Genomic DNA, 144,179 nt, shown 5'->3' with positions numbered 1-144,179 from the left:
TAGGATTTTCACCTTGAGTAAGTGATCAGTTCTTAATATCTGTATATGTACAGGAAATAACCATACAGAAACAGTATCTTCAAGGAATTAATCTTGCTGGTATAGAATTTGTCCTTTAGAATTACATGTCTGGTATCTGTGCTTCTGATTCAAGCACTCCAGTTCTTTCCACACAGACAGGGGAATAAAAATATAACTTAATTACACAAATATTACCAATAGTTCCTACCTATTTCTTTACCTAAAATGATAAAAGGTGTAAGTTTGAGTATTCAAGTATCTGTATATCTGAAGACTAGAAGAGTGTCTACTCTTTATTCATCTCCTGTGTTCAGAAGTAATCTTTGAAAATTCACAAAACAAAGCCAACAAGAAAAGCAGAGAAAGATTCAGTTGTTCTCATTAGTTCTACATTGAATTAATTGAGCAGCTTAATAGCAGAAATGTATCTGTCAAACATCACTCATTTTACAGTCATTAAAACTCAAGATAAGAAATATCGGATGGAGAGTAGAAGAGCTGTAAGATACAAGCCTTTAAAGAGAAGGGTAAAATCATACTCCACGCAAATTGTTGTTCAACTAAGGCAATTGTACATATTTTCAAATTTTTACAATAATTATTTAAAAGCTGTTGAAAAAAACTTTTGGGATTTCAAAAAGGCAACATGATTTAATTCTGGGACAAAGTAGGACCAACTCTATCATTTGTGTGCATTTTCTTGAAGAAATCTAGTGAGGCAAAATAAAAATAAGCCCATCCCATGGGGGCGTCCATTAGAAACTGGGAGAAGACATTCGTGACATTCCTGAGTGTATTTTCTGGGGAAATTTGCTCAGGATAAATGTACTGGAAGGATACCTCTGTGTAGAGGTAGACAAATAGGAAAATGGCTCCAGGCAAAGCTGCAGTATAGACCTTCCAAGAGAGTGACTTGAAACAGGCTTAGCAATGAGTTCATTTCTGCTGATGGTTAAAAGAAGAATGAGAGACAGAAAGAGGGGAAGGAGCAGAGGAAAGCAGGAGTGTTCAGTATGATTCAAGCCACGGTAGCCAAAGAAATCAGAAATTCCAGTGGGAAATCTTAGAAGGCTGCAGGTATTTCAAGTGGATGTTGGCTGATTTGAGTCATGAGCTGGAAACAATGCTGCCCAGTTTGGTGCAGCCACAGTGGAGCTGCTGCTGCACAATGCTGCCCATGTTTGGCACAGATAAGGGGAGCTTTTACTGGTTGTCTGGAGAGACCAAGGACTTTGAGCAAGTTGTTCCATCTGAAAAGGAACTATGAATGATTAAGCATTGGATGTATTTGTCAGAGTACAGGGCAGTCCTAAAAGAGCCCTCAAAGGTAAGCCATACATCCGCCTGACTGCTCCCAGATTTCTGCCCCCTTGCACAGGGTTCCCAGGCTGTCTGCAGAGCACAGAACAGGCTGGCAGACTAACACAAACCTGGGACATTGCTCTAAAGCACACAGGTGCATGGGTTGCTTCAGAAAATCTTTGGATAGCAACAGAAACCAGAGAGACTCAATCTAAATTACAGCTTTGTTTTCAAACACACAAGGAAAACCAAGACCAGCCTAAATACCAGCAGATAACATTAGAAGCAAGGATGTAATTTTACCTCCCTGGGAAAAGAGGTTAACATCAGTAGGCTTGCAGTACTGATGCCAGATGGACTTTTTCAAGCATCTGTAGATCAAACTAAAGTCTTCAGGCAAGTCAGAGACAAATACATGTCAGTGTCCATGACCCACTCATAAATAGTATCAGGGAAAACTAAACCAACCAAATAAGCAAATGCAAACAAACCTGGAGGCAGAACTTTCTATGTTTTAGGCATTAACTGAGAAGTGTAATGCTGTAATTCCTTTGTGGTCCCCCACTCCAGCAGAGACATAAGGCAAAATTACTCCAGCTAAGCAGGACTTAGAACAATGTTGATAGAACTGTGCAAAGCATACAATCAGAAACAATATGCTTTTAAAGTAAAAAATTTGTTTACACAGAAATGCGTCATAGACATCATCAGAACATTGCAAAATTCTAAATGAGCATTTTTCTGCTTGGATTAGCCATGCTAAATGGGCAATAGTTTTTCCCTTTCTTTCTATCTCCTTTTTCTTCACAACTCAGTGCTTAACACAGTGCCTCTTAGTTCAGATTAAAGTGAGAAGATATAGGTCACTTGTGGGAAAAAAATAAAAAAAAACAACAGGAAAATTAACCATTTTTACTAAAAATTTAGCAACAGAACCAAGAAATACCAACATTTTGGAAATGCCAAGATGGTACTTTAGAGCCACGCTTTGCTTTTCTCCATGGTCTACATATAAAGCAATTGTTTCCATCTCAGGAAACAGCCCTGTATGTCACCTCCAAGTGACGAGCACGGTGAATCTCAGCAGCAAGGGACCTGCTTCTTGCAGTGCTCTGTGAGCACGATGCCTGGGAAGGCTGGAACTGAACTTCCATCCACAGTCTCTTTCACATTCATACTTGTGTGGGAGAGCAAGAGCCACACAGGTCTTGCTGTCTCCTTCTCTGTTCCCATACCCAAATATATGAGAGACAGCCTATGGTAGCATCTATACCAACAACCTACACCTTTTCAATTTCCAATTAGGATTAATCAAATCAGCTGATTTGATTAAACTGACCATTAAAAAGGAGGTTAATGATACAATACTTAATATCACAATCAATGTCAATCACTTTAATACAATCACAGTAACAAAAGCAGAAACAGAGACTTTGAACTACTCAGTACAAGAAAGAAGGAAAGCAAAAAGGGACTGCTGCATCATTTTCTGTAATTCTGAAAAGCTAAGTCCCCTTCATCTCCAAGCTACTGCAGTAAAACATAGTACTTATGGAATCTGAAATAGATTTTCCAAGTAAAAAGATGTGCCACTTTCATGCCAGCTACAGAAATGCTATTTTATTTGTTGTTTTCCAATGACAGTCATAGTAAATCTAAAGCATGAATCTTGCATAGTCCTGCAGCTCATTCTCTCTTGTTTGTCAATTTCATTAGAGATGGATAAGGTATGATCCAGATAACTTTAAATATAAGAGAAAAATATTTACAACAAGTTACACAATAAAGTAATTATATTTACCAGTGGAAATGTATGCTGTTTATTTAATTTGTTTAAAAACATATGCCAAACACCTTCCTCTAACAAACATCAACACAGAAAAGATGTGAAGGGTGTACAGTTATACTGAGTACTCTCTGGTGGAAACTTTAATTTTTGTGGAGGTCTCTGTGAATGCATATTATGTAAAACGAGTGTTGAAAGGATAAACAGGGCATAGGGAAAAGGGATGGACTGAGGCTTTGTAGTCTGAGTTACTTGTTTGTGTTTGGTACTCCAATGATGCTACAGAGTTGTTATAGCAACAGGCCAGAACCCTCTTGGAGAGAAAAAAAGAAAGAAAAAAAACCCCAACAAATCGAAACAGTTTATGTGGCATGCAGGTCACTGTGCATGTTTTGATTGATGAGGCATGGGGAATGGACACTGTCTCATTCCAATAACCTCCATAAAAGCTTGAATTTCTCCATTTGTTTCACTTGGGACTTTACGATCCATTAGACTCTACAATCAAATGTGCACACCCCTCCTTTAATCAAAATAAACTCTTAGCCAGTCTGGTGAAGTAGAAAACATATGAGGATATTCTAAAAAACCGAGAAGTTTTTCCTGACTGTATTGGGTCTGGCTGAGCTGTAGTTAATTTTCCTTTGGCAGCCCTCACAGTGCTGTGCTTTGCATTGGTAGCTGCAAAGGTGCTGATAACACCCCAGCTTTTTGGCTACTGCTCAGAAATGCTGGCACAGCATCAGCACTATCTCCTCAACATTCTGCACCCCACCGAAAACATATGAGGATATTCTAAAAAACCGAGAAGTTTTTCCTGACTTGGGTCAGGAATTGGGTCTGGCTGAGCTGTAGTTAATTTTCCTTTGGCAGCCCTCACAGTGCTGTGCTTTGCATTGGTAGCTGCAAAGGTGCTGATAACACCCCAGCTTTTTGGCTACTGCTCAGAAATGCTGGCACAGCATCAGCACTATCTCCTCAACATTCTGCACCCCACCAGCAGGACGGGCTTGGGCAAGATCCTGGTAGAGGACACAAGCAGGCCATCTGAACCAAATTACCTAGAGGGGCATCCTGTACCAAAGGTGACGTAAGCTCAGCTATAAAAGCTAAAGGAGAGAAGAAAAATGGGGGACATTTATTATCTCACACTGTTTCCCTTCTAGAGCAGTCCCTAGGTGTGCTGAAGCCCTGCTTCCTGGGAAGCGCCCAAACATCGCCTGCCGACGGGAAGTAGAGATTAATTCTTTTTTTCCCTTCTGTTTAAGTGTGTGCCAACCTTTGCCTTTTTTTTTTTTTTTCCTTTAGTAAACTGCCTTATCTCAACCTACAAGTTGTTTTCTATCTTTTTCTCTCTCCCCCCTGTCCCTCTGGGAAGGGGAATGATGGAGCTGCTTGGTAGGCACCTGGCACCCAGCCACGGTCACCCCACTATACTGACTGTTCTATAAAACCTCTGAAAATCCTTAACTTTTCCTCTCCTGCCACTCATGCCTTCACCTCACCTTCTGCTTTTGTGATCAATAACAGCAGCAACTTCTACTGTGTTTTGAAAGGATTACTATGGTAAGGGAGTTGACCTGACCTCAACTGAACTTGGAAGCATGGAAACTCCTGAACTGCAAACAATATCAGGCTCTTCATCATTTACTGTTATGCTTGTCTGCCTCCTTCTCATTTACCTGTGCTGGATTTTGGAAGAGTCACCAAAACCTGACCATTCCTAACAATGTTCTCAAGGGATAATTCATCATTATAGGCCAATTTTAAACATTAAAATTATCCAGATGTGTTATTCTTACTGGGGTTTTTTTGGCAGGAAAATTGTGAAAAAAATTATTTAACAATGTATCATAAGAAAAAAGCACAGAAAATTCTGAATTTTAGTATTTCATAATCTTGAAAACAACAGATAGAATTAAAAAGGTATTTCAGAAATTTATTAATTCTAAACATTCATGTCAGCATTGGTGTGGGGAAAGTCACACATCACCTTGATGTAGTAATGAAGACTGACTATAAAGAACCAAAGCAACCTGGACAAATGTTCACATCTGGGTGCATGGCATGTAGCATATTGTAGTTTTTGGTTGAAATTGTCAAATGTAGATACAGGAAGGGTAACATCAAATTATGACAACTACATTATTTGGATACAGCAAATCTAAGTTTCTAAAGCCTTCAGGGCTCTAGAGTATGTCAAACATTGTTACATTCTCATGTTTAGTGGCCCTTAAATGTGTATCCTAATTATGTAAATACCTACATTTTACATAAAATTCCTCAAGGACTACTGGCAGGCAAGGGGACATACCTTTTGTATACAAAAACACACACCAGGAAGTGGCATCCTCAATGTTTCAGCTCTTTTTAATGTAGGACTGGCACAGAGCTGGAGGAGGAGGTGAAGTGCTTGAACAGGCACGAGCAGAGAATGACTCTTCACTGATGCCTTTCACCCACTTACCAAATTCACGAGACATAAATGTAAGACATAAATGTAACTCCTTGCACTATGCAGGGAGCAAAGATATTTTCAAAAACACATCCAGTTCAGCCCAGAAAGGAATTAGCCCCTGTACATTCAGCTTCATGGGTATGTGCTGAGGATGACTAGCTGGCTGAGGATTACTCATGGCTGTGAAACCTGCTCTCAGCATTCACAGCTGATAAGCACACACAGTGCATGGCCTTTTGGCTGTCTATATTTGTACCACTCTGCTTAGAGGGCTTTGCATTTGCTTAGCATTGGTCAGGTCATTACATCAGGCATCAGTGCTTCCCCGTAAAGCAGAACGATTGCCTGAAGCAGTTTTAATCAGTTTGTAACTGGAAATGTTCCATACAGGTCAATGGCTATCAGTTGTTGGAGTGTGCATAATGTAATTAGAATGGGCTACAATTGGTATTTTGGACTTAAATAAGGGCCTTTTTGCTAAAATCCACAGCTCTATATGGACAGATACTGAACTCTCTATCTTGCAGTAGTGTCACAGTCCATGGAGGCTTTATTCTTCAAATCAAGAAATTTGGACTGTTTGAAGAGAAACATTATGCATAAATACTTCTGGAGGGTCAGAAGGATGAAGGGCCTGTTTGGCTTTCTACAAGTCAATACTCTGCTGCCCTAGTTCTGCAGAATTTAGAAGCTGTCTTTCTCTTATTAGCAAAAATAGAACATGTATTGATTAATACATGTTGGGGTGCATGAAAAATGTTACTACTGTTACCACATACCTTGTAAAGCCCGCCACAGACTGTTCCCTGTTATGTCACACATTATTCATCAGATAGCAATTTTGTCTTCTAAGTCTTTGGATTCAGCTGTCTTATTTCAGTAGAACCTTGGAACAATAGCTCTCTGCTCCTAGATGTCTGCACAGAAAAGGTCAATACCTTTCCTTCCAGCTCCCTCCAAGCTTCAGGATTTTCTGCAGCTCCTCCTCAGCTAAACCAGTGGACAGCCTCTGAAGAAATTCTCTGTGTTTCTAAGTTATTTGGTAATTAAACAGACCTGCCTTTGAGAGGAAGGTCAGGAAATTATTCTGAGGAAAACAAGATAACTTTTCCAGGTTCCTGATAGTATCTGCTGCCCTCTCATTGCATTTTACATATTTAAAGCCTAACTTTCATCACAAGGTAAAATTAGCACTGAAGCAGATAATTTTTAAAGCATCAATTCATAATGTTAAACAGAGCAAGGGACTTTCCCTTTGAATTCGCATGTTAGCATCCATCCCTACAGTCTGTGTGTTCCTTGTTTTAAATGGCAACAGGAAAAAAAACACAACAAAAAGAGGGAGGTAGAACAACTGCAATGAGTAATTATGAACTAAAATTGTATTTAGTGCTACAAAAAGTTTCCTTTTATTATCAGACAGCACTGTTAACACAGCACTTGAATGTATTGGTTTAGATTGGGCTATACTTGGTAGCTACTGCAGAGAATGGAGATGAACACAGTCTTCATTCTGTTTATGCTCTCAAAGACACTGAGATAGAAAAGGATGTTTGGGCAGAAATGCAACCAATTCTACTTACTGAGTTCTCTGCATACTAAAATAATAATCTGTTTTTCATATTCCATCATCCTCTCAATGTACTGGAAGTCACTAAAATTTAGAGCTTTGTCACTGGCATTCCAGCAGAAATGGGTCACGAGCAGCCTGAAAGATTACCTGTGATGGAGAACTGCTTAAAAAAAGTGTGGGGAAGATGAGGATAGCTCCCTTTGCAGAGGAGTATAGAGTAATTTGATAAAATATAAAAATGAACCAGACAGGAAAGATATAGTGGCTTCCAGAAGATGAAAAGCACAAAGTGAATGTGATGGAAGAAGATGAGGCAGTGCAGGGATTCCCAGTGTGAGAGTTCTGAATCCAGGATTACCGGAAAGAAAAACCAAACCTACAATTGCTTTCAGTGTCTGTGCTTAAAAGAAGAAGGAAAAAGGAGAAATATGTGAGACAAAACAGAAAAGGAAAGGCAGTGTCACTAAAGGACATGGAAGTAAGCTTGGATCACACCAGGACATATTTTAGAAAATGACTGTAGATATGCATTGGCAATTACAAGCAGAAAGAGAAAAAATAAAATTAGTTGTAACTTTAAACAAACATAGAATATGAATGGAAAAACAAGCCTGGGGCTCCTTATTTATCTGTGTATTGTTGAATCTTGATCAAGGAAACAAAAACCTTTGGATCCAAATGGCAACAATGATCAAATAAAAAATATATTGACAATAGTTAGTTCTCATTCAGATGTAGGCTAGAGAATTCACAAAAGGGTTTAACTATCATATATGTACAAAGGGAATACTTTGGTAGCAATTAGAAAAAAGAGAGAAATTCAAGCACGGCAGCTTGTCTTAATACAGCCAATGATGAAGAAACCTTTCTAATCACATTCTGCACATTTAGAACTTGGAGGCGGGGTGTTTGGTTTTGTTTGTGGTTTTGTTTTTTTTAACTGCTGTGTCTGTAACATAATTATTAATTATTCAATGCATGATTCTGTGGAGAGAAATGCCAGTCTGTTTCAGATGACCAGCTACTGGAATTACAGCCAACTTCATGGCTTGCTCATTCTTCTTCTTTACAACCTCAGTCCAGTGCCTCTCTGTGAGCTTTGCACACTCCTTTTGTTGTTCCCCTCACCCCATTCTTGACAGAGGTGGATATTTTGAAGGCTAAGTGTGAGAGGAAGGCAAGAAGAGACTACTTCAAAATCCTTCTTTCTCCCAATGCTCAGCAGACTTCTCTACCTGCAACCTGGGGTGTGCTCCCCTGTTTCTGAAAGGCAGAAGAGAGGGAGGGGGCCACTTGGACTGGTAACTTGTGACCAATCTCCTTACATGTTTGTAGAAATGGATATCAGTCCAACAAACTTTAGAAATATTTGCCGTTCACTGTCATTTACATCTGAGTGAAGAAAAAATGGGATGTGAAGAGCATTTCTACACAAATATATTTTGGCTTAGATCTGATTGAAAACTTTAAAAAAAAATCCAAACAAACAACACTTCCTCTTCACAGCAGGGAGGCTTCATGGGAGTAATGAGTGCACTCCCAGATATCCTTGTTTATCCTTGTTTAATCAAGACCAAAATGCTAAGCTTCATAGGCAAGGTCTATTATGCAAATTAACTTGAATAGTTCAAAATGGCTTAATTTGTATTGAAAAGATACCATTAGTATGTGCATTCTTCAAACAAAAGGAAATCTGTATACTAGTATATGGTGTTCTATTGATATAATTAGTGTAATTGTAATAGCTGCAAAATGAAAATCTGTAGGCACATCCTAGAAAACACGAAGTAACCAGTAATAATTACCATTCCTATTGATATAATATGCTAACTGGCTGAAGAACTCCCTTGTAGAGACTTTTAAATGTGTTTACTCTAGAAAGACCATGAAAAATCCCAACATCACAAGATCACAGAATGGATAAGATTGAAAGGAAACAATGGTGGGGTCACCTGGTCCAACCTCCCTGCTCAACCAGGGTCATCCTAGAGGACATGGCATAGGATTGTGTCCAGACAGTTATTGAGCATCTCTAGCAAGGCTAAATCCAGCACACATTAAAAAGCTATGGAACATTCAGTTCCATATCAAGTGTGGTTTACAGCTTATATGAGTACTTAATTCCTCTTAACTAAGTCTTAAAAGCACATAAAAAACACAGTTAAGGCACAAATGCTGAGAGATGATTAAGAAGTTGTTGGTTTTGGGTTTTTTAAAGCTTGACTAAATAAATTAACACTGTCCACAACATTCCTAACTTTATGCCTGGGCAGAGGTTACACTGAATGAGGGGGCACAACATACATGCTCCAGGCTGAGGACACACCAAAGTGAGCTGCTAAGTAAGACCTAAATTATACCTTTGTGAGGAAGCTCAGCTGGGAGGCTAAAGCCATAGAGACAAATTACCAATTTGCCCTCAGATATTTCTTCCTTCAGACACAAACAGAATTCCATTCTCCCCAGGGGGCTGGGGAGTTTTTTTGCCTTGAGGACAGATAGATATGATTTTCTACCCAGACTAGGGAGAGCCATAATACAGCAACCTACTCCAATACCCCTGCTAGCACTCCAGGGCTTCTGAAGTGAGCTCCTGAGCAGATCTCAGCCTGGCTCTCCACTTCTTGTGTAATAATCATGCTGCTTTTCAGGATGCTAACATCATGGTCTCAAATTAAAACCTGAAAATCCACAGATGAAACCCACAATGTGAATTTTATTCTACATTTGAAGGGTTGTTCACTGGTATTCGAGTGATGTAGGAAGATAAAACATCCTGCTCTCAGAAGAGCAGGATAACCTCTGTTAGTAAGACCTTTGGAAAGCACACACTATTAAACTGAGTACTTAAGAGCTAAGGATATAATTCTCAAGCAGCAGTGACTGAATTGTGTCTTGAGACAGGAGTGTCACTCTACTGAATACTGTTTCCAATCTAGCTGTTTGTTATGATTACTCAAATGATTTGTACTCAAATACATATCGATATATCCAAAGAAAAAAAGATTTTTTATGCTACTGATGAGTAGACCATAAGTTAGCCTGCATCCTTGATATCTAAGATGAAAATATTAATATTTCTATTATCTTGGAGATCCAGGCTACAAAGCTCCCCCAAGGAGTTTTCACATTATTTTCTGCACACTATACTCCTGGATTTATATTCTAGTAGAAAACAAAAGTCATTCATTTCCTAGCCTACTCCAGTTTGCAAGAGGAAATCAAGCACATTATGTGAACAAGATGTCAGAGAAAAAAAAAGTCTAGCTGTTTGAAATGATAATTAATTTACCATAACAAATAGAAAGAAAAAACATTTGGCAGGTGGTGATTGACTTAGCATTGCTGCTAGCAAATTTCAGTTTACTTTCAGTAACAGCATGTTCACTGCATAGTAACCCTGAGTTCACTTTGCCAAAATCAGTGGAGAAACAGCCTGTCAACTGCAATAGATGTATCTGGCTCTAGGGAGCTGGTCTAGAGCACTCAAAGTAGTGAGCAGACAAGGCCTGTCTTCCATTTGGGGGCACACCATTCACAGAATCAATTAGGTTGGAAAAGACCTTTGGGATCACTGAGTCCAACCTATCACCCAACACCACCCTGTCAATTAGACCATGGCACTGAGCGCCAGGTCCAGTCTTTCCTTAAACACCTCCAGGGACAGTGACTCCATCACCTCCCGAGGCAGCCCATTCCAGTATTTAATTGCCCTTTCTGTGAAGAATTTTTCCTAAAAATGTCCGGTCTCAACCGCTCCTGGTGCAGCTTAAGACTGTGTCCTCTAGTCCTGTCGCTGGTTGTCTTGGATACCAACCCCTGCCTGGGGGGCTGCAGCCTCTTTTCAGGTGGTTGTAGAGAGCAATAAGGTCACCCCTTAGCCTCCCAGGCTGAACAACCCCAGCTCCATCAGCTGCTCCTCACAGGACTTGCTCCACACCCTTCACCAGGTCTGTTTCCCTTCTCTGGAAGGGCACATTCCAGTGTTTTCCCTGAATTGAGTGCCCCAGACCTGGACACAGGATTTGAGGTAAGGCCTCACCAGTGCTGAGCACAGGGGACAATCCCTGCCCTGCTCCTGCTGGCCACTATTGCTGATCCAGGCCAGGATGCCATTGGCCTTCTGGCCACCTGGGCACTGCTGGCTCACGTTCAGCTGCTGTGGACCAGCACCCCAGGTCCTTTTCCAGTGGGCAGCTTCCCAGCATCTCTGTCCCCAGCCTGTAGCGCTGCATTGTGGCTGAGGTGTACTTTGTTAGTCTTGTTCAACTTCATGCAGTGGTCTCAGCTCATGTACCCAGCCTGTCGAATTTCCCTCTGCAGAGCCCTCCTAGATCCTAGCACCCAGCCTGGAGTCACCTGCAAATTAATCACATTAATGGTGGACTCAATCCCCTCATCCAGATCATCAATGAAGATGTTAAACAGCACTAGGCCCTGGGGGACACCCCTGGCGCCAGGACGTCAACTGGATGCAAAACCATTCAGCAGGACTCTCTGGGCCTGGCCATCCAGACAGTTCTTATCCAGCAACGGGTGCACCTGTCCAAGCTTTTTCAGGAGTCTGCTATGGGAGATGGTGTCAAAGGCTTTGCTGAAGTCCAGGTAGATAATATTTATGGTCTTCCCCACATCCACCAGGCAGGTCACCTGGTTGTGAAAGGAGATCAGATGGACCAGGAAGGGCCAGCCATTCCTAAAATCATGCTTGGTTTCATAGCTATCTTTGCCTCTACTCTATGGGCTCTTCTTTGTATTTACAGAAGGCATATAGAGTACTGAACAGTAATCCTCTAATTTTATCTGACCATTTATGTTCAATGAGGCTCATATTGATCCATTCTGTACATCAAAATGTGTAATTTGAGGGAAAAAAATTCTTAACTGGAAAATGGAAATGAGGTCTGAAGAGGAGAAGGACTGCAGATTAAATATTAAAAGAACAAAAATATGGCTTGACCATCTAAAACAATTCCTCAGCTGAGAAATGTTAGCTTTCTACAGAGTTGCTCCCTTGTAAGTATTTTATAAATCACTATTCTGCTGGTGAATAGTATGCAACCTGTTAAGCCCCTAGAGATGTTATATCTACATCAGAAAAGAATGGATCTATTTTTAGCCACAAACATGTTCTGGGTAAAGAAAAGCAAAGTAAAGCCATGGCAATTAAACCTAATAACTGTGCACAGCAGTCCTGTCAGGCTGCCTCTCCATAGGTGAATGGAAAATGCAGTGGGACTAAAAGCTCTGTAGCTAAAGGAAATTGCACAATTAAGATGCTTTTCTGATTTGGTATTTGTAATCTGTTTTTTTTTTTTTAGTGGAGAGAAGCCATGCGTTTGAGATTTTCTTCTAATTACAGAGAAAACATTTCAGTGAGATTTGGTCCCTTGATGCTATACCATATTCCTTCCAAGAATTAGAAAAGAAGTGATTTTCAATTTCTTAGCTCCTGCTCTTTTGCAGATTAAAAAAATGAAAAAATGATAGGAAGATCTAGTCATGCACCATTTGGCTCTCTGCTTTCCTTCCAGGATTCTCAACTCCACCTCTAGTCTTTAGGTCCTTGGAAAAAACCCTACACTAACAACCAAGCAAACATAAAAAAAAAAAGTCAAACAAACAAAAAACCCCACAACCAACAAAACAAAAAAACAACAAAAACAAACAAAAGCACAAAACCCCCCACAGCCCTGAAACACAAACCCAAAAGAAGCTCCTAACACAAAAAAAAAAAATTGATCATTTATTTTTCAGATATTGCAGATATTTCACATTAGCCATTGGCCCAAATATGACAGTGCTTGGGTACAGCCCCTGTAAGATACAATACTCAGGATAAATAGGTGCTAATTATGTTTTGAAGAGTCTCTTAGCACTTTTTGACATGTTGCATCTCCAAAAATTGTCTGTTCTGAAAATTTCAAATACGGCTTATCTAAAGTGAGATGTAGCTGAAAAGAGTAATTAGTAGAGGCATGAAGGCATTCTGGGACATTATTTGTTGGCAATCATGAAAATTAGAAGAATCCTAGGAGCTTTGAAGATTTTTAAAGAATACAAAATTAGTAAATACTATTTGGAGTCCTAATCCTTATGCTTAACTGTGGGAAAACACAGTTTTGGAGGAAACAAAGGAGTAACAGGATTGCTAAAATGGTGGAACTGAGCTGTCTACCACGTTGTTGAGCGACATCCACTTTTCACAGCAACAAGCAAGGAAGTTTTACATCCAGCAGCGCTTTAAGATGAAGTTTTCAGCATGACATTAGGACCTGACTTAGAGAAGCTGCATTTAGGTTTGCATTGGAAAAACATAATACCACTAAACTGGAAGATTTACTATGCTGAGGCTCACATGTTATGGCCCTTGGTATCACACATCTGGACCTTTGCATTTTATGTCCAAAGAAAAGGACCCAAGAGCTCCTCCACATGATGCTGTGAAGAGTAGAAAATATTCACAGTGTTCATCAGCCAGACCCCTGAACAGGGTGCTGAGGTCCAGCATTTAAGACATGTCTTGGAGTCCTCTCTCTGAGCATGAAGTCTTCCTGTGCTGCTGCTCACAGGCTGTGATAAGAGTCAGCTGCAGGTGAGAAAAAATGGCTGATAACTGGCACATCTAATTGAGCTTCCAGCACCTTTGAGGGTTTTTCCTTCTTGGGAAAACATAATCAGTAGCAGACAGCTTTTTAATGTATGTTATAGGGATGCTGGAACCAGACATTTACAGAGTGGAAAAAAGGATTTCAAACCATTATATAATCTCAAAATTTGCACATTAGAATTCCCTCTTAAAATAAAGGGTTAGAACCCATTTATGATCTCTGAACAAACCTAGGCTCTTTCACAGTCTCTATGCAGTCATTTCTTTATACAATTGCCGCCTTCTTATCCTCCAGTCCAGAGCTTCATAGTTAGAAGCACCATTTCATGTGCTCATGTGCTTCTCTAAGATTCTCTGTCTTAGTCAAATGGTTTGCTTCCAAATGGCTATCACAAAGATTTCATTCTTTCCTTGCTTAAGAGGGCATATGCTCCTACCAAGTCAAACTCTGAGTCTGAAGTATCTCCTCATCTCTAACAGAGGCATATCACAGCAGTTACAGACACTGTCAGTAAACACCCAGGACCACAGCCCTATTTGTTACAGCTTTGTATCTCTGAAGGTCTGCAAGGCGGGGAAGCAGGAATCAATATGTGCAGACTGCAGGAATACTGAGTAACTGCCAAGGTGGACACACACAGCTCTCCAAAGGCTGGAGGAGAGGCAAGGGAAATGAAGAATCATAAAGTAGAATAAAGAACCCACAGAACCATGAAAACTCCTAATATTTTGTCCCCATGTCTTGCAAAGAAAATATACAGAAAACATATTTCTAGACAAAAAAGTCTGTATTGAGCTAAAATTATAGTTCAGAACATACTTTGGTAACTAATGGTAATACAAAAGTATTTCACCTGTAGTGAAATAAACATTAAAAGAGGAGGAAATTGAGTGTTAAATACAACTAAAACTGAAAGATTCAAAAGCACTGAAAAACGTGTTATCCAAGTACCCTTGAGTCTGTCCAAAAGCTATTCAATGCAAAAACCAATAACAACAACAACAAACCAGTTCAGTAACTCTGAGATATCCTTTTTTCACCAGAAAAAAAAGGGCTTAATTTTCATCAGCAATACAGAAAAACAATTATTTAAATTCAACTTTTAAATTTTTATCCTAATACCATCCTCTGGGATCAACAGAGAGCTCAAGACAGAAACTGTAGCTTAGTGCTTTAACTCCCATCAGCTTGACTAAGGGCAAAAGACACAAGTCTACCTTCCACAAGGTTTTCCTGTGAACCCCTACATTATGCTACAGGAGTTCACTGTGTCACAAGAAGTCATAGAGGGTATGTGAAATAAGACTTGCACATATATATATAGAGCAGCAGAGGGAGAAAGAACCTGACCTTAAACTGTTAATTTAACAAAAATACAATTGCGCTTTTCAGCCTGAAGCCAGTGTTACATAAGAACAGTAATAGAGAAAAATGGTTTCCATGCAACATAGCCTGATCATCTATCTGAATAAGAAACTATTTTTAGTTTTTGAGAAAAATGACATCTTCAGATGAAAGCATCATTTTCACTATACTCAAAAATTACTTCTTGTCAGTCATAGGTATAATGTGTACCATCTATTTACATATTTTGCACAGATTTGATACTTTACCTGATACATCTCCTACATGTTAAGTTCTATCAAAATACATACAATTTAGTAGAATATTTTATTCCAGTAAGTTCTGTTTATTGAAATGAATAAATACAAGATTTCCCTTGAAGCCAACTGCATTGTTGTGTTCTGTAAATAGAAGTCAATGATGTTTCTGTAGTTGTAATTTTTAAAGACACTGATGTAATTTCCTTGTAAACCAGTTTCTAATAACAGTATGTACAATAGGATAATAAAGATTTTTCCCCCAGCTTACCCTTTGCCCATTTAAAAACTCTTTCTCCTGGATGCATGGTGCTTATACATAACGCTGATCACAAGCAGAATTCAGAAGATGCTGTTAATTGTGTCACTGTTTTGTATTGAGACTGCTCTCAGGGATTAATTTAAAACAGGATCCCACACCATAAGCCTCTGAGCTAGTACCTAAAACCAAGTACTCACTATACGAAGGAAAGTCAAAGAATAAAAAAGCAGAAAGAAGAGCAAGACAGCAAAAGAAGTCATGTTAGTGTCACAGAGAGAGAGCACCATGATTTCTACGTATGAATATAGGCAGCATCACAAAAGATTTGGGAAGGCAAAAATGTCAGCAGACAGGGCACTCAACAGAAGTGGGAATGGCAGAAAAAAAATTTGCATATTAAAAATTTAGGTAGAGAGTCAGTGGATGGACAGATGACCACACAAATCGTCACAGGTGACTAAAGGCCTGAGATTTCAGCTGTAACTCTGCAACTTGAGAGTGACTACCCTCAACCCAACCCCTTGGTGAAGTAAAACCACCTAGAACCCCAGGCAAGTGACTTTAGCCAGTGAAGTGTACTTCATGTACAGGAATGCAGGATTGTGAGTACAGTCACCTGATGCTGAGGTACCATCCAGCTTCTCACTTAGTGAGAGCAGCTCCATGTCCTCAGCAAGAGCAGCTCTTGTCTGAGCTGAGGGCACAATCACCACAGGCTTGTTCATGCCAACTTTTGTTTACCTATACAAAGAGATAGTGATGGCCAGAAGGATTGTTCAGATTTATGTTTTTCCATGATGATCAGTTCTGCATGTGTATGTTAGGAAAACTGTAGATTTAGTTCATATATATTTGGATGTAATAATGCAATTCAGCACTACCAACCTCATCTCCTGGGAAAAGAAACAGTTATTTAGCATAAACACTTTGTTTACAGCCCAAACTCAAAAACAATGCTGGCTAGCTAGCTGACATATGCCCAAAGCATGTTTATCTAACAAAGGAAAACTCCCTCAAACAAGGACAACACAGTAATCAACAAACAAATTATATCTATTGCACTCATAACACTGTAATTAGGATGGGATTTAAAGATGGCAAAATCTTTAAGGGAAAATCTGGGGGAAAACATAAACCAAAGCAGTTACTGTTTCTAGAAGGAAAGCTGAAAACATGTCAAAAATTATAACTGAAGTTGTACATCTACAGAAGCTTTTTCGAATTTCTCTATCATTGCATGCTGTTTTGCAATTATGCCAATGCCACAGTTATAGAGCTTTTTTGTGAAGCACATTAGCTGAAAAAATAATTGACACAGGTGGACCAAGCACTGCAGTGCCATGAGCATCAACCTGGCACAGTGGTGGCAAAGGCCAAAGAAGCACTTGGGGCCACAGGAAGGAGAAAGCAGCAAAGCCACCTTTGCCAGTGGAGAAAATATGGCATCCTCAGTTCCCACAGCAGTGAGTCCCCTTTTCCCTGAAACAAGATGTCAATGTTCTCCCCTTATTTTTTAAATATTTTATGAATTCTGGTATTGCTTCACTAACATTAAATTCAGAAGGGCTATCTATGTTAGGCTAAGAGGCTTTGGCTTCTATTGAATGGATTACTAATATAATATTATTTTCAATGTTGTTGATATCAAACACACAATGGAAGGGATTTTTTTATCATTACATTGTCTCATGTGTGTTACATAATAAGAACTCCTACCAAAGAAAACACTGATGCACCAAAGTATCACAATGCAATATAACAAAACATCTAATATATTTTTTCCTGGATTAACATCTAAGATATTTAAGACTTTGAAGAGAAAGTAAGAATCAATGAATGAACAAAAATGTAAATCGATTCATGAATAAGTAAGCAAGGATAAATCCTAAGGGAATTGCTTTTGGTGGATTTTTTTTTTCCATTTTACAAAGTACTGTTTGGAAGAATTTATAAGATATAGATTAAATATGTAAAACACATACATTATCACATTTGAAACATATTGCTGCCAGAGCCTTATTTTTAGTCTTTGGTCTGGGATGAAAGATGAGCTTGACAAGGGCTATGCAGCTGTGGAACACAGAAGAGTTTGACTGTCACCTGAGACAAACAAGAGCCAGAAAACTCTGAATAATCATTTTGTGCACATATGGGAAAATCAGTTTTTATGAGTGAGGGGCTCTCACACAAACCCTTTTAGTGCCTGAATGTGTAGAAGGAGAACTTGTAGATGGATAATGTGCTGGTCACCAGGGAACCTGGGAAAAATAAGATGCATTTTTGTGGATCTTTTCCAGCAAGTCTTTTGCAAAATTCAGAGCAAGACACTCCATCAAGAAGTGTGTGTCCTTGTGGCATGTACAAACAAAACTTCAGTTAGTAGCTCTAAATTCTTTCTTTATTGCTAATATTATGCACCAGGTCTTTATTTAAGAGATTTCTGTTTCTTCTAATATTGGGGTTTTTAAAATTCAAACAGTATTATAGCTGCATTTCAGACAGGGTCTGCCTGAACATCGTTACAACAATTGTTGGCACAATTTTTGACCAAATGTGTTTGGACTGAGACAACTTGGTTATTTAATTCAATTAAGTTCTCTTCTCTTTTCCATCACATATAATTTAAGCCATGTGTAGAATCTTAGATTAGTGCAGCGGTGAGAAAGCAAATCTATCTACTGCCAATTCACCAAGCAAATCTTACAGTTGGTGTTAATAAAGTGAGTCAGAGACTGAATGAGAACAATCTTATGTTTAATAGTTTTTAAAACATTGTACTTTTAAGGAATAATAAAATTTCTTAATGTCAGTATGGTGGTGTTATTTTATACTCTATACTCTTTAGCTGGCACAGACCCAAGCATATTGCTGATAAAGCACCATAGCTGAAACCATTATATCACTTACACACTTGAGATGTTGGACTAAGCAAGCTGATAGCTATTATCAGCATTTGCCTTTTGAGGCAAAATAATAACTTGGAATATAATTCAGTGGTAAAGGAAAAAAACAAAAACAAACCAAAAAAACAAACCAATTTCACCTATGGCGCAATTCCAGTGAATATATATGAGGAAGACTGTAGAGCAATTCATCAACTAAATCTCTTGTATTACATATGTTCACTTAAGGTACCATGATTTTATTCTGAAAAATGCTGAAGCAGCACAAAATAAGCAATGAATCTGTATACAACAGAAATTTCAATTACTTGAAAATGTTTCTTGAAGCTCCAAGTCAATCTTTAGCTGCCATAGAGAGATCATGTTACAGAATTTTCTAATATTTTTTCTTCATAAACTACACCCTTGTGGGCCCCTTTCAAATCAGGATAGTCTATAATTCTATAAAGGCAGCCTGTGGGGTTTTGTACTTGTTTTTCTCCCTGGATTTGAAAACTTGTATGTTCTAAAGCATTGCTAAACCACTGTGATGTAAATACTTTTCCAGTTGCTGTTTGTTTTGGATTCCCTATTTCAGCCTTAAAGCAAATTAGTCTCCGTGTAACTACCTGGCTGGACTACACATTTCTGCTCAATACTGAAAAAAATCAGAGCACATATACCCACTCCCACATCACAGTAATCATGACAGCAGTCATTTTTTGTTGTCAAATCTTCTAGAGTCAGTGTTGCCTCCTTGTATCCCATTATTAAGGGTGGGGATACTGTGTTCTTACTACTCACTTAATTTTATTGTTCACACATGTAGCCAATCCTCAATATACACTTAAAAAAACACAAAAACAAACCCAAACAACCCAAAATAAGAAAATAATTAGTCAAACACACACATGCTTCATTTTGGTGGTAAAACAAGAAGAAATGGCCTCGAATGGCTCCAGGGGAGGAAAAAATTCTTCATTGAAAGGGTTTTAAGCATTGGAATAGGTGGCTCAGGGAAGTAGTTGAGTCACTAACCCTAGAGGTACTTAAAAGACATTTAGAAGTGGCACTTGGGGATACAGTTAACTGTTGGACTCAGTGATCTTACAGGTCTTTTACAACATACATGGTTCTATGACTCTATGAAAGTTACAGTAAGTAGAAGAAAAATTCATAAGTATGTTTCTTAAGGTATGTAATATATATACTATTTCATGTATTAAACAGCTGAAAGGATATTTAAAAGGAAAAGGAAAATTAGACACTGTGCATTTATAGCATTAAAGAGCATCATATACAATTATGACATTTCGTTGTGAAAGTGGGTAAGAGCCAAAAACCAAGAAATCTGATCACCCATGTTCTGACAGGCTCAACAAATTTCACAGTTTCCAAATTTCATAGGAAACTCTGGTGCTTTCAGCCCAGAATTAGAAAAACTTTTGTCTAGCACAGTAAAAATAATTAAACTTATTACTGGGTCAGAAGTCTTCTACTTTTCATGCTATTGATTAACTGCTGGCAAAAATTAGTTTACATGTCTTGCATTTTTAATAGAGATCTATGTCTACTGCCCTCTGGACAGTCTGGATCTCTTAAATTACATCTACTTACTAAGAATTTTAATAACTGTTTCAGTGATTGGTACTTTCTGGATCATTAAGAGCTGAATACAAAGAAAGCAGTATCACAGTACTTCAGTGATAATTATCAAACTGTAGTTTGAGGTAAATACCCTTAAGAAAAGGAAGTCTTCAGCAGGAATGAAAGTATTTCAGAAAAAAAAATTATCTTGTTTTATATATAAAATGAAGTGTTCTAAGGGAATTTGGAAAAATTCTTCATAGAGAATGACAGCTGGGGCACCCTTTATATCCTGAATAGGAAAAGTAAGGAAAGGAATGTGTGTGAGTAGGAACAGGTACGGAGAATCTTTCAGCGCAAATTGTGTCACTAAAGTATTATATTATTTTGCACAAACTTGCTAATATTATTTAATATTAATTCAGGGAATGCTGGACTCTAGTCTTCATTCTGCTGCAGTGAGCCTTTCAGAAGCCACTTGAAGCCCAAATGTAAAAAATGATCATTAAGGTTAGGACTATCAGAATCAGATCCTACTCTCTCTCTTTTCAAAGTGAAATCTGATGTTTTTTAGTAAAACACAGATTTGATTTGAAAAAAAATCAAACATGATCATTAAGGTTAGGACTATCAGAATCAGATCCTACTCTCTCTCTTTTCAAAGTGAAATCTGATGTTTTTTAGTAAAACACAGATTTGATTTGAAAAAAAAACCAAAATATAAGGAAGTCACAGAAAATTTGGTGTTTTGAAAAAAACATCCCCAAGCTATTTGCAATTATTTTGGTTTTACCTAACAATTCTCTTTGGGGTTTTGGGTTTTGTTGTTTGGCTTGATATTTTTGTTTTTGTTGGTTTGTGTGTGTGTGTGGTTTTTGTTGTTGTGTTTTCGTTTTTTGTTGCTGTGTTTTGGGTCTTTTTGGTTTAGTTTGGTTTGGTTTTGGTTTTTTTGAGGGTTTTTTGTTTGTTTTGCTTTAGTTTTTTTTGATGGATTCTTTTGTTTGTTTGGGCTTTTTTGGTTGGGGAGAGGGGGGACTTGGCAAAATGTCCAATTAAGTAACAGAGAGAAGAGCCCTGGAGGAAGCTCTGTGTTATAATTTACTCATTACCAGTTTGATTCTTTGATCAGTAAGAAGTGCAAAGAGAACTACAGTAGACAGTTGATATCAAAACACAGTTTAGACCATTTTAGCAATGATAAGCAGAGTCAGGGAAAAGGAAAGAGGAAAAGACAGAGAAGTTGTAATAGATACTCCAGCCAGTGCAGAGAAAAGGTGATGGCAAGGCTGTGTCTAATCACACTCCTGATGAATTTAAACACGCACCAGTTGACATAAGAGAACTCGAATTTCCACATCATGATAAAGCTTGAAAGAAGCAAAATCTCTGAGACGACAGTTTTGCTGCCTGATGAATACATCAGAAGGCCCGCTAGAACTTGAGCTACCATAAATACCAAAACTATAAACTGATAATGCTGAGGTAACACAAACAACAAAAAGATGGGTTAGAGCAATGCCTCAACATCACAAATACTAATCAGCAAAATACCTGACGCAAATTCCAGCACCCTCAAAGAAAGGCAATCTTGTCAAAAGTTGTGTTTCTAAATTGAAAATCCATCTTCATTTGTACAACTGCTGAGCTGGCATTAACCTCACCACTCCAGCTGGAATGGATGGGATGCCTGAATCACAGAAGAGTATGATTTACAGATTTTACCTATTTGCTGGGTACCCAGAGAAATTTCCCTGCTAAAAGCATGTTTTTGAGCAGGAAAGGTGTGCAAGGTGAAGGATGCAGCAGCTCATGCACTACAAAATGTTCTGCAAAAACTGTTCATGACACAGAGACCTGTACAGTTGTCTGTGCATCTCATCAGCTTGACTCATTTACTGCCACATGGGCCCTCTTAATAGCAAGTAATCATTACAAACACCATTGCTTACAGTTCACCCAGTGTTCTCCATCTGTGGACTGGCCAAGAATAACTCATGAGAAGGATGTGCTACTAAAGATTTGTTTCCAGGCTGTACAGATCAGCTTGTTAAGCCAAACAAGCTTAGAAGTGTTTCTGGAAAGGAAAATAATGATTTGTAGAAGAGAAGTGCCTTAAAAAACCTCGCACAACCTAATGTCTGAGGATAAACAATATACAGATAATCTCTACAGAAAGCCTACACTGGTTATTGTAAGATTACTTCAAGGCTACATCTGCATTTACTGGACTGTCTGTCCAGGCTGATTTAGCCTGCTGACATTTTTATGAAGATATTTTCAGCATTTTGAAGTTCTGAGTCTAAAGGGTGAAAGGAACACCTTTCAATCAAGCAAGATTTGCAAATACTCAAATAATTTCAGCGTGCACATTGCACACTGGTCTAGCACTGAATGCTAAAATTATTATTTAACTCCTTACTGACCACCCCTTCCTAAATTTAATCATGTTGCACACACGCCATGGTAGAGTCCTTTACTCTGGAAATACTGGCTGCATTTAAATAAATCCACTAGAGATTTCTAAGAGAACAGGAATGCCATAAAAAATTACTGAATGCCATCCCTTGCAATGGCAGGATTCAGTGGAGCCAGAATTCCACCCCCTGTTAGAACCAGAAGTAAGATATTAAACAGTAGCCTTAGAAGTGCAGAGGCATACTCTTAAATTAAAGGTTGATGAGATGAAGATTGGTGGACATTGTTTTTCCTATTACTAATCATTATGTAAAAGCTTCCAGTTTGCAAGCTTAATGTTCCTATGCCCACAGCATTTCTTTGGGCAAAACTTAAATTGCTTCAGTGCTTGCAGAAGTCACACACAGCAGTTTAAATAGAAGCAATGCCTGCTCAGGTAAACAGTGCAGCACAGAAAAGAGTGTCTTCTCCAAATCTCAGGAACCATCCTACTGATTTTTTTTTTTTTTGGTTTTTTTTTTTTTTTTTTTTTTTGTTTGTTTGTTTTTTACCCTGTAGTGGAATGACCAGCCTTTGAGAATACCAACCAGTGGACAGAACTTCACTGTCATTTTGGAATCTAAGTTCTTGGATACAATGCAAACTCTTCTGGCATATTTTGGGTAGGCACCGCCTGCTCAGGACTTCAGCACTAAAATTATCTCAGGTTCATCCCCTGATTGTCTGCCAAGGCTGTTTCTTTAGCATCCAGGTGGTCAAACAGCGAAAGCTGACAAATAAAATCTGGCAAATCAATATCTGCTTGACTAGATATTTCAGTGTTTATACACAAAGTACTGCCTTCCTATATGTTGAAATTATCAGCAATGCTGGAGCAGGTCTGCTTCCCAAAGTAATCTGATCCACTGCAAGACAGAAATTGTTTAGACATGACAGGTTTTTCCATGCGATAGGTGACACAGAGGAGGACTGAGTAAATCCACAACACACTGTGCAAATGGAAATGGAGAGGTAAAACGCTCTGCTCGTGCTCTCTTTCCCACGGCACAGCAGTAGGATGGCACCATTGCTCAGCAATCCTAGCCAGGTCCTCCAAACACATGATGTGTATGAGGACCATGACACCATTTCTGTGGTATTCACATGCCCTCTGAACAGAGAGAAGCAGAGAAAAGAATGATCAAAACAATTCTTATCTCATTTGCTGCTCCTGTGTTTGTGCCCGTGTGCAATGTATTCTGGAGATTGTTTACCCAAGGTGATTGCTTAATTGGATTCTGGTGATGGTTGTTTGGGTTCATTGACCAATTGGATCCACGTGTGTGTGTCAGGAATCTTGGGCAGAGAGTCACATGTTTTCTAGTTAGGTCATAAGTTAGTAGTAAGTATGATATAGTATAGGATACTATCTCTCTTTAATATAGTGGTAATGTAATATACTATAGTTTTAATAAAGCGAGTGTTCAGCATTCGGAAGCCTTGGAGTCAGAAGCCACTCATTCCCTACACATTTCCCCAACAGGCACAGCCTCTGTGTGTTTTGATGTGCCCTTGGAAGAACCAGTCCCACTGAGACACCGTGTCGGGGAGGGATGTAGTCTGCTCCAGCCACTTCTGGTTTGGATGACTCGACAGACTTCCCCATATTAAAGTGGGTGACTGCAAATGTAGCACAAGCTACTTGCCTTTTGTTTCTGGATGTTTCCAGAAAAGGGATGTTAACACTGTCCTGTCATGGTCTTGGTTCAGAGTAGTGAAGTCTGAAAACTTCTAGTAGTTTCTTCAGTTCCCTCTCTATTTTATCAATAGGTGTAGCACAAGCTACTTGCCTTTTGTTTCTGGATGTTTCCAGAAAAGGAATATTAATGCTGTCCTGTCATGGTCTTGGTTCAGAGTAGTGAAGGCTGAAAACTTCTAGTAGAAAAACATAGTATTTTACCAACAGAGAGGGAACTGAAGAAACAAACGGAATAAAAAGCAGGAAAATTGCACTCCAGTAATGTCAGAGAAATAGTCCAGTGAAAGAATGTGGATGATGTAAGGCAGAGGTAGCAAAGAAGACTAAGAAAATGAAGGGCCAAGAGGCCCTAAAATAATTTTTTTAAACCCAGATTTCATCATTGCAGCGTAAGGCAGAGGTAGCAAAGACTAAGAAAATGAAGGGCCAAGAGGCCCTAGGATCATTTTTTAAACCCAGATTTTGTCATTGTAGGAGAAATAGAGGTGATTTCTTTTGAAACTTATCTTCCATATCTATACTACTACTGCATTGTTCATTTGGAGTGTCCTCTAAGGCAAAAGCTATTACAAGTGCAAACAAGAAACACTATGGAGCTAGGAAGCCATGTTTCAGCTAAGGAGGAAATTACTGAACCTTTTTATAAATGCAGCAGAAATAGAGGTGATTTCTTTTGAAACTTATCTTCCATATCTATACTACTACTGCATTGTTCATTTGGGGTATCCTCTAAGGCAAAAGCTATTACAAGTGCAAAACAAGAAACTCTATGGATCTAGGTAGCCATATTTCAGCTAAGGAGAAAATTACCTGAACCTTTTTATAAATAAAGTTTAAAGTTGAGATTTCTAGTACTGGAGGATTGTGGTTTGCATGAAGTATGGACAGCAAAGAACTTATAAGTTTTACCACTTTTTTACCATTTATACTTGCTGAAATGGAGTATTTACTCCATTTCAGCAAGTATATCACTTCAGCTAACATTTTGAAGTTTAAAGTTGAGATTTCTAGTACTGGAAGATAGTGGTTTGCATGAAGCATGGACAGCAAAGAACTTCCAAGTTTTACCACAGTATTTACTCCATTTCAGCAAGTGTATCACTTCAGCTAATATCTTCCTAAACTGTACAGAGCTAGGCACTTAAATGTATTTTTAAGCACACAGATAGGTGGTTTGATGCCTCTCAGCTGCAGTTTTCAGCAAAGTAAATAAGGCCCGTTAAATAAACATTAAAACATTACTAAACATTTCATGAAGAAAATATTGTGGGATGTGATGCATCAGGAGACCTGAGTATGCTCCACTTCATGGTCTATTGCCACACTGCTCAAAAAAAAGGCAGCTCAGGGTGAATTTGAAGGCAAACATTCAATACCTAATGACATTTTACAAGGACAAATGGTGGCACCATATCCCAACACTGCTAAAAGGAGTACAAATATTATCAAATCATCTGTACAGCTAAAAGTCAATTTTTATTTTACATTATCTATTACAAAGGCAAAGTAGGCAAAGAAGTTATTTTCATCTTAACTAATCAAAATTCCAGCCTGGAATAAGCAGCGTAAGTCAAAGTGTGATTGCTGTGCAGCCATTCAATAAGACCCCAGCATACATCTCAGTAGGATAGTGGAGGACACAAGAAGCAGTTTTGAACTCACAAAGAAGTTATTTTCATCTTAACTAATCAAAATTCCAGCCTGGAATAAGCAGTGTAACTCCCAAGTGTGATTGCTGTGCAACCATTCAATAAGAGCCCAGCACACATCTCAGTAGGATAGTGGAGGACAGAAGAAGCAGTTTTGTACTCAAGATTCACGTGAAATATCTGGATTTAGTTCATTTCATCATTCACATTTAGTTCTACTACAAGTTTTTGAAGCAATAATTTGTGACAGGTATTATTATTAGAGGATTCATAGCAAAACAAAGAATTTTTATCTGTATTATCAGTTCTTGAACTCTGTACCCATTGATATTATTTTTCTTTCTTTACCTAAAATATTCACTATCACCAAAATAAACAACTTACTTTGTGTTTCTGGTATATTTCTGGATTAAATGTTGATTTACATGTGTTTGTTTATCAGCAGCTTCTCCTCAAGACACTGGTGTTACAGAACATCAGTGTTCCACAGTGGCAAGCACAAATAATCCAGACTGATGTTTGCTAAAGAAGGTTTTTCATCTTGGCATGTGAAAATCTGAAGTGGGATTTGTGACCCAGACCTTGCAAGCATGCAGCAGCACATTTGACTTTAGAAGTGGAGCACCTGCAGTTGAGGTCTATGTTCAAATTCACTTCCCTAAAATGTAAAAGCAGCCTTAGTCCTGTACTCCAGTCATCAAGATAAATTTTGGCAGTTTGATCAGGTTAATGTGTAAAACCTCACAAAGCTTAAGATAGGTTTTTCAATATCCTCCAAATCAAACAATTTGTCCCAAATACAACCAACTAATTTAATTAAGTACACTAGGATGCATCAGGCTGTGAAGTGATTTGGCAGTAGCTTTCCATATAGACTGAAACCTCTGCAAACACAAAGCACAATCTTTTCCAAATTTCCAGCAGCTTTTTTCATTCCCTCACTATTTTTCAAAGAAATGGGGATGGACATCAAATAAATGGTTTGAAATAGTCCTGGTAAAATTATGTGCAAGCTCAAAGCTGTAAACAACACAGTCAAATTAGTTCTTCCTCCTCTTAACATTTTCACTACAGAGTAAATTTTTTCTTTTACATGCCTTGAAAACCTGATTCAATTTAATTATGCCTTAGCTTTCATCCAAATAACATAAATTGAGTGATTTTGGTGATAAACAAATATAGTAGGACTACAACCCACTTACACTGCATACTGTGTCTTTTCAAACCTGTTAAATAAATACATATTTAGTTAATTAAATGACTAGCAATTCACTCAGTAGACAAACACTGAAGCTAAACACTGACTTTTAAATATGCATAACATAGGCAGTTATCAATTCTTAATCTGGTTTCATTGTCTGGGAAAAAAAAAGGGAGCCTATTGCACATTGTCTGGGAAAAAAAAAGGGAGCCTATTACCCTATTCACCTAAAATTAGGGTAATTTTATTACCCTAATAAAATTCTCAATTATTAACAAAACCAAAGTATGTCATGGTGTAGACAGATTTCAGATAATAAATAATAATAAATTAGGCTGTCTCTGCTCTTGATACATGTAAACATTACAACTCCCTATAAAAATACCAAAACAGTGGAAGAATTATTTATTGTGTTTTCTCAATAATTTATAGGTCAAGAGATTTCAATGAAACCTGTCTTTTTGATGTTCTCTGTGAAGTATCTGAAAATTTAAATAAAATGGCTGAGGTTCAGAGCTGTCAAGCCAGAGAAGTCTCACTTGGAGGAGGAATAATGAATCATGGTGCCTTTCAGATTATTTGGACTCTTTCCTTCTCCAACATTTTCAGGTACAGTTACTGTAGATATACAGTTAAAAATACATCTGGGCACACAGCTGGCAAGTAAAACAGCTACAACATTGAAGACTATGCACTTCTATATTCAAATCTTTTCACCCCTATCAAAAGTGAAAAAAGAACTTTGCATTACATACAGAACCTAATGGAAGACTTTAGCTACTATTTATTTTATATTAGTCTGTAATGGAAAATGCTTCTTTCAATCACTTATTACTCACAGACTCCAACTTCACATCAAGAAACGGTGTGTAGGGCCTTGCCTAAAGACTTTGTTAAGGACCAGCTTCACAAGAGAATAATCAAAAATTATGTCTGCTTCACTAAAACTTCAAGAAAGAACAAACCCTGCCAAATTCCTGCACTTTTCTCTTTCATCCTGACTACCTCCCTCTGATTTTCTTTCTTCTGGAGGTTTTGTTCAGAGGTACATCCCATTACCAAGGAGCTCTGCATAAGAAAATAAAGGTACAGGAAACCAGCTCTGGTTTTGGAAACATAACTCCAAGTTTTTTTAGAGGTTTCTAGCCCTTATAGTTGCTTTAAAAAAAAAAACTTTAAAAAATGAGTTCTCATGGATCAAAACCCAGAACAGAACAAAATGCCTTACAAATTAGTTTAATATTTCAGAAGCACTAACAGAACTTCACAATCAAGTTTCAAGATGAGACAGACATAATTAGATTTCACATCTGACACCTGGCCATAAAACAGAGCACTGCCACCTTCCCACTCAGCACTGTGCCCTTCTTCTGCCAGATGATCCCAACCCATCCCTCTGCTCCAGTGCTGGCTCTCTCACTTATCAGGGAATATAGATTTCACACTGCTCCAGTTCTACACTCTTTCTTGGAGGTTAAGATCATGTCATGAATATGACTCAGACCTCAATTCAAACATAAACTGAAGACAAAAAGTGTTCAATGAGTTCTTCAAAGGCAAATATTAGAGGCTTAATACTTCTTCATTCTCAATCATTTGTCTTTGCTAAGGATCACAATGGTATTGAAGAAATATGTTTTACAAATGAGATATGTACACCCAAAAGTATATTATTCAAATTTTGAGTGAGTCATCTTGTCACTTAATGATTTGAAATTGCTTCTTCCTAAGCATGTAGGTATGCAGTTTATAAATGGAGATTTCCACTAGTTAACTGTAAATCTCCTCCACAGCTCAACAAATCCCACTGACCACCTCTTCCCTCACAGTTGTTCTAAACAATCACCACACAGATTATTCGTGAGTATGCATATGTTATGTTTCCTCTAATGACTCTGGATTGCTCTTAATCTTTTCAATATCTGTGCACTATAAGCAGAGATTATCTCAGGATTAGGGTGTTAATTTAGAGTGGTTAGAGAAACTATTCTTGTGTTTGATGTGATGTCACTTAAACCTTAAGGCAATTTGCCATTCCTTTATTGAGATGTAAACATTTTCTAGCTAATTGTTAACAGTTATTTGGAGTTTCTTTTCCTGATCTTCCTACAGAATGTGCATTCTGGTTTTAAAATTTAAAATGTAAAAAAGATTATGTGGCATAAAATGAAGTGCCAGTACATGATGTTTCATTTGAACTAGCCAAGCATAAGAACAATGTAAGGGAAAAATAAGGCTTTATTCATAAAATATTTTACTCTTGAAGTATCAAGTCATTTATCAAACAGTGTTTTTAAACAGACCATGAAACCTTGAAACTGTATTTTCTAAAATTTTCCACAAAATAACATTTAAAAAGCATTTTTTCCCCAGTTACAACACCAAGTCAGGAAAGCACCTTTATCCACTTTTATTTAGCACAGCCTTTCACATCAGGACTGCTTGTAACTCACACTCTGAGCAGAGAGCCTCACGGTAATGCTGAAGCCAGGTTTAAAACATCATTGCCAGTTTGAACAGCCCTGGCAAGGCTTCCCTCTTGTTCTCCATCCATTACTGTGCCACAATGCCACCGTGAACCAAGTCAAAAGGACTGCAGAAAAGCCTGACTGGGATGCCCGGAACGCTGTCACTCCCCAGGGGTTTGGAATGGATGAGCTGGAAGGAAATCCCAGCCAGATTACAAACCGAGGGCCCTGGGGCCACGCTCCCTCAGAGCTGAGCATGTTTCAGCAGAGCACACAGCACTGACAGAGCTGACCCAGAGCACACACCATGCTCATCCCTTCCTTCCCTTTGCAGCTGGCAGTCCCTCTCTGAAACAGGTACAGAGGTTTGTGCTGTCAGCAAGAGGGAAGAAGAATTAAAACGCCGCAGCTGCTGCAACATTCCAACACCTGGGAGAGCAGCACGGGCTGGAAATGGCGATTCCTCAGGGAAGGCTCCCAGGAGGGAGCAGCCCCTCACCGCCTCACCCCACCCGTGTCACTCACGCCACTGCAGCAACCTGCTCCTCCTGAGACTTCTCCAATGCATGGCAGTTAAATAGTCTCAATTTCACTAACTCTAGTGGCTCTGAGGGGACAGTAAGTATTTCAAGTTCTATCTGATTTCTAACGGGGCAATAAATTTAGGAGTGTGGGAAGAATAATTTATTTTTGATCCCCGACTCTTCATTTCTCTGTTTCTTTGTGGTATAGAAGATAATAAAAATGGCAAGACATGTTTATCTTTTAAAAACCACTTCTGTTCCCAAAAGGTGAAGCTGCATTTGCTCATATTTCCACTCAAGAACATGATAAAAACATTTAAGCCAAAATGAATAATTCTTGTCAGAAATCATCCACGCTTCTAAGAGATTACAAAAAAGGGATAAGAAATTTATGACTATAATCAAGGCAGGTTCTCTACATTAAAGAAATTGGTTTTAATTAACATAGCAGAAAACCTACCCAGAGCCTCCAGAGACTGCCTGGGATGCTCTGGGAGTTTGGAAGTCACTTACAGCTTATTCTGAGGGTTTTTCCTCCAGTGGCCACTCTGCTGCATTATGAAATGCACTACATGTCACTGCAGTACAAGAACTTGTAACAAACTTCATTGGCACTAGCATTAGAAATTTATGATGAGCTCTCCAAGTATAAAAGACCATTTAAAGTAACTGCCAGAAGGGAGAATGTCAGAATTGCTACTGCTTTTATCAGTCCCTGCAGTAAAACCAGTGAAAAAGTGTACTTTCGAGTTTTAACAGTAATATGTTATAAGTATAGGTCCACACCTGGTTTTGAATTAAAGTAACTGCCAGAAGGGAGAATGTCAGAATTGCTACTGCTTTTATCAGTACCTGCAGTAAAACCAGTGAAAAAGTGTTCTTTCGAGTTTTAACAGTAACATGTTATAATAAGTATAGGTCCACACCTGGTTTTGACAACTTTAAATATAATAATGCAATTGCAGAAAGAAAATAAGCCTTTTTTTGGTACAGTTACTCTACATTTTGCTTGCAGTCATCCAATTTATTATTAAGAAATAATACTCAGCAACTCCAGCAAAAGAAAATAAATTTCAAAATAAACAATTTTTTTTTTAAATCCACTAATTTTATCTAAGTACTAGGGAAAAAAATGCTCAAGGTGGCAATGGAAACAGGAGTTATTTTTGTTAGCATTATAGGTCTGAAAGAAGGATACTCTTTAAAGCACTGGGTTTTTTAATGCACAGGAACAAAAAAAAAGTTTAGTGAAACAATACAACATTTAGTGTTGGTTCAGCCTACTTCCTTCTCTTTCAGAATATAGAATTATCCATGATTTTACCTTTCTAAAACAGTAACTGGAAGACTTGCAGAAGACTGAGTGCAACCCAGGACTGTACCTTGGAGGCAAATGCCTACCTTAGGAGGAGAAGCAGTTCAGACACTACAAAAATGCATATGAATTGTTCAAGCAGAAACATGATCTGTACCAAAAAAAAAGTTATTTTGAAAAATTAAATGACAACAGGCCAGGACATATTTATGTAAAATGTCCAAAGTTTGCCTGTGTTAATTTCTAATATTATGAGGTGTCTTAGAGGAAAATAAAGACAATCCAGATGAGTAATGTTCTATTAAGCAATCAAGAAACTATAAATAATGGCATGCTTGGCCATGCACTATTAAACGAATATTTTTTACATTTATTAGTCCCCTCACATGCACATAGAACTAGAAGTCTAATGGATCAGCAAGATATGCCCAAAATTATAAGAAATAATTTTTATGTTAATATGTTCTTAGGACAGTGCAGAGATTTTTGAAGCTGGGATTTCTGCCTGCCTATTTTATTGTATTCCTATGTGAAATGTTTCCAAAATCAGCATGTTTCTGAAATATTGGTCCTAAGATGTGTTTTACAATCATCATTACAATTAATTTAAATAGATTGTCTTATGCATAGATATAACAAATAAAGTTTAATTTAAACAATACCACCCTCACACTAAATTATTCTGCAGGCAAAGGAAGAAATTGCAACAGTTTCCCCCAAAAATAACCTAGAGCAAAACCTGGGCAGTTTATGGAGGGTGATCAATTACATCCATAACTTTATTCTAGTGCACCAAATCTAAACTAAACTATTGAAATGTACATATTTGAAGATCATCCTATTTTCATACAAGAGATTATATAAAGCACCTTTAAATAAAATTCCCAATTGATACGAAACAGTCACAGTTTTCTGCACTAACTTCAGAAGTGAGATATTGCAGGTACTGGCACATGTCTTGAGTCATGGGGCAATCTCATCAAAGAAACAAGTTTGTCATCTCTATCAGGTGCATGACAGTGCTCATCTGCCACCATCTGAAATGCATGTCATGTCACCAAGAAAAACACTTTCTGCAGCAATTCAGAAGATTCTGGCAAGAAGGCAGCTTGTTGCTTGCTACTAGTAGCCTCACTGGAAGACACCACTGAAAATACTGCAACTTCAAGAAAGCTTTTTCACTTTCATCTGGAGTATTTCCTTTCCTCTTCACTATAATTCAATAATATATATGTAAGTACACAAGGTACTGAGGATATAAAATACGTACTTTCTGCGATGGTTAAAGTGGAAAAAATATTAAATAATTATATTGTGAAAATAAATGGGCAAATTATGCATCAAGCATAAGATTCACAGAGATTCAGTCTCCGTTTTAAAACAATTTGTAAAGCAGTTTTGCTCCTCCAGTAGCAATCACTCTGATTCAATGACGTGGCTTTTAAAATGCCACATACCTGGACCTACTTTCCTGAGCTTGGACTGTAAGCAGAACAGCAGGATCTTAAGGAGCACATAATTATCCCAGCATGGCCCCAGTTCTTAGTCTGTGCTGAGAGCTGAGGGCTTTCTGTGGTTTTTGTGATACCTGTGGTCTTACCTAGGAATTAAAAATCTAATCAATGCATGCATCAGTTAATGACTTCTAGAATCCTGGTATAGAATAACTCTCTTAGTCAGGCTCTGCTCCAGTTCAACCTGCTCACAGAATCTTTAAGTGTATGCTGTTATATCTGTGCACACACTGCTGGCCGGCAGCACTAGTGCTACACCTTTCATCCTAGGCTTCATCAGATAAAACAGCTTAACAACCCTTCACATCTGCCCTGTCCACAGTGACAGCCACACACTTCATGCAGTCATTCAGCTAACTTCATAGAGGAAACAATACCCTAAGAGCAGCAGACCTTTTTTGAGTGGATGTAACTTTACAATGGCTCATAAAGATCTGCCTAATAGGCTGTATTCACATGCTATCTTTTGAGACTAGTCAGTCAGAACAGATTGCAACTATAGATCTTCAGAAAAATATTTAACAGGTATGTGATACAAACTTCTCTGAAAGTATCTGATGTATCTGGATTTCACTGGGAAGGACTAAATATTTTTAGGCATTCTTTTTTGTTAAAAAAACCCTAAAAAATAAATAATGAAATAAATGGCTAATCACATCTATGCAATAAACTGATTTCACATAGAGACTTCCTAGAACATGACATAGAATAAATTACAAAACACAGGAGTGGTCATCATATGCTGAAATACTGGTTTTACCTGTGCTGTCTAAAGTAAGGAGTGACAAAAGGACTTTAAAGCTCAGGCTTTAATCCATTTCTGCATTCCTGGAGTTAGCTGTACCATTGCTTCTACATAGTACTAGTGTCTAAAGTAAGGAGTGACAAAAGGACTTTAAAGCTCAGGCTTTAATCCATTGTCTGTATTCCTGGAGTTAGCTGTGCCATTGCTTCTACATAGTACTAAGTAAAGAAAAGCCATTTTAAATTTTTACTTTCCCACTTGTACCAAAGATGTTGCCATCTTGTTGCAAAGCTTTCATACCTTCTTGGAGGTTTCTCAGGGGCAGCTCCTCACAGCACTGACTCCTTCTCTACACGGCCAACAAACTCCATCTCACATCTCGACCACCCAACCTGCTCTTTTATAATACCCCTCCTAATTGGATCCAGCTGTGGCCTATTAAGGGCAGGCTTGTTCTTAATGCTTGATAATTAGCACAGCTGTAACTCCTTAGGGGTGAGATTACCTTCACCACTATCTCTATTCTCCTACCTTCTATCTGTCCACACCAAAGAGATTCAGCAGGCACAGAGACCGTAGCTTTGTTACACACACACTCTTTTACTTTGCTAGGAGTGCTTAGCACCATAATTAGTAGATTCCAATAGCATTGTAGTTGATTCCACAATGATAAAAAGTAGCATCAAAATTTGTCTGCCAAAATATATTGATTTTGAGAAAATGTAATTTAGAAAAAAAAAGTCATTGAAGAAAATCAATGTTTTGTTGCAACATCTCTGTAAATGTTTCAGTATTATATTATTCAGTTTCATATTAAATTAGAAGTACATAAGAAAAAAATCAGCATTATGATAATAATAGTAAGTCTACTACTTGGTATGCCCCTGCCCTAAACTCCAGAATTCTTTCAGAAGGCTTCTACAGAGCCTTTTCTTCATACCCTACCAACCTAAGAGTTTTAATTCCTCAAAAGGCAGCTTGAGTCTGTCTGGTATCTGATCACAGCAGGAATCCACTGGAGTCTAAAAACTCATAGCTGTCCTTAAGGAGAGGAGAAGAATGTCTAGGCACTAGTGAATTCTCTTGCACCATCTGGTCATCTGGCAAAAAAAAAGTCTTTGAACGGAATAAAACCACTTGAAATAAACCACTGGGGGGATTTTTGAGCACTCTGCAACAAGGATTAGCTTCTCCCTTTGTTTGCCCACTTTCTGTCTACCTCCTGCTCTTCAGCACACCTGAGACTACAGCAACTGACTTATCTGGAAAACTCCACTGGTTCCACGGTAGATAACAGCAAAGAAGATGCTGAGGTGAAGAATCTGAGAAAAGTACATACCGAAAAATTAAGACTGTGTCAGTGCAAGGTCTGTGTGTGTAGTAGGAACCACAAATTATGTCTAAACTGAGACACTGGGGGACTCATCACCAACTCCTGATTAAGGGTGTTTGTCTTCAAGTATGACCTCACTACAGGAAAAGCGTCTTTTCCACTTTTTTTATAAAACAAATACAAATTATTGTCCACTCCTGAAATGTAATACTTAAACCTGAACTCTATTGGATTTTCTGTCCCAGATTACACAATGACTTAGTTCTGGAGCTTTATCTTTTTGGAAAGGAGTAGTCACGAGTTCCAGAAAGAATACCTCATCTGCTCTCAATTCCTATTCTGCATTAAAAAAAAAAATACAGATTTTAAATTCCTTCAAAATGTATTACAGTTTCTTTTTTTAAAGTTCATTGAAGTCATCAAAAACTCTCATCTCAGGGATTACACACTACCTTATACCATGGAACTCGGTATTGTAAGCAAAAGGAGCTTGAGGAAAAGTAGTCTCTATTAATCCATGACTGAATATTCAAAGACATTTGGATTTTCTCTTCCTGAATTGCCAGTAGCATAATTCAAACATTACTTCAGAAAGATTTTTGAGGACTAGTACAAATTAATGCAAAAGATCTGCTGCTTGCAAAATTCTGGACTAGAAAGTCCAGGAATTTAAGGGAAAGTTTACAGCTTTTCCCTGTTACAGCCACAGACAGACACACACAGACAGACAAACACTGCTTTATACTGCTTGCACCTGGAAGTTTTCTGACATTCAGAGGAAACAGCTGGTGAAAGTAAGCAACTTACTCTGCACATGTGCACAGAGGCAGATTTCATGGCAGTGTCAGTAGTTAACACTGGGCAGCTCTGGGGATTTAATGAGCACAGCTAACAATGATGATGAGCATTACAACAATATGTTGTAGAAAAGTATGATGTACAGGAAAAAACGTGGCCAAAACTTATATATAGATATTCCCTTTATGTAGGTGCACATAGGCTAAATAAGCAAAATAATTTATTTTAATATCCTTCAGATTAAGCATTAAGAAACCAATTCCAACCACATATATTCCTGCAGCAAAGTCATAGAGGCTGGGAGATTTTTCCAGGGAAACACGGCTTTTTTTTTTGTTAATCATTAAGCATCTCACACTAGCCCCAGTGAGAGATATGATACTGGGCTAAGACACTTTTGTTATGAACTGACACAGCAATTCTTACACCTGTTTACCACTGCCACTCACAAACAGTCGAAAAATGAGAGTAAAGAGGAAGGTATCACTTCAAACTAGTTGCTAATTAAGTCATGAATAAGTAACACATCAGATGGAGATGTGCTTCAGTGTCCCAAAATGAAAACACAATTAATTCTAGAAACAGGAGTCAGTAAGGCTTTGAGTTATCTATATTAGCACTGTGGCTCTAATTGGGACTATGCTTTTGAAGTGCATCTGCCCAATGGTCTCCCTTTCCACACCTTGGAGCATGCTGCAGACCTGCTCTGGAGCATGTCACAGAATCACAGAATAATAGGGTGCTCTGGGTGGGAAGGCACTTTTATAAAGACCACCTAGTTCCAACCCCACTGCCATGGGCAGGGATATCTTCCACTCTCCAAGGTTGCTCAAAGCCCCATCCAACGTGACCTTCAGTGCTCCCAGGGATGAGGGATCTACAACTTTTCTGTACAACTTGGCTAGGCCCAAGCCACAGGAGCTCTCCATAAACATGAATTATGCCCACTGAACCAAACTATGAATTACTTCTACAAAGCAAACTCTCAGCATTTAATATGGACATTGGCCACTCAGCTGCATTCCACAGATCTTCACCAACTGGGCTGAACAGTACCAGCTTTGGTCACCAAAAACCAAAGCAAACTCTCAGCATTTAATATGGACATTGGCCACTCGCATCCCACAGATCTTCACCAACTGGGCTGAAGAGTACCAGCTTTGGTCACCAAAAATTGGACCAGACCTCAGGAAGACAGGTATCACTGGTCAGCTGAAGGATCTAGGACATGCTTCCTCTTTTGTCTGTTGTCCCCCAGCACAAGACTTTTAAGCCCCTTTAGATGGAACTTTGAGACCTATTAATGGAAAGTGATTTCCAGTTATTTCAAACACATAGTAAATAGATTACATCCTGGTAATCTATCCCCTTACAGACTGTGTTGTCCCTTGGATTTGTAAACTACCTACTCCTCACCCACATCTCACTTGTCAGACTCTTCACTAGAGCCAAGACACGTTTGGGCAGAAACAGACTCTGTGGACCCTGTGAGGTCCTTCTGCAGAGCACACAGGTAGCTCAGTGCCAAGAAGGCATTTTTTAATGGAAATCTTACAGATTGCTGCTAGGAATGGCAATGCCTCTTGGCTTCCTTTTCCACTGATTTGATTCCAAAATAGATAATTTCCCACTTCTGTTAACATAAAGCCTCCACATGAAGGCTAATTCTACACAGTATTAAAAAAATCACCTACTTTGATGAGAATACATCCAACAAATTTTTACCCATGTTAAGTTTATTGACATTTTTTTCCTCATCTCTTATACATACTGAATATGAATATTTCTTTGGAGTGCTATAAAGGAAAGTGGAAGCTAAATTTGCATCAAAAGTGCTCTAATGGTGCCAAGGATGAAAAGAACAAGGTGATGGCATCACACAACTGGCCATGGCACCCAACAGAGACAACCTGCCACTGCAGCATCAGCCGTAGGTCTGAGGCTTGAGTCTGGAGCCATGCACTTTGTACAGAAAAAACTTATTTGGGATAAGCTAAACTGCAGACATCACTGGAGCCTTTTGTCACGGAAAACTGCGGGGAATTTTTACCAACTCTGAATTCCTGCTGAGAATTCACCTCCATTTAAAAGTTCAACACATATGGCTTAGTGAGGATGCTTAATAAGGTTAAATGCAGTACAGACAGCACTTCTAGTACCAAAAAAAGCTGAATTTATTAGGCCTGCAGATCAGTAGATAAATTTCTCAAAGAGAATCTATAGCTATCTCTCTACTAGTGGATTAAACATGACTAGAATATTAAACATATACTCTGGCATGAGCATCTCAAATTCTTACTATTAGACTATCTCACCCTCCAAAATGGGCTGGGTGTCAGAAGCAACTCTGGCACTTGCAGACTCCTGGGCAGTGCCTGGAAAGCCTGGAAAGAGAGTAACAGCTGGCAAGGGCCAAAACCACATGTGAATGCTCCAAGAATTTACTGGTAGGGCTGGTTGGAGTTAAGAGTACTCAGAAATGTTTTTCCAAAATCTGTTGTGAAGTAACCTAATGGCAGCAATGTCTGTACATGTCCCCCCTCTATGTTTTTTTTCTGGAAGTCAAGAGTCATGGTGGGGCAGCTGAAGAAACACAGAAACACACAAAAATAAAAACAGTGCAGGGAAGTTCAGTTCTTGGAGATATTTCTTCATGGTCCAGAAGTAACTGTTGAACTGTACAGTCTTTAAAAATTTCTTTAGGATGTATATTAACTATAAATGATATCAAGGCTCTGAAGATTATTGAATAATTTTTTTAAAATTGCCTCCCTTTTTATCATGTTTAATACTCTGGTTTGTTTATTCCTGTGAAAGGAAAACAAAGGGAAAAAATGGTGTTGGACATATTGGTTGATAGAACAAAATTTTTTATTTAGTTTTCGTATTTTTCACTGGGAGTTTACCTTGAAAAGAATTAAGAAAATATTTTGATCTCCATCAGGTAGAATAGAACTGCTCAAGGGAAAAATGGGAGAAGTTGTGTCAAAACACCTTATTTTTCCTCTGATCCCAAGCTAGCCAGGCTGAGCCAGCTCTCAGCATGAACTGCAGCACAGTAAGGACTACAGAAATAAGAAAGACAAGTCCTCTAAGTGTCAAACAGAGCCTGTTGCACAGAAATTCTGTTTTCTGCTCAGCCTAACAAGCTCCTCTCTGTATCTCACTCAGACAAAAAGAGATTATTAGCTCCAGGGAGGTATTTTCAACGGCATGCCCAAAGAGAATCCTCAGTTTCTTATTCAGTCTCTTGTACTGAAACAACGTGCAGCACCTAGACCCCAGAAAAGGATCTGGCTATTTCCTAGACCTCTAGATTAAAAAATCCCCTTTTCATACATAAAACTTACATAACCACACTAGGAAGGTATCAGCAGGAATCCCAACTGGCATCATTGTTATTGGCCACTAAAGAGAACCCTCTATTAACACCAACAAAGATAAGCTGGAGAGTAATTAATGCAAAAGGGTAGGTTTTAGAAACACACCATCATTTGAGAGCTCCAGACAATATTCTTGCAAGCCTGAGGAGTGATAATGTTCACATCAGTATGGAGATGTTGAACGGAACACAGTCCCAATTCTGTTACATATTTTGCTGCTTTTGCTTTAAAAAAAAAAAAAAAAGAAATGGGCAGGATGAGATATAAAATTTGTACCTATCAAGGGACAATCAACACAGGTAATGTCTGAATAAAATTCAAAGAAATGAAGATTTAAAGTGTTTTTGGAATTCAATTTTGTAATTACATACAATTCTACTGCTACTTTTAGCACACTCTCCAATATTCACAATGCTGAAGTCCTAGTTCTTCAGGGATTATACACAGAATTGAAAACATGGCTATTTCTTGCCCTTCAAAGCACCTAAAAATTCAGGTGATGATACCTAACTACTTAAAAATTCCACTCTTGGTGTGAAGATTGCAAGTCTGTAGCTTTAGTGCCATCCTATGCTGACACGATGGGATAACTGATGGTTGGGATATCAGCACTAGTGCTGGATGGATTTGCTTCTGCCATTCTGTATGACAGACAACACAATATGGGCCAAAACTTCTCTTTGACCACTGGAATTGCACCACTGCATGTAACAGCCAAATCTGACACAGTATTTGCCCTGGAAAGGAAAAGACAATATGTTCCTCAGAAGTCTGATATGACATAATATGCTAAACTAGTCTCCTCTGGAATTTTTTCAGTCAATCAATAAAATAAATGTCTTGGATTACTGAATGCATGATTTTGACATAGAGACTACAGCTTCTTCTGAGTGCCTGCCTGTTTACCAATGGATTTTGTGAAAAACAATCAACATACCCCGTTCCCACTGAATGATGATAACAAATAAAATTGAACTTTCACTCCACTGTGATCATACAGTAATCTAAACATTGAACAATTCCCTCCCACCTTCCTTCCTTGCATTCTCTAATGCCATTAGAAACAGTCACAGTTAGGGTATGGCTCAATGTAGCACAAGCACAGGTAGGAGTATACTGGAGGATTTTTTTGCAAAGGTCTGGTACAGCAACCTTTTTAAAAATATAATTCTTCTTATATGTCTTTATACAGCACAAATATCTGCTATTCAAGTCAAAAGTCAAAATAAATAAACAAGTAAGACATTGTGTAATACTATCATTAAACATAAGCACTTTCTGTTTTCAAAGAAATTAGCATGCCGTAAAAAAAAAAATACTGACAGCTCTGCCACACCAGCAGAAAAGGCAACATGGCAAAGGACTTGAGGCTGAGCATTGAGCACTGAGGCCAGGGTGCTGGCTGTAGGCAAGGGCATCTTGAAGAATATGAAACAGCCTAACTGGCAGGGGGTTGGTTATGCTGCACAAACTGATGAAAAAATATCACAAAAGATGACCAGAGAATAACAGACATGAAGGCTTGGCAAGGGACAACAGGGAGAAGAAGATGGAAATATACTAGTGGCCACAGTAAGAGCTAGGACAAAATCTAGTTGCAGTGATAGATGACCACAATTCAATGACAGATTGAAAAGTAACCCTGACACTTTCATCCTTTGATTGCCTTCATCAACATTACATCTAGTCAATTCTTCATACCCATTATTTCCATGTATCTGGAGATTTATCACTCATTTTTGAAAGGTAGTGTTTAATTTTGTGTCCTCTAGAAGCAATTAACTAAATCCATCTTCTGAATCTTCAGCACTGTTACTGCATTATTGCCGTGTTTTAATCAAATCCCTCCGAAGTGACCTGCCATTAAGTATAGATTCATCATAACATTTTATTTCAGGTTTGCTCTTGTTTTATGATCATGAAGGGCGCCACAATAACGTGAATATATAAAGAGACATAGGATTCAACAATGCCACACACACATTAGGGTACAGATGACATTCAGTGTCATGTAAATGTTAAAAAACAAATGGCATACAGAGGTGCAAAGAATTTTAGAACTCATTTATTACCATATTTTGCAGTATCAAGCTCATGACAGCCAGCTAATTGTATGCCAGAAAGTAGCAATGTTTATATTCAGCTTCATTCAGCAGTGTTTTCAGGGAGAGGGATGGATCTGGTTTTCCCTACAACAGATTGGTTTTTTTGTTTGTTTTTGGGTTTTTTGGGGTTTTTTTTTTGAGATTACATATCCTAAGAAAAGGACTATAAAAATAATGATAAGAAAGACCCAGCCTCCTGCTTTCCAGCACAAAAGATGTGAATAATCAAGAGTCAAGAGGGATGAGAAAGAAATTGCAAAAGATTCATACAGGAGTCTCATGAGATTTGGTCACTTGCTCAAGTTATTAACAAAAATCATTCAGGGACTTGCAGGGAAAAGTAGCAGTAAATGACTGTGACTTCTGTCTTAAAGACAGCTGCTCAGTGAGCACCAGCAGTCAAATTAATGCATATACTTACATCTCAGTAGAGGAATTCTTTTTTCATTTAGGCCACCTTGCTCGTATAGAAGCCTTTGTGCCAGCAGGTTACTAAATGATGTGTCTATACATGTGTGTCTCCAAGTAACTTACAGGAATATAATGCAAGATTGTAAATGAGATCCTTATGGATGTGACTAATGAAAGAAAAGCATAATACTACAAGCATTAGGGCTAGATGACTCCTTGAGGAAGGCTATGCAAAAGGGATCTTCTTTGGTGGTTAGAAGCTTTTCTTTTTAATGTAAAGATCATGAAATCATAGAGCATCAGCTTGGAAGGTATCCCATCTCCCAGATCACTCATGATGGTATTACACAGATATTTATAAAACCAATAAATATTCTACTAATGGATAACAAGATTACATTATGCAAACTTCCGGCTTCCCTTTCCAAATTACAGCACCAGCATCCAATTCAAAAGGCACCCAATGCCACATAAATGGGTATGCTGGGAAAGACATGCAGTATCAGCCTTGATGCAGTCAGGTTAATAATATATGAGCATGTGACTAAAGTGGGTCTACTGGAAAGATAAGCTGATCAACTACCTTAAATGCATTTGCTAATTCACTGCCCATCCTTTTATTCCTCTTTTTTTTTTTCTTCCTGTCCATTTAAGGGGGATGGTTTATAAAAAGAATTGCAGCCACATAATCAGCATTTTTAAAATAGCTGTTATTACCCAGCTAGCTCAACCATTTTTCTGGGAAAAAAAAAGAAAGGATGAAATGCCAAAGGAGACACCATTTTTGATTAAAAGGAAATGAGATATTCCCTCCTTAAAATTGATTTCTCTTAATCACCTCTCGTTCATCACACAAACACACACAGCTACTGCTAACTACTTCTCTACACATTCCATAAGCCCTTACTGCCCAAGGACAACCTGCTTTCTGTGTCACACAAGGTCAAAGTGAAATCCAGTCCATCTTATCTGTGCAATTAATTTGCACCTACATTCTAGGTACCTAACAAAAGCTGCTTATGGGACTCTGGTATTTCTTTCTTTGTTTTCCCAAAATAAGTATGCTGGAAGTGCATCACCTATAGACCCTTATCTATCTAAACTGAAGTGAACAACATCTCCTCTGAATTTAAGTGCAGGTAAACTGCCCAGTGTAGTTGTCCTGTGTTCCACCTCAAGCTCCTTCTCTTCTTCTCGGTGGCTGTCTCTCACCTACCACATCTTTGTGCTCAGTCAGGCAGGTCAACATGCAGCATTTGAACTGCATGGAGTTGCTGTCAGGGGGTATGAAGCCAAGCAAGACCAAGAGACAGAGCTCACCCCTCATGAACAAGTCTGCAACAGCAGTTTTCCAACATGCAGGGAATGTCTCAAAGAGGAAAACAAAAAGAGCTGACAGCTCTGACACCAATGCAGGTGGCATTCACATCACTTATTGCCAGAAGGGTAACAGATGAGCATTTGGCTTAAGCCACATTCACTGTATAGGGACTGGAAAGAAACAAGCCACAATGAATTATCTACAAGCTCATTGAGCTCTACAATGAGCTGTCTTCTAATATAGATCTGCCAACCAGATCAGCTGTACGGCCCTCTGGAGAGTCACAGCTCTCCCACTAGGAATGATGGCTACGTAACCTCACATGGATGCAATGAATTGCACCTTCTGGACAGATCTAGCCTAACAAATGAGTGAGCCGAGGAGTTTTCTTGTCTGAAGGACAAGTGCTGCTGCACAGCACAGTTTATTTCCATCTAGATTAACTTATTTCACAGCACAACTGGCTGCATCCAAGGTGCCTACTAGCAGTGCAGCTGGCATGTGCTGACATCCAGAGAGTATCAAACCTGGGAAACTGCTGAGGTAAATCCATGCTAGTGACTGACATACAGGTGCAGGACTGAGAACACAGGTGCTGTGCCCAAGCACCTAAGTACTGACATTCTACAGATTATCAGGAGCACCACAATTCTTAAATTTAGCAGTGCCATAGTTTGTGGCTCAAAACCAAAACTAAGGGTCATATATACTGTTCTGCAAATCCTGAAGACCTCTTCATATGTAAAGTTCCTGCTGGTTTGGGAGATATTTTTGTTATCCAAATAGAAACCTATTGTACATGATTGGAAAGTGCTTAGAAAGTCCAAATTAATAACATAGGATTCCTATCTAAATAGCCTAGCAGGTCAGAATCTAAAGCAAATCACTCCTGATGCAGAGAAAAAAAGACAAATCAATGTGTCATACTATTAAAAGAAATCATTAAATAAATCTTTTGTATCTTTAACAACCAGACTTACTGCATTACCCAGTAATATTGAGAATTTAAATGCAATTTTGTATCATCTAGTATTTCCAACTTCAAACTTTCAGTGCATTCTAAAAGGCACAGTAGTATAAGAAACCACCAGGGAAAATGGTCACAAGAAAAATGGTCATCTGTTTACAAAACAACATTTTATGACATAGGAAAATTAGTTTATATTTTAGGCTTCTAAATCTGGAAGATTCAATTTCTTACTCTTCCTGATTTCCCCACTGAAAAACATGGCAGGTGCTCTGATTCCCTGCACAGCCAAGTACAGGTCCTGGAAGGCAAAGCCCTTAGATTTTTGATTGTGCTTCAGCCCAGCCCAAAAGCATGAAGGACCCTGCCCAGCCGAGCTCAGGTGCGCCTGCATTGGATTACAGCTCAACCTTTGACACTGCAGCTAAGCAATGAGCTCACATGCTTAAGCCATGATGGGTAAGTAACAACCAGAATGGGAAAACTTAAAATATCCCTCATGTGAACAAGACATAGTTAGGGGAATGAAGCTCTTCCTTTCAAGTAACTTTAGGGTTAACAGGCCAGCAGAGTAAGACAGTGGGGCTATCTTGTATCTCAGTTCAAAGAACAAGGGATGACCTATTTTTAATCACATGGATTTGAACTTACTTCCAAAGGCTATCTTCTGTGTCCTACATGTATTTTGATTCAGAATTCACACAAAATCTATATGAAAAGCCCTCTGCAGTTCAGAATTTACATGCAGTGCATTGACCTGCTGGCTAATACTACTTAGTCAACCAAAGCTCAGCTGTCTACCAGTTCAGGGCTCTCTCCTAATATCTTCAAAAAGGCAGGTTAAGAAGGAGCAACAGGTGGAATTCATTCCAACATTAACTGAAAAAAAAGCATCTATCCTAGGTCAGTCAACTCTTCTCACTGTCTTCTCTATCCCATTACCTATTAGTACCTCCAGATAGGTACTTCAGGAGGGCCAGTCATCCTCGTCTTAAATACCTGGTTTTGAACAAAAAATACTCCCTAATGAAGTGCTTCTCTCTGTTAAAAGGCACTCTGACAATCAGCTCTGGCTGGATGCTGGTCATACACCAGATAACCTATTTAAAGCTTGTGAGACAAGTCTTATTCTAAGACCTAACTCCCACTGGTACAACCATTCTGTACAGAGCTCCATGTTGACATAACTTCACAGCATCCAGAAATTCTACTAGCTGCACCAGAGGTACCTCTGGCATCTCTGCAGAGCGCTGTATTGTGCCATGGAGACATACCCATGAACTAATGAAAATTCAACATTCATATTAGTATTAAAAAAAAAGTCATTAACTGCTATTGAACTGCCAATTATCCAGTGTAACTGCAGACCTCCCAGCACAGCTGTTTTATCTTCCCTCTCTGCTGCGTGCAATATTACATTCATATTGCAGATTACATTATCACAGCGACCTGTAACCAGCTCCTAACTGCTGAGAGAACAAATTATTTTGCCAAAGTTATCGGTTCAAATCTGTAATAGTGAATAATGAATTAGACATGCCCAGACTTGGGGATTTTTTCCTTGCAGTATCTGTAGTCATGAGGAACTGTGACATTCAATTACAAATATTAAATAAACCATCGCTTTGAAATTATTCTTCTTCCAGCTATTTTTTATTACTCCATGTCACAGGAGAGAAAAAAAGAAATTTTGTCCTGGATAAGCTAAAACCCCTAATGGTAGCTTAATATTATTCAACCTCTTCCACTGAAAGTTTTTTATTATCCTTCATTATTGATGGATTGCACTTGATACTACCCAAGTTTAAATTCTTTATATAATCATACCTTTATTAAAAGGAAAACTGTGGGCAAGAGTGCTAAATCATCCCAGAGCTCTGGTGATACCTAAACAAAAGGTACTCTCCTCAAGTTACAAATCACTGGACATGGTAAAAGTAACCTAGAGAAATAGTAACACGTGTTTATTGGTCTTCTCCCCAAGTGTCCATCACCAGCAAGTAGCAGAGTCAGAACATTTGACACTGAGGACCACTGTGGCAGATGTGTCATGGAAATTTCTGTTTGTCTGTTGTCTTCTACCAAGCATGACATTGCCTGCCGTGCCTTTATCAAATTGCTAAGCTTTCTGTATTGCTACAGACATTAAATTATCTCAATAAAATCTCAGCACACTTATAAAGATCTTCATATAAATATCCCTCTTCATCTCTTTTTCTTTCTGTGTTCAAGGGAGTGAAAAAAAATTGCTGGGTATGTAGCATATAAAAATTCATAAAGTTTCTGTCAATTTTCCATTCCTGTTAACTTAAATTAGTGCACTCCTTCATTACCTGGGCATGATAAAAGTCTTTCATCAGAAGTAAAAATATATAATGATTTAATGCACAGAAGTCCTGACCTTGTAGCTTCATAATTTTTTCAATCACTACTACGTATATTTGAAAGAACATACATGTGACACCTGGTGCAATTGATGCCAAGGTACTAAGAACACAATAAATATATATATATGATGTTGGTGACTAATGACAGCTGGCAAGGCATATACTTATGGCATTGGCATTTATTACAAATGTCCTATGGGAAACTTCTCATCTTCTGAGGCATCAGCATGACACCAGCAGTAGCAACTGAAACCACACCAAGACACACTTTTGAGCACTGACAGAAATAATAATGAAATCAGAGAAGAGATTCACAGAAATAGAGTGCTAGAAAACAGCTCAAAGCATCAGCTAGCCCAGCCTCCCCAAAGGCAAGAGCAACACCACTGAAGAGGTGTATTTATCGAATCCCTTCCTGTAAACCTGAAAAAAAGGATATGCTACAAAAAATGTAGCTAAATTGAAACCAATTTGAAATCAATTCCCTAATTTCTTCAGGTCTTAATTCAATTGGTTCTAAAGAGCAACTGATCATCATTCTCTCACTACCAGCATCCTACTTATTGAGAACTTTTATTTCTTCTCCCCATCCTATCTTTCAGTGTTAAACAAACCCATTTACTTCAATGTCACCGCATATGCCCTGTTTTAGTAATTATTTCAATTAGAAACACTTTTTTCTGTTCTTTACACCTCCTGTTTCTTTCTGAAACCAATGAGGAAACACTGGACGCAGCATTCTTGATCAGGCTTAACTAATGACAAAGGAAACTCTGTGTCTTGTGAATGGCACTTCTATTTATGTACCTCAAGGTAAGATGTGTCTTTTTTCAATTATACTGCACCTGTGACTTTTTTCACTTGCTTTAGATTCTGGTCCAGTAAGACCTTTTTTTTAGTGTCCTACTGCTTAGCCAAGTCTTTATTATTTTAAATAATGGATTCCTCATTCCTTATATAACACAGCCCTTCATGCTTGATCCCTCTTTATTTGGGCTATTCCTTTAGTTTGCAAACATAATTTTGAACCCCTTTTTGTCCATTGAATACTTGCAATTATTCCAGATTGATGTCATCACAGATCATATCTATTCCATCATCCAAGTCTGGATGATTCAACGCTGGCAGCTGGAGTTGGTTTTTAAACAGTCTATTGGCACCTCCCAGCAACATTAACTACCTCCCTGTCTCTGCATGAGCAGGTATTCCTATCCCTTCAGGGTAGCTGCTTTCCACTGCAGATAAGCAGAAGCCTGTCATCAATTCCCCTGGACAAACAGGAGTCATTTCCTATCACACTGTCTGCTACAAGCACTTCTTCCTCTCTCTCTGTCAATAAGAACTATGAAACATGACAGAGATGGAGAGAAAGTGAGGCAGGCTGGGGGAGTTCATGGGTACTGTACTGAGGAAGAAAAATGGATGGAGACAAGGCAGAGGATGGGTGATCTTGAGGCCAGCTGGTAACTAGAGAGCAGGTGACCTGTAAGATAGACAATCCTCCATGATCAGTGCCTGTTGCTGCACCCCCTTGTAGTGGATGGATGCTGGCTCAGCACCAGCACAGTGACAGCACTCTGCAGGGCTATGCTGGCCTCAGGAGATCCTTCCCTCCCTACTTGGGCACTACTTCTTTCTGCTTCCTTTCACCCCCCCTCTATTATCTATCAAATACATACATGTATGTATGTATGTATCAAACACATACACATATTTATGCAAAATTATCTATGTGATCTTTCTACCATAGTATGATCTACTATTCTCCCTAAATACATTAAGTAATAAAATATATAAAAGCAAAATCAGATTATAAAGTTATATATTCTATTTTTTACTCCTGTGATTTGTGAACTAGTAATAGGCACTGCACACATGGATCTTTTTCTAGCCAGAAAACTTGTGTTTGCAATATGATTATGTAACCATTGTATCAGAACAACTCCTTTAATTTCTCCATCTGAATATTCAAAGCCAAGTATGTCAAAACTTGGTTGTGATTTCCTGCAGGAGGTACTATCAATATTCTGCCTACAAAATATTTAGGAAATATCTGTTTATGGCAGGAAATATAAGCTACATTTCCAGTAGGAAACACAGGTTACATTTCACTGTGTGTACTCAAAAATAAACCAAGTTGCCTTGGCTCTCTCCATACCCATTCAAGAAACAAGGGCACCTCCCAGAAATATTAATCCTTCCATTTTAAAAATAACAACCACACAGACATCTAAGATATCTGTTGCAATTTAGTGACTATCTCCTCCTTCTGATTCCAGAGGGAGCCTGGAGGATAGGCTTTGGCTGTACATCTAAGGAACAATTCAGTTACCTAAACAAAGGTGTCTGGTGCTGTTTTGGATGCCTGGATTATGCAGGACCCTGGAGAGGTACTGCACAGGATCTATGCAGGTTCATTTAAGTTCTAGAGAGGCAGCTGGAGTCCAAACAAAATACCTTGAGGCACCTAAATTACCTAAGAAGCACATTGCCTTTTTTATTTTAATCTCTCTTGATTGCATCACCTGTATTGACAAGAACAAGACTCAGTTGTTTAAATTTCAGAAGCTAGTTTTGTGTCTGAAACCTGGGCACAGAGACATGGCAGAGGATTTGCAGGAGATCTGCACCAACCTGGACTGGAAACAAGAGGACAAGCATGAGACTGTGAAACCAAAATGACAGTAGACACCTTTGCCCAAACATCCACATTCTGTTCTAGATCTCCATTAACTGCATTTGTAGAGTTTAGCAATCCAACTCTCACTTAGACATCTAATGCTATAAATCTCAATTTACATAACTGGAATCCACCAATTTTTTTCATCATATAAAGTAAGATGTGACAGATATCATTAACAGAAGCATGACGTTCTGCACTCTCAGAACGTCAGGTGAAGTGTGAATTAATTCACCTGAAAAAATTATTTGTGTATCCATGCCAAGGAAAATAAACACTATTTAGTCTCATTGAGTAGTAACTTCAGTTGACTTTAGGGCAGCAACTAAAACAGCTTGTCAGAAAGATGTCAAAATTGCTTTAAAAATCAGCAGGCACCCAATGATGTCCATATGCATACTTGCAGTTTTATAAAGGCACATGCATAAAAATAAAAATTACAGTGTTAGCATAGAAGAGATTACATCCTTTTTAGAGTGACAGCATAGAATAGATGACATTTTTTTCAGAAACAACAACTCATCTGTTTTAAGGTCTGACTTTATGTCAAACTAATTTTCTGACTATCGTATTCTCAAAACAGCAGGATGACTATATAGCAAATGATGTCTCTTGGGTTTTGCTGGTTTAATTTTATCAAAATTAGAGCCTTTGAGAAAACCTAGATGGACAACTCTGAAGTCCTCTCCATAAACAAAGACAACGCAGACAGCACTTCTGAGAGCAGTAGCCCATTCCCCATTCTCTGCAAAACATTATCTCTAAGAAGAAAGGTTCATTTTTGCACTAATCTCCTTGTTTTCTCCATCCACTTTAAAGCATTATTTCCCATAAACTATGAAACACATTCTAAAATTATAGTAAAATGAAAGTGCAGTACTTTACTCTTCCAGCTATAATAATGACTTTAAAGAGGGGGTTATTTGCAGATTCAAAGTATCGATTATTTAACTTCCTAAGATACAGAAGTATTTGGATGCTTGAAAATTGAATGCCTGGAACTAATGCATTTGATTCACAGACCAAACATTCAAGAAGAATCAGACTGTTAAAAACAATTGCAAATTATGGTCACTTGTCTGAACGGAAATAGGCTGACATGCTACTAAGAACTATTTATTTTTCAATTTATGTCATGTGAGCAAAACACCTAAAAACACAGCAAAAACAAAATACAATCAACCTGAATAATGAAAAATGATAAAATGATAAAATGTATGTCTAAATTATTGAAACCTGGCAACAGTAATCTTCCATACTCTTTATCTGTAAGATGACTTACAGTATAGTCTCAGTATTATATCTGTTTTTATTATTGATCAGTATTTTGTTTTGTGATTTATATTCCTGTACAATATATAATGGTTTTAAATGGAATTATTGGCGGTAGGCACAAAAATAGATAGGTGTTGAAGTATCCAGTTACATATATAATTTGTGAAATAAGCAAATAATTATGGGAAATAATGTACAGGTTAAGCAGGGGAGTAAAGCACACTGACATAGATATTGACATATGTGCAGGTCATTTACAGACTGCAGCCCTTCCCCAAGCAATGCACTTCTTATATGCAACTTTGTTAATTCCCCCTTGCTACTATATATATGTAACTTGAAGTATAAATATCAAATCATGTGATTTTTATAACATACATGTTTACAACTTCAGTAATACAATATTTTAAGATGTTGTGAAATCAAATAGAAACTGCTTATTTACAACTTTTCAGTAAAACAAGCCAATGGTCTGCAATTCTGATACTTGCATCTGTCCTCCTGATCTAGCTTAGCATTTCAGCATCAAAAATAAAGAAAAATGTTAATCATTTCATGTAATCCAAGGAAGATGTACATGGCTATTAGTAAGTCTATTCTAAAAAGTATCTACAGATACCCTGGATGTACAGGCAAAGGACTCTTAGCGATTTTCAACAGAAAGACTAAAACTGCATAAACAAATTTTTAAAATACTGGAAAGCTTAAAAATGGCTAGTAAATAAAGATTCATGGAGGAATATATTATATATAAACCTACAGTTTGATTATGAATAGAAAAGAACATGATACAAGCTGTAATTCTATTACAAAGAATTGTCATCATGTCACTGAAAGCAATATTACAGGCTGCCTAGAAAGTAGCAAAATAAAACTTGCTGTAATAACATTTTATTTATGTCCATAAAATTGAAGAATGGTAAATCTCTGGTTATTTTATTTTTAATACAGAGATGATTTTTAACAAGCTAATTTATAAAAGGTTACACCAATGTCTAGATTTAAATCAAAGGAATTAATGTCCACACTACCACAGTTCACACAGAGAAATTCTTGTAACATTTCAATAGCTGATGAGGCTAAAGGTCAACACTCACAATATCTGTTTGGAATTAAATGAAAGAATATGCCAAAGTTTAAAAGTTGAGTTGGCAACCAGAATGAAGTTCAATAGCTATGCTTCAGTTCTTCAAACTAGCTGTCCAAATTATTACTTAGAATAAATACTTGAGCAATCTTGAAAAGCTCCTTCTCTTCACCCTTATTCACTGTTCATTGACATATACTCAAGAATTCTTGCAGACCAGAAAAAAGTTACTTAAAACAAGTAGAAGTAACCAACTCAGGTAGTACATGAAGATAGCTGTGCCTAGTCAAAGATGACTTCTTTTCCTGACAGGTAAGAAAAGCTTAGCTGAAATTCTGATTGCAGTAAGGTGTTCATCAATCAGAAGCCCTTCCTGCTCATTTTTCCTTAAGTAAACTACCACAGTTTTTATAGTAAAGGTACTCTAGCAACTTGCTTCAGAAACACATCATTTCTTTCTGTTACAAGATCTAGATCAAGATGTATTGATGCTTTTCAGATTTTGCATTGTTCCATGAGAGGGCACAGAAAAAAGCTGCCACTTCTCTGCAAGGGCAAGAGTGGGCACTGACTCCTGGGGCAGCTAGAAACTGAAGCACTTGGTACACTGACACACTGTTTGGGGACAAACTGACCACTTTCTTGAGGAGCTCCTGTATCACTGAGGATCTGATTACTCAGCCTAGCATAAGAAGCAGTGTAATTACTTGCTTTTCCTTATACCCGTGCTACAGTGGGTTGGACAAGTTGTTATTTAAACCTAACAGACTTTCCTGCAGCTAGGAAAAAAGAAAGAAAAAGCACAAAAAGCAGCATACATCCCCTCATTTTCTTTCCAATCTCAGTATGTCTTTCTCTGATATTTATTGCCTCTCTGGCACTTCACATACACAGTGTTATATATTAATTTAATGAGTCATGTAATGCTTCCCTAAGACTGGAACATATCCAGAGGTGGTGAAGGTGGCAGTGGGGATAGTGAAGTCAGATTTTTCAATTACACTTCAGAGAGAAGCTTTCATTCAGCTCCCATTTTTTTCACTTGAGAAGAAATCCTACAGGTACAGAAAAGGCTGTCAAATACATGAAGTGTCTCTGCAGTTGCCTGAATCTGCATGAAGTCTAAGACAAACTCTCGTAAGTAAGAACTGTCTCTTTTTTTCCCCCTCCTGACTGAGTAGAAAGGCTGGCACTGGTGACACTTTTAACTGCAAATGGGTAACTGTATCTCTGTCAAAAACATTTTTTAGAAGATGAGAAGTCAGCAAAAGTTTCTGTCTCAGAATTTCAAGTAGGGGGGGTGAAAGTAGTTGCAGGATTAATGAAAATATAGAGAACATGTATCAAGCCAAGATATGCCAGCATGTAACATTGCAACAGTGCATTGAAGGAGAGGTAGTGCAGTATTAGCATCATATGTACTACAAGAGAGCTCAGCTTCCAAATATGTACATATTATTTTTAATGCCATAAATGTAACTACAGCATTGCAGAGTCTTTCTACACCAGCTTTGCAAAAGGAATAATACAAGGACAAAAAAACTGAGACAAAGAGGGAAGGAGTAACTTGCTGAGGAACATGAAAAATCCACCTCAGATTTAGGACTAGGACAAGAAGCAGAAACTGTAGCTTCTAACATTGAATCATCAAGGTATACAGACGAGAGGATCAAAACGCAGAAAAGCACTAAACACCTCCCTGTCCATCGGTGAACACGACAGCCCCGCACAGCATCACTTTCCGAGACAAGACTAGACTACTATTCCTCCCAAGTCCACCACAACCGCGCCGGCTCTGGGTGCCCAACAAGCCTTAAAGCACTCGCACATGTCAGAGTTTACCCACAGACAAGCTGGGCTGCTCGGTTTTTTTGCCCTGAACGGCGCAAGAAGCAGGGAGATGCCGGTAGCCGCGGCCCTCCATCACCAGCCCCGGCAAGCCCGCCGCCGGCCCGGCCGAGCCCGGCGAGCTCCGGCCGCCCGCGCGTACAGCAGGAGGAGAAGGCGGGTCCGTGCAAACCGGCGGCTCGGTACACTCGCGGAGACGGCCGCCGGCAGTGAGAGGGGGAAAGGGGGAAGGAGGAAAGCGCGTCTCCAGGGAAATAAAGTTTTCAAGGGAAGAAGCGGGCAGCGCTCGGAGCGCCGCGCAGCCCCGCCGCCGCCCGCCGAGACAGCAGCGACTCCGTGAGAAACGAGGGACGGGAAACGGGCGGCGTGACCCGGGCGACAGCCCCGGCGCCGGCCGGGCTCGCCCGCTACTCACCATGTTGACTTCGGAAACCATGTCGATGCTGGCGATGTCGATGTTCATCCCCACGCAGACGGGCGGACCTGCAGGCAGACCAGACCTTTAGCCGGCGGCGAGAGGCGCCGCGGCAGCGCGGGCGGGCGGCCGGACCCGCCGTGCGGGAGCGCGGCAGCACCGGGCACAGCTGCGGGGGAGGGGGGATCGCCGGGCGGCGAGCCCGGGCAGGGCGACTCACCTCCGAAATCCGGCCGGAGGCGGATGTCGTAGCCCTTCAACAATTTATCCACAGTTTCTTTCACGAAGGACATGTTGCCGGGATCGTTGACACTGTGGGGAGAAAGAGACGGGGGTGTCGGGCGGCAGAGGCAGAAGCCGGGGTGCGGGGGGCCGGGGGCGACGGCGGGAGCGGGGCGGGAGGGGGAGGGCGCGGGGAGCGCATCAGCTTGTTCCCCTGGAGAAACGCATCCCGCGCCGCCGCCGCCGGGGCACGCTGGCTCCTACCTCTGGGCGCAGCAGACCACGGCCACCAGGACGGGAGCAGAGAAGATCCCGAAGATCCTGCCTCTCCTAAAGCCCCACATCCCTCCGCTCCACGCTCCCTTCGCGCAGCAGCAGCAGCAGCCGCCGCCGCGATCCGGCTGCCCCGGCTGCTGCTGAGGAAGAGGCGGAGGCGACAGTCCCCCCGGAGGAAGCTGCCCTCCGCCGGAGCCCGGCCCGCCGCCTCCCCTCCGCCCGCCCTGCCGCCTTCCCGCCAGCCGGGAGGGGAGGGGACGGAGGGAGGGCGCCGCCGTCCCTCCGGGCGGAGAGCCCGAGCTGGGGAGCGGGGGAGCGGGGCCGGGACCGGCAGCGAGGGGCGGCGGCTCCCCGGGCACCGCCTCGGGGCACGCCCGACCTCTGCCCGGCACCGGCCCCGAGTCGGCGATGGTCACCGGCAGCCCCCGCGGGGGCTCCCCGCAGCCGGCTCCATCTCCCCGGGTAGGAGCGGGACTGCGGGGCTAGGGCAGCCCGCAGGGTTCCCCCTGGAGCCGGGTGAGCAGGGGCTGCCCGACGCCGTGCCTCTGTCCGCCCCTGCCCCTCGGCCTGCCGCTCTGCTTTGGGGCACTGTGCCCACCTGCCCTGTGGCGCATCCTGGGAGCGATGCCCGGGGTAAGCCGCTGGGGCGGGAGAAGGAGCTGGCCTGGGAGCCCTGCCTTGACTTGCACGGGCCTGAGGCTGTCTCTGCCCGGCCAGGGATGTGGTGTGATTGTACAGGTGCCGGGCCTGAGGCTCCCTTTAGCTGTGCCTGCGAGGGTGCCAGCTGCACTGACCGAGACGGACATGCTTTGCCAGGCAGAAGCTCTGCTGGGTTCAAAATGTGTGTAGCCAGGTTTGTCATACAGGACAGTAATGACTGGAAATGGCACTGGCACGAGAGATGTAGGGTGAGAGTTGTCACCTGTGAGCTTCTGGATGCTCTCAACTTTGTATAAAACATTGGTTGGGTGAAGACAGCACAGTTGTTATTATTTTTAATCTTCTTCCATGCTAATTAGTCCTTTCATCAGGACTTACTGGCATGGAAACAGAAGAATGTTGACTTAGGTATGTTTGCTTTGGTTGCAGAGGCAGCTCTTCACCACCGGAGCTCTTCATGATGCTCTGTGAAAATACACATGCCCTTGGCCAGCTTCTGATTCTGGTTACATTGCAGTCAATGGCCACTGGTCCATGAAAGAGCACAAAGGAGAAAAGCTTTGTCTTTCTTTTGCACTTTTTCTCTTAACACCTCTTTTTTCCTTCCACACATTCTCTTCCCTTATAGAAACTGCTGTGAAAAGGATGGACATTGAGTAATGCCGTGCTGTTAGGTACAGGTGAGAAAACATGGACGGCTTTTCCTCTCTCCTCAACAAATCATTGAAAAGAAAGACAAGTGCAATCCATTGTCCTGACCTTGTTGCTGTTACAGTTAATAATAGAGATCCAAATAAAAGAAGGAACAGGCTCAGTTTTAAAAACAATATTAAGCTCTACAGGCAATGCAAAAAAATGTAAGAGTAAGAGAAACTGAGTGTTGCCAAATCTTGTGATTTCATGTTAATATTTGGATTTTTAATAGTGCCATAATTACTATGATTATAAAGTAAGTGAAAATTTTAGCATTTATTTAAAAACCTTATTAGGCTTATGATGAAAGCTTGAGAAGCTTTCTTGTGGCATGAAGCATACATGACTCAAGGGCTCAAAAATGAAAAGTCAAATAATAAGTAACTATGTAAGTAATTTTAAGGCCCTGGTGGTTTTTTAATGCTATAGATGGGCGGTGTTTAAGACCAGTTCTTTCAAAGACTTCAGAGGGAGCGAATTTATGAAAGGGTACTAATTCAATTCTGTCCCCCTAAATTCTGAAAGAAAATATTAACACCAAAGAAAATATTTCCTATTAAGAATTTAACGTGGTTTAAAAGCACATTTAAACACTAATAACTTTTCTTAAATAGATTGTCAGTTTTATAACAGAAATAAAAAAAGTTAGAGAGCACTATTTCTGATTAATGTGCTATCCTGGTACTTTGGAAACACATCTGAGGTAGGAATGAATCAATGGTGCTGTAGAGTCTGTCATATTTTATCACACTTCATTTAAGTATTTGTCTTCTTGATCTTACAGAGCAACCATTTACTTGGGAACAGCATAAAGATAATCTAGGCTGGAGCTGATGGAACATGAAAGTATTTAGTGGGTTATGGAGCATTTGTTCCTTGGGACTCAGGGTTCAATTAGGCTTAGCAGTTACAGAAAGATGTTAAAAACTATAAACAATCAATGAATTTCATGAAAGGTAAAAATCATCTTGACTTCTCTGTGACATGGCACTTGCAGTGAAAGTAGCACTGTGGGTTTTGTCTGCAGGAAAGGCTCATAAATAAGCTTCTGTGGTAATGGACAGGAGGTGAGACCCAGCAAAGACCTGCACCAGGCACAGTAGTAAACATTAAAGTAAATAGTGGAAGCCCAGACTTTAGGCAAGCTATTTTATGTGGCCAAAAGGAAAAAAATGGGCACAGAAATACCTCCTTGTCCTGCTCCAGAATTCAACATCCTGTTTTTGCTTCTGGAATTAGGGTCCCAAACATCTCTTTTCAAAAGGCAAGCAGGTTATATCAAGGCATGTCTGGAAGGTGTTGGGGTACTTTTATTTGCCAAAGCAAAACAAAGCATCCAGTCACAACCTGTAGATTGTGCATCTAAGAAAATCCCAAGGATGTATCTCCTGAGATAAGCCCAGATTCCAGGATATCATGGTAAATTTTTGGTTTTTGAAACATTCCGCTTTTCAGCAAATAGTTAAGTAGGGGAGAGGGAAGGAGTTAACATTACTCTGTGGCCTAGTGGTTTGCCTGTTGCCTGGGAAGTACTGTTATTTCATAAATAATCCAGCAATTCATGAATTAATTACTGGGTAAAATAAATCAATGTTCAGTGGTATAAGGAGCAGAACCAAATTAACTCCTGCTTTTAGGTGCCTTCATCATTGTTCATTCTTTCTCCTTGCTCTATTTTCAAAGTACACTCTTACTGTCCCAGTAAAACTATCCCTGTAAAATATAAGACTTGAACATTGTAGCTCATGGACTAAAATTCATCACATTTTCTACAACTTTGGTGAATGTTCCAGCCTCTGAGCCACTGGACAGGTAAGATCTATGCTCCTGATCAAATTTTTTTCAATGAGGTAAGCACAGCTTGTGTTCTTTACTTCCTCAGCATTGCCAATATTGTAAAGGCCACTTCAACAATGGATAAGTCTAAACTGCAAAGGTGAGCATTATGTCTGAAGGAGCAAAAGGACTGTCCTTGCTCCAATGCAAATAAGTGTGGAAGAAAACAACTGCCAAGCCTACACATGAAAGAAGTCCTTGGGGGAAGTTGGATTATAATGGATTCATCAACTGGGTTAGCAGGTACAGGAGCTGGTCTCCAGAGCAAAACTCATTGCTGAGCATCTGACATCCATGCCATACACATTTGCTGTTTTGAGTTTGATTTTTTTTTTTTTACCCTATTAGGAAAAGTGGGCAAGTCTGGACCACTAGACTAAATGCTCATTAGCAGTTAGGGCAATGTGCTCCTGGGGTGCATTTTTCAGCTTATGAAAAGAGTTTGAAAGGAGTCATGTTCATGTACTCTGAGACTGCTCTGAGATGTGAAACAAAGCACAGTAAGTGGGAATGATCAAGTGATTCACTTTGCAAGCACAGTCCTGGTCTGCAGTAAAATGCTATGTAGTAGCATCCATCATCTCATTTCAGAAGGAGCTGGAACAGAGCACACTCAGCCCTTGTCAAAGGACAGAAATGGTTGAAGGCAGTGGGATTGGCATGAGAAGTGACTCAAAATTTTGGAACAAATTCCAGTTTCCTTCATCATTGTCAGTACTAATGGAGATACAGCAGAGGAGGCAATGACAGGAAGGCTAGAGAGAGGAGAGGTCTGCTCACAACTGATGCATTTGCAGTACTACCACTATCAGTCACCAGATGCAGCAGAAAGCCTGGCTTGGGAATCAGGGAAGAAGTATTTGATCACACCACGCAATACATCACTGAACTCCTGCATTGGAAAGTGGTGCTAGGGGTTTACCTGATAAAATGAACTTAACTCCACTTACAGTCCGAGGTCAGAATCACTTATCAAATATTTTCTTTTTCATTTTCCCTTCTGGCTTGTCTGTCATTTAACTGATTTTGACAAAGATCCAGTCTTATCCTGAAGCAAACTGCAATCACAAATGGTTCAGAGATACAAAAGAGAGAGAGACTGAAACTAAAAGTAAGTGGGAAGAATTGCTGTAATAGCTGAAATGTTGTCTTCTGAGGAACAAAGGACATTAATCTTACTAGGCTGAGACCCATGCTGCTGCTTACCTACTCTGCCTTGCAGCAATTTTAATAGCCTGCTGGTTTTAACCTGCTGAGAAGGTGTAATTAATAAAACTAGCTGGGAAAAAGTACACAAGAAGATTTTAAACTCTTTTTTTTTTTTGCTAAACCTGACTTTCACTTTATGAAATCAAATGTTGAGGACTATTTTTGTCAAAATACTATGCAACAGAAAATTAGTATTTTCTTCATAAAGCTCAACTTTCTTATTTTCTGCCCTACAGTATCTCAGCAGATGCAGAGCTTTGGAGTGACAGGCAGATGCTGGGAAGCATTAGGGCTTAGGGAATACTCTGCACTTTGGCAGCTTTTACACTGTGTTTTGCCTGTTCAGATAATGAGCAGTGGTTGTTGGACATGTCATGTGAGGAGAACAACATTATATTTATTTACTATATATATTTATCAAAAATTGTGTATAATATTTGCTGTTGGATAATACTCAACAGTTTATTTAACTGCCAGTGTGTTTATACTCATTGTCCCCATTTCTGTCAGACAGATTGAAAGCAGCATTGCATGAATGCATTTTCTTTGGTTGCATAATTTGCTGGTTTACATTTAATTATACAGAAATATTAATGGTGTTATGTCAACAGTTCTGATGTAGTGGAGATCTGAATGTTTCAGTGGGCCACATAAAGAATAAGTTATTAATTCACAGGAGTAAGGGGGAAAATTTGCCTTTAATAAGAGGCTTGACCCAAATCATCTTAAACAGCTGTTTAAATTTCAGATGGGTATTTTTTCTTCATATTCAAGAACACAGAAAAAAAGTTTGAATTATCTGAACAAATTAAAAAAATATTCCTGCAACATTCCATTCCTTATGCGGCAAAACCTCTGGATTATGCACACAGTGAGTCAGACACGTCAAAATAAAAATCCATTGACACTTTGGCAGAGGAAGAAATAATCATGGCTCTTTATAGCTCACATTTTTTCATCATAAAGATTAATGATTATGCACTGAAATAACACAAATATATTAGAGAAGCCTATGGTGCATTAGAAATACTGTTCTTTTAAGTCTCTGTCCGGATGGAAACAGAGTCTTTTGAGAAAAACAGATAATTGAGTTATGACATTTTAAATTTTTTTTACTGTTACTGCAGTTGAGAAAGTGCTATTTTATATAGGTCTTTTGTGTTAAGTTTTGACTCGAGTGGATTCATCTAAATCCCTTTGTCAGGAGCATGTTATTCTTAACAAAACAGTATGCAGCAGTTACTTTTTTTCTATAAGGCTATATCAGAAAGATATAGTCCATATATTTATGTTTTCATATTTATCAATGTCTTTATGAACCTTATTTTTGTTAATTATTGATTATACAATTTTTTACTAACAGCAGCCAGAATTCCAAGTTAAGATCCCAGCCGCCTTTTGCAGGAGATTATATAGAGTGAAGAAGACAAGCATGAGTTGTTTGAATTGATTATATTTAATATTATGTATATTTAAGGGAAGATCAAGCCAGAATCCTAACTGATGCATCTGTATTAGGACTGGCTAAAACACCAAAATGTTGGTTCCTGGCATTTTCATCCAAATATCCCTTTGAATTTTAACACAGGAAAAGAGGAAAGACAGGAAAAAAAAGACCAAGAGGAGGGAAGTGCAAACACTTCCACATAAAAAAAAGGATAAGCAATGAGAAGTAAGTGAAGTGAATTTTTTTTTCATTTTCTAGACAAAATTGTGGAAGTGAAAATCCAGGGTAACAAAGAAAAAGCTATGGGTAGAATAAAGTGAAAATCTGATGTATGTCTTGCTCTTATCCTTTGAGAAGGACACAAATCTTTTTTTGCTTACTCTGAGGAGTGCCCTTAACAGGAACCAGTCCATGAAGGATGATGGGAAAGGAAAGGCTTCAGAACGAGGAGGTGTGCTCATGTAGAGGCTGCACCCACAGCCTCCCACTGCCAGGGCACAGGGCTCTGCTGGTCCCTAAATGCATCCCCTTTACCCCAGGCTGTGCCTGCTAGCCCTTTGCTCTCATCCCCCAAACTCTGGCATCAGAAGCAGACACAGTTAAGCTCATAATACACAGATCAGGATCGTGGGCCATATTCCATCTGGGAAATAACATGTAAATTAAGCTGGTTGTGTAATGGTATTTCTTTGTCATATGCAGTGTACACAGAGGGGGAAGTCACTATATTTTAGGGGAAATCATTATTAGGTATATACAGAAAAGTGTGTGATGGGTTAAAATATTTTCATTTTGCCTTAAAGATTACTTCATGGCTCTGGAAAAAAAGTTAATAAAATTTTTTAACATTTTGAAGGATTTACATTCTATTACAGATAATAATCACATGCTTAAAGTACTTTTAGTAACTCACCTTGTGTCATAAATTGCATATAATTTTTTGTTTTCTTCAACTGCATTCCTAAAAAGAGATAAAAAGAGCATATTAGTTGCATGCCTTGTGTCTATTGCGAAACCCCCCCCTTGTTTATGGCTCTAAATGTTTTCAGACCATCATTGTAGAATCTAGAAATGGGGAAAAAAATAACCTATAAATTGACTTGTTCAACCCCTCACATGACAAGATTGTAATAATCCTTTGGAAATTGCCTAAGTGGGTTTTTAATTATAGATCCATGACTCTGTTGCCAAGAAATGAAAAAAGAAAAAAATAGTAACTGCTTTTGTGAAAAACACAATGAAAAGATATGTTTTTGATAGAGCTATATGAATAATTTTCAGCAATGCTTTCCAATTGATCCAGATAAACATTATCCAATTCAGTTATTTCATTATTTTTTTAATAAATAAAACTAAAAAATACATTGAAGTCTAATGCATTGTACTCAATGTGAGTAAATAATTTTAACTCTGATATTTTGAATACTTTTAGGTATGACTAAATATTGAGGTTCATATAAAAAAGGGCATATTGAAAATTCAAAGGTGGAGTCTATATTTTTGAGCTTTTTTCAATTGAAATCCACATGACTGCAAAACACATTTTGCAATCCTTAACTATAAAAAAGAGTGGTTTTTCCCCTGAACTTTTTTTTTGTTGGACTATTTCTGAGCATGTGGGGAAAAAAAGTACTCTTCTGAAATAGTGCTAGTGATTTGAGGGAGAGCAAGAAATGTCTGAAATGCGTTGGCTTTGCTGGAATCAGCAATAAAATATAAGTTTTAGCTAAGTAGTTTCTGAGAAGGCGTGATGAATCTGAGGCACTCCATAATAAGTATTGATTTGTATCTTACAATCTGATTTATGTCTCTATGCATTACTTTACCTGTCTGCTTTGAGTGGTTAAAGAGAAGCAACTGAAAGCATGGGGTAAATGATCCCGAGTTTGGATGCATTAAGCTCCACTTACGTGGGAAAGTTAGATGCTGGGTTTGGTCCCTGTTCCTGGAGTGGTTATGCCTTTTACATTAAATATGCACTGGCTAAGGATATTAACAGCTGACTTTTGTGAATGCTCAACTCTCTTGTGCATTGGGTAAGGAGAAGTGGGGCCTCTCTCATGTCTTGGATCTCCCCAAAATAGCCAGCTGTGTAAAACACAGTGGGTACTGGTGGGCTGGGCTCAACTTGGCTGCCAACATCTGGTCCATTTAAGGTGCCCTGAGGTACCTGAGGCACTGCAGAGAGTTGCCAGTTACCACACAGGACATCCACATGACATCCACACTCTACTGGAGAGTTACTTGGAGTTCCAGGGGGACACCTCGGAGAATTCCAATGGCTCAGAATGCCTGTGTGTGGGAACTGGGCTGAAACTCTCGGGTCAGATTCCACCCAAGAGAAGGAACCCCAGCTTTCTATACAAAGGCTACATTAACTGAGTTGACTAGATCTCTGTTGACATAATGGGAACACGCAGGTCTTGTGTAGACACCTACGCCTAATCTTCAGATTAATCCTCCTCCGAATTTCAAGATATCTTATGTTATTTTGATTGTTCTAGCATCAAGATTCATAAACCACATTACTCTGGATTTAAAGATCATAGATTGTACGCCTGCAGCCACACCTGGGTATGCTCTGTTGGGGTTTGATGGATATTCTCAAGCAGTTTCACTTATTTTCCACACTTAGCTTTCTGTTCCTCTGTGACACCCACTGGGTAATTTCTTGAGCTCAGCAAAGGAGAGAGAAGGGAAGGAATAGCAGAGAAGTAGCATCTGAAACCTGAACACTGACCCAAATATATCCCCTGATTATAGTTGGGGATCTCATATTGGTAGAGTCCTATGGTCAATGCTGAGACAAGAAGACGGCTGGGCTCTTTTCTGAACTTGCTGCAAGGTACTGGAACATCCACTGCATTTGCAGAGGCTGGATCCAGAGAGTCAGGGAGCAAACTTAGCCTTCATCATCCTTTAGGACTACACTCCCAAACACAGCCAGTGACACCTGAGAGACAGACACAGCTTAACTTGTAACCATGACAACTGGCATGGGACTTAACAGCAAATTAGCTATGGGTGGAAGAGGGCACCACTTCTAAATGAAAACCTACAGCATAAATGGAATAAATATCTGGTTTCCATATCATTACCTAAATAGATCCATACCCATGAGATAAAATGAAATTTGAATACAATAGAGTTTTCTTTAACTAGTAGATTTGTGAAAATTTTCAGAACTGGGCAAAACATCATGTGTGGCTACTCTGTGTTTATAACTTTTGACATCTATCATCAAAATGCCAATGGCAGGATGGAATTAGCTTCCTTATTGGTAGAGAGATGACAATGGCAAAAGGAGACCAGGAAAACAAACCATCAGGCAAATGGAACAGGAAAGTATAAAATTTAATCTTTTAAGTGTTGAAGTTTCACAATCAGCTTTTATTCAGACTGATAATGCACTCAATTTTTTTCTTCTCTTGCAAAAAATGTAGACACATCTTAATGTTGAAATTCTCTTATTCAGCAGAGTGGTAAAATCACGTGGTCCCTGCATTGAAAAATGCCTTCTTATGAATGAGGACTAAATGGAGTTCAGGAGTCTCCTAGTGTGGCTCTGTCTGCCTGGCACCAGTAGAAGACATACTTCTGAAAGTATTACAAAAGTAATTCTCCCGTCACAAAAGCAGCACATTAAAAGTACTTATATTAAAAGCACTTTGTTGTATATGAATATCATTATATAATTGATTATTCCCATTAAAATGCTTTGCCTCCTTATCACAACTTTAATAAAAGAACAAAACTGCTTTGAATATTATGCATGCATTTGCCTAGAGCCACTGTTAAGCAGAGAGGCTGTGTGTGCAGCCAGGCAGTTGATGATGGTAAATCAAATGGAGGGCATATGGTTTCAGTATGGCTGCTGGTGGAGTTTTCGTTGCTAGAAGGAGCTAATGTTTTGCATTTAGGATTATTTAAGTAACAAAAATAGTACTTTATCTTTTCTCCTTTTTTCCTCTTTCAGCTCTCTTGAAGGCCTGCTCAATATAATGCAGAAAAACATGCTAGGAACAACTCATGCCAGAATGTTAGGACTTCCCTGAACTTCAAACCTCGAATGTTATGTGTTTTTTTAAAGACCACACAATTTCTGGATGCTACCATGAGTCAGAATGCCTCTGGTTGGGATTCCTCCTTGCTGATGTAAGCCGCGGAGATTAAATGTGTAAGTCTGAGCCAGTTACCATGGACTACTTTAATAATCAGTGAGGACAGCAAATGCAAGTCCAAAGACTGAAAGAAACTTCAGAGGCTGAAATAGACTAAAATAGTGTAAATGAATCACCCTCCAGAAGTACCTAATAACTATGAACATATAGCTCATAGCTAGCAAGACATCTAACTTTTGGGTAGGTAGTTGCCTAAGATATTGCCTAAGATATATCCCATTCATGTGATTTAATGGGAACAAAGGCAAGATCTGTTTCAGTACATTGAGCATATTGCCCTACAAAAGTTTATTAGACCAAGATGTCTTTAGGTTGGAGTTCCATGAAGAATATCTCTGCTAATGTCCAGTGGGCAGCAAAGAAGTAGAAAAGCTGCTAAGTTAATACATTATTTCTGGACTTGTTGGAGTCTTTTATCCAAATGGAAGCAGAATTTTAAACAAGGATCATCCTTTCTGTATTAAGGGCGCAATACAAAACAGCGCTGGTGGATGAGAGGCTGGACATGACCCAGCAATGTGCACTTGGAGCCCAGAAAGCAAATTGTATCCTGGGCTGCATCAAAAGCAGCATGGCCAGAAGGTGAGGTGAGACCCCACATGGAGTGCTGCCTCCACCCCTGGGGTCCCCAGAAGGAGATGGACCTGTTGGAGCAAGTCCAGAGGAGGGGCACCAAGATGCTTGAAGGGATGGAGCACTTCTCCTATGAGGAAAGGCTGAGACAATTGTGTTTGTTCAGTCTGGAGAAGAGAAGGCTTTAGGATAACCTAATTGCAACCTTTCAGTGCTGAAAGAGAATGTATAAGAAAGGTGGAGAGGGACTTCTTGCAGGAAGATGTAGTTACCAGACAAAGAGAAATAGATTCTGACTAAAAGGGAGTTCATCTAGATTAGATATTAGAAAAAAAAAAATCAAATCATGACAGTGGTGAGATACTAGAACAGGTTTTGGAGGGTGTCCCATTCCTGGAAGTGTTCAAGTCCAGGCTGGATGGGGCTCTGAGAAACCTGGTCTAGTGGAAGGTGTCCCCACCCATAGCAAGGGGATTGGAACTAAATTATTTTTAAGGTCCCTTCCAACCCAAACCATTCTGTGATTTTATTCTTCAATGCTAATGAGTCACAGGATGCTTAACAAGGACTCTTGACATTATGTATCTAACAAAATGATTCAGTGTGAAAATATAGATACAAAGGCTAATTTTATAGCTTGTAAGACAATGATAACAGTAAGGAAGTGAGATATTTTAGCTTCAGATTTGAAAGCGTCTGAACATGGAAGGCCACCACTGAGAAAAAAATACTTGTTTTTTCTTCTTTGGGAAGAATTCTCAGAGTACATCTCACACAAATTATTTTCAAACAGGAAGAAAAAAATTGTGATGCTAAACTCCCTCTCCACTGGCTCAGGGAATGTACATCTCATTATGTTTGAGCCTTATTCACTTTGAAATGAAGAAAATAGAGTTGTTGGTTGAGCCAGCATACACAATAGAGGCCGAATGAAGCCCATTCCACATGGCTGTGGTGCAATAACTTTTGCTTACAAAGGCAAAGCCCAGCTGTAAATTTTCCTCCCTAGAACAGCTGATTTTAAGCTTCTGCCTCAGGACTGTTCAACCCACTTTGCGAACTCTCCCTCCAGAAACTTCAGAAGCAGTGAGGCACTTGCATCAATGAGTCAATAAAATTCACTTTTCCTAGGAGGTTCAACCCTTAGTAACCATGTTAAGTATTCAAGGGCATCACTGTCACATAGCGTGATAGGCACTAACTAATTATTTTTAGTACCTAGAAGCCTATCAGGAAAATTAAGAAAGTACAGACTAAAATGTCAAATGCAAAAATGGGAAACTGTGTTTAAAACTCCCAGGATATTGTAGACACAGTTATTGAATTACCATTGTAGATCTGCTGAAACCTCAGTAAGCAGCAGACGATGGAGGTTTTTGCTATAAATATGAGATTCACATAGCTATCTCTTATTTTTTAAAATATAAATTAAGTGGATGCAAGCCAAGTTTTCATAAATAATGCCAAAAATGTTTATGTATGAGCAGCTTAAACTATGTAGCTCTAGCTGAAATAAATGTTTCAGTGAACATGATTTCAAACATGATTTATTCAAATGTTATGTTAAGTAAGCATTCAATATGCTTTTATGTAATACTGATGCCCAAGTTACATGTAATTATGATGACATTATAGCATCCCTGATCTTTCATAACCTCTCTAGAAAATCATTTTTCCCAGCATCAAGCTCCACAAATAGTATGGAAGTGACAATGTCACATAGTATAAACAGTTACCAGAACAATACTCTTCAGTTCCACTTCTATGAGGACAAGCCAGCCTTGACTCCTTTTGACATCAGCCAGAGATGGGAAGTTTAGTACTGCTTAGAAACATGCCAATGAATTAGCAAGTCTACAAACCTGTTTGTTGGCATTTCAGAGCAAGATAAAAAGGATGAAACAAGACTATGTCAAGTTGTAGACTCCTGTTTGCTCACATTTAATCACTGATATTTTTGAGCGTGTCTAGTTCTAGAACAAATTCTCTAGTTTCTATAGCATTATTTTCGCCACAGAATTTATTTCCTCTTTTCTTTTTGATGCATTATATTTCCAAATATAAAGATAATAGGCATAGAGAAAGCCATGAAAACACACACAAGACCAGTGCATAAATTTTCCATTATCCTTACACTGAAGATCTCAGTGTCACTGGAAATAGTTTAGTGAAGGTTCCAGCTCCATTCTTAGCAGAAGTCAAAAAGGTAAACAAGTGCTAAGAACAATGAGGGCATTAATACAAAGAAATAGAATCAGTACAGTATTGTAGGAATCTCTGTTCTATCCATACCCTTGAGGCTTTGTGCTGTTCTCTTCCATCTCAAAAAACTTGAGAGCTCAATAAACACATAGGAAAGAGATACAGGGATGATTAGAACTATGGAATGGAACTGGTAGGAAGAACAAGATTTTGGCTGAGACACTTAAGTCTGGAATGCAGCAGAGGGAGGAGGGAGATGATGGATGTATATGAAGTCATAGGCTGCCTAAATGATTATTTGCTATCACGTGTACTAGAAAAAACAGAGAAGCACTCAGATGATCAGGTGGTCAGTTCAAAGCAAACAGTATGAAGTCCTTTATCATACAATGCATAATTAAATTGTAGGACTCATTGCCAGAGGAAGCTGTGGAGGTCAAAGATATAAAAGGGCTCAAGAATCCATTAGACAAATGCATGAGAAGAAGCTCCATTAATAGATATTAAAATCAATTATGTGAATGCACCCTCTGCCTGAGGAAGTCCATAAACCTCAGACTGCTTGAAAATGAAAGTTCATACCTGGGAACGACTTGGGTTTTATCTGTGCTGTTTTGTATGTCTTTTCCAAAGTACTACTACTGCCCATTGTCAGGTGACAGCAAACGGACACAACGCTGGCTTGATTCACTCTGGGAATGGTTATCTTCAAGGCAAGAAGAAATACATATTTCTGGTTTACCATAGCCAGCAGTTAAACAACTTTCACACCTTAAAATTTCTGTTGTTTTCATTACTGCACTCTCCACTGGTCCCAATAAACCACTGATTTTACTTCTCTTACAGCAGAAATTCATTCAGCTGAATATTTTTGATTTCTACACTTTGATCCTCTGAAGCACTTGCATACATCCCAGGATGATAAAAACTTTGCTAGCGTCCTTCTAACTCTCCTGAGATATTAGAGAGCTGTTGTAAAACATGCATTTTCTCAGAAGGAAAAAATTTCAGATGCAGCTAGTGCTCATAAAAACCTTTAGAAATAAACCTCTTTACATTTCACAGACCAGAATATATGTTCAATAAGCATATCCATATTATAAATGATGTGATATGTATGTTGAATTTTAAGGTGTATTGGGGTTCATATCAATTTTAGAGGCAGAAGCATTTATGATTTTTTTTTAAAAAGCCTACTCTCTCAAGCTCTTAAATTCCTTTTAAGTGTTTTGTTTTGGCTTTGGTTTTGATTGTTTGTTTAGTTTTCAGAATGAAAGTTAGTAGTCTGGGAAAAACAAAAATTAATTCATTAAAGAATAGCTGATGCCACCCTTGAAAGCCTCATGACTGTGAAGAGCAATTCCCTACAGAGGGATTGAGTTTTCCATGCAAAGTACACAGAGGCAGAAGAGAGCCCTGAGTTCTTAATCAGGCATCCTCATGGACATTGTGCATGTTTTTCAACGACCCATATTACAAAATGAAGAGGTCACCTTGGCCCAACATCATGACAGCTTTGACTGAAAGCAGGTGTTGCTAACATGCTCTGTGCTGAAGTCAGAGCTGTTGTGCAATAGCCATGCCAATGAGCACATCAGTTTGACAGGGCCCATTAGATACTCCTCAGGTACTTCTATGGTGAAAAAATTAAGGTGCCTTTGGTGTCCACAGAAATTTCTGTGGCTCATCCCTTGGATTTTTTAGGCATCCACAGAAAACCAAAAATACTTTCATTTGTCAGTTTTTCTTTTTGTCATTGTTTTGATTGTTTTTTAATAATACTATGGAAAAACCCCTGAACTAAGAGAAGGTATTTCCATTAAAGACTCAACTATTTCAGTCATTTGAAAAAATATCATGAGGAAGAAAAATTTCTTGATCCATCCTAAAACATGTTAAATGTATGCAGTTGTACACAAATACTTAAAATGGATTATGAATCCCCTGACACACACTTTTACAGATAAAACTAGTCTCCAGCTATGCATGGAAGAGCAATTTTAAGATGATGAAACCACATACCATCAGATGAAATAATTGCCTGGATATGTACGTAGTAATACTTTCTCAAAGGTTGCTACAAGAGCAATTTTAAGATGATGAAACCACATACCATCAGATGAAATAATTGATATGTACATAGTAATACTTTCTCAAAGATTGCTATTGCTTTGCAAGTACAGATCAAAATAATTATTCTAAGTGATCTTTAGCTCTTTTGGTTGTTTAGATAGGAGGTCTTTATAAATTCAAAGGCTGTCAGCCCACAGTGTGTCAGGAAACTTGAATTTAAGAGCCCAGCCCTAACATTTACATTCCTCTGTTATGTTTCAGGGTTGGTTGTAGATGTTAAGAATATTGCCTTTGGGACCTCTAAGTGCTTTATATCATAGCCTCAAGCTGTACTTTCTTTTATCTGCTCTTCTTTAATCATCAGAAGTTTTGATTTAAAAGAGAAACAAGCTGGTAAAGGAGCCTATGCATCTTTGCATTTTCCCTGCTTCACATCAAGTGTGAGGGTGAGAGAACTGTAAAGTGTAGTTAAATAGTCATGCCAGTCTATGAAAGACTGGAAATGTTCTATGAATTGGAAAACATGGAAATGTTCTTTGCTTTAAAAATGCATCAGAAGAACTAACACTGTTTTTATTGTACAGGATTTTGAGATGTGAATCTGAGCACTGAAACTGTCCTGAATATATTGGGACATCCCCCTATCTGTTGCAGTGGTGCTAAAACTTATTTTCTTTAAATGTAAAATAAATATCCAGTGACATTAGAATGCTCTCAGATCTCCTCTTGATCTTGGTAAATATAAAAAAAATAACAAAAAGCTTTTTAAGAATGAAATTTTAAAATATATTTTTATTAAAATGATGTTTCAAAATTCCCTCTATCTTTATTGGAAGGCACTGTAATGTAATTAAGTCTGAAAAAAACCACTTATGAAATCCAGAGCACACACTTCAACACCTCACTTTATCAAGAGTTTTATAAACAGTTTTGGATATGCCTGAAGTACTTTTCTATTGCCTGTAAGCAACAATAAAAAAATTCATATTCATACCCCTTTATTCATATTCATTCAGTGTTTAGTCATCCACTAGAATCTCTAAATTGCCTGGCTTTGTTCATCATCAGCTTTATAAATTGTACGATGCATGCAAGCTGGCTGAAAGACCCTAACATAATTTTCAACTATATTTGGTATTTTTCTTTCAAAGTTCTCAAATTCTGTGTGTACATATATATTAGACATTGTAAAACTGGGACATCTGAAACCTCAGAGAGGAGAGCAGTTATTAATCTCCATTTAAAAATCCCACTTGAGAAATATGGGGCAAACACTACAGAATTAAATCATTTATCAATGTCAGGCTCTGAGTCCTGGTTATAAGGTTTTCCTGGCAGATAGGGAAGAGAATATTAGCCTCCTAATGCCTAATACTTTGTTGTAACTTCTAGGAAACATAAATTATATTTTCCATATAGAAAACAATTCTACATTTAACCGTGCTTTTGACAAAATAAATCAATTAGATATCTATTTTACAGTATTTCAGACATCATAATACCCTTAAGTTGGCATGCAGAACTCTTATGTATAGGAAGGTGTATTATATATGATTAAATATCAGTTAACATTTAACTCTAAACTGCAGATTGCTAGAACCTGGAAGTTATGGAAGAGCTGACTTTCCCTGGAATGCTGAGTACCACAGAATGCAGTTTTGGTCCTTCAGCCAATGGGATATTAATTCCTTGATCACCAGAAAGTTTCTCATTGCTTCCAAACTACTAGCCTGGATTTAAAAAAAAAATAATTTTAAGCTTTCTAAACCTTTGAAGTTTCAGCAGGTGGACCTCAGGCGGAGTGGGGACTCTGACCCCAGAGCAGAGTAGGACCACAGCAGGAGGGAATGAGAGGCTGGCCCCTCTCACAGCCTTCCCAGGCCTTATTTGCTGCTCAGCACAAGGGGACTGCTCCCTCCTTCAGTGCTTGTGTAAGTACTTGTCCTCTTCTTACTCATTTTCTGTAAATTTAGGGGGAATCCCTGAATAGGGTGTTTTGGTCTGTTCAGTGTTCTCATTCTATGTGCTTATAACTGCACAGAGATTTGCTATTTCACTGGATGCATTCAGCAGCAGTTTTAAATCTTAACAGAATCTCTCAGCAGAGGTATCTATAATGAAAATATACTACAGTTTGCTGAACTTCAGACCAAATTTGCTTTTTGCTAAAGAAATCAATGTCATATTATGCTTTAAAATTTTTTGTGCTTTTTCTTCAATGCATACAATCTAATAACTTGCAGAATGTTTAAGACCTCATTCTTTAAGACAGTAGTAAATTGAATAAAACACCTACTTTGTCAGCCTTTATTCCCACCTTAATATGATCCCTTCAGTGTTAAGTAAGATTGCTACAAGTCCACTGTAATTAATACTAGACTGAAAAAGGAAATTATAGAGCTGACAGCTTCTACACGTCAATGTGGTACATTCTAGCATATTTTCCAGTTTCCCTTTGGAAAGATGAATCTAACTCTTGTAACAGAAATAAATTTTTTCTTCTTTTAGTAATTTCTTTCCAATCTGTTTCCTTTGACACTTATGCAACAATCCACTTTGAAAGATAAGTAAAAAGCAATAATAATCAGAAAAATAAAATATTTTCCTAAGTAACAACTCCCTATTTTTCTGCTAAACTAAAAGGATTTCATGAAATGATGGGCCAGATTGTGCCTCACACAGACAGGCATACTCTGGAGGTTATGGCAAGCTGCACAGCCCACTGGGAGCTCTGCAGCTCCATCGGACACGGCAGATGTTCCAGATGCTGCACCTTTCTCAGGCATGCACCATGTCCTTTTCTAGGGGTCTGGCCAGTGTGGAAGGTGGCTAGGTTTTATTTTCCCATCTTGGATGATGGTTGATAGGCGAGGAATGGGAGTGCAATTCTGAAAGGGTCCTCAGTTCTGCTCCTCGCCTTGGAAGAGTGTAGGAACAGACACAGAGGTGTGACTGTGCCCCCACACCCACACCTCACATGGTGTAGTCACCCTCCTTGTCCCAGGGGCTGGCTAGCATTAGGCCAAACTCTCCCTTAGGAAATATCTCTTGTGGATACTTATGAATGAATAAAAGTGCTTAAGATTCCCATCAGGAGGAAGGGAATTTCTTGAGCACTCTGGCCAATTCTGCATAGGAAGCCAGAATGAGCAAACAGGGACCTAGTGATATCCCAAGTTAAAAAAAATTTGATGCAAATCTCTGTTTCATATGTGCAGCTCAGAGAAATAGAGCTAAAATACTTGCATAAGTCCAAACTTCAGGAAAGACAACGTGGAGGAGACTGCATGATGGCATAGCATGAGTTCAGGAGTAATTTTGCTAAAAATCTCAATGGATTGAAAAATTTACTTTGTTTTTTCTTTAGAAATACTCCCACCATACTGTGGTACTGGACAGCAGCCTCTAGCAACCACCATAAATAATTTGGTTAGCCTGAACTCTGGGGAACTCCAACAATCTTTGAAGATCTTTATGTACTCCTGATACAGGAGTAATATTCCTTAGAGTATTCTGATAATTTTGGGTAAATTTCTCAGATTAGAGGAAATCTTTATAACATGGCAGCATGAGATATTTTAGGGGGGTTTATTTCATATATTCATTAGCAGAAGTCAGAAGATTTTACTAAAAAAACCCCATTCATCTAACATTTAGGACAGACAACCTTACAAGAACAGATGGGCTAATGCTCAGTGCACCTTCAGCAATGTGGTCACATCTTTCTCAGTGACACTCCTAAAGGCCACAGTGAGTTCTCCCTTGAGCTTTCTCTTCTTCAGGCTGAACAGCCCCAACTCTTCCAGCCTGTCTTCACAGCAGAGGGGGTCCAGCACTCTGATTATCTTTGGAGCTTCCTCTCCATCTGCTCCAACAGGTCCATGTCCTTCCTGTGTATGCAGCCCTGCAGGTAGGGTCTCAGCAGAGCAGAGGGGAAGAATCCCTTCCCTTGCCCTGCTGCCCACACTGCTCTGGATGTAGCCCAGGGTGTGACTGGCTTTCTGGACTACAAGTGCACATTGCTGGGGCATGTCCAGCCTCTCATCCACCAGCATCCACAAGTCCGTGTTGGCAGGGCTGGAGCATCAAGGCTGCTCTTGATCCTCTCATCCCACAGCCCTTATTGTTACCAGGGGTTGCCCTGACCCAGGTGCATCACCTTACACTTGGCCTTGTTGAAGCTCATTAGCATCCCACTCCTCAAACTGTCCAGGTCCCTCTGGATGGTATCCCATCCTTTAGGAGTATCACTGAGAAAGATGTCCCACATTGCTGAGGGTACACTGAGTATTAACCCATCTGTTCTTGTAAAGGTTCTTATCTATTTCCATGTGTAGATGTGCACAGTTCTACACCCAAGTTTGCTTTTTGTCCTCTCCTCCTATCCTGCTCTGCTAGGTAGCTATGTCCTGTTACTATTAAGGAAAATATGTAGCTGCTATTAAAGAGCATTTAGTTCATGGCAAGTGACATTTTTACTAGAAGGATCTAAAATAGGGAGTAGATAATTCAATTTCTAGCTAAGAAAAAGAATAATAAATAAATAATGCTGAAGCCATCTTTTTGTTCCTCCCTAATGGGAGGGTAATCATTAATCTTTTAGCCACTGGGGAAATATATTTAAGGAAAAATTGGGAGGATGATAACAATTAAAAGTCAGACTGAAATGAAATTACCCACATTAGTAAAGTTACTAATACCATGCCTACATGCAATAGAGAGAATGACAGAGAAAGCTGTCATTATTTATGCAGGCATCTGAAGGCCTAGCAGCAATGTCTGCTTTCTTAGTTGTTTGTTTTTTTAAAGATAGTAAATCTTCTGAGTGATTCAGGCTATTTATATAATATGGAGCACTGCTCAGGTTTTCATGCTGTCACCCAGGTCTGGCCTTCCAAACACACTCAAGTCTCTCCCTGCATCCCAATGGAAACAGTTACACAGCAAAACTTACAGCATCAAGCTCCTTTCCACACTTAATTCTTGTCTTTAAAATGTAAACGTGTATGCAGTCATAATTGGGTTAAACAAGCTACAGTTGCATAGTGGCTGCTGGCCACCACAGACTCTTTTAAGTTAAAGCATCTTATTGTAACCTTGCTTCTGGTGCTGCTTGCAGCTCTATGTTACAGCTGCTGCTGAGGTACTGGCTGATGGTACATTCTTTCTTCATTCAGGTTTTTCCCTGGTGTCACTCTGACCTTTTCAAAGTACATTCTGTGATATGAAAGATGACAGTGATCTCTCCTTGCCCTTAATCTCTTTTCCTGACACCAAGAAACAGACATCAGTGTTTCAATTTGGTTTTGATTACAAGCATCAGGGTGCTATTCCAAGAAGATGTGAGTTTTATGTTTAACTCCAAGTACACCCAGGTTACAATCATTTTCTAGCACTGAATTCTGTGTGTTTAGTACAGTCTCTCCTGAAGTTCTGCTTGTTGCAATTGTGTTCATCTCATACTTTTCAATAGTAGCATTATTTCAGTGGCCACTGTTTTCAGGGGAGACCATGGTAGGCGACTTTTTCCAATGAGCTCATCAGCAGCTAAAGAAAAAGGACATTTCTGACTTCTCTTTCATGAAGGAACCCACATGAAAATTCACATTCAAATAATCTCCATGCCATTTACTTCACCATGTTTTCTATTATCTAGGTGCCTCTGAAGGTGTAGATATACCCAACAGCAAACACTAAGCAAAAAATACTAAATGAAATTTAGGCCATCAGATTCTGTCAGACAACAGTGCAAAGGGCAATGTACTTTTGGCAAAGTTTTACTGAGCAGCAAAGCTGCCATGCTCATAACACACCGAAGATTTCTTCACTGAAATCTGTTTTACAGTCATCCTTTTTATATGCAAACTATTTTTAAAATGTTTTCAATGTGAGACATTAGATGTTTAATTCATAAGTGACTAGAGGTAAAAGCCATCCCCAACAATAATTCTGTGCCTATTGTTTGTATCCTGCTCATAGCTGGTAGCGCCCTTTGTTAAGTGAAAAGTAAAAACCTAAAATGTTGCAAATATGTTTCTACTGAGTTAATCACTGCTATAACTTTGCATGTGGGTTCAGCCAATGCATTGCCAAAAATTCACATGCCTAGAGTGAATTATGTGTAGATCATAAGATAAGGGCCTATAAAGAAACATTTATTGAAATAATTTGCTCCAAAATATTTTCTTATGCAGGTTTTCAGTATAAGTTGCAAGAAAAAAACTTATTTTAAGATCTAGATTTAAATATCCCTTGAGGACATATAGTACATTGTTTTATGCAGCTTATTCTTTTTATTTCAAATAGATCTTAAATATCACAAATAATAACACCAAGTAAATGTCTAGAAATGTGTAGGGCTAGATTACAATAAAGCTTCTTTATTAGTACACTGAGGGGCTGTAGGTATTATGCAGTGGATGATTTCCTGTTATATCAAGACTACTGTAAATACCACGATTCTAATTTGATATGTCCTAATTTTAAATATAGCACCACCAAATGGGGTGCAGATCAGACTAACAAATATATGCATACCCTGTTTTGGCAGAACATAGATTTTTCTTCTGTATAGAAAAGTAAGTGTGACTCAAAACTATACTGAAAACCAGCCATTGGGGGACTGCTGCACTAACACCTCATATACACAAGTACAAAATAGAAAATTCCAGAATTGCAGAATGGTTGCAGTTAGAAAATACCTTTGGAAATTGTCTACTCCAAGCCCTCTGCTAAGGCAGGTCCACCTACTGCATGTTGTACAATACAGGCAGGTTTTGACTATCTCCATGGAAGGAGACTCTACAACCTGGGAAAGCTGTTTGAGTGTTCTGTTACCCTCAAAGTAAAGACTTTTTTCTCATCCTGAGAGTGAAAGTGTCTGGACCCATCCTGTTGGCACCCAGCCTTAAGATATTTGTATGCATCAATAAGATAGCCTCTCATTTTTCTGCAGGCTAAACAGTCCCAGATCCCTCAGCCTTTCCTCACAAGAGAGATGATCTATTCCCTAATCGTCTTCATAGCCCTCCACTGGACTCTCTCAAGTAGTTCCTTATATTTCTTGAATGGGGAAGTCCAGAACTAGACAGAGTAGCCCCAATGCTGCTTCACTAGGACTGAATAGAGGGGGAGGATCACCTTCCTTGACCTGCAGGCCTCGCTATTCCTAATGCACCCCAGGACACCACTGACCTTCTTGTCCCCAAGGACACACTTCTGGCTCATGGACAGCTTGCTGTCCACCTGGATCCCCAGTCTTCTGTGCAGAGCTGCTTTCCAGCAGGTCAGCCCCCAGCCTGTGCTGCAGATCAGGATTGTTCTTCCCCAAGTACAGGACCCTGCCTTTGTCTTTCTTGGACTTCATTAGGTTCCTCTCTGCCCAACTCTCCAGCCTGTCCAAGTCTTACTGACTGGCAGCAGAGCCTTCTGGTGTGTCAGCCATTCCTCCCCATCTTGTACCATCAGCAAACTTGCTGAGGGCATGCTCCATCCCTTCATCCAGGTCATTGTTGAATAAGTTGAATAAAAATGGTCCCAGTGATGACCTCTGGGGAACACTGCTTGCTGCAGGTCCACAAATAGACTCTGTGTCACTGGTCACAGCCCTCTGAGCTCTGTCCCTCATGCAGCTCTTGTGCTCCTCTCACTGTGTGCTCACTCTCACTGGGCACTCATCTAACCCACACTTCCTGAGCTTTCCTGTGAGGATCTTATGGGAGACGACTCCAGAAGCCTTGCTGAAGACAAGGGAGACAACAGGCACTTCTTTCCCCTCATCTACCCAGCCAGAATGACAATACAGATCTCTGAGCAATGAAATTGTAAAGGGACATTTGGCAGCTTGTTTTGAGGACTGCACATGCTTTTAACAGATGTGATAGCAATGGTTTAATAAGCAGTTAAACTGCAGGACAAACATGCTCAGACTACTCTAACAAAGTTTCAGTTGTTGGCATTCCACTGTGTACAGTGCCCTTCATTGTTTTTCTGGGTACTTGCAACAGCAGAAATTTATTTGTTAAGAGAGGAGCCCTTTACAGGAATTTTATTTGTGTACAAAGAGAAAGGCTCTGTATTGTGCAGGTCACCTACCTTGAAACTAATCTGAGAACTCAGAAAAATGCAATATAGAAATGGGAATATAATGGCGTGATCAAAACAGCCATTAAAAAATAACATGTTAGATTAGTTTTTCCTCTTTTTCAGACAGAAATAATTGCACATGAAGAATGACACATGTGCATAGTCAAAAAATGTTATTTTTTGAGTAAAGCGTCCCTTCAGTCTTATGGCAGGGGGCAGGTTACTACATCTAAATATGTGCCTGCACAGAAGACAATTGCCTCAGAACATTATGATGTCTGCCAAAATCAAGAGCTTTAAAGTTGAAGAACACTAGAACCTAAATGGATGATAAAATCCTAACTGTACTTTCCTGTAAATCAGTATTAAGATTTTCTTGAAATCTGTTTTTACCTCCCTTTTTTCCCCCTAGGAACCCTTTATCATTCATTACACAGGATAAGTGGGTACTGATTACACAGTACCTACTGAATAAACAGCTACTTAGAAAAGTAATCTTCACCAGCCAGTTAACAGTACCTTATTTACTGCACACCCAAAGCCTGCTGTAAATACAGAATTATTCATTTTTTCATGGTCTTTTCTGGGCCACTCATCACTGTAGTATTTGCATGCCTCAAGAACACAGATGAATTTATCACTGCCGAAAGATAGGAAACCATTATTATTCTTCCCATTTTACAGCTGAAGAGATAGGGACTCGCCTGGAGCTACACAGTGAATTAGTGGCAGAGCAAGGATTAAAATTCATGGCTTGCAACCCTGTGCACTTTACTGGAGATTGCACTGCCTTGCAGTCTGAAGTGCTGAGAAACCATGGCTCTCACCAACTTTGTCTACCATTTCAAGTGCTCCATAAGCCTTGGGCACTCCAAGCTGGTCACCCATAAAATAAGACATACAGTTAAAGGTCAACTGCCAAAATTTTGGAGTTGTCTTCACATTGAGACTAATACTTCAGCCCAGTGCTTACAAAAGTGCTCACCTATGCCTAGGTGAATGCCTGAGCTACCAGGCGGCTGGTGCTTCCAGGGTGGGTAATTTTCTTTTCCATTATGTAGATGCTGGAACTTAAAAGGCTGTGATAAAAGCACCCTAATCTGATTTCAAAAAATGGCATTTCATGATGAAACACAGTAAAGAGTGAAAAACTAACTGGCAGGCTCTCCTAATTTCAGCAAAAGTAGAATTAATTTCTTCTCAGTAGCTGTTACAGTGCTGTGTTTTGTATTTGGAATGAGAATGATATTGATAGAACACTGATGCTTTGTTTTTTTGTTGTTTATATCCTAAGTCAGGGGCATTTTGCTTGTCTCATGCTCTGCCAGAGAAGAAGCAGACAAAAGAAACTGGAAGGGAGCATAGTTGGGACAGATGGCCCAAAGTGAATAAAGGGATATTCCGTACCACACAATGTCATGCCTGGCATATAAACCTGAGTTACCCTGAATGGGGGCTGACCTGGGTTTGGGAAGGGGACTGAAATCATGACAGGCCTTTTTGACACCCAGTGTGAGGCACAAAGGGCTGAGATAAGGACAGATCCAACCAGAGCATGTTAAAAGAAACATGACACAGCTCTAATTTCTCTTTTCTTGCATTCTTCACCTGAAACTCATTCCCTCCTCCTGTCTTGGACCTACACAGCGTGCTGCCACAGCACTCCCCACACAAAAAGCATCTGATTAACATTTGATGGCTCTTGTTTTGTTCTTTTTTAGTAAACTGGGAAAACACCAGTAGATCAAACTGCAATCACTCTAGTGGTCATGATTTATTTAAGTCACTATTTTCTCTTTGAAGATGCTCTTTTGATCCTTCTCAGTGCAACTGAGATGCTGTGCTCATTGACCATTCCCACTTTTTGGCTGCTAAAATTAACATGGGTGTTAGCTCCTTGCATCCACAAGTGATCTGTTGAGACAAGCAGGTAAAGTTTCTTGTAGACAATTGACCAGCAGTCTGTGATCCATTCAAAATATATAGCCCCAAACTAATCCACTAGTTTTCAGTTGCTGCAGGTGAAAGGCATAGTGATAAATCCAGTTTATCTTACTTAAGCAAGCAGTCTTCTTTCTCAAAAATATGCAGCCCATAGAGTTGTGTACCCCTACATTTCATATGCCTGATTCCTTCCTTCAAAAACTACAGCACAAGCTGTCAAGAAAAACACTCTGCACCTAGGAATGAAACTGAATCTGCTACATCCTAAATATGTTGAACACTCAATCACCTCTGTAAAACTGGAACAGTCGAAGAGGAGAGAACAAGGAAAATCCATAAAAAATTCCCAATGCCCCAAAAGAAAATGTCTGCCCACAGCAAAGAATTAATTTGACTTTGTCACAGCACAAGTGAATATCTAAAGCATGGGTTATATGATGGCTCCTCACAGCTGTTATTAAGTTTTTCTGCAATTATAGCCTCCTCTTCCATCCCACTGATGTTTTCAGAAATATTAATACCAAAATGCTTATTAACTCTGCTGTTTTAATCTACTTTTTTCCATTGACTAATACAAATTGGCAAATTTGAGGCTGCACTGCAGTTGTTTTGTGAGCAAGCCACCTGCATTTTTCATTGAATAAGTTTACAATAAAATGAAAAAAATGCCCCTCTTTAATATTTGTGCCAGATCTCATTCTTCAGATTCAAACAAACTCTCATTGACTGAGTCATAATTACTGGGTCACACTCCAGGCATAACCTCAGCTGATGTATGAGTGTAGTTCTGCTGCCCTTTACTTAGCCAATTTATACTGCACGAAAATCTGGCTTATTGACTGATATATGCTACTATTTTTATCTTTCTGAATTTTACTGCACTGGGACTGATAAAACATTTTCCTGCAAAGCTGCAGGACTGGCTTCACCTGCATTGGTGTGATATATTTTAATGGTTGCTATAGTTCAATCACTAATATTTAACATCCTGTAAATATTTTGAAATAATCAATATCTTTTCCAAAACAAGGCACTGTCAAGGTAATTTCCTTTTTTTTTTTTTTAACCGGCTATTTTCAATTTCAGTAAAAGCTAATTCTAGATAAAACAATTTAAAAACTCATTTTTCTTGAAATTTTATTAATTATAGTACTTGAATCTACACAACAGAAGTCACATTTAATGGGATTCAGAACTGCTGAGAACATTTATTCCCACCTAACCTTTGCCAATAAATTCAGCCTGAAAATCAGTATATTGCAAATCCTAAAATAAATGTAAGTAGTGTCTACAGCTTTCCAAATGGTATGCATTAATTTATTTTCCTGTAGCAGCAGCTAATTATTGTAATGAATCATGAACAGGGTTACTTGAAAGCTTATGTGAAATTTTACAAAAGTGGATACTAATATTTGTTGGCATCTTTGACAGTTACCTTTATTGATCAGAAACAGAAATAATGAGTTCTGTCAGTGTGCCCAGCACACATATAAACAGCACAGGGAAATGCAGTAAATATGGAAACTACAGCAGCCAAAAAAAGACCTGGGTTCATCACAACAACTTAAAACATGTTAATCCAGTCTTATCTTAGTATTTACAGAGCCAAAACCCAGCTGACAGTTGATATGTACATACATGTATCAACAGACATAAATATGTAGATCTTATAACCTAAATATGAGAGATACATGCATATGTATGTATAATAGAACTCACAGATTTACTCTGAATGTCAAATAGATTTTGATTCCTCTTAGCTGTATTTAACCAATTTCTAAACTTCAAATACTCTGTTCTTACCTTAACATGAGTAAGTACATTATTTTACTATAGTCCTACATTGTCCATTAATACACTCACTTTCCATCCATTATGAATATTTGAATGTGTGCTTAATAAAGAATTTATCAACATTGATCTGTTCCTCTTAGTTCAATGAATTTCTGTGTTGTTCCTTCTAAGATTGGTTCTCTCCCTCCTCTTATGAAGGAATTACACGTACACTAGCATATGCATAAAGCCTTGAATATTGATGCAGAGCTCACATGCTCCAGTTTAAGCCTTATAAAGATTTCTTTAGGAATCATATGTAAGAAGCTGAATTGTGTGGTTATTCTCCACAAAGTACTTTCTTAATTAGATGGGCTTTTGCTCCACTGTTTCATTAAAGGCATGCTCTATCCTCACAATGAGGGCACCATGCAGCACCTTACAGTAAATTTGCACAAAAATCACGAGGCTGAGGCCTTAAAGATTATGTACAATGCTACCTTAATGACTCATTATTTTTAAGATATAGATATAACTGCTACTCTACCAAGCTAAAATACTAACCACTAAATTGAACCATTTTGAAAAAATTAACTAAAGGTATTTGACATAGATAGGGTCATAAAGTTCCGGTTCACAGGTTTTCTGAGTTGATGCTCACTTGTGTGCAAAATTCTTGTGTCCACAAACTTATCTCTGCTAAAAGCACAGTGCCAACAAGAGAAGAAACCAGAGAAGAGAAGATTCAAGGTGAGATAACAGCAGGCCCTTGTTTATGGGATATAACATTCATGGAAGAGGTGACTTGCTGCAGTTTAAGGATACCCAGAAAAAAGAGCCTGTATTCTCACAACACAAGAGGAAAGCAAAACAGAAAGTCACTGTTTGTAGTACTACGGAAATCTGTGGACTTTGTGATGCAGGAGGGATTTTTGTTAGGTAGCTCCTCTGCCTCCCATATCTAAGACCATGAACCAGGATGTGCTGTAAATCCCTTTGGCTTTCATTATTTGTGTTTCAAGGGCAGACTTTGCTAGGCTGCTGGAACAGGGAGCAGATTTCACATCTGAACCTAGTAAGGATATAAATAAAAGCACAGTTCTTCCACAGGAAAAATATTTGTAGGAGGTTTGACCCTTCACTCTGAGTTTTCATTGCTATCCACTGGTGTGGAGAAAATTCTCTCTTTTCCAAGCAGAGGCAAAAAGGGCTATCTCAGTGGCAAGCTGAACTGATATAAACAAATGATCAAAACATGCCAGTGAGTAGCATCTCCCTGCAAATGCACTGCAAGGGCAGCATCAGGGCTGATGAAACCCACCATTAGCCCCACAGCTGGGTTAACCTGTAGGGAGGAGAGAATGAGTAAGGGACAAGGGAACTGTAAGGAGCAAAACACCTGGATTTGGAGAAAAAGGTGGAACTTTTACATGGCTGCAGAAAGACAAGGATGTAATTTTAAGTAACAATCTTCACTTTAATGCTCTAATCCAAGGGTTAGAGCATTAAAACCTTAACATTTAAAACCTTAAAATGTTGGAAATGTTCTCTGTTCCTTTGGGTGTGGGAGGTATCTTTAGGAAACATTTTGCTTGTCTAATGGGGCAAAGTCTCTAACACAAATAGTCTCTAATACAAAGTCATTACATTTCTTGACAGACATTTTTCAGAAATAAGGCTTCCAGAACCCGGGGTTCTAGTCTTGGAGTAAGGACCTCTGAAAGGTGCCTGAGTGTTTTTCAGAAACAGTGACTCTTAGGACATTGTATTAATCCACAACAACAGCATTCAGGCACACCCTGAACATTTGCTCAGCTGTTAGTCTATTATGTGGAAATGGTCTGAAGGTTGCCCATAGCAGACAGATCAAGTGGCAAAGAGAAAATGCAGCCTTTCATTCATTTCTAAACTGAATCCATGCAGAAAGCGCCCTGCTCAGGATTAGATTCAGGTGAACCTTTGAACCTCCAGATCTGAGAATCACAACAAATAGCACACAGAAGTATCAGTGTTGCTTGTTAAAGGTGTTACTTCTCACAACCAGCTGGAATTTTGCTGGAAAACTGCAGGTGGGCATCTGCCTCTCTCTCCCAATGGCACCACTGATGTCTTCTGTGCTACATAAAAAGGGAACAACTCTATCTCTGAGCAATCCTTCCCTGTGTTATCCTGCCTCCAGCCACATTTCACAAAACTCGGGGAAGTAGTTCCCTATTGCCACTGGGATACACAGAACAAACCACCAAAATACCAGGTTCTAAAAGGAGCCCTCTCTGAAGCATGGCCCAGCAGACAAGTGAAACGCAGCAAACTGGTCATGTTTTATGGCGTTTATGGCATTACAGGAGAGAAAAAAGTCTATCAATATCCCTCCTTATCATTCAGAAATACATTAAATGCTTCAGAGTCTATCAGACTCTAAACACCTCTCACATCAGCAAGGTTGTTCTCATCATTTCACTACCAGACACAGTTGTGAAATGGTTTGGAGAAATGTGGAGAGACTTTTGCAGGATGGCACAGTTTTCATACTTTACAGCATCACAGGATGGCTGAGGCTGGAGGGTGCCTCTGGAGATTACTGAGGCCCACCTTCTGCTCAAATAGGGTCAGTAACAGTGGGTTTCCCAGGATCATTTACCTTCAAATTTTGTCTCCACAGACAGAGACTTCACAACGTCTTTAGGCAACCTGTTCCCATGTTTGACCACCCTTAAAGTAAAAATGTGATTTCTTGTATTCAGAGGGAATGTCATGTCTTTTAATTTGTGACCGCTGCACCTTTTCCTGTCACAGAATCCTTTAGGTTGGAAAATACTTCCAAGAACATCAAGTCCAACCTTTGACTGACCATCACCTTGTCAATTAGACCATGCCACTAAATGCCACATCCAGTTGTTACTTGAACACCCCCAGGGATAGTGACTCCACCACTTCCCTGAGCATCTCATTCCAATACTTAACAACTCTTTCTGTGAAGAAATTCTTCCTGATGTCCAACCTGAAATCTTCCTGGTGCAGCTTGAAGCCATTTCCTCTCATCCTTTCGTTAGCTCTCTGGGAGAAGAGGCCGACCCCTGCTTGATTACAGCCTCCTTTCAGGTAGTTGTAGAGAGCAATAAGGTCTCCCTTGAGCCTCCTTTTCTCCAGGCTAAACAATCTCAGCTCCCTCCTCGCAGGACTTACTGTCAGTCAGTAGGACTAAGCAAAATCTGTCCCCCTCTTCTTCAGCCCCCTGCCCTCAGGTATTTATATCCATGGATATCCTTAGCTTTTTCTTCTCCTGCCTGGACAATCCCAGCTCTCTCTGCCTCACCTTCACAGGAGAGACATTCCAGTCCTTCAACAATCTTCTTGGTCCTTTGCTTGACTTTCTCCACCATGTGCATGACTTTCTTTCATACTGGGGATCTCCAGGTGTGTCTTACCTGGGCTCAATAGAGTCTTGACTCCAGTTTTCAGAAATACCAGTAAAGAAGGGAGTGAAAACCAGACTTTCACCCTTTGCTCAGATCCAGTCTCTGCACTGAGAGTCACTGAGTCTGTATTAGCTGATGATTAGGAGATCCTTGAATGACTGATGAATTCAGACTGCTCTCTATTGGAAAAGGATTTGTATCACAAAAGTCACTGTTCTAAGTGCTGTCTTTTATGGAATCTTAGCTAAGAGGCCAAAGGTAAAAGATTTCAAGATAACAGGCAGTCCTCGCTACCCAGATGATGGAATTGGATTGTTTTGGTAGAGAGAATGCCTCTGAAGAGCCTACTCACACCAATTCCCACAGCATGTCACACCTCTACACAACTTCATGAGCTCTCTGTAACTCTTCTGGAAGAAGGCATGACTTGGCCAATTACAGAGGCACCTTGGCTACTGGCAAAACAGGCCATTTTCTAACACAGTGAGAGGTTGGTGTGTGTTTGCCAGTGAGCTCTCAATCATGTGCCATGGTAAAAATCACAGCCCAATTTACCTGCACTATTGTTTCAGTCACATGTAGAGGACAATCGACCTCAAATGCATTCATCACTGTGAATAAGTGACATTACTTATGGATGGAGAACTGTCAGAGAGGGACCATGCAAACTTCTCCCAAATTTGAAAGAAAATCGCTGTATGGAATAGCCATGTTGGTATTTTGCTATACACCAGCACAGAGAACAATCAACCAAACAAAACATTTCCCTGACCCTGATAGAATGCATTTGATTCACATACTAAATTCAAGGTATCCTATAAAACGTGACGAGGAGGCTGAGGATCCAAACAGGGTGTGAATCACAAGGGAGCGCCTGAAGAAACACGCAGCGGGGGACGCACGATACCGCTGCCTTCACATCAGCGACCCCCCTGTCGCTGGCAATAACCGCGGCCACAGGCCAAAGGCAGTGTCCTGCGGGATCCAGCCCTCCAGCCCGCGCTGTCGGCGTTGCCCAGCCCGGATCGTGCCCACCGGCGAGCGCTGCGCGGCCCCCGCCGCTGCCGCCCCCGGTGCCGCCGCTTGCGTGGAGCTGTGCTGCCCTCCGGCGGCAGCGACAGCCGCGGCGACAGCGGCAGCGACAGCAGCAGCCCCTGGCCGCGGTGGCCCGGCCGGGCACAGGGACACGGCGGCAGGAACGGCGGGCTCGCGTGGAGCGCCGGCACTGCCCAGCTCGCTGTCTCGCCCAGCGAGGCGCTTTCGCGGTGACCCTGCCCGCGGCAGCGGGTGGAACCAGGTGATCGCTAAAATGCCTTTCCCACCCAAACCGTTCTGCGCCATTCATATTTTCTTTTTCTTGAAGATTTCCTTAAACGTTTTCTCGCTGTTCTGCTCGCCCAGTTCCTAAACGCTCTCTCCCTTTGGTGTCGAGAAGCGGATCTGCAGCATATGGCTTCGCGGAGAAGATGCGGGGAGTCAGAGGAACCGAGACTCAGCTCTGCTCGCCAGGGAGCTGGAGCGGGAGGCCGAAGCACACAGCTCTCACCTGCTTGCACTCAAGTCTAGGCCAATATTCCTACATATCTCTTTTGTAAAATTATTTAAAGATCACATGTTTTTACAACATCACCTATATAGAGATATAAATAGCTTGTACTATAAATCAAAGCTCTGTAAAAAATGTGATTTAAACACTCCTAGGCATGAACATTATAATGAGAAACTACTGGCGCTTCATACTACTTAACTCAGATATTTTTAAGCACTGGGAAAGCTGTTCTGATAGCAACATTCATTCACAACTTCATATTTATTGAAGTCACTAAGGAACAACGAGGAACAACGTATGTCATTGGCTCTGCATTCAAGATCATAAATCATTGCTGTAAAACGAACACAGCTAAGCACCAGATATACAGCCATTGAACCATAGCTTGGTTTGGGTTGAAAGGAACCTTTAAAAATCATCTAATCCAATCTCTGATGAGTCTCAAGGGAATGTTGAAGAGAGGAATTACAAAGAACTGTCCAAGAAAAATCCTACTCAATTGATACTAGGAAAATGATTCAATGCTTACATAGAAAATTCTCCCTGGTGCAACATATTAGGTGGGAAAAAAAGTAAACTGAAATTTCTAAGGACCATTTTTTAACTCAGTGCAGACTGTGAACTAGGCACACATAGAGCAGCACCCTCTGTGGCAATGAACTACAGAACCAATATTGATTTCAGTGGAGGGATTAATTCCATAGAGCTTTTATACAGATACGGGAAAAAAAACAAGTGCTTCATTGATCCATAACGTTGCCTGAAAGACATGCACTACCTCATTAGATCTGATAATTTAATAACTGAGTTTGGAGTGTTACTTTGAAATACAGTCACAGCAGTGTATACTGAAATAATATATTATCACGTGTAAAATGTGCATGCTGCAAAACGTTGCATTCATCTCAAGGAATCCCCAGGAACTGGGACTATACAGCTCATTTCATCTTTCACGTAGTTCAAAAAGAACCCGCAAGCAGTACATTATATATGTGGCTTGAACATATAGCGAGTGTGATGCTCCTATCATTGAAGCTGTGAAACAATGCATCCATTTTTCAGGAATAGCACCACACACAATCACAAGGAAACCTCGAAGTTATTGCAGGTCTCGTGGAATGATATATATATATATATATATATATATATATATATATAAACTGTGGATGTCTAACATTGAGGATGTAAAATGAGACTTTATGTTGTGGACATAAGCCTACCGCTTCAGCATTTAAGAGCTATGATGGTTTAGGTCAGGCCCACTGGAAGAGGAGCATAGGTAAGATCTGGGTATGTAGGGGTGTGTTTATACATAGATACGCTAATACACGTGTGGTGCAACGAGCCGATACACGGGCAAGCCTCGACCGTGCTGGGTGCTCCTGCCCCACGGTCACTCGACACCTGCACGCTCGGGCAGTGGCAGGGGCTCCCTCTCCCCGAGGACAGTCGGTGCCGGCCGGGCTCGCCCGGGACTCTGCCCCGGGCGCTGCTCGAGAGAGCCCAGTGCGGGGAGCTCGGGGAGCCGCTGAAGCCTCCCGGGGCTGCGAGGGGTGCGGGAGGGCTCCTTGCCGGGAGGTGCCCCGGGTGCCCGAGGGCCGGGCGCGCCCCGCACACCGCGGAGCGGGCTCGGGCGGGCAGGTGCCACCCTCCGCCGAGCGGAGCGGAGCGCGTCGCCCCGGGCGCAGTGCGCGGGAGGCGGCGGCGACTGAGCGACGGTCTCCGGACAGGTGCGGGCGGGTCGGGGCTGCGGGAAGGGAGCGGCGGCCCCGCGGTGCCCGGTGCGGAGCGAGCGGGACCCGGAGCGGGGCAGCGAGGGCCGGGCGGGGGAGCCCCGGGGGACGACTTTTGGTTCGGGCGTTTTGCCTTGCGGCTCCGGCGGGGTGGGAGAACAAGTTGCTGAGCGATGTAGCACGGGGGCACAGGGTTCAGGTGGAAAACCCAGGCAATTCCCCTCTGGGTGTGTTTTTGAGGGCTGTTTTGGGGTTTTTGTTGGGTTCGGGGTGGTTTGTTTGTTTTTTGTTTCGTTGGCTTTTGGGGGGTTTTGTTGTGGTTTTGGTTTTTTGTTTGTTTTTAATAGGGCACAGAGGAAAACGTTAGTGCACAATGCTGAAATTGGTGATCTGGTCGCTGAGGCAGGTATCCAAAAAGCAGCAGTCGCTGGAGCAGCTACATTACTGTCGTTCTTCGTGCTAGCGTGAGGTTTATGTGCCTTTGCGAGGAAGGTCACTTTTTACCCTCTTCCTCCCCCCGCCCCCCCCCCCAACAACCCACCCTCCTTTTGCTAAGCCGTGCATCAGCAGCATGAATTCCAAGAAGCAGTAGGTGTTTCTTGGCATTTCAACTGGGATTTTGGAAAGGAAAGCCGGGTATTTAATGGGAAAAAAATTGTGATGGAAGGAAAGGATGCGGAGGCTGCATACAGCCCTGGGTTTGCAGGCATGTGGAAGTTGTTGAAATAGGTAAAGGGTTGAAATTGGCATTTGGAAAATGGTGGCTATTTTTTTAGTTACTTGTACCACAGATGAATATTGGGAAAAGCTGGGCCACAAAGAATTTTTCCTGTTTTGCAGTTTGCTGACAGCAGAAGGTAAAACATGTCCTTGAAGATACACAATTTTACATAAACAGCTGATGTTTACATAAGCCTAGATAAGTTTGTGAAAAACGCAGATAGCAAAAGATGCGGTGTTAGCTGAACTCCGCTATCCTGCTCTCTGTCCACGCAATCATTTATCAATTTTTTGTATTGTTGCAGTGTAAGAACGAAGTGAACAGCTGCACCTTCACCAAAGCAACCACCTGCGTTCCTCTTCTCCTCTGGAATGGACAATGGGATGGTCTCTGACTTTATCATGATCAAAAACTTCTTCCTCTTCTGCGTTTCCATGAGTTTAGCCAGCCACTTCGGGTGAGTTGCCAGTTGCATTTGAATTTCTGCTGTGTTTTTTTAAGGAGATGAGAAACCTTGGCTCCGTTTGGTACAGAGCAGCTGAACAAAACAAGCGGGCTTTGCGTTTCATCTTAAGGTGCTGCTTTCGGGGGGAAGGGAATGCTTTGCTCTCTTGTGTCGGTTCTTTATGCCTGCTATGGTGACACAGGGAAAGGCTTGTGGGGCACAAGGAGCTCAGATCAGGCCTACAGCTGCTGAGTGCTCTGACCTGGGTTTAGAACAGCCGGGGGCTGTGGTCCCCTCTGCCCCTGTGTCTGTGATGTCGGGATCTTGCACCTTCCCTCTCACCTGATGGGTGCTGGTTATAGGCAGTAGTGCAAAAAAAAGCCCCAAAGTGAGACTAGTGAGACTTGATGCATGTAACTAGCTGGTACAGGCTTTCCTCCTGATTGACCTAAGATAGTGACTGCTCTAGAAGGATGTCTGAGTTGGAAACTTGTTAGAATAATTAGAAATCATGTTTCCCTGCAGCATATAGAAAGGAATCCCGTTTCCTTATTTTTGCTTTGGATGCTTTCCTGACAGTGATATTCTGAAAACTGTATCAAAGAGATGCTCCAACTGTAGGTCTCAGAAAATAAAAAATAAAGTCAGAAACCCTCTATTTACATGTTTCCCTATACCCAGAGACCTTAAGAACTTTCTGAATATGATCTATACAATGGAACCTGGAAAAAGCATTTTGCAAGTGCTTGGGAAACGTAGGTTGATTCTTCTTTGTGGAGGAGAACAATTATTTATGATTTCACCAGGAAAAAATGAATCCTCCCAACATGCTGATTCACAAGCGCACCCATCAATTCCTTGCTATAAGAAGATACAAAATGGAGATGCAAATCAGTTTCTGATTTCAAGCAAACGGATTTGTTCCAGATTGGAACTAGGAGAAAGACCAAACTTTGAGTGGTGATGTTTTTGCTGTATGCAAAGCTTAGCCTGGTATCCAGCACGTGTCCCATGCAGGTAGGTGGAAGCCTGTAACCTCTGAGGTTTCTATGGACAGTTGAAGGACTGCACTCTACAAAGGATGCAAAGAGTTGCACACTCACCTATTCACCTTGGAAAAACCTGGTCCTTCTTTCACCATGGTCTAAGACAAAAGTGTCCCAGGATTTTGTGACAGAATTTAAGAGGGCAGAGTGGGACTTGCTTTAAACTTGTCTTTACATTATTGTAGTTTGACAAAGTATTTCCACATTGAGAAAATCTTGGTGACTATAACAACTTCTTGGTTGTTCGTCATCCCTGCAGAAGGCAGCATATTGCAATAGTTGTGTGACCTGCTTGGTGTGTGGGTCTTTTAAGTGTGTATCTCCTCTAACAGAAGAATAGATAGATGAGGATTCAAAAAACCCAAAAACAAACAACCCAAAACCCAGACAGTTTAACTCTTTCTTGACTCCAGGGCAAATACTGAACCAAAGTCCCAGGTACAGGTCAGTGTGACCTGTAACCTGGCAGATAACCAGAATAGGACAGTTAGAGGAAACTAGGACACTTGTTTTCTGCAAGTTAGTCAAAAAGCTTCTGTGCACTAAAATGAGATCATCATGTAAATTCCCCCCACCCCATCCCCCTTGCCCCCCATTTCTGATCCAGTAATTTTAGTCCAGGCCTGCAGAGATAAGCAGCTCCAATTCACTGCACCATTCACACACTGCCTTAGGGCTGAATTTTGACCCTGCTAGAAAGACAGAGGATGCTCCAGTGCTTCTGCTTCAGAGGCAGAAACAGTTTCAGAGTGTAATTTGCTAAGTGCTTTGGGACTGACTCTTCAGGACGGAGGAGTACAATTAACATGTAGGCTGCTGTATTAACTGCAGGAATCTAATACTGATAACACTTGCTGTTGCTACCAGATTCTTCTTTATTAGCTTCATCCATGTTTCTACTGCCCTGTTATATTGCAGTGAGTTTTGCAATGTGCTAGATAAAAGTGATTGGTCAAAGGAGTACAAATTAAAAATCAGAATAGTGTAGGACATTACAGATGAAGGCAGATATTTTTCTATAGTTCTCCATAATCATTCTGTCTTTATATTAAATCATAAATATGGTTTTTGCTGACATAGCCAAAGCCACCTTGGGGGATTTTGATGCAAAATGCCTGGTAACATAAACAGAAATTATGTATCTCAATCTACTAGGCTACTTGAGAAATCTCAGCAAAAGACTGTGATTAATGTTAAACATAAATGTGTAATGACTATAGAGAATTATCCACATTAGTAGGCAGTAGAGGAGGACTGTAGACATAATTGGTAGCAGCTATCTAAAAAAAAATCACTGAATTAAAATGCAAAGATATAGATGAACTGAGAAGAGGTTTTGAACTCCCCCCCTCCTGTTTTGGTATAACAGTTTTGTGAATCTTCTTCTGCAGAAATGGTCCAGCACGAATCAAAGCTTTTTTCTAGCTGCAAAGATATAGATGAACTGAGAAGAGGTTTTGAACTCCCCCCCTCCTGCTTTTGGTATAACAGTTTTGTGAGTCTTCTTCTGCAGAAATGGTCCAGCAGCACGAATCAAAGCTTTTTTCTAGTCTGTTTGAATTCAGCCTTGAGTTGTATAATGCTCTAACAAGTTAAGGTATTTTACCTAAGCATTTCAAGGTACCTTACAATTGTCTCAAAAGAAAACATTAATAATAAAGCTAGAGGACGATTAAAAGTAGAATAAAGCCATGAAGAATATTTTCAGGTGAGATAAAATATTGCTTGTGAGCCCTCAGGGTGCCCAGGTAGTGGCAGCCCTGTGAGGGTTGCTGCCACTACCTGGCTGCTTACACACAGCTCTCCCTGAGATGAGGTAGCCCGTGGCTGGCCCCAAGCTCTTACTTTGCAAGTCCCAGGCTGTCCATGGGGTCACACTGGTGATGCACAGTCCTCGTGTGTTTGCGTTGTGGATGTGCAATTTCAGAGATCTGTCTAAGAGCCAGAACCAACAGGGATGGACCTTGTTCATGTACCCACAGTATAGTTGCCATCTGCTAATAATATTTATAATAGCAGAAACACAGAGAACAGAAGATCCCAATTATGTGTAGCCAACGCAGCACTTCTCTGTACACTCTGAAGAATTCAGTCCATGGTGTGTCTGTATTTTCACATACTTCTCCAGCTCACAGCCGTTATTACTAAGACCATAATCCTGCTATTTAGGCAAAACATACCTCTCCTTCAGGCTGTTATTTCAAGTTAGTCTCTGCAGCCCTAAGCAGTTTGTTCTGCTGGGATACCTCATTTCAAGTACTTGTGATGCTAGGGAGTTCTTCCTCATATTTTTAAAGACTAATTTTGTAAGAATTATTGTATCTTTATGCAGTCATGCTTGTCTGTTTATTTTTTTATTCTTTCTTCCTTTCAATCTTCGTATCTCCAGATAGCTTTTTGAACCCATTAGACAATTTTAATAACTGGAAAACTAAATTGCTATCTGGAATTGCATGCAGGAGGCAGACAGGTATCAGTCAGTCCTGTTCAGCCGAACAGCTGTACGGCTTCAGCATCTCTGGCCTGCCAGCTGGCCAAAGAGCAGGAGTGTCCCTCAGGCCATCCAGCTCTGCCTGGTGCAGGAGAAGCCCTGGCATGCAGTGCCTCCCAGTGAAGCTGCAGGTCAGTGACCTGGGGAGCTGAGAGTGCTGGCAGGTGTTTAAGGACCCTGGAAGCAGTTCAGGACATCGAAAGGGGCATTAGGATGTTGGGGGATAGGGAGGACTGTAAGATGTCACCCTGTGAAAAACAGGCTTTCACTGCACTGCTCACAAACTGCTCCTTCCTGAAGGCAGTAAAATACTGCTCTTGCTAAACAAAAGAATTAAATTATTTTTTAAGAATCTGAAAACAGTTTTAAAATTTCATCATTTTAGTCAGTCTTCTGTTCTAATCTGATGTGAAAGAATTGAGTCTTCAGTGCACAAATTCACAAAATCAACATTTTTAGATCTCAAGAATCCATACCGAAGGAGTGGCAAGAAGCTAACTTAGAAAAGTAAATATATTTCCTTTGATGCCTGGCCACCTGGCTTTATCCAGAAGTTTGTGTTCTCCACTGTCTTCCACAAACTGTTAATTTGTCTGAAGTTCAGATATAATTGCAATCCTATTAAAACAAGTTATTGGAAACACTGCTCTTAAAAGAGAGAGAGTAAAATACATCTTTCAGTAGTAAAATACTCTTCAGTTATATTTTCAGAAATTCTTACCTTTTCTTTTTAAAGAAGTTTTGGGAAAATCATTAAATACCTACTATACTTTTTCCTCTTATCACAGCTAACTTGTGAGTAGTACCTACCATGATTCTGACTAGATGGCAAAAAAGACAATGATGTTTAAAGTGGTAAATTATGAAGTCATCAGAAGAGGTAGCTGAGCATCTTTAGAGAGTTATTACATTTTACACTGATGGGCCCCTTCTGTGGCTTCTGATTTTTTCAGTTACCCTAAAATTGCAATATTAAATAAATGTGATGAGAAGTATTCCTGGTTGGTACAGTTTATGTTCAATAATGAGCTTTAAATGCAATTATCTCTGAATTTTCTTAGCATTTCCCTAAGATGCTTTTATAGGTTTATTTTTATCCCTAACTGAAAATTTCTGCTATAAAAACATTTTTCACTGCAGAGAGGCAATAATGTGCTTACCTACTAATATGTTGATAAAGCCTAATCCTTAGCTGTGTGGAAATAATTAGTTTAGGGTAGGTAGCACCTATTTCTCTCTGTTCATTTAGCTATATAGTATCTAATGTGTGCATGTAACTTTGCAAGTAGAGTTTATATGTCTTTTTACATGTCACGACAATCTCAGCCCTTACTCAAAAACATGCATTTCACCAGCAACAGCAATCTCAATAACAGAAATTACATACTAACTTTCTGTTAAGACAGAAAAAGTCACACTTACATAAGAGCAAACAGCAACCCATCTACAAATGCAACTTCACATAATACTGGCATTTCACTGAAATTCGGAATCAGATGCATTCTTTTTTGGGTGAAGTGATCTGCCAAATCTAAATTAGATTGCAGTTTTGCAGAAGTGCAGACTTTTTACTAGTCTTCACCATAGTTGTTTCTCCATCTTTTTCCTCTATTAATTAGCTTTTGTGGTTAAGAAATAAAAGTATTTCAGTGTATGGTGTGTGTGTGCTGTTCCTGTGAAAGACATACATAGCTGAGATAGAAGAAAGTAACATCAGTTACTCTTGTTAGATTGAGAGGAGCAGTTCTGAGATTTAAATATATTTTGTCCCATCCCCACAAAAATAGTTCAATGGAAATCCTCCCTCAGAGTTCAATTGGCTTTGAATTCAGCTATAAGCACTAAAAATAACAGGCTTTTTAAAGAGCAGAGAAACTAGTGAAGCTTTGTGTCCTGTGCCCCCAGCACTGCATCTTTGCAATAATCCCAGCTCCACATTTGATATTCCTTGTTCCCATCTCCCATTGCAACACCTACATTTTACCTGCACTGTCCTTTTCTCCCAAGATCTTTCATAATGACCTGCAAGTCTTCTCCATATCTCTTAATTGTCACAGAGGAGGGGGGCTGGTCTTACTGAGGCTGTTTCTGAGCTACATGCATACTGAGTGGCCCAGTCATCGAGCCAGAGGGAATAGGTGACTGCTAACCTCACATTTTTACTTAATGAGGCACTAATTTAGATTGCTCTCCCCTTGTCTAGTCACAGCTTCTCATGAAAGTTGTAGGAATGAAATGAAGTTTGATCTCTCTGCTTCTTTGTCAGATGCAGCGGAAAATGAAAATGGGTTCCTACGTTGATGCAGTGTAGCAGGCAGACAGCATGATGCATATCTCTTTCTTATGAAAAAGAAAAGATAAAATAGATGAGAAGAGTCAAAAATAGTATTCTAGGTGTACTGGATTTTCATGCTTTATACTAGGATTTTATCAAAGCATTCATTGTGGTTGCTGCATTTAAAGAAATTCTCCAAGTTCTGTCTCCTGTTTACATTTGTTAGGCTGCTACTTGTGTATATTCACTTTTAAATGGTGAATCCCTTCAATTACAATTGACAAAAAAGTGTACAGTCTTTTTTCTGGAATTGTCCAGCCTGAAAACATTTCTAATTGTTTCTGTAATCAGTTTGCAGCTGCTGGATTAACTTTTTTCTTGTCTGCCTCAGTTGCTCACTAGATATTGTTGTCACAGCAAAGAAAACAGAATTAATTTGGTGTTTTGACCATGGAGATGAAAAACAGGCAAGTTTGTGGCTATGCCTCTACCTGCAGTGAGCAGAGATCCTTGGTGGCCCGAAGGCCCCCAAGGCTCTGCAGTGTGGAGCTTGCTGAGGGTTGCAGAAGTGCCAGCTGCACTTAGGTCATAAGAAACCTCTTCAACCAGGCGTTTTCATGGGCTTTGGTGTTTCAGGGAATCACATCTGTGCTCCCTTGACCTGTCCTTACTCCCGTGTCCTAAGAGGCTTTGCAATCCCTTCCTCTTTCAGCAGAAGCATACAAACTGTAAAGGGAACAAGGGCAGGACTGGGGGTGCCCGAGTCTGTGAGGGCATACATGGCTGAGAGCAGCTTGTTCTGAGCTAGGTCTGGTGTCATTAAAACTTCCAGATGCACTACAGGGGTGTTATTAGTGGAAACCTTATGCAGGTAAAACCAGGCTGAGGTCCCTTTTTCTTTCTTTGTATGAATCCTATTCTGTTAGGTAAGGCAACCACATATGTTACAAGTATTCTTCAAGGAAAGCTGTTCAGAGAGATGCTGAGAGCTTCTCTATTTATTTACAGATTTATTTTCCAGGGGACTGGTAGTAAATAATCATGTATTCTTTTTTTAAAATTTTTTTAATATCTGGATGACTGTCTCCTATCAAGTTCAGGTTGCTGAGTGTAAGTTATTCCTGCCTGCTGGCAGGGTGCATGAGGCAGGGAGCAGTTCCTGGGGGGGCGGTGTGCCCTGTCACAGCTGGAGGATTTGCTGGTGATCTCAGCAGAGGCTGAATCATGAATAAGTGCCTAGCATGAGCTGTCTTAAGAGATGCTCATTGCTTGCTGCAGGTGAAGCACGCTTGTGGATAATCTCCCATGTCTATTCTTTAGGTAAGCAAAGGCATTAATAAGCAGGGGATTCTCCTAAGCATCTTTAAATGAAAATCAAACAGATTTAAAAATGTGTGTTGTTAGTTGTGCTGTGAGCAGCTTCCTAGGTGTGAGCCATGGATAAAATAATGAAATAAAAAAGAGTTCAGAATAAAAACAAATGTGGCCCAAAAGATATGGAATGAGGCCCACTACACATTGCTGTTATTTGCATACTACAAGGGAGAACTAATTTATGCAAAAGAGAGAGGAGGAGTGAAGAACTGTGTTTTCTGTACAGCAGTATGTTTTTCAGATACCCCAGTGATACCCCAGTAGGATTTTTCAATGTAGTGGGAGTTTGTTATCCTCAAATAAGGTCACAGTTCATCCTTTGTTCTGGCAATAAATTATAGAAACTTTGAAAATTAGAAGCTATTTGGCATTTAAAGATTGAACAGCACCTTCAGGCATACTTGAAGGTGCATCTCCAGGCAAACCTGTGCTTCTCATGCAGCTCCCCAGCCAGCTAGTGTAGCTCCCAAGGAATGGATAGCTAACCCAGGGAAAACCAGTAACAGTTTTTGGCAATGCTGTCAGCTGACCTTGCTCCCTGCCATGGATGGAGCCATGCCAGCACTGGGGAGGTGGTGGGGCTGGTTTGGGAGCAGGGGACAGGGATCTGCCTGTGCATTATGGGCAAAGATCAAAGGGTTCAGGTGTCCCCTGGTCCTTCATCCCATGGTTTTACCTCCATGGTGTGGGTCCTTCTTTGGGTCCTCCTCCAGGGACAAGTTTATAGTAATGATGAAACAAATGGCTGCAGCTCCCTGTACTGTTCAGGAGCTGCAGGAGAGGAGACAGCCTTGGAGGCTCCATCACAAAGTTCCCTTGAAACTGAAGCCCCTTGAAACCAGCATGGCTTTTGACATGTTTCCTTTTGTTTGCATAAAACAGCTTTTCACAAACGCCAACACCATCAGTAAAAGAGGAGGCCAATGATAACATCACTATATTCACCAGGATCTTGGATGGTCTGCTGGACGGCTACGACAACAGACTGCGCCCAGGACTGGGAGGTAGGATAACGTGTTGTCCCCTGCTAGACAGGAGCATTGTCTACATGTGCCCTCTCAGCTGGGTACCTGCTCTTAGCTGTGACAAGGGACTTGTGCTTGATTAACTAAACTAAGTCCAGAAAGCAGATTTGTCTCCTAGCAAATGGGGCACAAGAAAAAGATTACTGAAAGTCATGTTCTTCAGTCACCCAGGTCATCTGAGGTTGGCTTAGGAGAGCATCGTGTGATACATTTTTTTCAGTAATTGAATATAGTTTGAGTTTTTCTTTCTGATATTTCCTAAGGGGAGCAAGACATTGTGATACTAGGTTGCTGCAAGATTGCCTTACTGGTCAGCCTGTATAAAATTATGTTGGTAATGCATATCTCTTTTAAAAACAGATCCCCAAATGATCCATATTTAGACAAGTACAGCAAATCTGTATTGATATGTCTTTTTGATAACCTCTACAGCAGCTATTTTAAAACCATAGCATGTGAATAGTGGTTGCCATCCTAACCTTGTTGAGCCCTCCTTCAGCTCTCTTTCCCCCAGATTTCTCTCATTTTCTACCCATGTGTAAACCATCTGTTATGTTTCTTCCTGGCCCTTTTTTAATCTGGCTACCCCCACCCCTTCCTCTTGTGAGACCAACACATTGCTTTCATCCCTTTCTCTCCTTCTCCTCTCACTTTACACAGAGATGCTTGAAAATAGGGCTCGATGCTTTTTATCTTATATAACAAACTTCTGAAATTTTTGCCCTTAAATTAAATTAGACCTGGATTTGAAAAGATGCCAAAAGGACTTAGAGACTTGAGGGTAGAAATAATTTGACCTAACTTCGGACATGTCTGATAGATGTCTGGAATCAGGCAGATCCCCCAAGCCAGCAGAGGGGAGTAAGTCCTTTCAAGATACACTTAATGTGATCCTGTGGTAGGTATTGTGTGAGTGCTGGCAGTGTTAACTGACAACCCAGAAAGCCAATTCCATCCTGGGATGCATCAAAAGAAGAGTGGCCAGCAAGTTGAGGGAGGAGATTCTTCCCCTCTGCTTTTGTGAGTACTGTGTCCAGCTCTGGAATCTCAGCATAAGAAGGACATGAACCTGTTGGAGGGAGTCCAGAGGAGGCTACTAAGATGATGAGAGAGCTGGAGTACCTCTCCTGTGAAGACATGATGAGAGAGTTGGGGGTTCTTCACCCTGGAGAAGAGAAGGCTCTGGGGAGACCTTATAGAAACCTTCCATTGCCTGAAGGTGCTTAGAGGAAAGAGGGAGTGATAGAATGAGGGGTAATGGTTTTAAAGTGGAAGAGGGTAGATTTAGATTAGGAAGAAATTCTTTACCTTGAGGGTGTATGAGGCAGTGGAACACGTTTCTCAGAGAAGCTGTGGATACCCCATCTGTAGAAGTGGTCAAGGTCAAGGTTGGATGGGGCTCAATGAAACCTGATCTAGTCAAGGGTGTCTCTGCCCATGGCAAGGGGTTGAAACTAGATGATCTTTAAAGTCCCTTCCAACCCAAACCATCCTGTGTCTCTATGATCAAAAACTGTCAGTCAGAGGAAATGCACCCTTGAAGGGCTGGTTTCTTTCTGTTTGTAAGAACAAAGCCTGGACTCCCAAAGGTCAACAACTGCATTGATACACGATGAGATGCCTACTCAAGCATGCTCTTAATTTCAGTCTTTTGGGGATTTTTGAGTGATTCAAAAATTAATAGAAATAAACACTGCCAGTATGTATTTGCATTTTAAAGCCATTACTGATGTGGAGCCTGTGTTTATTACAGAGAGAATAACTCAGGTGAAAACAGACATCTATGTTACCAGTTTTGGTCCTGTGTCAGACACAGAAATGGTAAGTTAGCATGTGGCTGCCAACTCAGTTGTATTTACTTTGTTAAAGTAATTTTTGGAACCATCATTTCTATTCATATCCTGCAATACCTTGAGTGTTTCTTTGTGCCAGGAATACACCATTGACGTTTTTTTCCGACAAAGTTGGAAAGATGAAAGGCTGCGATTCAAAGGACCTATGCAACGCCTCCCTCTTAACAACTTGCTCGCCAGCAAGATCTGGACCCCAGATACTTTTTTCCACAATGGCAAGAAGTCTATTGCTCACAACATGACAACCCCAAACAAACTCCTGCGCCTGGAGGATGATGGCACTCTGCTGTATACCATGAGGTAATAGCCAGGGTTGATGTCTTCTGATGCTGATTTCCAGATAACTACAATTACTTGTGGGGACCATCACTTTCTCCATTCCTAGTAGAGCCAGGGAACCAATCTTTCACACATATTTGTATGAATATCAAGAAAAATGAAAAATATAATTGTAGCCTTCAAGTACAGATTAATTAGTAGCTTCTGAATGGTGCTAGTGCTTAACTATTTCTTTTGATTAAATGGAAAGCATATTCTCAACAGATTTGATGATTCAGTTCAGCTTTTTTAAGATGATCTGTTCTCTCTTACTGTTTGTGTTTGCAGCTGTAGTGCAGTCTGCAGGAAAACAGTATCCAAGACCAGAAACTGAGACTTTGTTCTGGGGCAGTACATCTTGAACCCTTGGAGCTTTTGTTATATTATTTTTTTTATTAATTTGACTAATTGTGCTAAAAGGCAAATGATCATAGGGGTAAATGACATGAGCTAGCAGCACTGTGAAGCTGCTTTAGCAAGTACAATCCTGCAAACAAAGCTGGGACATTATATTACCGAGGAGCAAATGGGTGTCTCAGATCTTCAGAGATGTATTCCTCTTCTGATTTGAGTATACTGCCAAGAATCATCATTGCATAATGCAGATAGAAGATATAACATCAATGATTTTAGGTGTCTGAAATTCTTTTCAGGACAAGTCTCACAGCAGTGTATGGAAATTTGCTCATTAAAGGTAATTAGCCTGTAGTAATTAAGACTGCTGTCTATTTTCAACAGGGTTTTCCCCAAGACCATAGTCATATGGACAACTTTAAAAAGACATAAAAGGAAAAACCTACTGAGCAACAAAGGGTTATTCTGAACTTTCCATAAATGAGCCCAGAGTGGTGCCTGAGACCTTGCAAAGTGCTCAGGAGGCTGAATTTGGGCACTGAGGTGACTGGGTTTTCAGCAGGCAGCCCCCAGCCATGTGTGGGAAGCTGAGCTCCAGCTGGTGCCGTGTCCTGCTGTGGAGTCACTCAGTCCTGCCTGCTGCCAGGACGAGTCCCAGGCTCACTCATGGGCCTTGTGGTTAAGACTTGTTGAGGCTCAAGAGGGTTATGCTTCTGTACACAGGGACCTGGAGCTTCTCAGGTTTTATTTCAGGTATTTCAGATATGTTTGAGGTTTTTGAGCCTAATCTTAAATCCCTTCTTATGGGAGGAAAAGGAGATACAGGGTATCCTTACGTATGTCCTTACAACTTTAGATCATCCCAATTTTAATTGCATTAGCACTAAAAAGACATGATGGAAGTCATGTTTAAAAGAAGGAAAAACCATCCTAATTTTCCCTTCTATTATGTGTGTTGCTGTATGTACTAGCTCCAAATTAGTGATCACTGCAATAATAAACCAAAAAATGTGAGGATGCAAGGACACACTTAAAAGTCCAAATGGCTATCACAGAAATGTCACAAAAAAAGTTAGTAATGCCAGTCTTAAAACCAGTCTCACTGCTGCATGGACTATGTAATTACCACTCCAGAGATTGCAGCAGTGGCAATTCCCCATTATTTGTGTAAATTACTTGTGTCAGTGGAGTCCAGATCAGACTCACATTCAGCCTGGAGCAGGACATGATGTTGTGGGCCAAATTGCACAATTTCCATGCAAGCACTGCTTTTTGCAATGTTAAACAAATGCAGCGAAATCCTGATTCATGAGGTGAGGAGCTAAGCCACCACAGCTAGCAGAGTGAGACCTGGGTGAACTAGACCTAGGTGAGCTTATCACTGAATCTGAGTTACTCTACTCAAGGTGCCTTTCTGGTGAAAATGGCACAATATTTTCAAGTCCCACAGGTACCCTACTGAGGAAAAGCTCAGCATATGCAGCTGGAGAAAAATATGGATGTGACACAGACTTTCACATCATCCCACTCAGCTCCTTTTCTCCTGATTTTTTGGAATTGATGATTTTGTACACTACAGAAAGAACAGAATGCTTTTGTAACCTAAAAAACCACACAACTTAACCTTTTTTTTGTTAGAATATTGTCTATGGAAATAACATTTCTACTAACCACAGTATATGTGGTGAATAGATTGCAAAGTTTTTAAATCAGCTTGCTTTCCACTATTACAAGTAATAACTTTCAAGTGTCTATCCCTTCTGCTTAAACATGAGTCAGAAGCCTGCTTTTGTAACATGCATGGAGCTGTGCTTCTTTAGAAGGAGAGCCATTCTGTGCCACAGGGTGGCTTAAGGGTCCCCTCCCGACCTGTTCAGAGGTGACTGTGACAAGCAGCCAGCCCCTTCAGCTTCCTTGAGTTTTCTAACAAAGGGAACAGCTAGCAGAGTTACCTAGGATGGCTTTTCTTGGGAAGATACATAACACTGGGCTTTTTTTGGGGGGAGCTGCTTGTCTCAGTGGTAGTGCATTGTGAAGTACTGAGTTTCAGCTGAGGCTTGAGCCCCAGTTCCTGTAGCTCCCATCAGGCTTACTCAGTTCTCAGGATCTGGGGATGTGTAGACAACCCTCTGTTAGCTCTGCATTCTCCTCGTTTCCAAGGAGGAATTGCGAGCTTCCCAGACTGTACGTAGGAGTATTCTGTGTGGGGAGGATTGGACCCTCTGTCATTGACAGAGATGCCTGAATTGCTTTTGCAACCTTGCATCTGGCTGCCTGAATGACGGGGAGGAAAGCAGCCGAGCCAATGCTGACCTTCCATCCTATTTCACTTCCAAATATACCAAGTATGAGCAGCTGAGCAAACTTCCAGCTTTAGTACTCGTCAGGACATATGTTTCCATGACACACGTGTTTACTTATAAAGAAAAATGTGCACCTCGCATATTGCATTTGACGATACGTCGTCTGGGTCGGAAGTTGATGGGATGTGTGTTGCTAGGGAAATCTGATAAATAGGCTTCTGTATATGTGTGCCATTAAAGCCCTTCTGTGTGAATACAGGAACACAACGTGTCCTCTAGACAGATTTCACAGACAGCCGTGTTCTCTGTGGGGAATGACTTAATAATTCTGCTTGTGTTTCACTTGGGAGGACCTATTAGTTTTATTTCACTAATGTGATTTACAAATGAAGCGCTCCTGAATGGAACGCTGCAAATTCTGTTTTGGCCCCTAGAGGGGAGTATTGTCTGCAGCTCCACTTTCAAATTTTTTACTTTTTTTTTTTCCCCAGTAAAAACAGTGTTATAAAAAGCACTAGAAAGCATACTTCATATTTCACTAATATATATAGAGAATAGCTTTATGAATGAAGGTAACATTAGATTCTTTCCTTTTCAAAAATTAAAATGTATTCAGTTGATCTTATCTGAGAAATAAATTTTGTAAAAAGTATAGAATTCGTTTATTTTGAAAAATCGGAATAGTGATTTTAAGCAACATTTTCAGGCTAAGAAGAGAACGATCATGTTTCAGTGAGCTGCTTTTTTTTTTTTTTGCTCAGTGGGAATTGGCTGTAAAGACAGAAGCTTTGATAAACTTTGCTGTAGAATGCCAGAAAAAAATGCTGTGAAGAAAAGAAGCCAAAAATTATATGAAGTAGAGCATGCTCACTAGAGCTAAACTTTTGCACCATAAATTAACTTTTGGCCAGCAGCTTTTACAAATTTTTAAACGGTCTTCTATCAGCTTGTAGATAGTGAAAAATCTTTCTTGTGCCATCACAAAAGCACCCATTAAAGCCCCATTCTCACTGTCAGTTTGAAAGGACCCCACATCCCTTTTTTACCATCAGGGCTTCTACACATCTCATATAATCTGGGAATTTAAATAACCATTCTCACTGTCAGTTTGAAAGGACCCCACATCCCTTTTTTTACCACCAGGACTTCTACACATCTGATATAATCTGGGAATTTAAATAGGACATAGTCATACACCTGAGGAGCGCACAAACAGATTTTTCCTATGTTATTATGGTGACTGACGGTTGTCAGAGAACCTGGGAGAGTTTACAGTAAAATCTGTCCCAATAATTTACATATGAATAATTGAACAGCTGGAGAATGCAGACATTCTTCAGCATAGTGTTAAAAAAAACTCCAAAATTTTTAGTACAGCCCTGACATTCTTTTATCTTGTTCCAGAAAGATATTTACAGCTCAGCAATGTGTGTCCACTGGATGGCAGCATAACCATGCTGCTTCCTCTGCTGTGGTGCACACGCAGACTTACCTAGGCTGAAAATATTGATTCTCACATTAGCACTTAGTGTTAAAATTGTATGTGAAAATGAACACGTGTCCTGGGGGCATGTTAACACTAATTCTGCTCTTCCATGAAGGACTTGGATTAACAACTTAACCATTTTATGCTCTAGAGTTATTGATCATAAAACCAGATGACCAGAAGATATGGTGCTGCTTTCAAGACTTTTAATGGGAAAGCCAGGGTTGATTTTGTTTGTTTGTTTGTTTTAAGGGAAATTTATTCTATGATAAATGTGTATGTTCTCAAGCTCTGACTTTGCCAGACACAGGTTTGCTAGTGTGCCCACGAGTGACAAGTGACCAGCAAATCTATGATTTAAAATGAATCTTCAGTTTTCCATCAGCCAGATGTCTAGATGGGAACATTTCTGTTCAATCTGAATGCATTTTTTCTTATTTCTTACATGTTTATCTACAGAAAGGTATCTGTCAATGCTTTTTAGGTATTGTATAACTATTGCAAAAGTAATTACAAGCTATAAAGACATACAAATACGCATTTCCTTCTCTGTGTTAGACTTGCTGCATTTTCTTTTGTATTCAAGCTTCAACCTGCCTGAAGCTGGAAGGAAAAAAACCCCATGATTTCTTTACATTGGGCTGAATCTTGCAGAGTGATGAAAAATTGCCGTGGTGGCAAGGACTCTCAGCTGCTTTTCATCAATTCAGATTTTGACAGAGCGAGAGAAAATAGGGATATGTGAAGTGAAGGGCCCTTCCCTGGGGATAGCAGCAGGATTCTTGTTTAAACACCAAGTCTCTTGGTTCCCATCGCTCTTTTTTGGTTGCACATTGCTCTGTTTCTCAAAAGTTGTCCTTCAAGGAACCACGATTTGTTGTTTTGAAAAATCCAGGGCTGGAGTTACTCACGGGGAGAGGAAGGCAGCAGAGGAGACTGTGGTGTAATTCATTCAAAATGGGCAGTTATGACCAAATATAATCCCAATGTAGCTTGTGTGACAATGGCCTATTCTGCTGGTAATAAAAGTCTGCAGAGCCCCACAGAGATCTCCATCACAAAGATGGGAACTCACACAGCAAGGGCAGAATTGATTAAAAGACAAAACCCAAACCAGAACCGGCGTGTCCTTGGAGGAGGGGGATGCTTGCTTGGACTTTGAGGAGCTACAAAAGGTACAGCTTTAGTTCCAGGTCTGTGCTGAGCTCAGAGGCATACCTACCTTCCCTTTAGGGTTAGCTGGTACAGTTTCTGCCAAATTCCTTTGTGTTACACCTGCCTTATAGGCATGAGCCAGCAGGGCTGGCATGCATGGATGGGGTGACTGAACAGAACCTGGAAGGAAGCAGTGCCCTGACAGGGAAAGCACAGGTGCTTTGGTGACTCTGTATCAGCCCTATCTGCTTCTGAATCTGGGGGCTTTGAAAGTACCTGATAGATGCTGAAGAATTGTTATGTCTCTGCTGTCTTTTTTTTTATTATTAGGGGAGGATAACATTACAGTGGACTCCCTGGTCATTTCACTTAGACTGAAATTAGTATCTTCATCTGCCTAATCAGAAATACCATCCTCTGAAGTACATTATATTTGTTCTGAAACATCCAGTGAGTAATGTAAAATACACTGTGCTGTAATGCACCAGGCAGGGCGGGTGGGATTCACCTAATTCTGTTCATCTGTAATGTTGGTGACTGCAGCCAAACCTTTTGGCTCAGATCTGTTCCCAGTGCAGGAGAGAGAATTTCTTATGGAGTTAGAAGTCTACATTATTTCAGATATCTACTTCAGTAGTGAAGTTAAAAGAGGCTTATTTCTCTCCACTCACACTTCAGGGGTTCTTGTTGTTTTTTTCACAGTGGCAGACAAAGGAGGACAGTGTAACTAATACCTTTGTTTAGTCACATGAGTCCCATCTTAGTTATTTCCTTTGGTGTTTCCTACCTCCATACTCATGTAGCCTGGAAATTGGTAGTGTGCCAGCAACCTAAAGCTATGGGATGTTCTGGCCAGCAGCTGGTCCTGCAGCTGTTTTGTGAAGGACTCATACAGTTTCCTCTCAGTGCAACCTAAAGGCCAAGGTTGTGCAAGTGTAGCTCATCTGAACACTCATAACTTGGGTTCAGTCCCCTGCTTTGTCTAGGTGGGTGTAGGAGGGAAAATAGTGCACCTTATGAGGAGCTCTGGAAACAAATGTCACTAGGAGATTTGGCCCTTCCTTCTCTGAGGTTGAACTGTTACAAACAGGTGATTATGCTGTAGCAGATGCTAGCACCGGTGGTGGTATAAATAGCAAACAGATGGTAAATTGAGGCCTGTTTAATGGCTATTTATGATGTTAAACAGCTGAGGAATCATAAGGCTCTTTTCCTGGAGCAGTGAAAACCCACAGTCTGAGTCTTTACCTGGCCCTTCATGGCTGTATTGATCAGGAGCATGTAGCATTTCAGAAGCAAGGCAAAAAAACCCCAGATAATAACATCCTGCTTGGATGGCTAAATAACTTTCTTCATGTACCAATAAGGTACATACACATAGGGATGTACATACACATAGGTTTCCCTCTAATCCAAATCACTTCTTCCCTCTTTTGCAGAGGTGTGGGGAGCATTAATGTTACACAAAAGGCAAGAGATTATGATGAGACATGACCTTGGAGGTAAACCTGAGATGGATAAGAGGAAGCTGGAATTAAATGCAAGTGGCTGAAATGAAGCTGTGATGGTTTTGAGCTCTAGGTCTGAACTGTGGAAAATAACCAAAGATTTTAGTTCTGTATTTTGGGTTGCCAGCTCTTACTGTCTCCAGATAATCCTTCCTACCTACCCTGCCATGTCTGTGCATCCCAGTCTAAATGTGAGAGAGCCCAAATGGGCTGGTACTGCCCATCTGGTGACTGCTCTTCCTCCTCATCCCTCCCCCCACTCTTACTTTCTAAATCCAGATAATTTTTCTCAGTAGAAAATACTTCATGTAGTTTATGCCTGTCCATAGAAATAGAAAGGTTTTGTGAGCTGGGAGGAAGCAAAAAGGTGTCTGTGCAGTGAGGTAGCCTTCATCCATGGAGGAACACATGCCATACTGACAGGCAGAAATTGAAAAACAAAAGCCCTTTTGGACAGTCTGAAAATCTGCACTGATCAAATTGCCTAGCAGGTGGTATCAAATTTGAAGGATAATTGCACTGTGTCCATCACAGTCCTTAGTCTTCATCATTTAGTGTGATTTCTATACTCCCTTCTTTTTCCTGTGCTTGGGTTGTCTTCCACTGAAAGCAAAGATCAGATGTGCAGTTGACCTGGCACCAGCTACTGCTGGCCAGTAACTGGGACTGGCCTCTCTTGAGAGCCAAAAAGAAGCTCATAGTTCAGTGTTACTCAGCACTTCAAGAACAACTGTATTTGCAGTTAGCTCCTTCTTGAACATGCTATCACAAAGCCATGTAGATGAGATTATAGTCAAAACATGTAGCATGGGCAGACTTGGGGAATGTGTGGCCTGGCAAAATGAGGTGTGGGCTGGCTGAGATGTTGTTTCCCATTTCACCTGCATCAACAACTGCATCAGCTTCTCAGCATTGCTAGAGCTAGTTAGATTTTTGGGTTTTAATTCAAGAATTCACTAAAAAAATAAACTGGTACAGAGGAGAAGTTTGAAAGCCTTCTTCATGGGGTACCAAAAGAGAATTCATCATGGATAAAGGACCATAAAGAAGAGAAAGCTTAGAGAGGTTTTCTAAGTGAAACTATCCAACAGATGGGTGCAGAGCATTCAGAGCTGCATAGACATTTTGATCTAAGTTTCTTTAGGAGAGTAAAGTTTTTAGGAAGAGAACCTGAAGGAGGAATTGTCTGTGAAAAAGGTTGGGGTTTTTACTGTACTAGTTAGTCTGATAAAAAACCAGAACTTTTTCCAGCAAGTTCTACCTTGCTTATGGACTTCATTAGATAACTGGCACGACAAGGTTGGATAAGCGTAAACTCACTGCTTCATGCATTGGTTTTATGCACTTAAAAGAAGTACTGGAGAATTAAAGGTATTACCTTTACTATAAATGTCTGCTTTGTGAGTTTTTCTGTAACCTCCCAAATCCATATAATGTAATTTGTTTGTCCTTTTGTTTTTTCCAACAGCCTTTTTCTGTTTTTATTATTTTCAATGCCTTTCTGTGTCTAGAGGCTGAACATCTCCCTTGCTCCTGTCCAGGAATATGCTCTGGGTATGTCAATGACTGGTGCTCTTAGTCTGCCGTAGTCCCTTCCCCGTAGCACTTTAAAGGACATTTCATTGTCACATAATGATAGCACATCTCAGCATCATAGGAAAGATGGGACATGGTAGTATTCTTGGCAGAGTGGTTATGAAGGTAAAATGGGCTAAGACAGAAATTTCTGCAGAGTACCTCACTCTAGTCTTAGCTTTACTTTTTGTTCTCTGTTCACTTTATTTGGTGTATTGCAAAGAAATCAGTGTTTATAAGTAGGAAACTGAGGTGAACTGCCTCCATATCCCACATGGACATGTAGATCAAGGCTCTGAATCTGCAGTTTGGCCTTTTTTCCAACAAAGTGATGGAAATCCATGAGCAAAGCAGTGTTTGAGTTACTAAGAATAATCACTTCTTTCCCCATGAGTCAGGTTGCAGACAATCACCCAGCCAGGGGCAGGTTTCAGGGTGACTCTTAGAGCCACTGTGTTTCCATGGGTGAACATCTTCTCCACATTCTAAAACTTTCGTGTGGTGTTCTGTAACTCACTACCACCAACAGGGTTTGTTAGGACTGTATGGCAAGTGCTTCAGAACCAAGAAAGGTCCTCATATATATTTATATGTGTGTGTATGTGTATATATTTGCTTGTATATGCATGCATATATATATAATGCATAAACTGGCACGTTACATTTACTTCAGGAACACAGGGAGAGATCAGTTCCCTAGACTATACACTTACTGTGCTGGGGCCTGAAAGAAGTCTTGCTTTAAAACCTTTTCAAAGAAATGGAAGTTTGGTTATTGAAGTGTTCCCAAGACATCACTGTAGGAGAACAGCTGAATGGTTGTGTCATCAGTCAAAGTCAAATGAACAATTTCACAAACCTAAAGTTTGAAACAACAGTTTGAAAAACCAACCCAAACCAATAACTCTATTATTCTCCTGGCCCCATGTGTGTCAGAGAGCATACTGGAGATACCAGAAGGGCTCAGGTTGTTCTGCTGAGGTCCTGCTGGAGCAGGTACCCCAGGAAGCTTCTCCTGGAGTTGACTTCTGAAAAGGGTCTGACCTACCCCTGAAGTCTCCCTTCTCAAGGAGCCAGCAAGCCCACTGGAGTGAGATATATCCTGGCTAAAGGCTGGATCCACTTAACTCTTTTTTCGGCATGTTGGGGAGATAGGTTGTGGTAAGTTTAAGATGAATTTAAAGCAAATATTTTCCCTTGTATTAAGGAAAATGGCTGGTCTCATGCTGGGAAGGGCACTTGGGCTCACCTGAGCACCATAGCAAGTACTAGTTGCCAGCACAGGTGGGGTCAAAGCACAGCATTTCAATGTTCCCTTTAAACAGGGGTGAAGGTAGTGCACAGAAATAAATAACTAAGAAGATGGAGCTGGTTTGGTGATGAGTGAAAATAGGCAGAAAAACTTCTTATCTCTCTGGCCATAGTACCTTAGTGCCAGCAAAAGTATTTCTGTGTCCCCTTCATCTGTAACTCTCATTATTCAACATTTATCTTGAATTAAGTTCTCCCAAAAGCTGCTGGTGACTCTGCCTTTCTGCTCCTCTCTCATTCTAGAGCTCTGTGTTTTAATTTTTTTCCTATTAAAGTTAGTAGCAAATAACTTTTGATAAGCAAACCAAGTTTTGCAGCTGTCTGTGGCTCCCTGGGAGGGTGACTGCCCTCAGCTCCTGCCTGGCAGCTTCAGATAATATGTTGGAAAATGTTTCTTGCACTCTCAGGGTAGGAGAAGGACGTTCAGTCCACCCTCTCTTTACTCAAAAGTAGAAACAGATGCTCCTTGCATTCAGGAGATCATGGCAACAGCTGGGGGGTCCCTGCAGTGACCTAAACCAGGGTCTTGCAGGACAAGGTGCCTCCTGTCTTGGGGACTGCTGCTGAGAGTTTCTCACCTCACCTTGAAGCACACTAACTCCAAATGTCTGCCTCCCTAATATCTGAATTTATTTCCTTGCCTCATGCTTGATTTTAACACCTCCTTCTTTTCCTTCTTTCTAAAAAGGAGCAATCTCTTGAAAGCATTGTCATGCTTAATTCTCCAGTGGAAATGGTTGAAGGTGACTTTTCTGAAGTGAACAAGTCTTGCTGCTTGAATTGTGCTTTTCTTAGATATTTATGTGTCTTGAAACAGAATGTCAGTAATCACTTTATGTTCTTAAAGGCTATACATTATGAAGCTTTGATAAAGCTTTCATGTACAATTATAGGTGTTAGGTTAAATAATTTGTAGACCTAACCTTTTTTTTTCAGATAGTGAAGGTACACAATAGCATTTTGTTGATTGATTCACACTTGGTTAGCAGTGTGAGTATTTGGAGCATTATGAAAACAAAATTTTGTCATTAATAAATAGGCAGCTGTAATCAGGGTTTGTTACATTTTTTGGATGAATAGTGGTCCCATTCAAGTCAGGGAGAATTTTAGCATTATCTTCAATAAAATCAGAGTTTCATTCTCCTATTGCAAAGGACCTTTAACAGCTGCTTATAATCTTGTCATAGGCCCTGTTTGAGTGGAACTAATCCCATAGGGGTTTTATTAAGACACAGTGATGGTGGAGGAGGGAAGCTTTTATGTGCTTCTGTTGGAAAGAACTGCCTTTTGAGCAATGTGTGTGCTGTGACAGAAAAATCCTGGTTTGGTGACTGTCGCTAGCTCAGATAACTGGGCTACACTGGGCACAGCAATCATCATTCTGGAGAATCACAGATCATTCTGGAGTCACCATATTAAAAGGATTAGGCAAAGACTGTTTCACGTATGCATGCCCAGGCCTCCTTTCTCTTTCTTAAGTAAATGCAAACTGAGAGTAATTTTGTTGTAATCACAGAATATGCTATGTTGAAACAGACCCACAAGGAGCGTCAAGTGCAATTCACCCTGCATGGGACCATTCCCAAGAATCACACCATGTGTGCAAATGCTACTTGAACTTTGTCAGGCAGGTGCTGTGACCACTTCCCAGGGAGCCTCTTCTAGTGCCCAGCCACCTTCTGTGTGAAGAACTTTTTTCTAATATTCAAATTGAACCTCCTCTGACACAACTTCAGGCCATTCCTTTGGGTCCTGTGTCACTGGTCCTCACAGAGAACAGATCAATGCCTTTTCTTCCCCTCACATGAAAGTTGTAGGCTCGCATCAGCCACTTCTCATACAGCTTCCCCTTAAGGTCCTTCACCATGTCCACAGCACTCCTTTGGATGCTTTCTAATAATTTCTTTCTTATAGTGTGGTGCCCAAAACCTCACACAATATTCAAGGTGATGCTGCCCCAGTGGGGGACAGTCCCCTCCCATGCCTGGCTGGCCATGCTGTGCCTGATGCACCCCAGGGCATGGTTGGCCCTTTGGGCTACCAGGTCACAGTGGTGATTCGTGTTCAACTTGCCACTGACCAGGACCCCATGCTCCCTGTCCATGGTGCTGCTTTACAGCATCTCATTCCCCAGTCTGTCCATGTATCCAGGGCTGCCCTATCCCAGGTGCAGAATCTGGTACTTTCCTTTTTTGAACTTCGTACTGTTGGTGATTGCCCAGCTCTTCCTGTTGGAAGTCTGTCTGCAGGGTCTCCTTGCCTTTAAGGGAGGCAACAACTTCTCCCAGTTTTGTATCATCTGTGAACTTGCTTAGTGTCCCTTCCAGTCCTGCATCCAAGTCATTCACAAAGATGTTGAAGAGCACAGGGCCTAAGATGGAGCCTTGCAAAGCCCCACTAGTGACAGGTCATCAGCCTCATGTCATTCGTTCACTGCAACCCTTTGTGTCCAGTTCCTGAGCCAGTTGCTCACCCATCACGTGACATATTTGTCCAGCTGTGTGCTGGATATTTTATCCAGAAGGATACTGTGAGAGACAGTAGCATAAGCTGTGTGGAAATCGAAAAAGATGACATCAGCTTCCCTGATGACTTCCCTTGATCAGCTAGATAAGTTACGTTGTCGTTAAAGAAAATCAGGTTTGAAAAGCATGATGCCATGCTGGCTGGGACTGAGGACTGTGCAATAATCAGCTATGTAAACTAGAATATACAAAGGGTCCCTATGCTTTATCACATTGTTAAAAGCCAAAGTGTGCAAATATCACTGCAGGTGATATTTGAAGGAGTAGACCCAGATAGCAAATTTTTGAGACTCCTGGGGCTATGATCTGAATGTATAGTTTGTACTCGGCATCTCAGAGCAAATCTGTATGCAACAACCCATTCTTCCAGCCCCCAGAGTGCAGATGTCTGCTGTGCTGCTTTTATTTCTGTATGCAGTAGAAAATCCAGCCTTTTTGAACCAGCAGTCAGTTGAGTGACTTTGTTTTTCAGGCCCTCACACAGTTATGAAAACCAGTTCATGTTGGGCACAGAGCACCTGCAGAAATTCAGGGTGGTGACATTTGTGCTGTGAATCAGAACCCACAGTCAAGTTTTCATACAAGTTTCCTGTCAAAATTTTTGTCATATTGGCCATTACAAGACATTTCAAAAGCCTCAGATAATGCACACTTTAGTAAGAGATTTCTAGGAGAGTGTTCACTGAGCACTTAAAAATCACCTAAGAGGCTCAACTACATAGTTCTTAATAGCATGTAACAAATAGGTAGAGCTAGTTAATTTTGTTCAACATTGCCAGACTATGAGTGGTTCTAGGATAGGGGCATGAGAAAAGGAAAGAAGAATGCAGATATCATTGATAGAGAGCAAAATGAACTTTTTTAATCTAAAGAATTCATGTTAATGAAAGGAAAGGCTGTCCCCAAACACATTAACAGCTCCTAAACTTGGTTCTCCCTTCCCCTAGGTTAGACCCAGACGACTGCAGCAGGCAGTCCCTGCCTTTTAAGGGATATTCTGTCTTTTGGTGGATGAGGAATTCAGAGGGGACAGAGGAGTAGCCCTGGCACCTCAAGAGTCTTTGCAGCTTCTGAGTCAGATAGTGGCAGCCAGATGCCCTCCAGCCTTATCTGCTACCCTTTTATTTAAGACAGGCAAAAATAATTTCTGGAGGGACTTAATTAAATTCCACTGGGTCACATTCTCTGTACAACTCATCTTCACTTCTCTTCCACATTTATAGTTGATGAATGTCTACAACCTTCCTCATTACACACAAGGGTTATTTCCAGAGATGCAGGCAGCAGGATACAATTCATAGGACAGTGAGATGAAGCAGAAGGTCTTATGCATAATTTTGCACTGAATATTCCTTCACTTCCTGATTCTACACCTGTTGCCTTTGTAAGATGGATATAGACATTCCCTCCTTCGATGTTTGAAGATGACAAGTGTGCATATTAAAATGTTGTCAAGCTGCAGCTCTGACAAGACATGCCTAAACTTTGGGTAGACAAAGAGACAGGAGATGGACTGCAGTAAAGCACACTGGCTTTCTTATGGGCTCTTGGAGCAAGGTTTCTGAATTTATCAAGAAGGTTAAATTTGCAGTGCTTAACACAGAAAATAAAATGATGCATTGGAGGGATGGCAGCTTTGCTTTCAAGTGCCCATTAGAGTGATTTTTGTGAAAAAGATGTGAGTTTTGGGCAGGATACTACTAGAACCAGCTTATTAAATTCATCCACACACCACTCTTAGTAACCCTGGCTTTGCTGACTTTGGTGCCCAAAAGCAGTCTCCACTGCAGACAACTACATATCTGAGTGATCTTAAAATATCTTTTACAAAAATAAAGCTCAAGAACAGTTTTGCTTAAGTGCAGGTATCTCAGGCCTCAGTAATTTATTTTCTATGTTGTACCCTCCTGTCTGTTCTTACCAAATGGTAAATTATCTCTGTTCTGAACTGGATTTCTTTTCCTTTGACTTTCTATGGCATATTATCTTTACATTTTCTATTACTGTGTGCATTTTTGCCTTTTTCTCTCCCTGTTTCCCAGCTCATCCTCAGAATATGATCTCTAGCCAATGATACTGTTGCATTTTCTGTGCTTATTTTGCCATTTCCAGCCATTGGTACAGTTCCAGAATTTCTGTGTGTTAGCTCCAAAAGAGTGGAGCTGTTTCCCCCAGTTGACTGTCTGGGTAGCTGTAGTGCCCTGGCAAGGCATCACTGCGTTGTACTGAACTGGACTGGCTGAGCACTGTGCCATCTGTACACAGATTATTACCCTTTACAGCCCCTTTTGATAGAAGCACTTATGGCACCATAGGAAGTGATGACTATATATATAGCCAGTATATATGGCTCCATGCTGTACCGATAGGAAAGTGTACTTTTGCATGCTGGTAGTGGGGTGTTGTGGATTTCTTTGGAGGTTTTCCCTCCCCAAGCAATAGTTTGGTTAGGAATCCGGCTGCCCTCCAATAGAGCCCTGTGTCATGCCAGCACCAGGCTGTAGAGCCTTGGATGTCTCTGGGCTGTTGCCTCTGAGGTGGAATAACAGCATAAAATGAGAAAGCCATAAAGATATTCATAAAGTAAAATGAAATTTTCATCTTCACTATCCTGAGCAAGCTGTCTGTATTATGCAAATATCAAAATGGCATAAACAAAACAGACTCTCCTTGTGCTAGAAGCACGTTTTGGCTCTCCTGAGATATTTGATATATTTGATGGATTTGATATCAATATAACTGATATTGCACTGCTCAGAGGTTTACCTCAGACTATTCTTAATCATCAGCTTGATCTGCCAGTCATGCAGAACATTCATAGGAAACATCTACATTTTCCTAAGGGTTTTTTTTTCCCTACCCCTATGTCCAGTCTAGATGAAATACTTCCACATAGTGGCTGGGGAGTCCAGGACAGAATTGCTTCCCTAGGCAGTACACTGGAGAATATGGCCCTGTTGTTTTTGCCTGACAGGATGCCCAGGTAATTCACAGTGTGTTGAATCTGAAATGGACTCCAATATCATGTGCTTTCCAACAGAAGTTAACCATAGGGCTAGATAAAATGATGCATATATGTCCTTGATTTTATATATAAATTCATATATAGCTATATTAGTTATATTATATATTTCTATCTATAAATATCTATTTAATACATTTAAGTAGTTACATCTACATATAAAGTCAATGATTCTTTATGTCTGTAACAGTGCTCTTTGACCTAGGAGTCAAATTCCTAGTCCAGTTGTAGTATGTACAGGGAGCAGATAAGTATAAAGTAAACTTTATAAAGTAAATGGCAGAAACTTCATCACAGGAGTGTCTTCAAGTACTAATAAGAAAAAATGATCTTATTGGGACAGCTTACATAAATAAAATTCTGCATGTCTCAGGGTTACTAGATAATGCCTAGGGCATGCACACAGAGTGGTCCACCTGGCTTATCTCACGTTCAGTTTAACAGGGGGTTATCTGTGATTTCAGCAGGAGCAAGGAGCCGTCAGGAAAAGCATGCTTGTGTCAGCATTCATCTAATGCAGTGAGGGGCCTAAAGGAAATGCACAGGAGAAAAAAAAATTGTGTTTTCTTTTTTACTCCCCCACAGATTGACCATCTCTGCTGAATGTCCCATGCAGCTTGAAGATTTCCCCATGGATGCACATGCTTGCCCGTTAAAATTTGGAAGCTGTAAGTTCTCTTCTGGAATAAGAACTTGAAAAATACCATTTTCTGGCTTCTTATGTTCAGACATATCTTGTACAGATCTTTCACCATCCCCCCCAGCCTTCCCCTTTTAACATGGTTCTTTAGCATCCCCATTCTGCTCCCCTTGCTACCACTCTGCTGCTTCTTTCCCATGACTATGCTTTATCTGGGCCTGCTGCTTTTCACCTCACGCCTGCATTCCATGATAAACGGTGAGTTGATGGGTGATATGCCTTATATATCCACATCAAATGTAACAGCCACTGTTAGGTGGAGTTCTAGATGCAGACAGCTAAATTGATAACTTGTTTTTACATCTGGAGTAAAACAGAGCTTTCACTGCACTGATCAGATTGATGTGCAATTGTTATGGTATTTACATGAACCAGACTGCGGTACAATATCTGCATTGTACATATTAAAAGAGATCTAGAATATTAAAAGAGGAAATATCTTTCCATTTGGCTTTAATAAATCCAGTCCTGTATCCTGTTACATGATGTTTAATACACATGTATTTGTATATATGCACACGTTATTCTAAACTGTGTGCTGAACGATGATTTTTCCTCAATTCCAAGCCTCTAATCCACCACACTGCTGCCTTGCCAGAAGCTTACTTTAAAAATAACCCCAGGGAATCAGATGGTTATATTTAAAAACAAAGCTCTTAATTAAAGTACAAATGAGGATACTGCAGTAGACTTTTTTTTTTTTTTTTTTGGTAATCAAATCAGAGCTTCCAGGTGCAATCATTGTCTCTGAAGACTTTTGATAATTACCATGCAAGGCATTTTGCTAGCCCCTGAAGCCACCTAACTTCAGCATTTTGCAATGTTTTTCAGCGTATCAATTTAGAGTCACTAATCCTAGCAAGATTAAGCTTTGCCTTTATCGTCTGTATCTGCCCTGATTTAATACTGACTATACATTGTCTTCTAGTGATCATACTAAGAAGTAAAAACACTGTTTAGAGTAATTATACCACATTACCAAACTTTAGATGAACTGATTTCCTTTCCCTCTTCCAATCCAGATAGATTCTGTTTCATCCAAATAGCCACCAGTATTTTACAAAGTCACTGCAGGTTCAAGTGTGTTTATTGACTTCAGCAGCATTAATTTACAGCAAAGCCAATATAACTCTGAAGGTCCAGACACCTTTACATTCCACTTAAAAAAAATGTGTGTGCAAATCACCCGTTTAAGTCTGAACTTGAAAATGGGAAAACATCTCACAGGAGACTGCAATTATTTATATACATGGTGAACAAAAGCCACTGGAAAGAATGAATAAGATAAAGAATTTATCCTTCTTGGTATTACATATTGTTTATCAATAGATGAAGTTACATTAGTTGATTTCTAGTCTAGACTAGAAAACTGATACGTTGTATAGTTTCATGAAATCTTGCAAAATATGTAATACTAAAACATACATATTTAAACAAAGAGCCTGATGCAGCAGAGATCTGAAGCTCAACCTTAAAGTTAAATGGATGTTTCCATGTATTAGTAGATTAGATGCAGTAAGGTACAGGTTGTAACTCTCCACGTAGTAAGACCAAAAAAAAAAAAAACTATCCCAATCAAACATGCGCATGAGATAACATTACAAGATAAGCTACATATGCTTAGAAGGAGTGCCCAGTAATCTGTCTGAATGTAATTATATGTCCTGCTAGTGCCAATTGTGTTACATGTTAATCACCTCTTAGCACACAGGTAATTTTAATCTGTGTCAAAGCCAGCACTAAGGATTTATATTTTAGGCCTGTGAGGCGTGAATAGAGTTTTAGTTTATGATCCTTGCCATGCTCAGAATAAAATACATTTATACCTTATAAGTTTATAAGGTATTAAAAGTAATCTTTAAGTTCTTTCACAATGTGTAGACATGGAACCATTTCGTCTGTCTAGCCATACCACTGGCTTCTGCAAAAAGTAAATATAGAGGGATAGTCTATAGACAGTCTTTCAGCCTTGAGAATATCTGTATTACTGATCTGACAGCTCCCTTGTAATTTATTGGGATTTCATATGCATATGTTTGTACAAGTAGCAGCCAGTAAGTCTTGAGTTTATTGAACTAGCCCAAGTATATTTTAGGAGAGGACAATATTTATTCCATATTTACAGCAGTATGGGTTTGCATTGAGTCACCTGCAGACTTGCAGCAAGACAAAGCCTACAGGGCAATATGATACATAAGCACATACCCTTTCTGCTTTAGCTTTCCTCACCATCCTTCCCTACAGGCTTTCTTTTTTTAACGGTCTTCTTTCCAAAAAGATTTTTGAGAAGCCTCAAGGAATAGCATCAAAGTAAATGTTAAACACATTATCAATTGAGCTGGGAGGGTGGAAAAGAAACTGGTGCTAACCAGTCCGAGGATGAAGAGAGCAGGGCAGCGAAATGAAAGAGCTGGGGTACAGCAGATCAGTGGCAGAAAGGATGCTGAGAAGTGATCAGTGTTGCAGCAGAGGCAGGAGCAGGTTATTCATTTTCTGGCTTTATGAGCGTTCACTATGTTTGCTATAATTCAGCAGGCAAAAGGCAAAAAGTACTTGATGTTTTCTTCATTGTGAAAGAGAAGGAAAATTAATCTTTCTCAAATAAAGGTAAATGCTGAATTCTTATGTTGTATTTGACTGATTTCTTGCTAAATTAGAATTGTGGGAGATTTTATGTGCCTAGGAAATATGACATGTAGCAATAGAATATTTTTTAGAAATAATAAGAAGCCCAGTCAAATACACAAAATATGATATGAAGTTACCTGTGCATGCCACCAGCCTAGGTACCTGTGGGGCAGTTCAAATGCCCACTACAGAAGTGGTATGCTTTAGCACTCTGTGGTGTGGTGTGAAAAGGAGGGAAGTTCAGGGACAGCTCCTAATGAAATAAACAGAGCAGGTTTTAGTTGTCCTTTAGTTGTCCTTCTCTTCTTAAGTACAGCTCCCTGCTGCTCCAGGATGGCAATATCAGGTGGTTCTGCTTCAGGAGTACATGTAAACAGGTACTTTTCTTGTGGGATTGCATCCCTGCTGGGGGTCAGAACACCTGTAGAGATTATCCTGCAGAAGTTTCATTTAGAGAGAACTGGTGATGATGCATGAGCATAGGCTCAGAGATCTCTGCACACTGAATCTAGGGTGCTTGATGGGGATTGCTGTGACAGTCTGTTAATTACCTCATGGTAGCATGGGAAGGGTGCTCGTTCCTTCCATGGCCAAATTAAAATAACTTTCTGTTGCAATTGCAGTGCTGACCTGTACTCTAAATAACTTTGCTGGTAAAAGAGGATGTAATGAAAATTCCTGATGCCAGAAGCAGTTTCACTAGGAGCACCTTAACCCAAGAAATTTGATCTCAACCTCAGGCTATTTCTGGTGTGGGGAGGGAGAATTAGATGAAATAGCAAGGACATTAAAGCTTCCTAGCTTTAATGTTTCGTCTCTTCCACTGACAGTCCCTAAGAATACATTAAGAGTATAATTTAGTACAGTTTCCAAACGCCCATGTGTCACCAGGTAGGTAAGCATCATTATCTCTAGTGCAGCTGAAACAGAGAAGTTAATTGACTTTCCGTAAGGTCATGCAGCAAATCAATGTCAGAAAAAGGATTAGACTCAACGTCTTTGGTTGGAGAGGCAGATGTCTAATCCACTAGACCATGAAGGCCTCTGCCCAGGCAACTGACTTAACTCCTAAATCTCATTTTACTCCTGTGTTAATTATATTGGTGTTACCTTGCTCACAGGGTTGCCCTGAAGATGAATTAGTTAATTGCTGTTAATTGGTGCTTTGACAATATTGAATACTGTAAGATGGGGTCTATTTATGACAACTGTCTCTTGAAGACACCGTGCCTGAGTACGTGGAGTTACCAGATCTTATAGACAAATACATGAAGCAGCTGTCCACTAGCCACTCAGCAGCAAACCCCCCCACCATACTATTTTTAGAGTAAGTAGAGAGTTTAATGAATATTCTGAAAGTAATGAGCTCCCCAAGCTCATGAGCACAGGGAAAAGAGGACCTGTGTTGATTCCTGTTAAGTCGGCCATGAAGGTGGCCAAGGTTGATTGCTGTTGATCAACAAGCGAGCTTTCCAGCTGTTGGTAAGGGAACAATTTGTAGTGTCTGGAGATAGTAGCTACTGTAGTTTATGTATATCTTCCTTTTTAACACCTCAAACTAAGTCACAGTTTGACTTTTGATAAAGGAAAGTGCACAGGCTAGTTCTGTAGCTGGAGGTATGCTCAAATTATTTTCCTCTAATGAGCGTGGTGAAGTCAGAGTAATGAGGAGACAGTAACTTCACCAGTATCCCAGATTTTATTGCAACACTTGAACATTAAAGCACTCACTGTTCACAAATTATCCATTTCTTGTAGCCACTTAGAATTTTTTTTAAAAAGGTATTTTAAGAAAATTTCCCTTATATTTTCTTATAGTCCAGAGAAGACACTGAGGTGAAGGCACCTACAGGGTTTTTTCTTGATTTTGTACTTTTCCCAATTAGCACCTGCAAGAGCTGCAGGAAAACTGCAAGTATGAAGGGACTACTTGAAAACAGTGTCCTTCTAAACAGACTTTAATTCTGATTTAGTAAAATATGATAAATAATGTATTTGGCCTCTCAAAACCTGTGTGTAAAAGTCTTGTATAAGAATATAATTAAATGAATAATAAATAAAGAAAATGTTAATTTTAAGAGACTTTGAAAAGTGGAAATGGCTCTTAGGAGGCTTTTCTTAGGTTGCTCTCAGGGACAGCTGGAACTGCAGTCTCATATGAGATGCAGAGCTTTTCTGCTACTTGTCCCTACAGATGGACAGAAGAGGCTCCTTGAATTTATTCCTGAGAGCAGAGACAGTCAGCACAGCTTGTTGACTCTGCTGGGATGTATTAGTGCCTGCGCTGTGAAAGGACACGTGGAGAGAGCCAGGGCAGACCTCTGTGAAATGCTGAGCAGCCAAGTTCAAGACTAAGTTGTGATTTTGCAATTTGAGGCAGAAGTCAGCTAATGGATAGGTTTGGTGGTGTTCTGCTCACTAAGGTAATATCTTCTGTTACATTTTCCTAAGGTTTATCACTGCTTCCTTAGACACCTCCATTGCAATGGATATTGAATTACTAAAATCAGGTGAAGTTAGGTGAATACTAAAACTAAATATTTCTAAGACATTTGATATATTTTTCTTATCTCTCTTTCAACTCTATATTACCCTCAGCTACCAACCACCTCTTTAGTTATCATACTTTTCCCCTTATTTTTAGCTGTTTAGAAGCTAGAACATCAGACACAATGAAAGACTTGCTTGTGGCAGCATCAAACTTGTGTTTGTCTAGGCAGTCTAGTCAACTGTGTTGGACCACTGTTGTAGTTCTACTTAAGTATAGGAAGCTAGTAAAGCACAGGCATGTAGCCTGAACTAATTTTCTGTGGAAGCTTTAGAATGAACGGAGGGGGTGGACATCACATAATGGCATTGCTGTTATTTGCTTTTATTTTCCTTGATGATGACTTGTCATGGGGCTGTGTTGTTTAAAAAAATTAAATCTTTTAATGCAGAATGAGCACAGGGATTTGGCTCATATCAAAAGCCTTGTATTGACAGCAAAGCTCTAGAGAATGGATGGGATGGATCTGTGACAATTTCGGATAGAAAAATATGCTCCAGTTAGTTATCTAGAGTCCCTCTAAGGCCATTGAAAGGAAATAAGTACTTCTGCAATGAGGTTCATTAGAATTACTTTTGATATATGTCTAAGGATGAGATGAATCATATTTTAGAAGTTCCTATTTTTCTGCAGCGCTATCTCATGTAGGTAAGTGTATTATACCCTAGTCAGAGCAGCTCAGAAGTCCATTTCTCTCTGCATTGCTAGCTCAGAAATACAAAACCATACTTTGTTCAGAAGAAACAGTCACTGCTGTAGATTAGTTAGGTGTTACATTATATTGATGGTGAGTTTTTGTATCTCTCCTAATGACTATTTCAGCTATTCCTGCTGGAAGTCCCATTTTTCAAAGGATCTCAATGAGATAGTCAGTAGGGCTTTTCAGTATAGGAAAAACTTAACCACTTCCTCAAGCATCTTGTATGAGCTGTGCTGTTTCTTCTGCATTGAGTGTAGTAGGTTAGAACAGCAGACATTTAAGCCTTCTCACAGGTTTTGCATCATAGCCTACAGTCATATGTATATGTATGTATAGCAATATGGCTTCTTTAATCCAGCATTTTGGGCAGTTAGGTTGCACAGTCAAGGTGGAGCAATGTAGCCCAGAACATCCAAAGGGCAGGAAATTCATCAAGAATGGTATGTAAAAGATACTGTAATATTCAAGTATTCTGGAGATGTAAGAAGATTTCTTAACAGGAATCTACTTAGAAATTAAAACACAGGGTTCTGGGCCTGGACCATGTGGTGTCTGTAGCAGCTGTTGTTGTAGGACCCCAGTGTGCATAACTTGCAAATGAGTATGACCATAATTTACCACTTGTCTGGCAGGTTTGCCATAGAAGTGTACCTTTTAGTTTGACAAAAGGGAAAAGGGCTCCCTAAAATGATCAGTCAGTTTTACTTCACCCATTGTAGGAACATACATCCAGGACTTCCTTGAAATGGCTGAAAAAACTGTAGTATATCCTTCAAGCACTTGCAGTATCTGTTACTATTTAACTTTTCAAAGGCTTTGACATATATAAAGGGTTAATGTATGTCTGCACTGAGATAATTCTTAAAATACATTAAAATGGCAGCCCAGCGCTTGGCTGTGTGATGGCTTTCCTGCGGAACAGTGCCCAGCTCTGGGTGAGTCAGCTCCTACTTCTGGTCACCTGCTGCGTAGAAACCAGTGAGTTTTTCCCTCTTAGCTTCATAACGAAAGGGAGGTCAGAAAGAAAAAAAGACAAAAACTGTTGCCTTCCCCATGTCTTGCAGCCAGCACTGATCCTAGGCTGCAAACTCTGCTGACGTGCAGTGGCCGAGGGCTTGGCTCCCTACCAGCTGAGAGCGGTGTCCATGCAGGAAGGATCATCCTTAACAAAGCCCCTTTCTTTGGATCAGCTTCCTGTGGGGTGCCGGCAGCAGCTTTTGTAGCAGCTGCAAAGAGCCCCTTGAGCAGCCAGCACTGAAAGGCTGCACTCTGCCTGCCCTGGGAGCACCTCATCATGAGGTGGCTCACATACTCAGACTCTTTGGGGAAGAAAAGCTCAACTGCTGGCGGTTTTGAGCTCAAGGAAACAAAAGTTCAGGCAGGGATAGTGGTTGGTGTGGAGGTACTCAGCAGTGGTGTTTTTGTCTCACGTGGCAGAGGTCTAGACAGGATTGTGGTGGGGCCGCGTGGAGATCCAGAGTGCTTTGCTAATGGTACAAACATCAGCACGCGTTCCCACTTTGGAGGTTACAGCCCAAACTTAAAGGCTACACAAATGCCTGATTACAGGGAATCAATATAAGTTATCAGCAATAGAAAACGACACACAGAAACTGTGCTTAATATGCTTAAGCTTTCAAATGGCCTTTGGGTGCAAACCTGCAAAGACACTGCTGGTCTCATAATGCCCCAGAAGGCAGCGCCAGGCTTGCAGCTGCCAGCCGTGGATCATGGGTCTATACCACTGGTAAATGGGATATTAATTCTAAATGTGACAAATGGGTAGATACTGCTCCACTGCTTTACAAGCCAGGTTTTTAATGTCTCTTATTTTCTAAGGTGGCTGTTTCCATGGCTTGTAAGCATTTCATAAACATTTCTGGAATCATTCTCATGATCCCCTTGTGAGGTTGGTAGGTCTCTGCTGCCTGCATTTTGCAGGTGGGCATAAAGGAAGCAAAGAGCAATTACAGTCTCTTCTGTGCAAAGATAGAGTGGTTCATTACTTGCTTTTATTGCCTCTGTCGTTATGGGTCCCTAGGTTCAATTAGAGCCTCCCAGTGCTACTGCAGTACATTAATGACAAAATTACTTGCCTAGGGTTTTTGGGGAAGGAAAAAAGCTGTAAGACACTGCTCAAACTTGGATTTCAGTTTCTAGTCTGGCAGCTCCTTTATGACACCTGAGTCTCTGGTGGACCAGGAAGTCCTCCACCTAAATTGCTGGAACCTCATTAGCTTCTTCTCCTGCACAGAGAGCCAAGCCAGTCCAAGCTGTCATCCAGTGCTGCTGCAGTCCCAGCCCAGCAAGCTTCTTCAAAGGAAGCAGTTGTTTCATGTTGTCCCCCATGAAGAAATGAAAAGGAAAGAGAACCGTGAGGAAGGAAAGCCTGATAAGCTTTCTGGTTTTTTTTCCCCTTCACCATTATTGCCACTGAAAGTCTCCTCACAGCCAGCCTGTGCTAAGAGCCAGCCATTTTGCTGAAAACATCCCAGAGCTAAATATGCCAGCAAAGCTGGGATTCCTCTCTCCTAAATTTATATTTTTGTAGGGTAAATATATACAGCTGAGCTGATTGCTCCCGCGGTCTTAGGGGAGAGAAGTAGATATTTTTAGGCTCAGGTTAATCTCCTCCTAAAATAGGTCAGCTGATGCCTGTAAATAAGGAGATGTTTTATATATACACAGAGAAAATGAGATCGTGAGCCCCTTTGGATCTGGGTCTCCAGGGGGACTGGGAGGGGACAGTTCCCAAAGAGAGGATGTGTGCCTCAGTACTCTAGGAGAGAGCAAGTGGAATGGCAGTGCCCCTGGTCAGCTCGCCTCAGAGAGGCTCCTTGTATCCATCACTGGGGCTGGGCACTTTGTAATGACAGCCTCAGGAGATTTTATCCCCTTCTCTGAAATACAGGGCTGCACTGTGCCCCAGAGCAGAGGTCTATAATCCATCTTTGGAGGTTTAGATCACTGCACCTTTGGCGTAGGGAATAAGTTCTTGTGATTGCAATTTCAAGGTAGTATTAAAGTGTTTGAATAATAATATTTCAGCCTGCTCTTTCTGCATACCTATTGATTACACATTCGCACAGTGTTATTAATGTAGCAGTCCTTCTGAGATTTGTAAATGTCTTCATTAAGGGATAGGATTCAGAAACAGAGGTATATATTTAGCTGTGCAAGTAGTTCCAATCACTCTCAGCTGGTTTCAGGCCATACAGATTTATAAGTAAGGGTGTTTTGAATGGTAAGCTCAGCAGATACACTATGATGGTTGAGTCCCTGATGCCACTTAAGTGGGTGAGAAGAATATCTGTAGATTACAGTGAGGTTACAGTTTCATTCTGTGATGTTACATGTGGCAAAAAGTACCATGTTTGTGAAGGCGCCCTCCACAACAAGATCAATTGGAGTATTTCCTAAAATGCACTCTGCATTTCTCAAAAGAAACTCCAGTGACACTCCTGCAGAGCAGCTCACGTTAGCTTTGCTGTTATTAAGTGGCACCTTGCAAAAGAAGGGGACCACTGCAATTAAGATTAAGCAAAGGTGCTTAATCTTTTTAAAGGTAGTATGCAAAGTGAGTAATGGTATCTGCCACACTTTGGAGGATACTTTTGTTTGCCGTGCAAAAAGTAAATTAAATGTCTTAACATCATCCTCATAACTATGCTGCTTTTCCTAATGCAGCAGCTAATATAAGTGCCTAATATTGTGATGGTAAATTCAAAGTTCATTAAGTGTTAGTACAGCATTCAAACTGGCTGGCTGGTGTGGAATTACCACATGTATGGCCTAGAACGACCAACATAAGGTCAGAAATGTTCCTAGGACATTTAGCATTTAAAATATCATCCTAGCACATCCTACTGTTCTGTTTCTCTAGTTCTCTTACAGTGGATATTTATGTCAGCCATAAAAGGGAAGAAGGATCAGAGGCTGGCACACCAGATTTTGACAAGTTCCATATGAAAAGAAGTTGTGTAGCCACCATTAAATGTGATGTAAAATCAATTCTCAGGTTAGTTCTAGCCTGAGACAGCTGCCACTAAACCTGAAAATAAAGAAAGAGGTTGTGTTAAAACTACCAACTGCAGTGAGAGGAAGAAACAGTAAGAGGCAAAAGAAGGAAGGCATGATGCTCCCTAACATCAGCTCTCAGATGGAAGTAGGAATGCTGGGGAATGACCTGGTGCTGCTGGTGCCTTGGAGCACTGGATGTGTAACATCCCCACAGCACACCCTCTTTAGACACCTCTTTCAGTCAGTGTGTGGCAGGAGTCCCACATCACGAGTGGCAGAGACCAGTTGTCTACACCTACACGTTTGTTTGCTGTTGGCATGCTCCAGGCTGCACCATGGAAAAAAGTTTTCTTTGCTGTTTTTTTCTTCCTCCTTTTCTTAGTAGAGCCTTGAGAACCTGCAATCCCGAGGCACACAGCTCAGTTCAGTGTGCCATGTCTGGGTTTTGCTGCCTATGTGTCAGATTTCACAGCAAGTAGTCACTCCCAGTTGCAATCCCAGAGCCTGGGAAATAGATGCATCCCTCTTATTGCTCCCTCGTGGTATGGGTGAGCATGATGGGGCAAGAAAGAGCTGCTGTCACTGGTGATCGTGATCATTCTTGGGAGACTTTCTGTGTTACTCTGCACAGCTCTGAGCTCAGGGCTCTTCTTAAAGACTGCAACTGTATCCTGTGAAGGCGCTATGCCTGACTGAATTCTTGGGATGACACTGTTCATTAGTATTTGTGTTACATCCATCATCAGTGTGACTGTGATTTAGTGTACCAACTTGAAAACAGTCAATTTATTGTATTAAAGAAGTCAGCAGATTTGCCTATGCTAATTATGAATCCAGCCTCCAAAATCACAGTTGCTTTCCGTTTGGGTTTTTTCCTTTGCTTTATATTTTTGACCTCAAAGTCGGATCACATTTAGACTTTTCTCCCATTAACTGGAACTTCTAAAATTACACAGGACCTTCCACCTGATTTCTTTCTTTGAAAAGCCAAAGAAAATGGCTTTTTCAAAACTATGTGTCTCAAAATGAATTTGACAGCCATCTCCAGTTCTGTATTCACCACCTTGTGGGTACACTCTGTCCATTTCTTTTCCAAGCCAAATTTCTATTCCCACCTTTTTCTGAAGTGACTTGTAAATAATATTCTGAAAGAAAATAATTTTGATCTAACTTAGAGCTTTATTTTTTTTAGCAATGATCAGTAGAGTATATTAGTGTTGCTTAGTAATGAAGTCTCTTGAGACCTGTCTGGCACATTTTTCAGAACATCCTATACTATTCCCTGCAGAATGTGACAACAAGATCAAATAAAACTGTGTCAGGAAAACATATAGAATATCACTTATATTTCCAAATTTTATTTTTATTTTAATTTCAGGAAGGACAGGAATGAACATTTCAGTATGACTGGACTTCCTACTGCCTATTTAACAGCCAGTGGTGTCCTATAATTTTTCATGAATATGTTCATGAGTTTCATCAGTTGTCATGTATAATTTCCTCCTTGAATGTCCTCTATTGTCACAATGATACTATGTCATTCCAAAAATGTTTCCTTCTGGGCATTTAATTTTTACTCACATCTGGAACCATTCTGAGTGCATGGCAGAATGTCCTCTATTGTCACAATGATACTATGTCATTCCAAAAATGTTTTCTTCTGGGCATTTAATTTTTACTCATTTAATCTGGAACCATTCTGAGTGCATGGCCAATCTGAGCTTCCCAGTGCAAGAAGAATAGAGACTTTGTGGAGAGAATCCTGTGCAGGACTACAGCAATTATTGAAAGGCTAGGGCATCTTTGCTGTGGGGGGAGACTGAGATCTTGAACTGTTCAGTATGGAGAAGGGAAGGCTCAGAGGGTCCTAGTACATCTGTATAAACTGCAGGGACTGGGGAATGAGAGATGAAGAAGAGGGAACTGGGTGTTGCTCAGTAGTACCCACTGGCAGAATAAGGGTCAGTGGTAATTAAAAAACATTACATTTCATCTAAACAGAAGAAAACATACTTTTACTGTGGGAGTGGCTGAACACTGGAACAGGGTGTAGAGAGAGATTGGCAGTTGGCTACAGAGATTTGAATATCGTGGAGATATTAAAAACCTGACTGGACATGGTGCTGGAAAAAATGCTTTTGGTGTCCCTGCTTGAGCAGGGTGTGGGACCATATGATTACCAGAGGTATCCACCAGTCCCTGCTGTCCTGTGACTCTGTGTTACACGAATTTGTTGTCCCGTCTATTTGTACACATTACACTTCTTGTCTGTGATGTATTCAAAATCATGCATGCTGTTTATCTGTATGCTGTAAACTCATGCCAGTTTAAATTACCAGTATTAATTTTAATGATTTCAGGCACCTAAAGTAATTCCCATAACCCTAAAATTCTTGCAAGAACATCAGAATTCATCACACTATGGCAAAGTCTTTATTTTAGGCTCTTAATCATTTAATAAGTGAATATATTTCTCTTAGTATTTGTATTCCTATTTTACATTAAAATTTATTTTTATAAAAAGCTATTTCCCCCAAGACCTAGACCATGCATATTAGTACCATGTCTTGTTATTGTTATTTTTAAAAGTATATTTTTACTAGATTTGTTTTCCATTTGCTCTTCCTATAGAATTATCTAATTTGTACATCGAGTCATTCTTATAAAGTCATTTTAATGGGAAATTCCAATTATGGAGCTCAAATCTGGCCTGAGTCACATAGGCACAACTGTTGACAGATGCTTTGTAATGGGCTACAAAGTATTTGTGCACAAACCACAAGAAATCCAGCCTGACTCTTAGAATTCAAGCTGGTACACGATGGCTTAGTAGCAGCGCTGTTTTGTAGCCTGCAGGAGTCTGGGAGACTGTAAATCTGGATCACTAGTGAGTTATATAACAGCCTCTAAGTGAGTCAAATACATTAATGGTTAGATAAGATAGATATTTGTATGTGAATTCAGATTGTAATTAGAGTTTCTAAAAAAGCTGAAAATTTATGCACATCTTCCCCAATCAACAGGCTTTGGCAGGGATTAGCAATACTCCCAAGATTAGGCAGTCTGACAATCCTTGTGGCATGTACTGAAAGTCACGATAATGAAGGCTTAGAATGTAACTGCACAATTGGAATGAATAAAATAGAAAACAAATCAGAAGTCATCTTTTTACAATATCTCTTTAAGTTAATTCAGCATCCAACTAGCACAATTCTGAAAGTTCCAGCCATGGCTTATGGATAAATGGTCTTTAATTGTGGAACGTACCTCAAACATGCTGGGTGGGCATCCAAACATGCTGCACAGGCTGCCTTAACTTAACGATGCAGGCACTGCTTTATGTTTCCTATGAGACCTGTCAAAGGATTTAGGGAGTGTTTTGGAGAGGGATTCTTTGTTTCTCAATTATTTTATGCCCTATAATGCAGGAATGAAAACTTATTAGTAGATATCAGTAGTGATTTTTTTTCTCAGGAATTGCAGCTTTAAAAAGTCAGTCCTAGAAATATGTCTGGGTCACATAGACTCAAAGTTTGGAGATGCCAAGAAATACTCTTCCCCACCGCCACTTTTTTTTTTTTTCCCCTCCTGGAGTTTCTTTCAAATATGGAGGAGAGAGAAAAGCAAGAAGGAGAGTGTCTGTCAGAAGCCATCACTACCCTGTGTTGGGGGCACTGGCAGGAGAAAACTCCCTGCTTGTGAGTTGCTTTTTGAATGGAAGGGAGAATTCTGCACTGCTCACACTGTTTCATTTGCAAATGAAAACAGGGCTATCCTCAATGCCGAGGCAAATGCCTGGGATCCTCCAGATCTTACCCACTTACTGTTGTGCTTTGCTAGACTTTTTCTTAATGTAATTCCACTCTGGTTGTGGTCTCTCCCCTGCCCACTGTTCACTGGCATAAGACCATGTCTGGCTTTCCTTGCCAGCCATACAGGAGCAGGGAAAGTGTGGGAGAAGAGCAAGGGACACCTTTACCGTTTTTATATTGTGTGGTGTATGTTGGATGCTAGAATGTAGAAAAACAGATCTGCTTGTCAATAAATATATGAGAGAAGATATTATTTCTTTCATCATTCTGGTAGGTGATAAGCCTGCAGTCATTTATCAACTGTCCAGTAGAAATAAATGTCTGTTGTCATTTTCTCACATTTAATAACATTATACTTGTTTGTAATTTTAGCTGTTCATCTGAACTGCAACCTTTTTTTTTCTTTTCTTTTTCAAAGAAGTGAGCATAGAAGAGAAAGGATACTTTAATGAGACTTCCTCCTTTCTTTGACAAGAGAACAAAATTACTGTAAAGAACACAAGATTAATTAGTTGGATTCAGAAATCCAGAAGATATGCCCTTGCTTAAAGTAGAATAAACACCAAGCAGTCTCACTTGGATTTGCAGTGGCTTTGAAGTTGAGTTTGCTTTTGCAAAACTACCAGCATCATCTTCTCAGCTTGCTATTCCAGAGCTGCAGCTACATTTTCCTATCATCCTCTTGGAGACATACCCACCCTGTGTGTAACATAAAGGAGATTATATATTTCCATATTTCCTTTTGTTGGTACACTTTTCTCATATCTAAACAGCAAGACCTGAAGTTGTTCAGTGCTCCAGCAAGCAAGGCTAGTAAGCAACCTACAGGAAACTTTGCTTAAGTGGAAGAGTGTCTTTACAAAATTTGGTATGACAGTGAATAATACTGTGTCTCCATTAGTACTTCTACCCCGACAGCAAAATAACATCATTCTCTACTTCACCCACAGTTTCAGCTTTCAATATGACCATGCCTGATTGTACTGCAGGGGTTATCAGCTGCAGAGCTGGAGCTTCTGGTTGTCAGGTGTGGGATAATTGGAGTTTGAGGATTCTGTGAAGATATGGCATAACATTTGCAGGAGGAAGACAGCTACCTGCTAAAAGTACACAGGCTTATCCCTCTGGAGGTTTATCTAGATGACCAGAAAAGAGATGGTCAGTTGCCACACCAAGGAGCAGGGGGTGGCTTTTTCCTGTCAGAATTTGATGTGTAGTAAGGAAAGTTGGCACAAAGTCAAAAATCTTATATTAGAGCTTCTTAAAACACAAACCATGTTTTATTATATTTGCATGGAAGATAGATGATCATCTAATATATATGCTCCATCACAACAGAATATATCTAGGTTGGGGTAAATTCATGCTATTCCTAATGTGACAGACTTCTCCTGAGGAGGTAAAATCACTGCAGGTTGGTAAATGCTCTCACTTCCCACCAACTGGCCTGGGATTGGCACTCCCCTTCCCTGACATGGTTTCAAAAGAAAACTGCCTCATGAAGTAATGGTTAGGCATACCTGTGGGATCTTGAGTTTTGGCACGTTGTGGCCTCTCTCTGTGTTTCAGGTATTTTACAAGAGGAGCTGTTGGACTCCTGCAGCATAGGAGCCCCCAACTCTGTTCCACTGCACATGTTTAGCACCCAGTAAAAGTTGCAGTTCACAGCAGAGGTGTTGAATTATTTTTGGACTCCCCTGCCCCACAGGCCAGGCAGAGGAGAGAACCAAAGCATCTGAATTCTTGTTAAAACTTACAGGCCTAAATTCCTGTGTGATTGCAATTTCAGTGAATTTGGTTACAGTACTCGCATTGGGAAGCATCTAGTCAGGATGAATTAATGTATATCATCATGAGAAAACAAGGAAAAACCCAATTATCCTGGTTGTTGGGATCATCAGAGACAGAGAAGTGCTGAGTTGGGATACATCTAGATCATCCCAGAAAAAAAAAAAAAAAGAAAAAAAAGTCCAGTGCTGTTGTTAGGAACTTATTTTTTTTGCATAGGAAGTAACAACATAGGTAAAAATCAAATTTTCTGACAATCCCAAATCTACCTAAACATATCCTACATTCCCTGGGCAGCCCATGAACAACATATACCATATACCATTTTAGAAATGGAGGATTTTCTGCGTTACTTCTTTTAAATGGACCCATTTCCTCCCACTTGTCTTCTCCAGATCCGGCTATGAAATTATTTACAGTACATTGTGAACTTGTAATCATCTTAGAGATAGTAAAGTATATCAGCTCTAAAGGGAAGGTGAAATTCCATGACTTTTTGTGATGCAAATATTTTGAAATAGGGAAGACATTCCTTCTTAGCCTTTCAAAGTAGATTACGACATGTAATTACAGTAATTTTACTGCAGAACTACAAATACAAGCATAAGGAAGGCAGGTGGGCAGTCCTGCATGGCTAACAAAGGATGAAAAATTTGTAGATTCTCAACTTCCAAACCTAGGATCAGCTCCAGCCCTGGATATAGCAGCAACTGTCAGATAAGTGACAAAAAATTATTTCAAATTATCAATGTCTTCCAAATGACAGTAGTTCATAATTTATTTTTTTTTTCTTCAGAAGGTTATCTACTGTATAATTACTCGTCTTCCACACAATTAGAAAATTCTGCCCTGCTCTTCATCTGAATCTGCCTGGAACCATCTTTCAGGCACCTTTTGTGATTAGTCCAAGAGATTCACCCTGGTTTCAGGTTTCTGTATGCAAGTGTCTATACTCAGAGCTTGAGCTACATCTCAGCTTTTTGTCAGTGAGCTGAATAAGCTGAGCTGCTTGAGTTTCAAATCATGACTTATTTTCCAGTCCATGGAGGTACTTGTAACCTTCTTTTGACCTCTCTCCCCTTCTCTGTCTTCATCATTTCTATAACTTTTCTGTGGTGTGGATGAAGAGCCATAAACAGTCAGGACAAAGGTGTATTGAGCCCTGCCTCCCACATCCGACACAGTAACATTGATAAAAGTGCAAAGAAGGTGCTGCTTTCTTCCCTGCTACCTGGTCGAGCATTCAAGTGAAGTTCATTGTGCTACACATGTGCTCTTAGCCTGAACTGGGATTGCTTCCCATTTTCTGCTGGACATTCCTGGTTTTATGGATCCAGGGATCACCTTACCATATTTCTTGCCCTTGCAGTGCCTCAGAAGCTCACATTGACTCACTGCCTATGACCCAATGCCTGTGAATTTTTTTGTAAGTCCTTCATGGAGCTGCACCTTTCCAATACAGCTCAACTGCAAACAAAACACGCAGTCTGATGGAGTGAGTACACGTCCTTCAACCTAGCCTGTTGTCCTTGATTCTCAAGTCCTGTTCTGGAAAGCCACCATGTGGCTTTCCATCCTGAACGAGGATGTCAGGTTTTTTTCCAGAAAGAAACATTCTGCACTCACATATTCCAAGTTCAAAAATGAAGAAGATGAGATATTAATATTTGACTTCAGACCACTTCCAAGCCTACCTGCTTCTCACCTTCCATTTGGAGAGTAAGCCTTGCCTGATTTCCAGAGATTTTAGTACAATGTACTGTAGCCTACTGTAACATGCTTGCAGGAATATGACCTGAAAGCTTTTAATGCTGGAGGAGTTCTAAAAAGTGTGAAAGCTACTTATAGCAAATAAAATATAATAAAATATAGAGTTGTCTCCTGGGGTTTTTGAGACCATCTGCAGAGAACGCCTGAAATGTAAACCCACCATTGACTGTCTGTAAAAGAAAACTGAGATTTCCTTATAATACTATAATCACTCTGCATTACAAGTTATAACAGCATTACAGAGGAAAGAATGAGCTGATGTAAAAGAAAACTGAGATTTCCTTATAATACTATGATCACTCTGGGTGTTGGAGCATTACAAGTTATAACAGCATTACAGAAGAAGGAATGAGCTGGCAGTACTGCATCCACATTTAAATCCTAGGACTTCTAAATGAACATGAGAGAAGCCACATACAGATCTGCAGTTGTGCAGGTGTTTTCATACTACCACCCATTCTGCTATGCACAAACAGCTACTCTGTTCTCACAGCTCCCTGCCCCATTCCTGCTCTCCATGCATTCTCACCTCTGCATCCTGTGTCTGCTCTTTAGCATCGCAGGCACAGGCAGGTGTGTTCCAGTTTCCTTTACCCACTTGCAAGACCTATGCCCTCACCCACACGTGTGTATTCCAGTCAGTGCATACACACCAGACCCTGCACTTGCACATGGCATGAATTAGAATTCTATCCTGGAAACAGGGCAAGACATGGAGGGTCCCTGTTTTCCTGGCATTCAAGGTGTCTGAGTCCTTTTGAGGGGGAACTTCAGCAAAATACCTTTTGCAGCTTGCTGGGGTTTAGGAACTACCAGTGAGGTGAGTATAGGTCTGAGCTGCTCTTTCCCAATTTGAGTGGTTGTGATGGATTATATTTATACCTCCACTGTTTCAGCCTTTCACAAACCATCCCACACATCTCTTATATTAGAAGGCTTCAACCTAATATTTTTTGAGCTGGGCATATGGGACCATGATTATATAATCTTTATTTGTTTTTTCCATTCACTCTCACTCCTCCATTCTTCTCTCTCCTTGTCATTATCATTTAAATATCCACTAAAATATTACACACTGGTTTTTACTCCTTACTGTCTTCCCCCCCCCACCTTGTTGGCAGATGCTTACCCCAATTCTGAAGTGATCTATGTGTGGACTAACAGCACCACAACATCTGTGGTGGTGGCTGAAGATGGCTCACGACTTAACCAGTACCACCTGATGGGACAAACCGTGGGCACGGAAAACATCAGTACCAGTACAGGTAGGGGGAATATTTCCATCCCACGGTTGCTAATGGCTGGGGCGGGACGGGACACTCATAGGCTCTGGTTACTTTGCAGTGAGGCTAGGGAAGCACCTGTGGGATGTGGAGTGCTAGGGAGATCCTGTGAAGGTTCATGGCCGCTTAGCAGGGACCCACGGTTGCTGATGGCTGGGGCGGGACGGGACACTCACAGGCTCTGGTTACTTTGCAGTGAGGCTAGGGAAGCACCTGTGGGATGTGGAGTGCTAGGGAGATCCTAGCAGGTTCATGGCCACTTAGCAGGGATATTTAAACACTGAGAGGGTTAAATGCTGGCTCTTAGGTACATTGCTGAAGATACATCCAGGCTCCTGGTACTGACAGGAGTGCCTGAGAAGCCTCACGCAGTTCCTTGGCAATTGCCCTCGCTGTGGCTGCCAGCGCTGCTGCTGGCTTATTTCCCCGTGGGAGGAACCACGCTGGGATGCAAACGCCACCCACGCATTTGATCCGTTTCAATCATCGCTTTAAAATGATTGCTTGATGGACCCGCGTCAGGGGAAGGGAATGGGGGGCCGGGGGGGGACTGTGGCACAGCATGGCTCTGTGGCGTGTCCGGGGACCACGTGGCCGGAGAGGACGCGCAAACCCCGAGGATCCCCATTCCCTCTCGGGCTGGAAGCAGAGGCGCCAGATGTGGCGGCATTAGGGAGGCAAAGAAGCTTTAATGCCAGGCCGGGCATCCACGTGAGCCGTGCCCCCCTGCTTCTCCAGGCTCCCACGCAAGGGCAGCCCTGGGTGTGCATTGGTGGGGGGGACTCCCGGGGGGTCGAGGCTGGGACAAGGGATCACATGCGCTCAGTGGGACCGGGGCTCCACCAGCTTACACAATGCACTCGCCTGGAGAGCATTAGTGGCATCCAGCGAAGGGAGGGGGAAGTGGTGGAAATTAAATAGCCTGCCGTGAAGAAAAGGGGGATTTCCACTGCTGGTGGTTGCAAGGGGCTTGGGTTGAGGAAAGCGGCAGCCTGTGGTGACATGCCTGGGGCAATTCCTGCAGGCAAAGCACAACAGATACACCGTGTCCCTGGTGAAAAATGATGGGCAGAGTTGTAGAGGACAAAGTATAGATTAAATTAGGAACCTTTACCACCTGTAGGAAATTTAGGAGACATGAAAACAGGTACATATATATATGTACACTTGCACACAAAGTTAGTTGGACCGAAACGTAAAGATACATAAAACTTTGTGCTCCAACTGGCAAATAAAGAGGGGACACCTGAGCTTGCTGCTTGTGCTCCAGAAAGGACACAAAGTGAGGGAAGGCTTGTCTTGGGCAGCCACTAAATTTGACTGCCATCTGCATCCTATAGACATTCACCCCTTCCCTTGCCCATTTCAGGAGACACAAAACTGGTGCTAAAGCAAAGATCCATAAAGTCAAGAGAAACATATAAACAGAGTATTCACTTTTGCAGAAAAAAAATGAGTACGCTATCTCCCATAAAAGAATAGACACTTTTTTCCTTACCAGTTCACCATCATAGCTGCGTTGTTTTCTGCAATGAATGGCAGCTCCCCTCTCGCCTTCATTGTTGTCAAGAAAAAGATCCAAAGGATGTATTGGAGCATCTCCTACAACCTCGTCCTGCTCCTTAGAGCAAGAAAACCATGCAGCCCAGGCAGTGAGTCCTCCAGCGTGTCAGCTCCAGGTCACTTCCAGTTTGCCGCTTTGCCTGTGAAAGCTCCTTGTACTCCTCAGCCCAAGGAAACACTCCAGACAAATCCCAAAGTTTCCGCACAGTAAACACCTCCCTCACGTATTTAAGATTTATAATAAATGCTGTGTTTCCAACGTCAAGATTTTATATTAATGTCCTGGGTTACATCTGGGCTGGCTGGATTCTGATTGCAGGGTGGATCACACAGAGCAGGACACAGATTGTAACCGGGGATTAGCAAAATACAAAAATCCGATTTTGCACAGGGAAAGCATCAGTCAACGATGGATTTTCTGGAGTTCATCAAGCTCGTAGGAGGCCAGTAATCGGCATTACTTACGAATGGCCATCGAAGGCATTTCTTCCTTCTATTGAATTGTTGAACGTGAAAAAGAAAAACCAAATAGCTATTGCATAATCCAAGTGCTTGGATCTTTTGTGGCTTTTATGACACACAAGTCAAACTACACAGCCCTTGCAGTTGCATAGACAAAATGTTTGTGTATGTCATAGGTCATATATTCCCTTCTTTCTAGCAGACTTTTTTTAAAATAGAAGTTCCAGACCTGTACTGGTTCCTTGGGATTCTGCTGATTTGTAGGCAAGCTGCCTTTTGGCTGGCTTCTCAGAAAAAAAATACCCTGGCATTCCTAATTCTCCAACCGTCTTGAAACTTGGAACATTTTAGCCATGGCACAGAAAACAGCTCTGTCATGTGCCACCTGTTTTTTTTTGTTGTGTTTTTTTTTTTTTTGGGGTTTTTTTTTGTTTTTTTTTTTTTTTTTTTGTTTTTTGGTTTTTTTTTTTTTTTTTTTTTCGGGTTTTTTTTTTTTTCTGTTTGGTTTTTTGATGGTTTTTTGTGTTTTTTTTTTTTTTTTTTTGCTGTTTGGTTTTTTGATGTTTTTTTGTGCTAACATCCCCAAATGTTACTCACCTGAAAGAAAGACATTTTTCTACTCACTCTGCTTCTAACAGAGCCAACATCTGTTATGTCCTGGTGGTAAAAGTGCTGAAACAATCAGATATGAGATTTCAGTCCAAGTGGATCTTGTTGCTTTCCACAAATGTTTGCCCAGTTATGTTCCCCATACCCAGAATCTCTCATAGCTAACTTAGGATCTGCAGTGGCACAAAACAAAACATAAACCCACTCTTTTGTATACTGCCAGCTGGAGCCTGAGCTCTGCAATATCCAAAGCTGAAATGATAAAAGAATCATTCAGCTCTTCATTTTGAACCAAATAATTCTTATTTTTTACTTGAGATGAATATTTCTTTTGTATCACTATAAAAGGGAACATGCATTTTTTATGAGCCAAAATATTCTGGATGTCAGCATAGTCAGGAAGGTGTGTAATGTACCTAATGTCAGGATCTTGCCAGAACAGCCATTGATAGAACTGAGTCCAGGTATATCCAGTAAACAAACAAGCCTGGGGGCTGGTCTACCCTCCTTAAAGTATCAACTGAATCTCAGCATAATGGCAATGGAATAATGTGTGTAAGATCCTGAAAAATCTGTAAGCGTGATCTCCAGAACTCCATCAACTATATACAAAAAAAAAAAAATAAAAATACTGTAGCAGCTTTTAAAGCATAACAAAGTCCTTAAGAGCAGCAGCACAGTTGCACAGCTTCACGAAGTGCAGCCATTTCTGCTCTAGGGCTTTTCATTAGCACTAGATTTGTTTTTGTTTACTAACAATAATTTGTTTTCTGCAGTGATGAGTGGACCCCATCAGGAACAGGATTCTCTTTTAAGTGCTACATAAACCTCTAACAAAAATTAGCTCTTGCTCAAGAAAGCTTATGGTCTAAGGATAAACAGTGGCCTTACAAAAGTAAAAGGGAGCTTTGCTGCTCCAACAGAGCCAGTATCTTGTTCTATAAACAAAAGGCCAACTCAGGCAGCTTTTAGCTTTACTTTAAGCAGCAGTCCCAGGGCATTAAAAAACAAGCTGTGGGGTTTTCTTAAGCCCTAAGTCTACTGAAGGAAGTATTCCTGGTATAGACATCTCTGAAAAGGACAGCATGGGAAATCAAAGAATTTATCAGCTGGGAGAAAAGCAAGTACAAAATCAAGGTGCTGTGATTATTTCTGTGGAGACAAGGGTTTTGATAGGTTAAAGAAAATGGTAAGGTAAAAATCAGCTGTGGAGGGCCATCAGTGTGTAGGCACTCATTTTCTGTGTTTTAAAAATGAAAAAAAGAGGGTCCTGTTGCTCCTCCGAAGCTGTGTAGATTTTTTTTTATTCCAGCTCTGAGAGCATACTGTCAAAATCGATAATGCACATTGTCACTCTGTAGTGAGCAAGCAGGGAAACTGTGACTCAAACACATCCCAGTGCAGTAGCAACTGAGAAACAGTCTCTCTTCCTGAGATTACTGAGGCAGGCAGACCCTGCTGCAAATACTCCTTAATAAAGAGCAAGTGGGCTTCCTCCTGAGACTATTGCATGTTCAGCCTCCCTGGTTCAAAATTACACTAAATGGAAGAGAATTAGGCTTTTCTTTGCAGGGGTTTCCTTCCCAGTTTCACAGGATTCCATGTCCATTTCCACATCACTCTTCAGGGAACCGTTTCACCAGAAAATCAGACCCCAGAGAAAGACATAAAGATTGAGGCAGGATGTCAGTTAGGTATTTCTGTGTTATTTCACTTCCTGTCTAAAATCCTCAGCATGAATGAGGTCTGTAAACTTGATGCAGAATAGCAGAGCTCCTGTAGCATAGTGTATGTGTGCAGCTATACCTGCAAAAACCCTTTCAGTGTAAACCTGTTCTCTGCTAATTAGCCATATTGTCAGTTAGAAGTAATCTGCCAAATCTAATAGCTTAGTAATGCTGGCAACAGCTCAACTCAGGCTGTTCACTCAAGGCAGAATCAGTCTATTGGATATTTTCCTTCTGTAGAGACTAACAGTCAAATCTCGCAACAGAGATTATAGCTATAATTGTTCTTGAAGGACAATATATATTTCAAAACAGGCATTTCTCTGATTCATCAGTAACCAACTGAATAATGTGTGCTTTTAAATTTCTTTTATATCAGTGAAGAACTTTTAGGGCTTGAAGGGACGGATTGCTTTTTATTTTGTTTTTACTGTTATTATTTCGAGGTAAATAGTGGCATGCTTTTGCTAGCAAGATTTTGGATTTGGGGAGCAATTACCATCGTGAATAAACTTCAGTAATAACAACTACATGGTTTTCCAGAAATACTAGGAAAGAACCAGGGAGCAGTTGCCACCAGGAATAGCCCTCATAGTAACAACTATATGGTTTTCCAGGAACAATCTGAAAGAACTGGTTAAGGTTTGAATTTTTCTGAAACATTAGGGAAGGTAACAGCTGGTCTGTTGATTTTTGAGTGCATTTATTTAGGCTTTTATTGAAATTCAGAGGAGCCGATAAATGGCATATTAAGGCAATGCTGTGAATTTGGCATATGAAAAAGAAATGGAATTTAGCACTGCTGTGGCAGCTTTTAGGGAACTCTGCATGCAGGCAGTACAATATTCATTGCACAGGTGAACAAGACAGGACACAATATCTATCCAGAAACAGCTAATCTTTTGTAGGGCTAAAGTGCACCAAATTCTAGGAACACTTCATGCATTAGAGAGACCTTTTATTTCTGGACCAGTAATCTGAAGGGTTTGGGTACTCAGATTAATAAGACATCCCAGGATCCATATGCAAAGTGGCAGTTCTCGCAGAAGATGCTGGCAATCCCTAAAATGTGGTGCAGAAGGAGTGTCTGGACCCATTTTCATAATTGAAAACAAACTGATGGCTTGGCCATAACACTTTAGCTAATGAGGTTGCTAAACCTGCTGCTAAATCAGGTTTCAGAGAGTTGAGGGCCTTAATTGTTACTATGCTACAAGAGTTTGTAGGACTGAGTCAAAACCAGACAGTGTTGGCAGTGCCACCAAACCAGCTTTTTAATGTTGTTGTGAACATCACAACATTCCAGGTGCATAGGAGGACTGCAGTTTTTCAGTGTAGTAGGAACAGCAGTCATTGTCTTCTGCTTTGGAGAATGAATGTGAAGACTGTGAGGATCTAGCAGCACCTCTGTCTCAAGTCTTGGTTTCCCACAGTGCAGAAATCCAGACATTTTTAATGAAATTAAGAATGGCTGAGTGATATCCTCAAATGGAGGGATGGAACTGGCCTAGTTCAGTCCCCAAATCAGTAAACCTTTCTTATTTTACTCAATGCACATTTTTCTTCTTCTAGGTGAATATACCATTATGACAGCCCATTTTCATCTGAAAAGAAAAATTGGTTATTTTGTCATCCAAACATACCTTCCTTGCATTATGACTGTGATCTTATCGCAAGTGTCGTTTTGGCTAAACAGAGAATCTGTCCCTGCTAGAACTGTCTTTGGTGAGTATCCCACTTTCTCTAGGACACAGACAGCATCTTTGTGGCTTGTGAAAGTGATTTGCTGTAATAAAACCACAGTTCACTACTGTTAATTTCTGCTTCAGATGTTGTAAATGTTTTCTCATTCTCTTCCAGTTTAAACTCAAAATCAATTTAAAGCCTTGTCTGGGCTGTTTTTGTAAAGTTATGACGGAAATTGGTCAATCAGTTATGTGAAAATTAAGGACAGAAGATCAGATTAGTGTGACTTGTGTTGGGTTTGTTTTAATTTCGGTGGATGCTGGATGGTTTAGAAAAAAAGACATACAGATTATCACATATAATGTATACCCTAGCTAAGCATTTGAAGCAGATATCACTTCAAGACATTTTATTTATCTTTGTTGTAGGATTTTTATCTGAGAAAACCATGTAGATGTTAATTAGTGACAATTATCTCTATTACCATCAAACAAATTAATATGACTTTGCATTTAGAAATTGTATATTTACTGAAGAAATTGTTATGGAAAAAACCTTTGGGGTGTCATTAAATTACTTGCTTTATTCCTAGAAGGCTACAGAAAATAAGCACTTTTTCAAATTAAGGTTGATGAAATACAAGATTTTTACTATATGAAAAACAAGGGGAGTGAAAACAGATTATTAAGTAAAACTTTGTTCAGATATTTGAAAGGAGTCAGTCTTCTGTACCAGCCTCCTGAAGTTAGTTGGCAGCTTTGTTCAAAAATCAGCTCAGCAAGTTGTATGGAGAGAATACAGATAGTAACATCACTTTGCTGACTTACTCTAGGTTTACAAAGATGTAACTGAGAGTTGAGTTTTTTGATCTTGGGGTAATCTTCCCACAGATGAAAGCATTGGCTGTTTGTCGTTTACTATCATATGGGAAAGGAGGAGCTACAGTCAAGGAAAGCAGTAACAGTCAACAATTTTAAACATGCAATCTCTGTATAAGAAAACAAAATAAGTAATCCCACTTCATTCTGACAGTTATAAACCCTTGGCTTGTGTTACCCTAAAAATCTTTATTTAACCACACTATGGCTAGAACTAACCAGAATTCCACAGAACAAAACATCTGAGGGTGAAGGCTTTCATTTTATCTTATTCTTTCAAACCATAATATGCAAACACTGATTGATTTCATATAGCCTTCTTAGATATCCTGCTGAACTAGGACCTGCTTGTAACTCATCTGGGATCCCATAAGTGTTAGCAAACTGATCTCCGACTCTTATTTTTTTTGTTTGCAGGAGTAACAACAGTCCTCACCATGACCACCTTAAGTATCAGTGCCCGTAACTCTTTGCCGAAAGTGGCCTATGCTACTGCAATGGACTGGTTTATAGCTGTTTGCTATGCCTTTGTATTTTCCGCATTGATTGAATTTGCAACAGTCAACTATTTCACCAAGAGGAGTTGGGCATGGGATGGCAAAAAAGCCCAGGAAGCTGCAAAAATCAAGGTGCTTAACCCACATTTTTTAAATACCTAAAATAAAAAGCAGGTATTCAGTATAGTTTAAATAACTGAACGGTCAATTTTCAGCTTCTTTGTAAAAAAGATATTTAATTACCTCATGACATACATTTACTTTCCTGTAGAGGAAAATTTGTAAGGAAACATGGTGCCTTCCCTTCACAGAGACAGACTACCAGTCTCTATCATCTGTATGAAGAGGAGTGCTTACAGAAGCATGTTGGGCATTGAGTACACAGGACACGGGATTTCAGTGATCAGACTTCTGATAATAGCGGGCATGCACCATGAAACATGTCTCTGCAGAGCAGTCCCTGTATGCTCTCCTAAAGAAATAACAACTCTCACACTGAGCTCCATGAGTCGGGGTTCTACCACAGTAAAAAAAGGAACCAAAGACTGGTTCTGTGAAAACACAAACTTTTGAGTTTCATGCTGAAATGAAAATTTTGGGATAGGACTGACTCTTAGTAAATCAACTCCTAGAGAGCTCATACCCACAGGCATCCCAAAAGAGCCTACAAAGTGGCCAATGAGCCCTTCCCTACACCCTTTGCAGCAGCTGGGGAAATGACGTTCACATGTTGTCCATGGGGCAGCGCCCTCTTCAGATGCCAGACTACCTCTCACTGACAAAAGAAGCTTCTAATGCACATGCCAGGTGGGATGTGGGTGCAGCCAGTGTGTCTCAGCTTTCTCCCATCAGGGGAAGTCACACTTGAGTAAGGGCTACAAAATCAAGCCAAAACCATCGGTTTGATAGTTGAAGTCAGAATAGCCAACAGGCATTAATGGGCATGCTTGATTATGGTGCTCAGTTTTTTGGGTCAGCCCCTTGAGAATGTTTCCACTTTCTGCTCTTGTGGTGTAACATTTTGTTCTTTATGCTGCAGAAAAAAGAGCGCAACTTGCTGGGAAATAAACCAACTAATACCTACAGCACCGGGAAGATGACTCCTGCACCAAACATGCCAAAGGACTCAGCCCCAGCTGTCATCTCAAACACTACAACTGCTCCAGTGAAGCCTGCAGAAGAAAAGCCTGCTGAAAGCAAAAAGACTTACAACAGCATCAGTAAGATTGACAAAATGTCCCGGATAATTTTTCCAGTGCTGTTTGGAACTTTTAACTTAGTTTACTGGGCCACATATTTGAATAGGGAGCCTGTTATTAAAGGTGCCAATTCTCCAAAATAAACTGAAGTACTCTGGAGCCACATGTGAGCCATACTTACAAAGCAGATGCTACCAAGGAAAATTTGAGATCCAGATGACTTTCTACGTTTGGGCAATATTCTTCAGGAAGTTTTTTGCATGTTTAATAATATGTACAAATAATATTGCCTTGATTGTTTCTACATGTAACCTCAGATGTTTTGGAGACGATTATATTACTTACAGCAACGGATCTTTATAAAAGATCAGAAGACATTGAACATGGCTTCTTTGCTGCTGAGTATCTTGCATTGATAGTTTACAAATAAAATAAGTTATATTTTTTAACTGTTCAAGTGTACTACATATCGTGGTTTTTATACTTCAGATGTACAGTCATACAAATATGGGCTTAACCTATGTTTTACAGAAGAGCTCCACTATTGTCATCTGATAAGTTACTGAGTAACGCCAGTTGTAAATGTGCCAAATTATTAAGTGTAGGGCTATGTTTGAGCACCTTTACCAGTTACAGGTAGTGCATTACTCCATAGACAAAACTGCTCAGCCCAATTTTCATTGGAGGTTTAATACAATGCAGTAAATCCTAATGGGACTATGATGGTTTTCACTGCTTGAGACTCTAGTTTGCAGTGAAATAACACAGGGAGCGGGATGCTACTTATGTAAATAAAGATGGTGGAATCTTGCCCTTAAATGAAAATACAAAGTTTGTTTGGATTTCGCATTCCAAAGAATTCTCTCTAATGATTCTCAGTATTTATTCCAAAAATTAAGAATTATATTGCATGAAATTAATATAGATTAGGAATATATTTGTGCAAATAAAACTTCTAACAGCACTAGACATTTTTATCAGGGTAAAGTAAATTATGTTTGGACATTTTTCCAAGAAGAAGACTGTGTTTTATTAGCAGAGATAATCAGAAAAGAATTACAGTAATTCTGCAATAATTATTACTTGTTTCCCTCTGCAAAAATCAATCAGCTAACACTAGAAAATGTGATCAGATAAAAAGATGTGCTTCATGACAGCAAGGTGTTTCAGTGACAATATTGACAGAAAGGTCTTTGTACTGTCCATCTGAAACTTTTCTATAAAACGCCTTGCTGCTGACAATGTGTTTTGCTTTCACAATGAATGAGAAAATGCAGTCTGAGTTTTCAGCTCTTTCCTCCTTGGCATCCTTTAATTGTTCCAGAAGCTTTTGTAATTAAATCTTAATGTTTAAATAAAAAATGCATTCAACATTTGATTGCAAAATGTCATTCTTATGCTGGTTGTCCTTTTAGAAAGACCAAAGAGCACACCACAGAAGCTGAGGAATTAACTGGAAGGCACACATGCACACACTCATTCTCGTGTGCATGCATGACATCTCCTCCCTGTTGCCCAGAAAGGGACATGCCTTGAGTGAACACAGTGAATCGAGTTGTTGCAGAATTAGGTGCTATCCTGTTGTGAAGCAACAATCCCATGATCTTTTGGGGACAGAGGGAAAGTTCATGCAGTGAAGTGAGGGTCTGATCTGGGTTGTTTTGTGTCTTCTCTTCAATCCTTTCATTTCTAAAAATTGCCAAGAAAAAATCTCAAACGTCTATTGTTTTTTGAAGCTTTTTGTTTGATGCTGTGGAATGAGAAATTCATAAATTCTTGAGGGCAATAGAGAAGCCATGGGACTGGGCAAGTGACTGGATGCTGATAAACAGGAACAAGGGAGGGGGCACACCCATCTATTCAGTCCTAGCCTGAGCCGAGGTAAGGATATGGATCTCTGTTTTCATGTAGCCTGCCTCTGTGTCTTTGAGCAGCCACACACCTCCTTGTTCATCATCCTCTTGGATGATCATCAGCCCCATTAG

General features: G+C 40.2%; 1 protein-coding gene across 1 annotated transcript; it reads left to right on the top strand.

The window, feature by feature from the left end:
- Nucleotides 1-87,428: 87,428 nt before the first annotated feature.
- Nucleotides 87,429-143,572, top strand: GABRA5 (gamma-aminobutyric acid type A receptor subunit alpha5). The gene is made up of 10 exons (XM_039725752.1): nucleotides 87,429-88,394; nucleotides 88,563-88,715; nucleotides 96,772-96,893; nucleotides 98,668-98,735; nucleotides 98,847-99,067; nucleotides 114,910-114,992; nucleotides 133,412-133,555; nucleotides 139,507-139,659; nucleotides 140,916-141,127; nucleotides 142,035-143,572. Exons 2-10 carry the CDS (start codon nucleotides 88,630-88,632, stop codon nucleotides 142,335-142,337), a joined length of 1,392 nt encoding a protein of 463 aa, XP_039581686.1. The 5' UTR covers nucleotides 87,429-88,394; nucleotides 88,563-88,629; the 3' UTR covers nucleotides 142,338-143,572.
- Nucleotides 143,573-144,179: the final 607 nt, after the last annotated feature.

The sequence above is a fragment of the Passer montanus genome, unplaced genomic scaffold (assembly GCF_014805655.1).
Source record: "Passer montanus isolate IOZ18808 unplaced genomic scaffold, ASM1480565v1 scaffold56, whole genome shotgun sequence".
Taxonomy (NCBI): domain Eukaryota; kingdom Metazoa; phylum Chordata; class Aves; order Passeriformes; family Passeridae; genus Passer; species Passer montanus.
The sequence above is the reverse complement of the archived record's forward strand: the minus strand, read 5'-3'. Positions and strand labels throughout refer to the sequence as shown.

Coding starts and splice junctions, on each gene's coding strand:
- GABRA5 (XM_039725752.1), top strand. CDS start 88,630: ATGGACAATGGGATGGTCTCTGACTTTATCATGATCAAAAACTTCTTC. Junction 88,716..96,771: donor AGTTTAGCCAGCCACTTCGG/GTGAGTTGCCAG, acceptor TGCATAAAACAG/CTTTTCACAAACGCCAACAC. Junction 141,128..142,034: donor AGGAAGCTGCAAAAATCAAG/GTGCTTAACCCA, acceptor TTTATGCTGCAG/AAAAAAGAGCGCAACTTGCT.